Genomic DNA, 144179 nt, shown 5'->3' with positions numbered 1-144179 from the left:
TAGTAATGAGACATTTTGCATTCTTTTCTTTATATTAAGTCTTTAAAGTCCTGTGTGCACTTTATTTTTACAGTACATCTCAATTAGGAGTAGCCACATGTGGCTAGTGGCTACCATTTGGGCAGCATAGAAACTTTTATTTTTGCATCTGGGAAGTTCCTTCTCTGATTAACCAACGAGTTCTCAAAACACCTTTAAGAGTTAGCAGAATGGGAAAAATTACTCAAATAATTATAAATTTAAGGGCATTTGCAAGAATTTCACTGCCTTGAAATATGTTTCCAGAGAAGACAAGTGCATTTCCCTCTCTGGCAATTTTAAGGAAGAATTTGACGCCACAAATGGTCTGTGAATGTCAACTGTGAAGGCACAGGGCAAGGAACTGGGGAAGCCCCATCAACAAGATAGACATTCCCTGCCCTCAAAGCTCTCGTCCCTAACAGAGGAGCAATCTCTGCACAGGGAGGGCTGCCAGGGGCTGGGGATGGATGAATGTGTGTCTGTGGCCATGTGGTTCTAGCATTGCTCTGTGGGAAGCCTGTGGCCACAAGAAGGAGAATAGAATGAAGTGTTGGACCTGAGAGTGCTAACAAAACATTCCTCTTCCCTCTAGGGTTTTAACCAATTGAGAGATGCCACAGAATTCAGATGGAAATCAACGTGTCAGTCTGATAGCTGCTAGTTAGATCAAGAATAAAACAGGCTTTCTTTTCCTTCCCTACAAGTTAAATGCCCTCCTTGTCATAGAGAGAACAGCTGGACACGTACTAGTGGGCTAGTCACATGGAGGAGGATACATGCAAGAATGCCTGCAGCCTGCCAGGTGAAAGAGGGCCAAGGAGAAGGGAAATTCACCTCTGCAGAGGCAGAACCCTTTCCCAATCTCATCATCAGATGAGTCATTCCACCTCCACCGGGAGGAGAAGGGTGGTGCTTTCTCCCCAACTGCTTCATAACTTGAGGTTCCCATGGGACAGCTGGCCAGGAACTCCCGGTAAGCGAATTACATCCCATCACTTTCTGTTCTATGGCCTAACCACTGAAGCTTGCGGTCAACCAAGAGTGTCAATGTCCCCTGTGAAGTGGACAGAAGAGGGAGTCTAGCCTTTCATCAGGATAGGTCTGCTCCTCCTTTCTGTATGGCAGACACCAACCTCTCCTTTGGGAGCAGTGGTGGGCTTTCTAGATTTTGCCCCCAAAGGACCCTGGAGTGGGTTCAAGCGACATATCAACTAAAGGCCACCCTGAACTTTGGGCCAAAAAGGCACTCACTACTCTATTTCCAATTTTGAATTATTGTAGCAGAGCCACATTGTCTAGAATAAGCCACTCACAGACAAAGCAACAAGAACAAATGACAACACAGAATTTCTCCAAGAATTACTATGCCAGTCACATACATAATGCCCTAAGTTGGACCAGTATTCTGAACCCCTTCCCATTTCTTATTTCCCAAGAAAAAACTGAGGCCCAAAAACTTAAGTCCCCTTCCCTTATAATTTAAAGTTCATGCAAATTCTCATGAATTTTTCTTTCCATCATCCGTCAGTCTGGCAATCCCAGCCATCAAGGTGTCACTCAGAGTATGGGTAGACAGAAGCTTCTTCCAGCAGCTCAAAGTCTGGGCTGACTTTTTCTGGAGAGGTTGAAGCTCTGTCAGGCTCAACATTTTAGACTCCTTCTGTCATCCAGCTACAGAAAGTCATCACAGCACCAGCCCCAAGCACAGTCATCTTGGAGCAGTTACCCAGGGAACATTAGGTTTGCAGAGTGCCTGCCCAGTGTCGTCCAGACTCACACTGCTGTCGTCAGCAAATGATCTAGTAAGAGACTGAGTGGCCGCTTGGGTAAACAGAAAAGTCACAAAAGGAAAGAGAAATCCTTCTTTGTTTCAGTCCTGCCAGAATGCTGGCCTGTCTCCGTTGGTTGTCTAGAGTTCCTGACCAATGAGCATTCACTCAAGTGGAAGAAATCCCTCATCAAGGGTGTTATTGTGCTCCCAAGTCCTCCTCTTCCCAAACCAGGCATAAGGCCAACAGTCTCTCAGCTTTGGGGCTTCCCCTAGATGCCTGAAAAGAGGCAACACCCTCTGCACATGCTTTGGCCCCAGAATCTTGCTTTTTTTGCCCTTTAATTTCCCATGCCTTGGTTAAGTCTCTCAGCTCTGATGGGAGAATGAAAATTCCTCCCCACAAACCCTTTTCCAGTTTCATTACAGTTTGATTTCTCATGGATACCAGTCCCTTAACCTAGGCTAAGAAAGAAGATGAAGGTGGAAAACAAGCAAAAAATGCACTTACCTTCTACCCACCAATACTCAGCAGTGCACAAATTGTAAACACTAGAAATAAGCACATACACACTGAAACCTTATGCCCCAGGGATGGCGTGGGACATGAGGAAGGGTCTTAGCCCTCTCCTGCAGTCTAGGAGGAAGCAAAGGCCCTCCCCTCTCCATGTGGGATTCTGAAGCTGCTTCTTCAGAGGCAGTTCCCTAAGAAAAATCTCACTGACACCCAGAGAGGGACTCTACCTCAGCCTGAGAGTACACTTCTGTGTGCAAAGGTGAGGTCTCAGACTAGCCCATCTTGCCATGAGATGAATACAAGGCAGAGGTTTGCTTGGGTAACCAGCTGACCCGTGAGGTCGACTCATAGGCTGTTCATTCAGTACCTATTAAAACTGACTACACACCTACAAACATTAGGATACAAGCTGTTGCAGATCACAAACATCAAATAGTCTAACCAAACCTTCTAACCCAGTCGCACCAGTCAAATCTTGCCATGTGGGATTTGGGTCACTGTCCTTTTGACTGTTTCTTCTTAGTGTTTCCTGGTCAGCCCAGCATATGTTGAAGATTCAGGGTGATCTCATAGTAATCAAAGTATCTGATTTATTGCTAGTGAAGTTGGATAAGATTAGAAAAGGAGATTTGGACCCAAGAGCAAAGTGCTGTTTTCCCTACCTAGCTGCAAGCAGAACATCTGCGTAACTGCAGGCTGCCTCCTCAGGCCTCTCCCCCACATCCAGCTCCACCAAGCCCCTGTGGGGGGAAAGCCTGCCCCAGGTTGCTTATCATGTGTAGGAGGCAGAGAAGAGGAGAGAAGGCAGGTGGTAGCAAGATTCCAAAATACAGAAAGTGACGGAGAAGGACAGGCAAGGACACATATGTGAGACGGCACTTTTCCAAACCTCCCACAGGAAGAGCAAAGAAGGAGTGGAGAGAAAGGAAGATGCCACCTCTCAGTGCTCTCGGGGTGCAAGGTTCCATTTTTCTATTTTGGAGTAATGTGGGGAGAAGAAATGGATGGTTCCACCTGCAAATATATATAAAGAATTAGCTCTGACAGAACTATTGAGTAGTTGGTAGAAAGTTGGCCCCAGAAGGGCTCTTAAGACCCAGAGAAGCTAATTGACTGTTCAATGTAATATAACAAAGCTACCCTAAGATCCCAGACCTCCCAGTGCCCCAGCACGTGCTTTATCCTGGGACTGTAGATGCTTATTTATTTATTTTTAAGCTGACAATTACTGAGCACTCACCATATGCCAAGCATATGGTATCACATTTAAATCTATACAAGAATCCTATGAGGCAGGGATTATTTTATGGTCAGATCATAGATATAGAAATTTGGGCACAGAAAGGTCAAATAACTTACCCAGGCTCACACAGCTAGTAAAAATATGAAGTCAGGCTTTAAACTCTGATAATCTGGCACCTGGCTGTGTGCACTAACTGTAGTGCCTATAGTCTAAGAGAAGCCCGCTCTTGGAATATGGACCCACGCATTCCCATTACTGTTCTCCCCATTCTTGCCTTGTGGAAGATCCCTGCTCAGGCAGGGAATAGGCCTTGTAGGATTGTCTGAGAACTCTCCTCCCACCTGCCCAGGAAGGGACTTATCTCTTCATCTCCTACATTCACAAAGACACTACCAGACAGTTACTTGGTTTAGAGGTAGAGCGATGAGCAAGACACTGTCCTTGCCCTGTAGAATTCAGTCTTCTCAGAAAGACCAACAAGTAAATAGATTATTACAAGACAATGTGGTATGTGCTAAGTAGGGATATGTACAAAACACTATGAAGACATAGATGAGAATGTGATCAACTCCTGTGTCTGGCAGGATTCATATGACACGCTCAAACTGGGTTATTTGAAGAGAGGCTAATAAAGGGACGATCTACAAAGGTGAAAGCAGGGAATAGGTACAAAACCTGGGACTTGCAACAGCCAGAAGCCATCACCACCCCTAGGTCTGTTGGGCAGCCCTCTAGATACCAGATTCTAGATACTAGATTCCCTGTAAGTACCTGCCTTTCCATATTCCAGTAACTATTCATTATCTCCAAGAAAGGCCATTTTTTAAGAACTATTTCTGTGGACTACTCACTTCATCCCTGTTAATATCTACTGAGAGGAGCACAATGGCAACTTGTTTTAATTGCTCTTGGCTGCTGGAGGTATTTTGCTAAGTCCAACTGAGCTGCTTGAAGCTCCAACCTTACACAAATTATACATTTAAAGAGACTCATAAAATCATGCATTCTGTAGGAAGCTTGGTAGAGGCAGAGGATGGAGGCAGAAGATACAGAGGATACATTTTGCTGAAAATGTAGTTTGGAACCAGACTGAGAGCAGTCTGTGGAATGTCTGCTAAGAGAAGACAGAGAGATAGTCCTGGATCCAATTCAAGAAGTGAGAGGTTGAGCAGGAGGAGAGCAAGAGACAAGTCCTAGACTGTGAAGGAAAGCAGGAAGGTTGATAGACCCAGGCAACAATCTATAAGAATTGAGGGGCTAGAAAGCTGGTGGCCAAGGTGAGGGCTGACTAGAGATTGCTGTGTCTACCTGAAGAAGTGTGCAGTTAAAATGCTTTGCTGACCTAGGATTAATCCTGAGAAAGCTGGAGCCCCCAATGGGCATGAGACTCCATCAGACTCTCTCAGTTAAGGATAACTTGCAGTCCTGAAGAAGTTGGAAGTTGAAGCCCAAAACAAAATGTGCTTGCTAGAGTCAAGTCTTGGAAGGCTGTGTGGCTTTAAGGATTTCTGTTGTGGAGTGGGAGAGAAGGGAGTTATAAACAAAGGCAGCAGTGGTGGAAAGAATGGAGACTAATTACTTCAACAACAGCAGTGGTCCTGGTCCTGGTCTTTCTTTACAGACAGAGGAAACAAATATAAAGTAGCCAACCAAGGCCATCAAATGCCCAAGAAGAAGGTGGCAAAGCCAACGGCAGTGGGAAATCTCAGGAGAGTCTTATGGGAGAAGGTAGACTGGATACTACCTTCCCTCCACCTCATACCCTCTGTACTCACCTATCTAGACGCCTGTGTAAAAGGCATGAGTGAATTTAAAGACCTGTCCTTGCTAGGTGGGCATTCAGCATCAGATGCTTATGTAATAACTGTCTTTGCCACTGGTGATCGCTAAATCTAGGGACCTGCCCAGATTTGTGAAGAGAAAGTCAAATATGGACATTTGAGGCTGAATGGATGTATTTTTAATTAAACCAAGTTCCTGAGTATATCAAAGCATTGGAAAGGTTACATCGATGTTTCTGTTATTCAGCCAGAATTTAATGAGCCCCTGTCTGAAATAACATCACTGAGAATGCTTGCAAATCATGTTTGCTTAGAATAAACAGCCAAATTTTTAATACACCACACTTAGAGATTAGCATGGTGCCTTGAGAGTAATTGGACATCATTACTTTAGAACCAACATGTCCCACACAGAGGGAAAAATAACTGCATACATAATTGTCTAGATATTCCTTTAAACAAAGGAATTCCTAGTTTAAAAGGGAGATAAGTGATATAATTGGGCAGACCATTGTATTGGTTTTGTGTTTTTATATGGACCTGTCTTGAAGCCCCACAGTGGTGGTTTTCATGGTGTTGGTGTTTTGTTTTCAACTAAGACTAAAAAGTTCTTTCACGTTGACCTGAGAGGTTCCTATTCCCTCTTTAATATTTTCATCTGCCTTATTGCAAAGTCAGTGTTTACTGGTACTATCTGCTTACTCATGTTGAAGCCCTAAGAACCCAGCTAGCCAACACTCCTGGCCTTGATCACACACACACACACTCACACACACACACTCACACACACCCACACACACACACCCAAAGGCCTAGAGCAGAGTTTCTCAAAAGTGGCATTATTGATATTTTGAGCTGGACAATTCTTTGTTGTGGGGGACTGTCCTGTGCATTGTAGGATGTTTAGCAGCATCCCTGGCCTCTACCTAGTAGAGGCCTGTGGTACCCTCTGTCAAAGTTGTGGCAACCAAAAATGTCTGCAGACATTGTCAAATGTTCCCTAGGGGGCATCATCACCCCTAGTTGAGCACCACTGTTCTAGACAATCAAAGTCTGCATAGGATCCCTTCTTCTTTTTCAGGGTAAATGTGAGATCAAAGGCCTGAGTCAAGAGAAGGACATGCAAACATTTTCCCTGAACTCTAAAATGAACCCACCAATCTGGGCATCGGCAACAACACTTAACAACCTATGCAAATGGTGTAGGAAATCGCTGAAGCGGTTCCAAAGGTACCCTGTTTTATTCCATTGTGATTGAACCGTTCAGAGAAAAACCCAGCCCTAAGTGTCCAACAGAAAATCAGATGTAAAACAACTAAAGATAGCAAATAATTGTCCAACATACAACGGTCATGGGTTTTTTTAAAAGAAGAAGATTTAAAATAATAGCTTAGTGAAAGTTGGTTGATTGGTTGATGGTGATGTATATCCCTGCCTGATTCTCAAAAGTGTTTGAGACTGCTTAAGTGGTTCTTTGGAGACTTGTCCTGGTTGGACAGAAAACATGGCAAGTTTTTATCCAGAAGAACAGTTAGGGAACGTATTCTCTCTTCTTTCTCTCTGTTTCTCACGGGGAGAGGAAGATGGATGAAAAGTGAGGGACCCACACTGCTGCAGTTTACGGCCTCCCCCTAGAGGAGACAGAGGGGGAAAAGGGCATTAGCATTTATTTAGAGCCTGCTGTGTACTAAGAACTTGCCCTGCATGTGTGTGTAACCTTGTCCTTGAGATTTAGATAAAATTCACTCAAACTCTGTCTTTCAGGCACTCAGGGGAATACAATCCCTCTATTAAGATTTCTATGAATTCCTGCAGCCTTAGACTCTCATGGGCCACCTTGACTCAAATGCCATGCTCTTTTGGGTCTCTCTATTTCATTCACATCTCACTCCACTTGTTTTCTTCCCTGAAATGCCACACAGTTTCTTTCCTTGACTTTCTCAAAGTATCCTTTTCTTTCTTTCTTCCTTTCTTTCTCTCTCAATCTATTTTCTCTCTTCCTTCTTTCTTTCCTTCCTTCCTGTCTCCCTTTCTTTCGTTGCTTCCATTTGTCTGCCTTTTTAGTTTTTCAAACAAATATTTGTTGACCATTTATTATGCACCAGGCAATAGACACTAGGGATAAAATGATGAGTAAATCAGACATGCTTTCATTGAACTCATAAGAGAGAAGATGGACATAAATCAAATAATAATACAACTTAACATACAATCATAAGAACAACAAGGGAACAGTCCATGAGGCCTGAGAGCACCTCATAGGCTGGAGAGTCAGGGAAGACTTCCCTGGATCCGTGACATCTTTAAATTCTGATGGATGGATAAGAAGAGGCAGAAGAGAATCCAGGCAGAGAGAACAGTGTATCCTAAGACCCTGTAGCAGAAGAGGGCCAAGGGGAAAAAGAATGCCAAGTAGATGGTATGCAGAAAGATAGGTTAAGAGTAGTAAGAGGGGCTGGCCCCGTGGCCGAGTGGTTAAGTTCATGCACTCCGCTGCAGGCAGCCCAGTGTTTCGTTGGTTCGAATCCTGGGTGCAGACATGGCACTGCTCATCAAACCACGCTGAGGCGGTGTCCCACATGCCACAACTAGAAAGACCCACAAAGAAGAATATGTACAACTATGTACCAGGGTGATTTGGGGAGAGAAAAGGAAAAAATAAAATCTTTAAAAAAAAACCTACTTTAAAAAAAAAAAAAAGAGTAGTAAGAGATGGGGAAGAAATGTAGGTGGGCCAGGACATGCAGGTCCAGATAAAAATGTATGTGGTCTTTAACCTGACAGCAGAGAGAAAACACTGAAGTATTTTAGGCGTTGGTGGAAAGGAGAGCCTGGGGTGGGATTAGGAAGAACTAAAAGGCAGGGTTAGATGTGGATTTATTTTAGTAAGATAAAACTTATTTACAGAAAAAAAATGCATACAGACCAAGGAGTATTGTAAATGTAATCAGCTGTATAACCAATACCTAAAAGATATAGAAGAGTTCATCTGCCCTCTTAACCCTTTCCCTTCAGCCTCCCTATCCTCAACCCACAACTACCACTGTTCTGATATCTCTCACCACAGCCTAGCTTTGCCTGTTCTTTGAATTCATATAAACAGATCATATAGCATATACTCTTTTGTATGTGGCTGCTGTATAAACAGGAGATTGTAGAGAGACAATGGTGAATGCGAAGAGACCCAGTGAGAGATAAAGACCATTCAAAGAACCATGGTGATGGTGGAGATGGAGAGGAAGTAGATGGATTGAGGAGGGAGCTATTTTGGAGGTAAAATTAGTGATGAAGGATTTGATATGGAGGTTGAGAAAGGTATCATGGATGGTATTCATGTGTTTAGTAGACATTGAAGGTTTGGAGTCTTGCAAAGCCCAATAGAGCCAACAACTTAAAACTGCACATGAGTATGGTTGTTCCTCAAAATATTAAACATGGAATTACCATGTGATCCAGCAATTCCACTTCTGGGTATATATCAAAAGTATTGAAAGCAGGGACTTGAACAGATGTTTTTACACCTACATTTATAGCAGCATTATTCACAATAGCCAAAAGGTGAAAAAAACCAAATGTCCATTAGTGGATGAATAGATGAATGGATAAACAAAATGTGGTATATACAACAATACAAAGAGATTTATGCACCCCTTTGTTCATTGCAGCATTATTCACAATAGCCAAGACGTGGAAGCAACCCAAGTGTCCATCAACTTACGATTTGACAAAGAAGATGTGGTGTATATATATATATATACACACACACACAGTGGAATACTACTCAGCCATAAAAAGACATAATTGTCCCACTTGCAACCACATGGATGGACCTTGAGGGCATCATGTTAAATGAAATAAGCCAGAGAAAGACAACCACTGTATCATTTCACTCATATGTGGAATATAAAAAAACTTACAGACAAAGAGAACAATTTAGTAGTTACCGGAGGCGGGAAGGGAGGCGAGCGGGGCACATTTATATGGTGTTTGACAAATATTAATGTACAACTGAAATTTCACAATGTTATAAACTTTTTAGACCACAACAAACAAATTCAAAAAAGAAACTATATCACCATGGAAGATTACTTCTGCAATGCTCCTCTGAAAAAGGTACTGTTTTTCTAACTCCAAAATGTTAGCCAAATCTATCCTCTTTTCTCCAATTCAAACAAATTACTTCTATTCTGTTACTAACAGGACATGAGGCCTTAAGCCCCATAAAATAATGGCTTGAGATGGAAAACAACAGGTATATTCCATCAGTACTTTCCTCCTAGGCAGCCTCCTAACTTTCCTCCCTGCTCAAGTCTCTTCTTCTCGTTCATCTTCCACATTCAGGCATTCAGTATAAATTGACTAATTATTAATAAGACAAGCTCATCTTTCAAAACATAATGTAGATGCCATCTCCTCAATTCTACTGCCAAGAATTTACTCTACAAATATATTGGCCCATGCATTCAGTAGTATATGCACATGGATGTTCATTGCAGAATTATTCATACAGAAAACAACTAAAATGACCATCAACAAGGGACTGGATAAAGAAATTACACTACCACCATATAACAAAACACTATGCACTCTGTGATCTTAAAAAAGAAATTGGGTAGATCTGTATTTGTTGATTTGGAAACTGTCTGGGATATACTACAAAATGAAAAAGAAAGTTTTAGAACCAGATGAACAATCAATCCCACATCTTTTTTAAAAATTGTATATACATATTGGAATTCATCATTATCCAGAAGTTATGTATCAGGTGCAGGTTATGAAGAAATCAAAAATCTTTGTTAAGAAAATATTAATAAACTAACCACCTCTAAATTAGTCCCCAAGTATACCCCACCCCTACCCCAGGTAAACACTTGAATCAACTCCCATCAACTCAATTAGCATCTTCCTCAGGCTGCCACTGGTCCACAGGATACTTTCAGGGATGTGCTCATTGTCTATCTCTGCATTATTTTCAGAAGCACTGGAGTGTTCTGATGTTCCTGTGCCACTAATTACAGAAGTGGATCACTAGGGTACCTTAAGATCATCAGAAAATTGGATGTCTTATTGTCCATGAGACTTAAGGTCACATAACTAGTTAACAGCAAAGGCAAATCTTGAACATGCTCTTGTTCCCATGGTTTTACCACTATTTATGTCTTCCAGCTGCCTCATCCTATCCATCCTTCAGGACTGCCAATCAGATTTCACCTATTCCATGAAGTCTTCCAGGATTCCCAGAGCAGGAAATGAGGCCCCCTTCCTCTGACCAGCATGAGACTTGAATTACTCTTGTGGACTTTGCTGCTGCCTGCTTTTGGCCTGAGCTGCTGATATATGGAGTTATCTGTCTCATTCCTCCACCATCTCTTTGAGGGAAGTTTGGCATTCACTACGTTTGTGTAATACCCAGGGTCACAATTAGGGTGAGACAATGAGGTACCAAGGGCCAAAATTTAAGGGGGCACTCACTCTTAGGGTCATGCAAGCACAGGATCACTTGTCTCACCCTTGTAGCAGCCTAGTAAAACTTGATCGAAATAAAGATCTACCATATCCTGTAATATACTTCCATATACTGTAATACTCAGAACAGCTTTAGGTGGTTGGGTAAACTATGCAAGGTCAACCAGCTAGTAGTTGATGGCACAGGGATTCCAGTGCTCTTAGCCTTCCTCCTCTTAACATTGGGTAAGGTAACATAGAGAGTGCCTGGAAAGAACTAGAAGCAGAGGAGGCTACAAAGGTGGGGGAGACATAGGTGCCACCTCAAAATGCTCACATACAGGGAGAAGACCGCTGGATATCTGCTACTATGTTCCAAGGTATATTATCTATGAGGGACATGATCTCTTTGCCAAATCCTATTTTCTGTCACTTCCAAAGCAGTGATTTATTAATAAAATATGAATCCATAAAATAATTTGAAATTAGATTGAAAAGTAAAAAGAAATCGGATGAATGAAATGAGCCCATTTATCAGTTTCTGTGTCCTAGGGTCTGAAGCACTTCATTATATTTGTATTCACAAGTGAATGCTCTAATTTCTAGGCTGAGCTAGCTAACCAATGAGTGAGGCCAGCCAGCCAGCTCCCACCGTACTCCCCTGGGCCTCATAGAGAGGCATGGTGTTCAGGCTTTATTCCAACCATCTGCCAAATCACTCCTTGAGTAGAGGGCATGGGGAATTGAGTTGGACTTCTATTCACAGTAATGGTAACAAGAACTGAGGGTCCCACTGACATGTTGTTGAACTATTCTCTGATTCCAAAGAAGCTTCTGACTCCAGGCCACTCTGGAACCTCAAGTGGATGCATGATCCTGAAGCCAAGCTCCCTTGACTTGATATTGGTCAAAACAGCAACCAAACCAGTTGGGTCAGTACAGAACAGCATCCAGGGGTGACACCTTTATCTACTCTACCTAGACAGGCCACATCAAGAGCCTCCTTTAGATCACACTGGCCCCAAATTCCTGACCTTCCTTCTCTATGCCTATGACATCTTCTGACCAATCAGGAGGCACATCCATAATCCACCCACCCCTTGTAGCTTCTCTAATCTTCTGCCTCTCATCCTTCCCCCAATATGACACTCTCTGAGGTATTGGAGCAAGCATAGCCAAAGCCCATGGGTTAAAAAAAATTATCAAGTTGATTAACCGATTTAAAGAAAGCAAGAAACTCTTAAACCTTTTTAGCTGATGTGCAATCATCAAATCACATTATCACAGAGCTGTGTCCTTAATGACTCTTAGGATGAAACCCTCATGTAGTCTTCTCAAGAAGGCTAAAGACCAATACACACACGTCATCACTAATCACTGGTCAACAAGTAAATTAAGGACTTAGTAAGCACTACTAGGGCTAGACATCAAGGTAGAGAGAAACAAAGAAGAGAAGGCGCCAGCTCTTCTGAGGGCTCTGAATAAAGGACTAATGTGTGGCAGAATCAGTAGAGTACCAAGTGCTGAGTGGGATATACCAACTAAATAACAGCTTTGTGATGTAGGAGGAAGGTTCCAAGGAGGGTGGGTACAAGGTGACGGAACTTTCACCATGTTTGGACATGTGGTTCATTCTGTTTGAAATGGCTTTCCCCCTTTGTTCCATCTGGTGAACTTCCTCTCATCCTTCAAGACAGTTTTGATCTGTCAGAGGCTATCATTTGGGGCATGTGCACCTGAAGACAAATGGAGGCCCCACCTGTGCAATGGCTTTGCATGTATTTACCCATTTCCCTTTCCCATGGTTATCTGCTCCAAAAAGCACTAGGTCTTTCAGCCTTACTGAATCTATCTGCGGTGCCCTGACACAAAGCCATGCCTAAGAAGTCAAACTGCCTGGATGTAAGAATTAGGACCATCTCAGGACCTCCCCAAAATCCCAAATTCCAGAAATCTCAACTCTGAGCCTGACCAATTAGAAGACATGGCTTCAAATTTACACTTGCTCCTTAGTACGTTCTGGATCTTTTCCCACTTCAGAGTAGCCAATAGCATGCCTCCCCTAAGGGTGGGCCTGCCTGTGACCCTACAAATAAAAATGTCTCTATAACCCAAAGGAGTCATAAGGGCCTTTTTAATCACAGCCTGGGAATTATATAAATTTACATAAACCAGATTTGAAGCCATTCATGGTATTATTTCTGAAAGAAGGGATGACATAGGGAAGGAAATGCAGGGGGCCTTTACCTTTGTACTCTTCTTAACAGCTTTATTGAGATATAACTCATATCCCGTACAATTTGCCAATTTAAATTGCACAATTCAATGGTTTTTAGTATATTCACAGAGTTGTGCAGCCATCACCACAAGAAATTTCAGAACATTTTTATCACTCTAAAAAGAAACACTATACCCCCTAATCACCCAGCCACAATATATTTTCTGTCTCTAAAGATGTGCCTATTCTGGACATTTCATATAAATGGAATCACACAATATATGGCCTTTGTGTCTGGCTTCTTTCACTTAGGATAATGTTTTCAAGGTTCATTCATGTTGTAGCATGTGTCAGTACTTCATTCCTTTTACTACAGAAATATTCCATCGTATGGATATGTCACACTTTATTTATCCATTCATCAGTTGATGGACATTTGGATTGTTTATACATTTTGACTATTTACATACTACATATTTATGTATGTACATTCATGTGCAAGTTTTTGTGTGGATATGTATTTCCACGCCTCTTATTTGCAGGTCATATATTAACTCAATGTTTAACATTTTGAGAAACTGCCAAACTATTTTTGCAGAGTAGCTACACCATTTTGTATCCCCACCAGCAATGGATGAGGGTCCCAATTTCTGCACATCCTCACCAATACTTGTAATTACCCATCTTGTTTAGTTTAGACTTAACTAGTGGTTGTGAAGTAGTATCCCGTTGTGGTTTTGATTTGTATTTCCCTACTAATGAGTTGAACATCTATTCATGTGCTTATTGGCCATTTGTATATCTTATTGGGAAAAAGGTCTATTCAGATCCTTTGCCTTCATTTGGTTTGAATGATAGGATTTTGATTTATGGACACTCTGATCAAAGTGTACTCCATTGAGCAGGAGACATTGTGCTATTTGCCCCTGTGATGCCAATAGATACTCTAAGTCTATAAAGTGATCCCTAAGAGCCAATGAGCCAAACCAGGCTGTCTTTCCCTGTCACCCCATGAGCCGAGAGGCCACAGTTAAGGGACAAGAGGCCTGAAAGTGGTGACAAAAAGTCCTCTCCTGACCCCCATTCCAAATATTCTTATAAACTAGAAACTCTAACTGATTATTGTAATAATGTTCCCAGGACAGGAGTGGACATAAACCAGCCCTTTTACTAAATTATATCAGTTTCAGTTTGCTACTCATCACATGTGCATGCACTCACACAAACACGCATACACACACAGCTTCCAATTTGCCCTGCAAAGACTTTAAAGTTCTAGATAAGCTCAATCATGTATAGAAAAGTGCTTTTTCCTTCATTTGATAATAGTTTTCAAGAGAGGTCTGGCAAAAGCTGAAGCTCAGCTGTGGGGCTTCTTTTAAAAGAAAACTTGGCTTCTGATTGTACATAAGTGATAATGAACAAGGAATACATATTATGTTGGCCATATTTGCATACGCAAATTAGACTACCATCCTTTAACTTCTCTTTCCCCAGCAAATATGGTAGGTGATGACTTTGTCTGATTAAATTTAAATATTCACGTAGAACTCAACTGTCTTTTGGTAAGTTTATAGCCAGTATATTGAACAGCATTAGACAGAAAACCATTCTCACATCTATGTCCCCATAATGGACTAACTTTGCTTTAAATAGATTTATTTTTTCCTCTTAATGAAGTTAAAGTGGAGGCTGACTCTATGAATAGGTATGCATAGTTGAAATCTAGGTTCAACCATGTACTAAATGCATTCTTTGTGGATTCAGCCTTTGGGGACCAGACCTATGCTTTGCATATACTGTACATAGTAATTAGGTAAAATTAGTAGCATATTGCTGACCTTGCAGACTCTTATCCCTGTAGGTTTACTTGTGATGTTGGAGAGCAGAGATCCTGAAAGTAGGAAAGAAAGTAAATGAAATAAAGTAATTTACACAAATGCTACCTTGTAAGCTGTTAAATGATAAAAAATGTTAGTTAGTGCTATAATAGTGATTATTATTATTATTATCACAGTAGAAATCAGGGGGCCTTGATTCTACTCTCTGGCTATTTCATGTCTCTCTAGTTTTCTGGTACTTTGGGAGTCCATGGCAAGATGCAACAGCAAATGACCTTTCTTTCATAGTACCCAGTGGGCAAAGCAGGATTTCCATCCCACAAGAAAAGGATGAAAGCAGCTCTCTTCTTTTCCCAGTTGAAGACAACAGGCCTCTGACTTAGGGGTTAAACTTCAGAGCCTGATTACAAGCTCTCAGACTCTCCATCTCTTCAACCCTGCTCCCTTCCCACTCCTGCTGCACTCCACCTCCCACCTGCCATCACCATCAGAAAAGCTGAGCCCACGCATGAAGAAACAGAGCCTTGGAAATGCAGTTCATCAATGACAGATGTGTGGAAACCCACAAGGAGAAAGCTGAGGGGACACCATCCCTACTATCCTACTTGCAAACTAGAAATTGTGACTCATATATGTAGTAAGATGATGAGTGAATAATGCTAAATGGCCTTGGTTTGGAGTCAGGGAAGAGTACCATATGAACCAAACTGTACAAATGGACCACCATGTCCAGTTCCCCAGGCTGCTAGACATGCCTTGTCTCTGTGTGGCTGCTGAGAAGATGGAGGGACAGAGGAGCTCTTTCTTTTGCCAACTGAAGCTGCCATGAGTGCAACTGATTGGACTCAGCAAGGCTGCATAAAACCAAGGGAGAGGAGCCAGCCACATGGCCTAGTGGTTAAGTTCGGTGCACTCCACTTCGGCAGCCTGGGTTTGGTCCCTGGGCATGGATCTACACCCCTCATCAATGGCCATGCTGTGGCGGCATCCCACATACAAAATAGAGGAAGATTGGCACAGATGTTAGCTCAGGGTGAATCTTCCTCAGCAAAAATAAAACAACAACAAAAACAAAAGATAGGAGTTCTACACAAATCCCACCAGATGCAGAAAAACAAGAGGAGTCTAGTCCTGTGTCCTTGGTCCCTAGGACTCTACCACCATGGCATGTTGTAATGGAAATATTCCAGGATCTGGAGTGAAACATCCTGGATTCAAGTCCTAGCTCTCTCACTCAGTGGCCATGTAACTTCGGTCAGCTCTTTTAACTTTTTTTAACTGTTGGTCTCTTCATCTATAAAATGGAGATTCCCTGAACTACCAACTTCACAAGATTTTTTTTTTAGGTCACATGAAAGAATGGATGGGAAAACCCTTTGAAGCATAATGTAACATGCCTATGATGATATTACTGAGCTACTCACCAATTTGAGCCAGTAAGTACATCAGTGTTAGCATCAGCAAAATCACTGCAAGTAGCAGTTTTCTTTCCTGGTGGAGACAGTGCAGTAGAGGGAATATCTCTCTGTACGGTGAGCCAGGGCACAGGCAAAGCTGAACGCTAGATCCAAACATGTGTATATTTGTGGTCACCAACAGCCTTTCTCCGGAAGAACAAGACCAACTTTTAATTCTCTCTATTTTGAAGCTGGTGATTGCGTCAGAACAGAGGGGAGACTGTGGTGTGGTGGCCGTGAGAGTGCACCTCATAGATCTCCAACTACAGAGCATAATTGCCCAAGGATTCCAGCTGCCTCTGAAATCCATCATCACATTTGTGCCAAGGCAAAGCTTTCCCAAAGCTGCTTCCAGCCAATGATAGAGTGCAGCAGGGCTACTGAGGCGGACCCATTCCTGGAGGACACAGAACTCTTCTGACGGCTGATTTTTCCTCCAGGACTCCCCAGTGGCCTTGCCAAATCTTCCTGAGACTGCACAACAGTCTAGGAGGCTTCTATCCATTTTTCCTTTCCACTTTCCTCCACTCAGGACAGACGTTTCATATGCAAAGAAAGAGACTTGTTCAGAGAGCAAACAGGGGATCAATTCCATAGGAAACGTGTGGTGTGGACCGAGGCCCCTGATAACCCAATGTTCTGTAGTTCCATGTTTCCATTTGCCAAAAGAGGGATGAGCCAAAGATAGGCAACAGGGAAGAAAGAATAAGGCTTTTTTTTAATGTGAAGGGAGATCTACTTTCAGAAAAAAAATAATGCTTGACAGAAACATCTGCTGCAGAGTTGTGCAAACATGGCATTGAGTGCCTTAGGAAGCTGAGAAGTCCTTGTCATTGGAGGTGTTCACTCAGAAGATTGAGGCTACTTTGCAGGAATTTGGTCACGTGATATACAGAGCATGCTGAACTTGATAACCTGTAAGGTCTATGATTCTATAAGTCATTCAATTCAATAAAAACACCAGTATGTATACTTCCAATGTCTTAGCATTGGAACAATACTGAGTTCCTGACTCTAAATGTCAAATTTAATTCTTCTATGAAAGTGACCAGTGTACATCAATAGGCTTCGTCCTATTCCAGACCTTGAAAGAAGCCCCAGGGACCAGCTAGACTACAGTCCCACCCTCCCCAGGGGCACTGGCACACTTGGTGTATGTGAGACTGGACACCAGCCACTTTGATGGGAATCACTGAGCACTTGGGCTGGCTTCAGGGCCCTTGGCTGCTCATGCTCCACAAAGTGTCACCTGTGCTTGAGGATGAGGCTGCTACTTCTGAGAATTGGTGGCGGGTTGTCACAATGCCAGGAGTGGGGAAAGACCAAGGCAGTATGTAGGTTCCAGGCCCACATAATACGGGACAGGCCACAAAAGACTGGTATCCCTGTATCCCTAAGGAATTCAGTAGATTTATTAGCTTACCAGAGTTGCACTAGAGGGGAAACAGCAGATAGGTAAGGAGGAGAGCCATGCTCAGGTGAAAAACCAGTCTTCATAGAAGAATAAACCTCATCTTGGGTGGCTTTTTCTTGGCCACCTGTCATTCTAAGAAGAGTCATCTACACTCTTTCTCCAATTCCCCACCACACTGCCCTCAGTCCACTGTGGTTCAGCTCCAGCCACCATCCCTTGACCTTACTCTTATCAAGATCACCAGTGACGTCCAGGTTGCCAAATCCAAAGGGCACTTTTCCAGTCCTCATAACACTTGCCCTTTCAGTAGCATCTGGCAGTGTTGCCCACTCCAATCTGTCTCCTTCTTTGGTTTCTCTCAAGTCTTCTTTTGTTTTTAATCCCTTTGCATCATTCCTTCAACGATTATTTATTGAGTGCCTCCCATGTGCCAGCCACTGGCTGAGGCACTGGGAATATGGTGGTAAGCAAAAGCAGACATGATTCTGGTCTTCATGGAAACTACACTCTAATGGGAAAGTCATACATGCATCAAATAACCACATTTGACATTTATTTATGTCAAATTGCAACTTTAACAACTGATTCACTGGAGAGGGACACTGTACACAGAAGGAGGTCTACGTTAGAGTATTGGTGACCTAGTCAAGGAAGTCAAGAAAGTCTTCTCTAAGGAAGTGATACCTGGCAAAGGATGAATGAGAGTTAACTAGATGAACAGGGTGAGGAAGAGCATTTGAGGTAGAGGGAACAGCCCAGTGGAAAGGCCATTTATGAAGAGGAAACATGGTATATAAATCTGAAAGGTGTCTTAGACCACATTCTCTAGAGCCTGAGACAGTGATTTGGGTACATGTGATTTCGTGAGGGAGTGTTCTCAGGGGAAACGGGTAAGGGAAGCAAGATAAGGAGCTAAGCAAGGATGTTGTCTTAGCTGATCCCATGGGGAGCTCTGAAGCATGTATTACACCAGAGTTGGTTTCCCTTGAGGCAGAATAATGGTCTTTTGCATTTCTGTTGAAGCCAGTCATTGGCTGTGGGCTGCACGGCATAAGTAGGGGACATAACCTGCCAGGCTAAGTAGCTCCCATTGACCCAAGGCACTGCTTCAGAGATAGGGCAACTGTGAACCCTTAGCAGCCAAGACTCGCAGCAGCTGCAGTATGGGCACCCCAGCCCCATAAAGGAGATCTGAGCAATACACCAACAGCATCTACTACAGAAGCGATATGGCCGGACTCCTGAGTAAAGTTAAGCTCTTTCAAATCCTAGGTCCTCAGCTAAGTCCTTTCCCCTCTTTCTTGACCTAAGTTTTATTTCTTGTAAAATCTTTGAGTGCCTCTCTGCCCTATTGATACTCCATGGTTATTTTTCCATGGCTAGAGTTCACTTTAGGACACAGCCCTGCTCGCCCAGATATATGGCCCCAGGGATCTGGAATCAGCATCATTTTCTAGTCCTCCAACAAAAGAACCACAGGAGTCAAATTCAAAGAACACCAGTAATGCCTGACAGTTCATGCCAGAGAGTTCTGAGGCTAAGAGTTCATCCAGTTAAATAAGAATTTCTGAGGCCAAGGTCACCCAGGAAAATAAGGATTCAGGAGCCCAGAAGTGGGTGACCAGAGGTGTCAGAGCTGAAGTGAAGGGAAGGCTCAGGAATAGAGTGGGGCTGGGCCTGGGGCAAGCAGGCACAGGAAAGAAAGTCTGGCATGTTGTAGAGTGTGGCCAAGGCAGGGACAGACAGGGAGGAGCAGACTCCCCTGGGGAGCCTCCAAGCTATCCTTTTGGCTCCCTCCCCTACACCACGGCTTGAGGGCCACTGCCAAACAAGCAGAAGCTTTTCTTCTTCACTTCTGGCTTTTCACAGTAATTTCCATTGAGCTAACACTCGTATTGTGTGTTATAGATTAAATGCTAAAAATTCGGCAGAGAATGGGGCAGGCACCAGAAGATGGGGGAGAAAAAAGTAATGTTAAGATGTTTAACTTTTTAAAAAGTCATTCCATATGTACATATACAGTACAAATAAATTTTGTCAGTCTGTTCATGGTAATTCACATACTAAAGTACAGAGCTTTAACATCTCAAACCTACTCGTGATTTGGTCTGATTTTCACAAACGAATTTCATATTACTGTATAAATAGAGCAATCTTTTACTGAAAAACTGTGCTAAGCTTTGTATACTTCATTTAAATAGTGCTAGCTTTTACATAAATCACCCTTTCTAATCCTTTCAACAACCCTTAGGAAGATATTTATTATCTCCATTTTACAGATGAGAAAATTGAAACTTGGAGAGATCAGCAAGCTGGCAGTTGGCAGACTCTGCATATAAACTGACACCTTTCTTTTCACCACAAAAAGACAAGATTTACAACAGAAATATCAGATCTTACATATCCAAATGAAGTTTGCTCCTTTCAAATATGCCCTCTGGAAACTTCCTTAGAAAAAGCTTTGTGAGCTTGAAGCACAATCTTCTGAATATTCTCATTGCAGTCAAGGCCCTGTCCTCAAAGGATGGAACTGATTTTCGACAGTCATTTGGAGCAAAGTCTGGTTGGGCATGGAGGAGGGCAAGTGGAGGGGTCAGTGTGGGCCACAGAGCACACCTGTCCTTTTGTCAGTCCAGCCACCCTCTCTCTGTGGAGCAATGGCCTCTCCCCATCCCACCACATGTGCTTATTCTGCCTCCTGACTTCAAGGTGGACATGTGACCCAAACCTGGCCACTCATGCTACCTCATCCTCCTGTCCATTACGTATAGTCCAAGAAGTAGGGGTACAGACCAAGCAAGGCAAATCAGAGAACTTCTATAATATTTAGTGTATCAATGTTGGAGAAAAAGGCCTCTCTTGCTTTTGGATTGTACATAGTTTCCTCTGGCTGCTGTAACAAATTCCAACAAACTTGGTGGCTTGAAACAACATGAATTTATTCTCTTACAGTTCTGAAAGTCAGAAGTCCAAAATCAGTTTCACTAAGCTAAAATCAAGGTGTCAGCAGGGCTGGTTCCTTCTGAAGGTTCTAGAGAAGAATCTGTTTCCTGGCCTTTTCCAGCTTCTAAAGGCCTCTTGCATTCCTTAGCTTGTGGCCCCTTCCTCCATCTTCCAAGCACATCACTTCAACGTCTGCTTTGTGGTCCCATCTCCTTCTTCTGCCTTTAATCTTCTTGCCTCCCTCCAATAATGACCTCTATGATTACATTGGACCTATTTGGATAATCCAGGATAAACTCCCCATCTAAGGATCCTTAACTTCACGACGTCTGCAAAATTTTTCTTGCCGTGTTAAGGTAACATATTCACAAGTTCCAGGGATTAGGACATGAACATCTTTCAAAGGTCATTATTCTGCCTAGCACAGATTGTGAGTTTGGGCCTTCCTAGTGGCTATGACAGCCATGTGAAGAAAGCCTGATTGTAGCGGATATGGTGAGTGGGAAGAAAGGACACAATAGAAGGAGAGAACAAGAGAGAGAAAGCTGACAGCATCTTTGAGCCACTGGATTCAGTTGTCCATGAGGGAATGATAAAATGGGATTCCTGGGCTGTAATGTTGGAGAAAGCCTAGCCAAGACATGGAGAGAGACATGTTTAAGCCCTTGGACCCAGTTGTACCTTCAGTCACCTCCATCCTCAAATATCCAGTTGTGTTTGTGTCTCTAGCAACTAAAACTGGAAAAAATACCATATTTTGGTCAAGAAGGAAGTGTGACTACCAAGAATAGATATTGATTTTCTTTTAGTGGAATGTAACTTACCCCAAAGCTGGTCCTCTAAGATAAGAACCAGGTGAGCCATGAAATAAGAACATGGCCCCTTCCCTTTAATTCAATTCTCAGAAAATGCACCTATGATTCATTCCCAAAGGATTCCACCACAATATCACTATTGACTGGATCAGGGGCAATACCCAACCCAAGCTGAGCCAATTAAATTCTGTCCCAGGCATTTGAAATTGGAACTCAAGTTGCTAGTTAGAGTTAGTTGGTGCACGTCCACAGAAAGTCAAAGAAAGCTGATCTACAAGGAAAGGAGTAATGTGAATACACAGAGAAATTCCAGATTGGATGACCAGAAAGGGAGGGAGAGACACACACAGAGGCAGAGACAGAGAAAGCAAAAGGAAGCACATGTAATAAAATTTTAACATTTGGGAAATCTGGATGAGGTGTTTTTTTAAATTCTTTGTACTATTCTTGCAACTTTTTGGTAAGTGTGAAATTATGTTTAAAAATTTTAAGTTTCAAAAATAATATAAACAATATAAGCACTCCAAGTAAAGAACACTGTTAAGAAAATGAAAAGGCAAGCAAAGACTAGGAGAAAATATTTTCAAAACATATATCTGATGAAGGACTTAATTCAAAGTATATAGAGAGCTCTTTCATCTAAATAAGAAGATAATCAACCTCAATTTTTCTAAATGGATAATTTGAATTGTCCCCTCACCAAAGATAAACAAGTGGAAGTACAAGAAAAGATGTTCAACGTCTTTAATCATTAGAGAAATGTAAATTAAAACTGCATTGAGATACCCCTACATGCTCACTAAAATTACTAAAATTAAAGACTGACAATGCCAACTGTTGATAAGAAGGTAGAACAACTGAAACGCTCATACATTGCTGGTGGGAAAGCAAGATGAAACAGCCACTTTGGGAAGGTTTGACGGTTCCTTATAAAAGTAAACATGCATTTACTGTATGACCCAGCAATCCCACTCCCCAGAATCCACCCACAAGACGTGAAAACGTAAGTCGACACAAAGTCATGTACTTTCTTCAGAGCTGGAAACAACCCAAAGATCTATCACCTAACTGGTGAATAGATAAACAATAAAAAGGAAGAATTACTGACGTATGCAAAAACCTGGATGAGTTGCAAAAGCATTATGCTAAGTGAAAAAAGTCAGACACAAACAAATACACACTGTAGAATTCATTTATGTGAAATTCCACACAAAGCAAAACTGTGACAGAAAGCAGAGATAGCAGGGAGCTGGGTGGGGGGAGGGGGCTGGCAGCAAACGGGCATATGGGAACTTTTGGGGATGATGGAAATGTTCTGTATCATGATTGTGGAGGTGCTTACAAGACTGTATATCTTTATCAAAGCTCATCAAATTGTTCTTTTTAGATTGATAAATTTTATTGTATGTAAATTACCTCAATAAAACTGACTTTAAAAAATCCTCTTCTCTGTGAGAGCAAAGGACACAATAGGCCTCCAAAATAGTGGAACTAGCCTTCTGTTAGCCCGTTGAGAGAAGGAGAAAACACCTAACTTCTCTAGCAGGTCATCCTGCCTCACTTATAAAACATCCGCCTTTACTTAAAAAGCTTACAATGATTTCTCTCACTTGCAACCAGAGGATCTCTAAGATATTTCTTGATGTAAAGAAAATTAAGTTTCTTAAGTTACCCAGAAAGTCCAAACTACCTAGAAACATCATATCATAAATCTTTTAATATTGTTTTCAGGTGGCCTTATCCCTTCTGGAATGCTGATTTTCAGCTTACCATCTTCCTAATATCACTCCATGCATAGCCCAGGCAATTCACCAGCCAACTTCCACAGTCTACTTGAGGACTAAACTCATCATACTATGATTCCAGAAATTAAGATGTTCCTGGCAGAATGCTCTCAATGTTCTTTCTCCCTGAAGATCATACAATTTAAAGTTCAATTTAAATTTCCGTGATTTTAAAGTTCCATGATTACTCCATCTAAGGAACGGTACTAACTCCATACAGACGAAGTGCTATATGTTCCGGTGCTGCCCTAGTTTGGACTGTAACGTTCAGACAGCTCTGTGTGTTTCTGGCAGAGCCCTAGGACCTATCTAACTCCCAAGGGTTCCTGAGCAGGTGGCTTCTGCCTCCCAGTCGTGGGGCTCAAGTGACAGCTCCATGGTGAATACAACCCTCCTGATTATTAGCCCACATTGTACATGCTGAGCACAACAGCATTGCTGGGCAGTGAGCATTGCACAGGGACTGTCATCAGCCACGGCATAATGGCCCGTCACAGCATTACAATTCCATTTGTTGCTGGGAGTTTCATCCAAGGAGACCAGCAGCCAAACATTTAAGTGTTTGTATCATGACAAACATAATTAGGAGACAGAAAGAGCCTATTAGTTCTACTGTGTAATTTTTACCTCAAACTGTCAAAAAAGAAAACTCCCCACCTTCTCATTTTGAGAAGCCTGTCATTATTCCAGGGTCCCTAACAGCTCACTCAGTGGCTGGCTAAGTGCCCCTTCTGCGCTGACAAGGACTCATTCTGTGCTGGTTCAGGTGTCTCAACAGTTTAGAAGTAGGAGGCTGGGCCAGATGGCCTGAGGAATCCCCCAGGATTCCACGCGCTCCAGTGTGTGACGATGGATAGAACGTACTAAGGCTTTACTGTTTGTTTCAATTAGGAAACTGCAACTGCCACTAACAGGTGTACTGTTTCTGCAGATATGGGTCTAACTGGCATTTTGTGGGTCTGCGTGAGTCTCTGGGGACTTGTACATGAAGGTCTATGCCTAATTATATGGATACTTTTCTCTAAGTGTTGATGGTCTCAGGGCATGAGTTCATCCTTCCCAGCGTGGGTCTTGCAGTCAGCTCCATCTCTATATAGTCATCTGCTTGGTACAGACCCTTAACCCACAGCCTTTATGAGTCCTGGTGATAGAAAGGAAAGTGCCCTGGGCAACAGACAAGGGCTACAACTGATTAGCTGTTCAGCATTAGGCAAATTTCTTTACTTCTCTGATGTATCTCCAATTTCTTAACTGTAAAATGAAGATAATACCATTTAATTCATGGGGTTCCTGGGAAGATTCAATGAGCAAACTTATGCAGAAGCATTTTGCCAGAGTGTTTATCACATGATAATAACAGAATAGAGTTGTGTTATATAGTAATAGTACCTGTCTTAGTTTGAGTTCCCCCAGAAGTAGACTCTGACATAAAGATTTGAGGTCAAGTAGTTTATTTGGAGTGTGAAGGAAAGTGGGAAAGGGAGATAAGCAAGAGAAGTCACCCAATAAAGGGTGTGTTATCAAACCAGTTACCACTATGGGGACAGAGCTTAACCCCACGGGGCCACTCTGGGAAATGGTATAGAATGCACCCTCGGGGTTACCTGACCCAAGCCAGAGGGAGATGATGGGGTCATATGTAAACTCTGTCAGTCACTGGTGAGGAGCTGCTGGTGGGCAGCTGGTTTCTCAGCACTCAGAGCCAGCCATAGACAAGGGCCGACAGCTGCAGACCCAGGCGTTTGGACTGTGGCCAGCTCCCGCTGAACACAAGACCTGAGGGCTGTGAGTAGGGGCCAGGCAGCATCTGGTAACAGGGTAGATCAGCAACACCACAAAGCTGTTTTCACAAGCAAAGGCCTAAATTCTGGGCAGGCTTAGATTCTAAAACAAGAAGTGCAAAAAGGGCATTTTCAGGGGAAGGTAAGCCAAAAAAGGAAATCTTTCAAGCTTATTTACGTTTGCCCCTGTCTCTCTTCCATTTAATCACAAAAATAATTACTTTCAAGCACCTGCTCTCTGTACACTCCATAAGTGCTGCAGATATGGCAATGAACAAGACAGACTCAGTTCTGCCCTTCTGGAGTTCTAGTGGGGACGCCCGACTCAAACCATCACAAAAACGCAAGTACAAATAGTAATGAATAAAAAGTACCTGTGAATCTAGGTTGAGTAGTGGGTGGGGCAAGGGGATGTCAGGGAAGGCTTCTCTGAGTAAGTGACATTTAAATTCAGATCTGAAGCCTGATGGGGTAGCTGGTGAAGGAGAGGGAAATTCCAAGCAGATGACCTAGCATGTGTAACGGCCCCCAGGCAAGGAAGAGCTTGGCACTCTCCATGTGCTGGCAACATGTCTGGGGCCTGGTAAGAGGGAGCGTGCCAGGAAATGAGGCTGGAGAAGTAGGGAGAGGTCAAACTAGGCAGTGGGAGAAAGACTGTGGATCTTATCCTAGGTGCTACAGAAATCAATGAAGGGTTTAAAGCAAGGGAGTGACCTGATCAAACCGGAATTTGGGAGAGCTACTGTGTGGAGACAGGACACCTGGAGGGGCTCTGATCATCAAAAGTCCTTTGGGCCCAGCTTGATATAGGGGTTGAGGAAAGACCAGCCTTCTAGAAGAGCACTAATGGGACAATGCATGACAAAAATACCGAATTCTATAAGAGAGGTCCAAATAGAAAGGTTCAGAGTCGGTGAGGAGGGGATCCCAAAAGCCTTGCTGGAGGAGATGGCACTTGAGCTGGGCCTTGGAGTGTGGGTGATGCTGGACCTGAAGGCTGGTGTGGCAGAGGAGCCAGACCGAGCAAAGGCAAAGCAGACCAGGTAGTTGTCCTATCTGCTTCCCTAGGTGTGGCGCCCAGGCAGGAGGTGGCCTGAGAGGCCCACGGCTCCTCTGCTTATTTTGCTACCACATTCAGCATCTTTGCTGCCAGGGCAGGTCATGGTGATGGCTCAAGCATCTGGAAGGGCTTCCTTAATCCCATTAGGGGCAATATGATCGCTCAGACCTGTGCTGGAGAACAAAGACACCTGAGAGTCAGCAGGAAGCCACCTAAGGGCACAGTTGGACATTTGCTGGATGGGCTGGGTGGTGGAGTCATTTACCTTCTAGTCAAACTCACCTTGCTCCATTTAAACCCAATACCAACAAACAAATAACCTAAAACTAGTTCTCTGTTTGGGAATTTCAGCAAACCTGTGTGTATGCATGCACACACACACATGCATGTACGTGACAATATGAATATGTGTCTGCAAGAGTCCATGACTGCCCACCCATGTCAAAATGCATGTAATTAACAGCTCTTGCTCACTGAGTGCTTGCCATATGCTCTACGCTCCCACATGAACACCTTACTTAATCCCCACCAGCCCTGGGCAGTAGATAATATTGTCATCCCCAATTCACAGATGAGGAAACTCAGGTGGGATGTGAGCCAGATACCTATCTGTGTGCATAATGCTTATCTGCTCCTAGAATCCTAAATCATGCATCAACTCCTAGAAGGAAAGAGATTTTCATCTTTCATCAAGGTTATGGGGCAGAGACAACAACTCATGCTTCTTTCCCATAAAGCCTTTCAAAAAACTTGACAAAAATTGGCCCTTAAATAAATGTATAACATTTTTCATGTAGTCTATTATCAGATGTCTGCCAAAGTATTAGGAAAATACATGCAGTCCACCCTAGAAGGAGAAAAATAACCTGGTAGAGAATGGCATTAAATGGCATATTTCACTATTTCTCTGCTCTTTAACAAAGAAAGTGATGAATCTGAACTGTGAAGGCATCTGTTCTAAATTCACTATCTGACTTAATAACTCTTTAAAAACAAATAAGTAAAATTTAATTTGCTCATAATGAATATCGTTTTTAGGTTTCCAGCACATAAAAAAATAAATTGTAGGTAAAAGGCAAAGCATTCAAGTCATCTTGGCTTTCCAATATATTAAATCATTTCAGCTGCACGTCCAGCTTCTGACGATCCTAACTGACTTGTAAAATGATCACATTAGTAAGTGTGGAGGAATCTAAAGTGTGTGTGTGAAGCTGCTGGCATTCCCTTTGTGCTGACTCCAAATAAAACCCTGCAAATCTTTGTAAATCCAGCCTGCCCCCTTGTCTTTTGCCCTTTGTTTTGTAAGGAGAATTCCCAGAGCCCTAAGAGTCATGCCTGGCACACACTAAGCACCATATAAGTATGAACTCCAACTACAATGATAATGATGATAGTAATCACCACCACCATCCACTTTCCTCTCCTGTTTGGGCCAGGAAACATGCCTCTTCTCAGCCCTTTGAAAGGGGCCTCCCATGACCCCTGCCCACCCTGTATTTTATCCTAGAAATCAGCTGAGAGTCTGATTTCCCACTATGTCCCACCTCAATCTCTCCATTCCCACCACCCTGACCTTCCTTGAGTCCCTCAGATTTGCCATTATCTCTCCCACGGTAGGGCCTTGCACACTCTGTTCCCCAGCGTGGACACTTTTCCTCCCTCTTCTCCCACTTAATTCCTGCTTATCCTTTGGAATGTTGCATCTCCCCAGGGCTCCAGGGAGCCTGCTTTGAGCTCCCTGACAGTCAAATCTCTCTACAATAGACCTTCACCACTCCATGTCCTCTCCTTCGGAGCACTGTTGCAGTGACAGCTCACACTTGTCTGGTGTGTGATTTGTCTCTTCTCTAGTGCATCTCCTCTGTTAGACAGGAGTTCCAATGAGGCAGATCCAAGGAGCCCCAGAGCTGGGCACCTGGTCTGGAGCATAATAGATATGCAGTAAGATTACTTGCACGAATTTATTAAAAGAGGTTTGAAATAACAGTGCAAGAGGGAAGGGGCTAGACCTAAGGGAGTAAGGGAGCTTAGTTAAGGGAGAGAGAATGAGATCAGATGCTCTCACTGGCTCTGCTTCACCCACCCTCTAGGCCTCTCCACTCCCATCCTGCCCACTTCCCCAGATAGGAGACACAGACCCATGCTGGTAGCTTCAGAGCCCATCTGGCTGCAGTGCAGTCACTCTGCCCGGAGCTCTTAGGTCACACCTGGTACATCTCAGTGACAAAGTGGCTCCAAATAATACCCAGTCCCTGTGTCCAACCCTCCTCTCTTCTCCCCCTGCCCTTGAGGGGAGCCTTACCACATTCCAATGCCATCTGCTTAAGCACAGCATTCCAGGTTCCACCTGGCAGGAAGAGTCCGATAGCAGCAAGGGTCCCTGGGCCACCACAGAACCAGCACCCATAGTAGGTATGTAGAAGCCAGGCCCAATGGTCTGGGGTCAGGGACACAGTCATAGAATCTCACAGTGGATGTGGGAGGTGAGATGGAAGTCTCCATTGGAAGGCACAATGGTAGAACAGACCAGCTCTGAGTGAAAATAGCCTAAACTCAAAACAGTCACATAGCAATGAGGGACATTATTCTACTGGCACTGGGTGTGTCCTGAATCCAGAGGGGAAAATTAAGGTAAGAATCCAGTCAGGACAAGGTGAGGAGTCTGGCTCAGCATCCCAAAGGCCAGCCTCCCTGGAGAAAAGGGGTGCTTGGGTTTTGTTAAGTTAGTTACTTTTGTTAACATTAATTAAGCAGAGTTCAGGGGCAAGTGTTGGGTGATGAGCCAAGTTGAATAGACCACAAGGGAAAGTGAAATAGAGAAGTGTGTTACTCACAGGTCCTGAGGAGGTACATGTCACAGCACACCTGGAGAGGTCAAGGAAAGTTCAGGCAGAGAGTGAGCAGCAGGACCTGGGGCACATGCCTTTATTAGGGTCTGTGGGGTGGAGTATTTCTGGGGTTCCTGGGCTAAGGCTGGATTGGTCAATTCAAACCAAAAACAGTAGCGGTTTTGCTAAGCTCCTGGGGGTCTTATCTAAGGGGCACAGAAGGGGAAGGAGCAGGGAAGTGGGGGAAATGGGGACTTTTCACCACCAGGGTGTTGGGGAAGTAATATCAGGAACCTAAACTTACTTGTGACTCTGCATGCACTCAACACAGGGGCTCGTGTCAGTTCAAGGCCATTTAGCCACACACAATGGATGCCAAGGCAGCAATATTATGGAGCAATTTAACTAAACTCTCAACAAGGGTCTAACAGTGTGTCCTCGTGTGCCAACTGGAGTCAGGATCACGTGTCTGAGCTAGCACAAGGGGGCTCAAGAAACATCATCCAGAGGAGAGAGGCCATGAGCAGAAAAGCCAAGGAGTGGAAGGTCACAGTACTGTTCAGTTGCAGCAAGGCCCTTGGTGTTAGGACCGAGGCTGCCTGCCATCCACTCTGGAAGAAGCTTGCTGTGTGCTACTCCCCATGGTATAGCAGCTTCTGGGAATGTTCCTGGAAAGAGCAAGGCTCGTAATTGGGGAGATGTGGGTGTGAATTCCAGCTCAATCCTTATTGGCTGTGTGATCTCAGGTAAGTCACTTACCTTCTTTGCATCTCCTCACCCATAAAATGGGAATTGTAAACTCTGCCTCACAGGGTTGAGGGGAAGATTTAGTTAAAGAGCTTATGTGCCGAGCAATGAGCAAGGCTATGGGGATATAATTGTGAGTGAAGTCAGGCATGGCTCCCGCCCTCATAGGACTTACGGCCTAGTGGGAGAGATGGACATTAAGCAAGTCATCCCACAAATAAATGTTTCATCACAAACTGCAATAAATTCTAGGAATAAAAAGTATCAGAATGTTCAACATCACTAATCAGTAGAGAAATATAAATCAAAATTATAATGAGATACCACCTCATACCCATTTGCTACTAGCAAAAACAAAAAACAAAAAAAAACCCAGAAAACAACAAGTGTTGACCAGGATGTGGAGTAATTAGAACTCTTGTCAGCTGAAAGCGGGAAAGTAAAATGGTACAGCCACTGTGGAAAACAGTATGGCGGTTCCCCAAAATATTAAACACAGAATTACCATATGATACAGCAATTCCACATTTGGGTATACAGCCCGAAGAAGTGAAAACAGGGTCTCAAAAAGATATTTGTACATTCATGTTCATAGCAGGCTTATTGACAAGAGTCAAAAGGTGAAAGCAACCCAAGTGTCCATGAACAGATAAGTAAATAAACAACACGTGTTATACAGGTACAATGGAATATTATTCAGCCTTAAAAAAGAAGGAAATTCTAACACATGCTACAACATGGACAAACCTTGCAAATGTTACACTAAGTGAAATAAGCCAGTTGCAAAAAGACAAACACTGTATGATTCTACTTATACGAGGTACCTAGAGAAGTCAAAATCACAGACAGAATGTGGAATGGTGGTTGCTGAGGGGAGCGGGGAATGGGAGTTAATGTTTAATGGGTATAGAATTTCAGTTTAGCACAATGAACAACCTTCTGGAGGTGTGGATGGTGGTGATGGTTGCACAACAATGTGAATGTACTTAATGTCACTGAACTGAACACTTAAGGGTTAAGATGGTAAATTTTATGTTATATATGTTTTAACACATAAAATGTTTTAAACTGAAAAAAAAAGGTATCAGAAACTACAGAGTGAGTAACACAGCCTTGACTTAGTGTTGGAAAGGGAGGTACTGGGGTCTTCCTGGAGGAAATGACAACTGAACAGAGTTCTGATGCATGAAGAGGGAGCATCAGGGACCCAGAGGGGCAAAGCACTGGGAAGGGGAGAAGAGCATTCCAGGAGAGTGAGGGAGGGACACATGTGGCAGAGCTGACACTTTAGAGGGACTGAGAAGGCCACAGAGGGCAAGACAGAAAGCAAGGGTCGGATTCCAGAGGGCACTGTCAACCCTAACAGGAAGTTGTGACAAGCTCCTTAGAGCTGGCTTAGCCTCCATCAGAATGGCAACCCCAGCACTACACACAAAAGAGCACCCCAGCTGGAAGACAGGCCCAATGACTGCACCTTCCTGGGGATGGGTTCTAAATTATTCAGACCCTGCTCCAAGAGCACACGGCAGCCTTGATCTCCTCTCCTCATTGCAAAATGTTGATCCCTTTGCCCCTAAATCAGGCCTTAGTCCCAAGAGGCCTCTCTACGATTTCTCCTGGAAAGCTCAGTAAATCCTCAGGACAATGGAGTCCAGGGAGCCTGGCTGGGATCCCAGGATTCTCAGGACAGGTGCACAGATAAGGAGATCCCTGCGTTCACCTGCCCAGGCACCCAGTCTGCTCACTCAACAGAATAGAGTATGGTGCTTATTCTAGCAAACTCCCTGTCAAAGGACAATCTGGGATTCTTATTATTCATTTCTTGGCTTCCTCCCCCAAACTCCCGTTTTTGGAGTCTCTGCCCATGAGTCCCACAGCTATAGCTTTACAAAAGGAGGAATGCAATATAGCAGTTTCCAACCTCTCATCTCCTTTGTATCTCTGCATCTTCTCTCTCTCTCTTTGTCAGCTTCACCTCTTCTCAGTGTATAACTAAACGAAAAGAGTCTGGAAAACCCCCTTCTAATCAATAATTCAAACTGTTGGTCTCCTGAGAGATTTTTTTCATTCTGTTCTCCACGTCAGGCATTCATGAATTCTCCAGGATGGAGTTCCCTGCTGGGACATCAAAGTAGAATTAATGTAGTCTTTTGCTAATTATGTATTTTTTAATTATCCTTCTTCTTTTTTTCCTAAACAGCCAGAAAGAATTGTTTATACATAAAGGAAAATGTTATGGTCTCATGAGTTGGGCATTTGCAAAGAAAGAGATTCAGATGAGAATACAAATGAGAGTAGGAGGAAACATTTGGGGTACTTGCTGAGTCGAGAAAGATGCATTTAGAACGAGGTGAAAATAGTTCAAGCACCGTTTAAAAATGCCTGACATGACATTTCAACTTTATAATGAGCACAACTGAGGGATCAGTGGACTAGCTCTCTCTTTCTCATGCTCTCCCTCTTCCTCCCCCGACCCCCATCCCATCATCTTTCTTCCTAGCTGCAGCAGACATTGCTAGTGGCTTAGCCAACACCAATTCTCTCCTTCTCTCAATAAATTCTACTCCAATAATAGAATGCTCATTTTGTTCAGCATGGCAATATGTTCAATTTAAAATATCTCCCCAACTCCACTGCCGCTAGAGGTAACCAAGTGAACCTGTCTGGCCAATAAGATGTAAACAGAAGTCTATTGTGTGGGACCTTAGGGAAAATAAAACCGACTCAGATGGCATATACCTGTGCCTTTGCCTTTCTATCTTCTTCCTAGCTGGAATGTGAAAGTGATGGCTAAAGGAAGAGCAGCCATCTTGCAACCATGAGAATAAAACCCACATGTTAAGAATGGCAAAGCAGAGAGCCAAAGGAAAATTCAACTCTTGGTTTCTCCCTTAAGCAGCTACACCAACCTTGAATAGACTTCTTTAGGATTCTTGTTACATGTGAAAAACTAATTCCTGTGTGTTGAAGCCATTGTTAGATGAGTTTTCTGTTACATGCAGCCAATGCAAGCCCTAAATGAAATGCATTTCTAGATAGCAGGACACTAGCAGAGCCAACTAAACCATGTGAATTTCCAAGAGCTCTACTTTGTTGGACCCGACAGTTTGGCTGATTCTCCATTCTGGGAAGAGACTACAACAAGGTCTAAGGCTGTCCTCCATCTACTTAAAAGAGGAAAGGACAAGGGGCAATTTTGCAGGCTCCACCAACCTACAGGTTGGGAATGCAGAATTGAATAATATGGTTCTGAGAACAATGACCTCAGTGGCTACAATGAAAACCTCCTGTTATGGTTCAAGCCCCACAGCACACCTGCTGGAGCCCCAGGCTCTTCAAATTCCTTCTGCAGCAGCACAGTATCAGGATGACCCAAACTAGCAGAGCTCACTCTGACTCACAGCTCTTCCAACAGGGGACCACTCCATCTTTCTCAATATACTTTCCTTTCTGGGTATCTGCAGCATCCCTCATCTCCTGCTTTTTCTCATACTGCACTGGCTCCTCCTTCCCAGGTAGTTACTACTTCTCCCTCTTCTACCCCACCTCTATTTGGTAGATCTCCACAAGAGCCAGTCTGGGTGCCCTCCTTACTCTATCAGTGACTTCCTCCAGGCCCATGCTATGCAATCACCTATGTGCTGTGCTGGTGACTCAAACATTAACCTCTAACCCTATCTCTCTTCTGAACTCCAGCTTCTGATATCCACTGTCTGCCTGACACCTCCATTGGGATGTCTCAGAAGAATCTCAAACCTAACATGTCTAAAACTTAGATTTTCATTTCATGCAAATCAAAACCACAATGAGATAGTACTTCACACTTATTAGGATGGTTGTTATTTAAAAACAAAACAAAACAGGAAATAACAAATGTTGCTGAGGGTGTGAAGAAATTGGAATTCTTGTGCATTGCTGGTAGGAATATAATTGGTGCAGCTGCTATGGAAAACAGTATGGCTATTTCTCAAAAAATTAAACATAGAATTACCATATGATTCAGCAATTCCACTTCTGGATATACACCCAAAAGAAGTGAAAGAAGGATCTCAAACAGATATGGGGACAGCCACGTTCATAGCAGTATTATTCACAAAAGTCAAAGGGTGGAAGTAACTCAAGTGTCTATCGACAGATGAATGGATAAACAACATGTGGTATATATGTACAATGGAAAAGTATCAGCCTTAAAAAGGAAGGAAATTCTGACACATGCTACAACATGGAAGAACCTTGAAGACACTACACTAAGTGAAATAAGCCAGTCACAAAAGAACAAGCATTGTATGATTCCACTCATAAGAGGTACGCACAGTAGTCAAATTCATAGAGAGAGAAAATAGAATGGTGGTTACCAGGGGCTGGGAGAATGGGGAGTTATTGATTAATGGGTGCAGTTTCAGTGTGGAAAGATGTTCCAGAAATGGATGGTGATGATGGTACCATAATAATGTGAAAGTACTTAATGTCACTGAACTGCACACTTAAAAATGGTTAAGATGGTAGATTTTATGTTACATACATTTTACCACAATTTTTAAAAATGTTCATTTTACCCTTTCTTCTGCCAATCTTCTCTATGTACATATATAGCAGAAGTACCCACCTTCCCGAAACCTGGGAGTCAGTCTTGGTTCCTCCCTTTCCAGCTTTCGCTCAACCAAACCAGCAGGGTCTGTCAATGCTACCTCCAAAATATGTCTTCAGTATCCATCCTTCTTTTCATGACCACCACTTTGATTCAAGTTGCCCTCGTGTCTTACTGGCATGACTGCAAGGGCCTCCTGACTGATCTGCCACATCCTCTCCTGCCATCCTACCATCCATTTTCCACCAGCAACCAAAGCATGCCACCTCCCTGCTTAACACCTCTCCATGGTTGCCCAGTATACTTAGAATACAATCCAAACTGGCCCCATGGCCTTGCATAATCCATTCCCTGCCTCTCTCTCCAACTTCCATGGCCCTAGCCAAACTGGACCAGAACAAACAAAGGTCTTTATCAAGCCATTCCCTTGCCTGGGATGCTCTTAGCATGATGGCATCTGTCCTATCCCTCAGGTCTCAGCTTGAAAGTCATTTCGCGGAGAGGCCTTCTGTGGCCCCTACCTCTCTGTTATTCTCTATTACAGCATCCATTCATAACCATGTGTCTACTGACTTCTTTAATGTGCCTCCCCTACTAGACTGGGAGCTCCAGAAAGGGAGTGATGGTCTCTGCCTTGGTCACTATCATATCCCAGCTAGTGCCTGGCACACAGTAGGTGCTCAATAAATTTTTACTGACTGAATGAAAATATGAGCACTGTTAAATTCTCTTGTTTCAGTCAGGGGCCAGCAGGAGAATATGGCTCCTCTCTCTATTACCCCTAGTTATTCACTAGCAAAAATCGTACTTCCCATTCCAAGGACTTTAGGCTCTATGGTCTAGAGGTCTTAGCTCCAAAGGGAAGAATGCTTCCACCAGGGTACACAACAGTGATTCCACTGATTTGGAAGTTGAGAGTGTCACCTGGTCACTCTGGGCTCCTCTTGTCAGTGAATCAACAGGTAAAAGGGGTTTCTGTCCCAGGTAGGATGCTTGATTTTGACTATCAAAGGTAAAATGGGTTGGTACTGCACCATGAGGCAAGGAGGAGCATATGTGGAATATAGGAGATCCTCTTTGGTGCCTCTTAATACTCCTATGTCCTATGATTAAAGTTATTCAGAAAACTACAACACAATTCAGGCAGGACTGCTAATGACTTAGGCCAGTGATCAACAAACTACAGCTCACAGGCCAAACTGGCCCCCCATCTATTTTTGTAAATAAAGTTTTATTGTAAGACAGCAACATCCATTTGTTTATATGTTGTCTATGGCTGCTTTTGCACTGCAACTGCAGAGTGGAGTAACTGAGACAGGGACTGCGTGGCCCCAAAGCCTAAATGTTTACTATCTGACCCTTTACCCTTTACAAATAAAGTTTGCCAGTTCCTGACCTAGACCTACAACCTGGGGTGCTTGCTGCGGGCAAAAGAAATACTGAATGAGTAATGGATGAAGGTAGTTACAAAGATAGGTAAGACATGTGACCAGTTGTAGAAATGAGACTATAATATTTATGAATATTTTTTCCTATTTTGACATAAATGTTTGTATACATAAACCAAATATATTTGGGGTTTTTTCCCTCTATCATCCTCTTATCATCTACTTAAGATGTGTTAATAGCAGTTAACCTTACCTCTGAGTACTTAAGTTACGTATATTAAAGGGAGAATGTGATCAGCTAAGAGAAGACTAAACATTACCCCAAGACAAAAGGGGACTTTATATCCTCTCCTGGGGAAAAGATTAGTGCCCGTTTGGTTGTATATGGTTTGGTTGTATCATGTTACATGAAAGCTCAACCTTTTATTGTCTCCATTTGGGGAGTAAGTATGGTTTAAGGAGATGCACGTAGGTGCCAAGTTGAGAGAAGTGGACCACAGTGACTTTCTAAAGTAATACTTGTTTAGGCTGAACTTCATTTTCTGTAGGTTTCTGGTTAGGACAGGACAAAAGAGAGATTACTGTGGGAGATCTGGGGAGCCGGAGGGAAGCAGCAGTCATTTTGCTCACACACATTCTCATCCATTTTCTGAGCGAGCCTGTTGGTGTGATGCAGTAGCCAGGCCTGCAGCTGACTCATCTTCCACGGAATCCTTCTTCATTTTCTCCAACTTTAGGCCAGGTTTGTAGGGTCAGCTCCAGGATGAAGGGCCTTGGCTTCTGCAGAGCACCCACACCATCAACGTTAGAGGCAAAAGAACTACAAAGGTTACAGTCCATTTTCATGGTCTCCAGTTCATACTTGTGGTTCCAGCATGTTCTTGTTCTCCTCTATTTTATATCTATCTTCCCTTCCCTACGGCCTGCCTTGTGAACTTCAAGCTCTAACACCAGATGCAAAACATCAAATTCCTATAACTAACCCTGTAACAGAACCAAACATATCTGTGTACAACCTCCCAGGGGTTCTGCCTCTCTGAACACTGACTGATACACTCAGGATCTACCAAATGCAAGATATGCTTAAAGGGATGGTAGGAGAGAAGTAGACATAAAGCTGTACCTGGAACTCCCATTGTTATAGAAGGCACATGGGCTCAAATTGCTCAAATAAAAGGGAAAAGGGGATAAAGGCCACAATAGGGGCATAAACAATGAGCTCCAGGGGTGTGGAAGTAGCAAAGGCTTTGGAGGTAGCCAGATCTAAATTATAATCCTGGCACCACCACCTACCAGCTACATGACCTTGGTATGTCACCCAGTAGGTGTCTTCATTCCTCCCACATTCCTCTCCAGAAGGGAACTTTAGGGGAAAGATGTTTTTGATGGTGGGAAACATGTCAGGGAAGCTTTCATAGAAAAGGCCGTGATGTTTCAACTGGGCCTTACAGGAGAGTGGTTCAGCATAGCAATTTTCCATCTTGTGCAGAAGAAGTTAATGCACTTTGGTGGGAAAGAGTGGGAAAAGGTCATTCTGCAAATATTCAAAAGTAATTTCATGAAACAGTGGGCTCTCATTCATCTGCTGTAACAAACTGGCTGGGCGCTGTGGAGTCTTAAGCACTATCCGTTCAGTGAAATTATGACTTCCAGTGGGGATACATCATATTTTTTTGAAGGCTAAAATGAAAAGATATACAGTACACTGTATACATAGGCCTATTATGCTTGGGAAAATCTCAGGGCTAGTTTTGCTGTTTATGTAAGATCAATGATAAATCAACCTGTATAGTCTGTAACTGACTGTTCCATTTGTTCTTTAATGGTCCTCTAATCTCTTGGAAATGAAGGAATTTCACATAAAACAAGCAGTTTGACGAACTTTAATTTTACCCATAATTGGATGATAAAGTTAAGTACGTGCGGTAATTAAAAGAATTGTGATAAAAGAGTCAATCTGCAGTTTCATATTGAGCCTCTTCCATAAACCAAGGAGTTCAGTTCAGGGCATGTGTGAACCAAAAAAAGGCCCCGTGGGCAGGAGAGCTATGTTTTTTTTGTTAGAGGAAATTGTATTTATGGAGAAGATATACCACGTCAGCAATGGTTAATATTACCACCTGGGGCCTTGAGATGAGAACATCAGTTTTCAAGATTTGGCTTCGACCTGTTAGTGAGCAGGAAGTTAATGGATTGATTTTTACCTAAGTGAGTTCATCATTCCAGGTTATCTCTAGATTGGTTCATCTGTTATCCATTTTCCATCATTGCCTGTTTTGCATAAATGCAGACTTGCAACTTGCACACAAGTCTGCATGTGTCAAATCTTCGGTTCTGCTCTCCAGTAATACTTGCCATGTCTTCTCCCAGCCTTAAAAAAATCCAGTCTCTCCTCTAACCAAGTTGGGCCCTGCTGGGGAGATTTCTCAAAAAATTAAAAATAGAAATACCATATGATCCAGCTATTCCACTTCTGGGTATTTATCCAAAGAACATGAAATCAATAATTCAAAGAGATTTATGCCCTCCTATGTTCATCGCAGCATTATTCACAATAGCAAAGACATGGAAGCAACCCAAGTGCCCATCAACGGATGAATGGATAAAGAAGATGTGGTATTTATATACAATGGAATACTACTCAGCCATTAAAAAGACAAAATTGTGCCATTTGGGACAACATGGATGGGCCTTGAGAGTATTATGCTAAGCGAAATAAGTCAGACAGAGTAAGACAAATGCCATAAGATTTCACTCATATGTGGAAGATAAACACATAGGTAAGAAGAACAGATTAGTGGTCACTAGAGGAGAAGGGAGTGGGAGGAGGGCAAAAGAGTTACTAAAGGGGCACATATGAATGGTGATGGATAAAAACTAGACTACTGGTGGTGAACATGATGCAGTCTATACAGAAGTTGAAATATAATAATGTACACCTAAAATTTACACAACGTTATAAGCCAAAATGACCTCAATAAAATAATTTTTTAAAAAAACATCCCCATGCTGAATATCATTGTGCATAACCCTTTGCAAATAGCTTACATTATTTCAATGGGATAAATTCCTGAAAGTGAAAATGCAGGGTCAAAAGTCATAGAAAATTATAAGATTTTTTGCTACAATTCGCCAAATCATTCTCCAGAAAGACTGAAAAACTTATACTCACACAGCAGTATAGGGGAATTTCCCAGCATCATAGCCAAAACTCAACCTTATTGTTCTGATTAGTTTTTACCACTCACATGGTTTGATTTGCATTTCTTTGATGATATGCGCAGTTAAATATTTCCCATATATTTATGGCTATTTGTGTCTCTTCTTTTATGAATTACCTTTCATGACCTTTTCTCTTTTTCCACTGGGCATATTTCATTGTTTTCTTATTGATTTGGGTAGTATTTACTGAGAAGCCCATGGATTAGGACAATGAGAAACCTCCAAAGTGGGACTCATCTTCCTGAGCCAGAGAGAACTAGGGAACCCAGTCTTGTTAGGTGGCCCAGAGAAAAGCAATTTGACAACTTTGCCGTCCTGTCTGAGCTCCATATCTGCTGAGAGGTGATTCAGGAGAGAGCTGTGGCAAGAAGTGGTGGAGGGAGGGTATGCAAGAAGATACTACAGCCCTTGTTCTGATTCTGGAATAGGAAGAAACAAGAAGAAAGGGGGTAGGGTGAGGAGAAGGAGGAGAGGCGAAAAAGGAGGTGAAAGAGAGAAAACAACGGGAAGAAGTGAATGCAGGAAAGTCTTATCAGGGAACTCAGCAGGACAGTAGAAAATCCACAGGGAGTTGGGAGAGGAGCCAACAAGGGTTAAAAAGGGTGTCAGCAGTAAAGTTCAGAACTGCACTCTAGTCCTAGAACTGGTAATTTGGAGGATGACAAGTGGATATACTCAAGCAGACAAAGGGAACTTACATTAGTGGAGGGAGGAAGGGAGGTGGCAAGGGCCTCCTACAACTCCTGAGCTACTTACGTATCCTGGGTTCATCCCTGATCCCCAGATTCTGGGTCCCTTTCTATAACATCACTCTGTCTTCTGCACTAAAGCCTTTGTAAATTAATGCACTTCTATGAGGCAAATAAATTCCTCTTAGACTGAAAGGCTGGCAAAAGACCAATCGTTTTTCATGTCTGATTAAAATGTCTAAGGAAGAAATTGGAAACACTTCAGCAAAGGAAGCTCCCACTCTTGGAGTTGTAGAAAGCAAAATAAATTTGGAGGAGGTAGTAAGAGGCAGTCTGCTGCATTCTCTGCATACCAGAACAAACAGGTTCTTTCCTACCAATAAACATAGAGGGTGGGGGTAGGTAGGGTCACTGGGGTAACTGGAACATGCCTAGACAACCAGAATACAACTGGAATGTAAGACCCTAGGGAGCCACTTGTCCAATCTTTCTAAAGTATGCCTTGGTTAGAAGTACTTGTTAGACCTACAAAGTACCAGTTTTCTTCCTGGAGTTTCTAATTCAGTATGCCTAGGGTAGGACCAGGAAATCAGCATTTTTAAACAAGGGTCTCAGGTGGTTCTTATCTGGCAAGGAGTTGATTTTGTTCAGCGCTTCTCAAACTAAAATCCCCTGAGGAGATTAGAAAAATAATCCCAAGGAGTTCCATTTCTACAATGGCAGACTAACTTAAACAGAGCAACTCTTTCACAAAGAACAAATAGAAACACTAAACAAAATAATTTTTTTAATTCTGTTTAAAAACATCAGAGAGCTATCAAATGTGGTAAGGTCTTAAGGTACTGAGATCTCAGAGAGAAGGAAATCACAAAGGTAAACCTGATATTTGACACAGCTTTTTGCCTTGAAGGATTTGCTGATCCTTAAGAAAAAACTGTAAGTTGACAAGTTGCGTTATGTAGAAACTGATCAGTTGAAGAAGCCAAGAAAATTGAGAAACAAAATAGAAACCGGCAACCAAAAGGCTGTGAGGCTAAGCAGAGCTTCTGTAGTCTCAACAAACTGGGCGAGCAAAAATGGGAGCTGAGGGCAACATGGTGACCCTGGTATGTACCTCCAGCTTTCAGATGGGATCTGAAGCCTAGGAATAAGGACTAACCAGAAACAGACCAGTTTTCACAAAAACTAAAGCCTGGTTTCAAAACTGCTCAATCCAAGACTGGATTACAAGGATCTGCCCCTACCTTAATTTCCAAAAGCAAAAGTAAATCCTCTCAGGAGGAAAACAGCATCATTTACAGCTTCAAATTATCTCACATTTTTTTATACACAATATCTGACATTCAATAAACAAATTACAAAGCATTTGAGGAGATGTGAAAGGCCCAAAATCAAGAGAAAAAATAGACATAGAAAGAGATTCAAGGAGATCCCATTTTGGAATTATCATATAGAGGCTTTCCAAATAACTGTGATTAATATGTCCAAGGAAATAAAAGACAAGATGGAGAATTTCAGTAAAGAATTAAAATGTATTTGTAAACTAAAAAATTCTAGAATTGAAGAATATAACTAAAACTAAGAACCCAATAGATGGGCTTAATATCAAATTAGGCACAGCTGAAGAAAGTATTAATGACTTCAAAAATAGGTCAATAGAAAATATCCAGATTGAAAGAATGGAGAGAAAAAAATGGATGGAAGATACTGAGAGGAGGGAAGCACACAAGACAGAACAGGACATGATGAAAAGGCCCAACATATGTGTAATTGGAGTCTTAGAAAGGAAAAAGCAAATAGGACAGAATTAATTTTCACAGAGATAATGACAGAATTTTCCAAAACTGACAAAACACATCAAACCATAGATTCAACAAGTGTTATAAATGCCAAACAGAATAAATACAAAGAAAACCACATCTGGGTACAACTAGTAAAATTGTAAACAACCAAAATCAAACAGAAAAATCTTTAAAATAATCAAAGCTAAAAATTAAATTTTAATTTATTAATTTATTATTTACTTTCACTATTTATTAATGGTCAATTATATCAGAATCTCTGAAAGTTGGATCAAGACACGGTGGCAGGGTTGGGGGGGAGGTGGTGCTTTTTATAAATGTAGGTTCTAGGGCCCCACCTTTAGAGATTCTGATTTGGTCAACTTGGGCCAAGGCTCATGAATCAGCATTTTCAACAATCCATTAAGGTGATTCTGATGTTGTAGTTCACAAACCACACTTCCTCAAACCCAGGTCTGTTATTACCCCCTTATGTAACAACTGAGGAAACTGAGGCCCAGGCCAGCTCGAGGTCACACTGTGAGTGGGTGGCAGGGTCATAGTTAGTGTATTGTGCAATCAAGGGACAATTCTGAGAAGTAGCTCTTCTAACCTGCTACCTACAGGGTCCTAGTCCATTGTAGGGTGGGTGAGGACCCAAAAGGCCTGTAGAGACTCCTGGGCAGAGGAAAGATGGCAGGGAGGGATTGAAAATTCCTGACCACCTCTAGGAGACAGGCACTGTTTGAGGCACTTTTAAAGATTTGCTCTGATTCTAAAAGTGGGCCCAAGGCTATACAATTTATCCAACTTACTGTATTCCAGGGACTGTAGTAAATGCTTTATCCATTATTTCTTTTAACATTTACCACAAGTCTATGGGTAGATATTATTATCATTCCCCTTTTATAAAGAGGCACAGAGAAGTTAAGTAACTTATACAAGGTCACAAAGCTAATAAGTGGGGGAGCCAGGATTTGAAGCCACAAAGCTTGATTTTAGAGTTTATACCTGTAACTCCTATTTTCTTTGGCCTCTACCTAACTACCCTGTCCCCACTCAGCCACCAATTCACACACACTTACCCCACAGGCAGAAAGATGGCTTCTTTAACATCTCCCCTTCTAGACTGTTTTTGATGGTAGAGGAGCTTGATAGAGCAAAAGTGGCACAGGGCCAGGAACTGGAAAACCTGGGTTACAGTCCTATCTCTGCCACCCCATTCTGTGGTTTTATAAAAGTTCCCTCCCTCCTGTGGTAATCAATTTTGTCATCAGGAAAATAGGGATAATAATACCTATCTTAGGATGTTGGCGAGGATTAAACGCCCTTGAAAGCCCATCACTACTCCAAAAGGTGGGCTCCAGGCTGTGGCTGACATGGGAGGGGATGAGTTTAGGTTCTACTGTACTTGGAAAAACCTGGCCACTTTGTCTACAGGGTGCATGGTGCGGCTCATGAGAGCTGTGAGGCTCAGTCTGCAGCAGGCCCCTGGGCTGCTAGCCTGCAGCGTACCGCAGTGTTCATTTCCGCCTGCCCAAGGTGAGCTTGCCCTCACTGTCCACCATCCACACAGCCGACGATTCCCGCATTATTAAATGACTCGCCTGGCTGTACTTGTTTTCTAAAATAGCATGAACAGCCATGCAGTTATCTATAGGTTTTTCAATAAACTTGGAAATCTTATCATCTCATTTTCTGAAATTTCCCTCCTGGTGGCTGATATTGATGGGATTTTTTAAAACTATTATCTAAGCTTTAAAAAAAGACTGATGGATTAGATGGTAGAAATAAAGGCCTTTACAGATGATAAAATACAGGCAGGACTAGTTCTGGGCAAAACTTCAAGCGAATAAAATGAAATATGGAACCCTTCCTCTCTTCTTTTGTCAGCTTCTCTCTCACTGTGGGTGGGCTGACACCCACCTTCACCCCTGCATCCTCAAGGATTTTCTAGAGTATTCAGAAATCCTTTATGGTCCCTTGACCCTTAGCAGAACATTCCCATTGTGCTGCTTTCTACTGGGGCTCTCACAATCATGTGACAGAGACGCCTCCTTTGCAAATAGGCTTATCCCCCTGGGATTCACAGTGCAGGAGGCATGAGGAAGAAGAGAGGGGAAAGGTGAGAGAAACAGGGGAGAGGAGTTGGAGGGAGAGAAAGAAAGAAGGATAGAGAGAAGGAAAGGGAAGTAGAGCAAAGGGGGAAAATGGAGGAGGGCATAGGGAGAGGCAGGGGAAGAGACAGAAGGAGAGGGAATGGGGGCGTATAGTGGTTGGACTATCTGCAGAGAGACTGAAAAGCAAGAAATTTAACCACTTGGTAGATGATGGAAAGGCTCATAAGGAAACCAAGAGAAAATCCAGATTTGGGGGAAGTGGTCAGAGTTCAACAGAACAGAGTAGCTAGCTGAAGACAGGCTGAGTTTTGGGTAACCAGAGAGAAGTAAACCTAAAGAGCCTTCCTGAGCTGACAGAGAAGGCCCAGCTGGCCCAGTCCCTAGTTGGAGCTGATTTCTGCAGACCTGACAAGAGGGGCTGAGCTAAAGTGGCTGCCCTTACCTGGCCCAGGGCTCCCCAGTGGGAAGCCTGGTGAAACCACTACGGTAGCCTCTTTGGCCTTATGATAACAGTCTGGCCTGACAACCACGCATAGTCCCTGAAGGGGAGACCAAGACCCAGCTCCACAGGAAGGAAGCCCTCTCCCCAGCCTTCCCATCTTAGGCCAGGTGACAGCCTCTTCAAATCTGCCACACATCCACTGAAGCCTTTGTGGACTCAGGTACTTGAGAGAACTCAAGCAATCAGGCCCAAACTGAGCTGGTGGGCTCAGGAGAGCTCACTGGGAGGTTTCAGGAAGAGAGCCAGGAGTGCTCGACTTCTCTGGCACTCTAAATCAAGATGGCGGTGCAGGGCAGTGAAAAGATCGTGGGCTTTAAAATCAGAGAAGACTTCACTCAAATCCTGAGTCACTACTTACTTGGAATATGACCTTGGCCTCAGTTTCATTTTCAATGAAATGGGCATAGTGATACCTCATAGACTTGTAAAAAACTGAACATGCTAATATATGTAAATATACAGAAAGTAGCTGTTCGGCACTTCCATTTCCCTGGGTTCATGTGCTCATGTGGAAGGACTTCAGCCAGAGCAACACTTCTGTCCTCTTTCCCCTCCTCCCCTCACTGACTGGTGAGTTTTATAGAAGGAACTGGGAATGCTAGATTCATCCTTCCTTGGTTTCTTTCTTTTGGATCTGAACCTCCCCTAGAAAAAGTACTCTCTGCCACAGGCTGAGCTCCTGCTCCTGCCAGGGAGGCCTGCGCATGTCTGGCTGGTTGTGTTCATGACTGGCTGGAGGAGGAGTATATCTAATGCAGGAGTCAAGCATTAGGCATCTGTACATCTGAGCCACAACCTCCAACCCATTATTAACAAAGCTGATACTTGACGCACTCTCCATCTGAACCCTGGGTCTGTCTCTCAGGTGGTTCTGAACTAAGAGGAGGAGGAGGGTAACGTTTGGTGGCTCCTGGTACACAGAAAGTACTCCTTCAAAGCCTGCTACATACTCATTCCCCAGAGACAGGGTCCTTCCACCAAAACTAGCCGAACTTCTGTTGAGTCTCGACCTACCTGAAGGGACACTGATTCTCCTATATGAAGCAAACAAAGCAAGCAAGAACCATCAGCAAACCAGTTTTCCACTCCAGTTATGCATCCTGATGAGCCTTGGAGAAAATATCTAGGGTTTTATTTCCACTGCCTCTGCGCCAGGGTGTGGATGCCATCCTGTTCTTTGGCAATGTGGCAATGTGAGCCACAGCATCCTCTGCTTAGAGCTCCAGTCCTCAGCCAGCACATTCAATTTCTTCCTCCAAGAAAACTTCACATACTATGATCCAGAAAACATCTTTGTTTCTCCTTTTTGTCCACTACTCCAGGTAGTTCTGCTGGAGCTGGAATCACAGTGCCCTGCTTCCTGACTTGAAATGAGCCCATCAGATGCTCCCTTCCAGGAATTTGAATACTGAGCAGAGATGCCCTGGCAGCACCCTAAAGGATTTACAAGTTTCTGACACTAAGATCCCCAGGGCTGCCCTGTTTTCCGTCCTTCCCAAGGGACTATATTCACTACTTTCTTCAATTCTGTGAACTCCCAGTATCCTTCTGTGGTAGGTCAGGTTCCCCAGGAAACAGTGAGCTAGAGATTCATGTGCAGAAAGTTTATTGAGGTGTGCTCTCAGGAACATACTTTTAGGGGAGGGAAATAAACAGGATGGGCAGAGAGAGAAATGGAACTGAAATGCAGTTGTGCATTGCACACAGGTCTCAGCCAGTCCCATGGGAGATGTGGCTGGGATGGCCCTTCAGAGGTGGCCTGCCTTGAAACCAGGGGATCAGGCCTTTGTAACTCCACAATGACCAGGCATTGGGTGTAGGCTGCCACCAAAAAAGGGCCGTAACCTTGGGAAAGATGACTCCCTTCAGCCAAGGGCAATTCCAGGGGAGGGCCTCAGCTCTGAGCTACCAGCAGCCAACATCCTAGCAGCTGGAGGAAAACATGCCTCAGTCCAAAAGGGGGATCAGGTGGCACATCACAGCACCCACTGCTGCTTCCAATATAGTTTTTTTCTTAAGTTCAGTCTTTGCTTGAAGCAAAGAACCACAGCTGATATACTCAGACACAAAGTAATCTCAGACAACAGACTTTGATTTACCTCCCTGCTTTTGAAAAGCCTTCTTCAACAACATCTAAATCAAGGTCTATTTGTCCACCATACATCACCCCCATTCAAAAACCAGAACAAGAACAAGAACTCATATCAACAGGAATGCCATGCTAACCACTGTGGAGTACTGCTTTGGCAATCAGTCTGTGCCTCTTAGATTCCATTTACAATAACCATGTGTAAAAGGATGTTAAATGGAACTTTCTCCTTTTGTCTGGAGTTTTTGCAGTCACCAAAGCAGGCACAATAGATGACAGATACCCCACATTCTAAAAAGAAGTGACAGACATGATGATTTAGCATGGGTCCCCTGAAAAGCAGACCCTATGACAAGGAATTGCATGCAGAAAAGTGTACTTCAAGAAGCGACCCAAGAAACAGGAGTGGAGGACTGGGAAGAGGGAAATGGAGGAGGGAAAGCTAATCCAAGGGGAAATTATAGGGCTGATCACAACCATGGGCACTGAGGTTCAATGCTACTAGCTTGGTGATCCTCTGAGGAGCAATGTAGAATACACCTCAGAATTGTCTTCCCAAAGGTTGAAAGAGGAGAGAACCTAGCTATTGGCTCCTGATCTGAACTGGTCGAGCGCTGCCCCTTGGGGTGTTAATACCCTCGTACTTCCAGGTTTGCAAACACACCAGATGACTGAGAGGGTTCTTGCAAGGGTCTTACCCAGACATGACCTTCCAGGGTGGAAAGTCTCGCAGATGAGGAGAGATGTTGCCTTCACCTGCATGCAGCCAGTGTGCCATAGCAATGGCTGGAGGAAAAGAGTAGTCTGAGAGGATGTAGGTGCAGCACAGGAGGTATCCAACACATGCATCCATGCAGGATTTACCAACAGATACCCAACATGGTTCTTCAACTAGCCACCATCATCATTCATCTCCAGGCTGCTTTAGAAAAGACAAGAGATTGAAGTAAGGAAATTTGTAGGTATGGAGAATACTGCATCATTTTCCTTCCTTCTCTATGATTCGGGAGGACAAAAGCTGAGCAGAGGCTGTCAGGGGTCAGCTGGAGGGTCATAAAGTGCATACAGTCCCAGCAGAGGCTCTTTCAAAAAACCCACAAAGCACCTCTATGAAAAACAGCCAGTGTCTGGGCATTTGGCACGTAGAAGGTACTGATGCTCACGTTACAGCACCAACTCAGGCCAGCTTTGCCCTCTTCCTTAATTATAGAATTTGCCAGAAGAAAGGATGTGGGGCAAGGAAAGTGAAATACACCAAGACCTCTTCCCAATTCCAACCTGGGAGACAAGGGGGCAAGGAAGAAAGAAACAAGCATAGAGTTGGATGACAGAGTGAAATTTTGATGTAAGATTGATACTGAACTTTTTGAAAATGGAAGTTTTTATATCTGAAAGGTGGCCAAAAAACTAGAGAATCTGCCCAATACATATTCCTGAACAGGAAGGGGAGATCCAAAATATCTAAAGAAAAAGAATAGTGCTATTTCCTGATTGTTCTTACCTAGGTTTCAGACTCATAACTGAAAATGAATGCAGCCTCTGTTCCTCACCAGATGTTAGCACCTGGTAAACCAGAAAACATATGGGCCCAGAGGACACATCTGGGACTCGCTGTATCCCTGCAGAATGCTGCTGGCTTAAGGGCCTATCCCTCTTCTACCCTATGTAGTTTTGGTATCAGAGGTCAGCTCCACCAGGTGAAACCTATTGCACCTGCAGACAACTGGATATGATTTTAATGGCTGGCAAGAAGGGAATTCCAATTTAAGCTGAACTGCCCCATGTCTGTCTCTGATATTTGCATATTCCCATATTAGCTTTATTTCTGTATGTCAGATTTTAGATCCCTATAGAAGTGTTCCTATAACTTTAGCATGCATAAGAACCCTCTGGGGTATTTGTTTAAAATGCAAATTTCCAGTTCCCTACCCCCAGAGAGTCTGATTTAGTAGGTGGTCCATAGAAACAGCTTGAAAAATAGTGCTCTAGGAAACAGTGCTTTCCAAGAGAACTTTCTGTGATAACGGAAATGTTTTACCTCTGGGCTATCCAATTCAGCAAGCACTTAAAGTGTTAACTATTGTGACCAAGCAGGTGAATTTTAGATTTTATTTAATTTTAATCAATTTAAATTTAAATAGTCACATGAGACTAGGGCTATCACATTGGACAACATAGCTTAGAATGTTGCTACTCAAAGTGCGCAGCAAAGCAACAGCATCAGCAGCATCATCACCTGGAATTTTGTTAGAAATGCAGAATTGTCAGGTCCCACTCTAGACCAGAATCAGAATCTAGAATCAGAATCTGCATTCTAAAAAGATCCCCAGGTGATCTGTATGTTGATACTCACTTTCTAGAACATTTTAGTGCCTCATTAAGATCTCCTATTCCTGAACCACCCACTAATCTATTAACCCACCTCTCTAGTTATAGACTAATTCTAACACTGAATTGTATAATCTAGTTCTTCCCTAGAATACTGAATTCTGATAGAAATAGCATTATTGGTCTGGAAGGAATAAGAGGAGTGTGTGTGTGTGTGTGTGTGTGTCTTGAGAGAAAGAAACAGAAATATAAAGGGAGGTTGTAGCCAAGTTGGAAAGGGTCCTATATGGAAGCTAAGGGTTTGCACCTTATTCTTCGGGCAACACAGAACCATCAAAAGCTGTTATGCAAGCAAGTGACATAAGTAACAGTTTATGACAATAATGCAAAGAAGTATAGCAGATGGTCTACAGAAGATGGCCACACAGATAACTCATCTCCATGGTCCTTTGGTTCTTATATTAAGTATAATTACAGGGAGTAGCACTTGCTATCTTATCTTATCCTAAGATTGGAGGAATAAGAAAAATTTAGGACTTACAGCAATGTATCTATTCTATAGCATCAACATCCACAAGTATCCCAACCCAGATCTTCAGAATAATATAGTATTCTTTATCTCTAACCTTGGGAGGAAATAACAAACATTTTTTGCATGTCAATCCTGAAGATATTCTCTCTCAGCGATAAACGAAATGTTCACCATTTACAGTAGTGAAATCTTTGGGATCTGACTCGCCATTGAAACAGCTGTTTGCTTTGAAAGTATACTTTTAAAATATATCATTTAAAGATTAAAAGTACAAACAAGATATTCACAGGACACATGACAATCAAAACAATGAAACACAATGGATTTTCCTTCAGATGTCTTGTTCATTGGTATTCATGTGGTCTGTTGTCACAACAAGCCACAAATATCAAAACGAAAAACAGCTACAACTGGTGGTAGGAAGAGGGATAAAATACAAAGAGGAGAAATGGGAGATTTAGAAAGTTTTTCTAGTCTTTCATGTAGCCCAGAAATACTTTGATGTACCTAAAGGGTGGATCCTGGTTAGCTAGAGGAAATCTGAAAGGAAAAGTGCTAAAAGAGAGGGATCTGTTATTTCCTAGGTGATAGGGTTCTTTAAGCTACATAAAGAAGTTATTCCTTCTATTCAAATATTGTGGGCAACATAACAGACCCAACCAGAGCACTCAGGCATAAGACTAGGAAACTAGAGACTGGTTGGGACACGGGCGACCAGAAAGATGAAGGGACCACAGGGAGGCCAGCACCAGCAAGAGGCTGGACACATATACATGGTCTGTAGGAGCCAAAGGAGGGAGGTGTTGATGAAGTCAGTGGCCCTGCAGCTCAGGCACAGTCTCTTAGTGAAGGGACCAGTGAACCTAACCCTCTACCCATCCAGCTAGGACTACAAGTCCTTAGAGCAGTGGTTTCCAAACAGGTAACACACCCCAGGGAGAAGGCAAGGTGATACACTGGGGTTTGGGAAGAAGAAACTAAACTCTCTATTTATATTTACTTTTTATCTTTAAAAGATAAGAAATTAAGTCTTGCTAAAAGTTAAAATAAAGATTGACACCGCCCCTTACTCCATCTGCACATCAGAAGGTCCCATGACAGGTCAGTACGAACCTGTGCTGGGGCAAAATAGCTGTTGGATAATGTGGGAGAGTGTGTTTAGCTGCTTTCAGCATATTGAGACGTACTGTGGTTTTTATACATTTCGAGGCACATGGATTTACCTATTATACTATGTAGTTTTTACTAAACCAACCCCCCAAAATGGATAAGTGGCTTAAAAAGATTCTTGCAAAGAAACAGCCAAGCAAAGATAATTCTAATAATACAAGCACAAGTGAGCAACAATAGCTGATACTTTTGTTCCTGGTAACAGCTATTCATCAGCCATACAACAAGGAAAATACAGTAAGATTTGCCAAGAACGAGCATAAAAAATTTGAAGTTATCACAAAAATATTTTGAAGTAGGGATATGTGCTCACCATGATTAATGATGAATCTTGCTCTTCACATGCACAATGAAAAGTGTGAAGCCTTCACAATCAGCAGAAGCTACAGATCCAGAAGATGAAGACAAACCTCCATAATGTTATCAGTAATATTTAATATCATAAAATACTAACTCTAATATATCTTAAATTTTACTAAATATAATCATAAATGCTTATAAGTCTTTAATAGCAAAAAACCAAAAGCAGTATACCATTCAGAAAACATTTATTCTTCCTGCCATGGAAATATGCATGATATACTTGTGAAACAATTTAGGGAAAAAAATGTGATGCATCTTTTTGGTGAGGAAGTACCACCAGATAACACGTAGAAAACACTGACAAAAATCTCAAGAAATAAGTACAGGAATAAATTTTTCAGGGTAGGAGTTTGGATAAAAGGACAGATGTTTCCAACATGTTCCAGTTTACAGTATCACTACAACAAGAAAGATATTAGAGATATTAAAGTAGTGGAGGAGATATATACTTCAAAATTAATTGACTTTAAAAAAAAGTTGTTTTTGGACAAACTATTTAATTCTAACCCCTAATGGAATGGAAATTGACTGGAATTTTTTAAAAGGAGGAGGAGGGTGGATTCCATGCTAAAGGACTCAGCAATAATATCGTTACATAATTTACAGACAAGAAATGCACCACATGCTGAGGGTAGCACTGAACTTTAAAAAATTAAAACCCTTAAGATATAGAAGAATATTTACAGTATTTTATAATATGATAGGATGTATCCATGAGAAACATTTTGATCCACCAAAATTTCTCTGATTATGTCAAGATAAAACACTTTTTAAAAAGCCATTAAGTTTAAAGGTGAGTTTTGCACATATTTTTCACACAAAGGTGAGTGTCCCAAATTTTCTGACCTTTCTGAGATTATAAATAGCCACCAGCAAATTGCTACCTAAGCAAGTATTTCCAAAAACAAATATACTTAATTTGTATCTTTAGGGTAAAAGTCATGTTTCCTCAGTAAGACAGAAAGGAACTTCTTTCAGAAAGAGACTTGTGATGTGCAGAGAGCAGACTGAAAATGGTTATTTGGAAATGTTTTCATCACTATATGATTATGCTGCCAAAAACTATGCAGGACACCTATAAACACTTCCATATCTGCACAACTAAAATACTTGAAAGCAGAATTTTTCTAACTTGGTTTCTCTTTCAAGGAGTTTAATAAGGTTTGAACCCATTTGTTAACAAAGTAACTGTGTAACATCTTCTGATTAATGTGCAAGAATGAATGATTCACATCAAGAAAATGGATATTTACTAGCCTGATTTCAATTTTAAAAACTTTACAAAATTGGTAGATAGAATTGAAAACTTTAGTAAATGTAGTACTGCTTTCATTTGGATCTGCTTATCTCTAGAAGGTAGCTTTTTCAGCTATAATTATAAGCCCTTAAAAGCAAATATTGAAATAAACTTAAATTAGAATCAGACTTTTGAATCATTCAAAAGAGGTTAAAGCAAGGTTTTCAAAAACAATACATTTTAAAAAATCTCCATCACATTGCTTTCTCCTTTGAAAATTAAGTAGATTATAAATTATAGAAAACATATTCTGGCTCTCTAGGGCTGCAGGATACATAATGTCCTGTACCTGAGGCCAACGCTGCCAGGATGCTCGGGGGAAGTGGCTCTGTTCTCATCTTTCAATAAAACTGTTGGTCTAACTCAAAAAAAGAAAAGAAAATACATTGTTTCAATTACCTCATCCTTTTCCTTTTTGTGTATGTTTTCAAATGTGTATAAGATATTATTATTTAGAAAGAAATTTACTTACTTTTAAAGATATAAACAAACATCTATTTGGGATGGGTGCTCACAGGGATTAGAGACTTCCCTTAAAGGGCAGAGAGACTGTGACTGCCTGGGCAAAGGCGGGAAGATGACCACAAAGATGCAAAGAAGGAAAGCATCAACAAGGCCAGGTAGCACAGATAATGCAACACACACATACGGACTGGCCAAGGAAGGCAATGCAACTGCAGTAATGGAACACCTATTCTAGAATAATCCAATCCTGAGACAATGCTGAAAGGACACAGAATCTCATCAGCAAATAGCAACCAACATATAAACCAGCAAGTGCAAAACACAGGGCAACAAGCACACTGGTTCATTCCTTCATTAAGAACTTAGTGGCTATTTATTTTGTTCTAGGGACTCTGGTAGATAACGGAGTAAACCATAAATTTGGCAGAGACTTTGCCTTTGAGGAGGTCACAGCCAAGTGGAAGAAATAAGCAGGTAAACATATGAATAAATTGCAATGTGATTAACTCAATCTCAATGATCTCTGAAAGAAAAAAGAACAGGGACCAGGAACTGAGCTTCTACATGAAGCCACCCATGCCTAGACATATTTATTGATCTCCGAGTAGGACTTTGTGATTAAATGTGCACTGTTCTTATTGATATCTGTTAGAAGGACTAGAACTTCACATAGTTTACTTTCTACACAGTTCTTTAGAATAGGCAGCAATCATTGACATATCTTGGGGCTCCGATATATTTCCAATTTCCCAATACTAAGAATTGTTTCTGTTCAGATCTAGTTGCCATTTCTCGTCTACCTGAATAATCCCCTCACTTGAGACCCTCATGATGCTGGCTCGCTTCCTGGGGTCAAGGCCTTGTCCTCAGCCTCTGCTTATGACCCAATTAGAGTTACAGTATCATCATCACCTGCATCATTAGGGCTTTATCTCCTTTTCCAATACCCTCTGCACAATGACCACTGCTCACTACTGGTCATTAGGAAATGGCCTTCTTTCCAGGTGAGAGACCTTGTAGCCCTCTGACTTTCTTCAGTCTCAGCACCCTGGGTCTTCTTGCCAGTCCACTGTATTCTGTCTGCACTTGAGGAGCTGGGGAGTGATTTTTAAATGCTCTCCTTTGGTAAAATAACAGATAGATGTCAATGGTGCTTCAGTTTCCCAACCTGCAGCAGCTCAGGAATTCTCCTGTTTAACCATTTCAGACCAAGAGTCATGCCAGCTATACCAACGTTCACCTTAACCTTATGGTTGAAGTAACCCTTCACAACATTTCTAACCTGTACAGTCATACAATTTTATAACTTGCAGACATCCTGTTTCCCTGCCATTTCTCACTGCTCATATTATATTGTGAAAGTTTAATTTTAGCACAAGTGACATTTTTTAAGTGTTTTTGCTTTTGTGCATAAAACATCAAATCATATGCTATTATCCAAAGAATTTGGATTTGTGCTTCAAAGAAACACTTCTGAATGTATTCAATTAACTCATTCAAAAAAAATTTCAAACACCCACTCTATGTCTTGGTGTCTACTAAGCGTTAGAAATATAAAAATTATCCCTGCTCTTTGGGAGCTCACAGTCTGGTGAAGGCGACAGACATGATAATCAATAACTGATATGCAGGACCATATAACAAAGAGGACAATGGCCAGGGCTATTCAAACAAGTGAAGGAACACTGACTCTGCTTGGCAACGGAGAGGAAGACTTTACAGAAGACACGGCACTGGAGCGGAGTCTTGAAGGATAAACAGGAGTTTTCCAGATGAACAAGAGAGGAGACGGCACTGCAACCAGAGGAAAAAGCATGCTTACAAGGTGCAAAGAGCAGAAGCAGCCCGCAATGCTCAAGAAACTATGCGTACGTTTGTATAAGTGGTGCAGAAGAATACGGGAGTGGGGAGAGAAGAGGCCAGAAAAAGACAGATGGCAGACCTCGCTTAAGGGACTTTACACAAGAGAAGGCATGTCGCCATTACCCAGGAGGCTCTGAACAGCTACTGAAAGAGTCCAATCAGGGTGCTTTACAATCAGCTTCATGTTTTATAAGACCACTTTGACTGTAGTTTGAGAAGTTAATTGGAGAGGTCCAGACTGAGGGCAGGGAAGCCAGGGATGAGGCTCTTGCCCAGTTCAGCTTAGAAATGCTAAGATCCTGGGTAAAAGGAATGACAGGAAGACGGAGAGGAGAGAACAGAGGTAAGAGGTTTTTCAGAGGTAAAAATCAACAGGACCTGGTGACAGGCTAGACATGGGGTTTGAGCGAGAGAGCAGCATCGAGGAAGACTCCTGCATATCTGGTTATAACTAAATCTTCCCCCACAAAATTACCACTCTCTAGCTGTGATGCCATCTGCCAACTTTCAGCCCAAAGCAGATTTCATTTCCAAAGCAGAAACCACAAATAAACAAAAATAATTTCTAACTTACAGGAAAGCAGATCTCAAACTCATAAGTAACTGACATACAGAACAGCAGAGATGGGAACCAAACACTGGAATTAAAGTATTTAAATCATAAAAACATTTCAGTCAATTAACCACCAAAAGCTATAAAGTGTCAGACAGAAAATTTCAGGGTGAGTAAACGAAGTCATGATGAAGTGGTATAACATTCTTGGGGAACTATGTACGCAAAGCAAACACCAACAAATCAATTATTAATTGCTGAGTCTTCACACACTTGCCAGAGACTGAACAGGCATATGACAGGACTTAATGAAATAGTGTCCAAATCCGATAAGTTTACCTTCTCTCACACTCCGAGTTAGAGCCCAGTTCTTCATAAATATTTAACTTAAATTTCTAAACAGAAAGATCAACTTGTCACGTTAATATCAGGAAGTTAACCTGAAAATCATATAGTGATTGCCTCCATTTTAATTAATGTTCTACTATTTACACTTCTATTGATTTTTAAAGATAGTTTTATGTTAGGTATTTTATAATTATATTAAAAACAATGCAGTCCATATTCACATTAGAGAGCAATTTCAACTAATTTTTGACAACGGAAAATACACATTTTCCATACAAAACACTGATTATTTGGCTGCAGTCATCAGGACTTAAGATGCTGAAGAGTCTTCATAAAGGACTTCATCCACCTTCATGTCATTTTCGTCCACTGGGACCTGGACGCAAATTTGTTCTTTGAAAGCCAAGGCCAGGGTGTAGGGCTTCACTTCCTGGTGCTGCAGACAGCGCTTCAGGTAGGTGTCATAGTAGCCCTTGCCCCTCCCCAACCGGTTGCCATGCTTATCAAACCCAAGACCTGGCATGAGGATGAGATCAAGTCCCCCTGCAGAAAAGAGGAAGAAATTTACAAGGGTTAATGGTTTCTGAAAGAGACTGATGAGTCTGGGATCTGGTTTCTGTTTTTTAATAACATCAATTCTTTCTCTGATTTCTAAAGAAATACATGATCACTCTAGAAAATCCAAAAAGCATGGAGTCTGACAAAGAAAGAAATAAAAATGACTCAGGAACCCAGTAAGTCCATCATCTACCCTTCCATATCTATGTACAAAAATGCCAGATGCCCAGACCACCTCCACACCTAGTTAAAGAGAATCTCCAGGGACTGGGCCTAGGAACTTCTTTTTTTCTTTCTTTCTTTTTCTAAGCATCAAGGTGATTCTGCATACCTGCCAGGTTGGGAAGCCAATGTCACAGGATAATGGCAATTGGAGGAGTAGGAGAGGGTCAGAAAGAAGCCAGAAAGAATGAAGCTGTTCTCAAAGCTAGCAAGGAGGAAGAGGGCTAGCTGTCAAGAGAACCAATCTATCCTCATTATTTTCTCTCCTACTGGAGAGGCAAGACCAGGTTGTCAGGTTTCCCCAGATTCATGTGAGAGCAACCTTTGACCTACTCAGGGACTTTCCAGAGGTACAAGACAGGGCCCCATAAATGATCCTCTTGCTGGAACCCTCCCAGGGAACACAGGGACCAGAACTGGCCATGGCATCATCAGGACAAAGCAGGCTGCTAGAGCTCAAGGTGGAAGGCAGGGTCGTGGAAGCGATAAAAACCTGACCACAGTGAAAGGTGTAGGGGGAGTCCTATGAAGGCAATGAAGGCCATGAGGTAGAGGATCTCCATGGATTTTGTGAGGCCTAGGGAATGGTCCTCCAGCCCCTGGCAGGGAACATGGCGAACCAGCACTACTCAAGAGCCACATATATGTCCAGCCTAGGTGTGTCCTGTGACCTTCTCATCCTGGGCTTTGGCTGTCTTAGGGGCTTCTGGGTGACCAACAGTTTAGCCATGGACTAACCAAACCTACAGATTAGCCATGGACTTCCAGGATTTCTAGCAAGGCTATACCAAGGTTGGAAGCCATACATTCTCCAGAACACAGTGTTCAGAGAAGAGGTGTTCAGATTGCCAACTAGGCTGACCCCCACTAGCAGCAGCTATTCTGACTACCTGCAGAACTGCAAGGTGAACTCACCCTCTTTCTGGCTCCCATCACACACTTGTCAACCCATACTTGCTGAAATCCAGCAGAGTATGTCTCAGATTACAGTCATGACCTTCTCACATAAATCTGCTTGTTTATTCCAATCCCAACTTGCTAAACAGCCCTGATCACTGACCTTTACCCTTCCTCCCTGTCCCAGTCCTGCTCATCTTTCTCTCTTGGGATTAACAGTGGCTTGTCCATGTAGACTTTGCTCCCTCCATGTCCTCTTTCTCTTGCCAGAGCACACTCAGGCTTACAGTTCAGCTCTGTCTTCTGTACCCAGAACATACATGCACACAACCACACGCGTGTGCGCACACACACACCCAAACACACACACACACATCTTCTTCTAGGCTTCATGCCCCTTTACAGTGTGGCAAGGTGTTGTGTAAAGTCCTCTGGGATACAGAGTCCCTGCCCTTCAGAAAATGGAGTTCAGTTAACACAAATATGCACACGTGTAATATCCACTGCAGTCTCTGCCAATTGCTCAAAAGCAATAGAGACAGGAAGTACCGGAGACTTCAGCAGAGGGAGAGCCATTCTGGCTGGGTGGTCAGGGAAGGATCCATAGGGAACTTTGACTCGACCTAGGTTTTTAAGAATGTGTCAGAGTTGAGTCTGAGTATCTTTCAGAAACCAAGGGAAGGGGGCAGGAACAGAGTGATGAGAAGGAAACAGGGCCGAAGAATCAGGATGAGGAGTAGCAGAAGACATGAGTGCAGAGTTTGTCAGGTAGGGGTATGGAGATTTAGAATTGAATGCAAAGAGACCCCCACAACTCAGTAACAAAAAACCAAACAACCCAGTTAAAAAGTAGAAGAAGAACTTGAATAGATATTTCTCCAGAGAAGACATAAAAATGGCCAAGAAGCACATGAAAAAAACATTCAACATCACTAATCATCAGAAAAATGCAAATCAACACCTCAGTGAGATATCACCTCATACCTACTGGGATGTTCATTATAAAAAAAACAAAAAACAAAAACAGAAAATAATAAATGTTAGTGAGCATGTGGAGAAATCAGAACCTTTATGCATTGTTGCTGGGAATAAGGTGCATCTGCTATGGAAAACAGTATGGAAGTTCTTCAAAAAAACTAAAAATAGAACTACCATATGAGCCAGCAATCCCACTTCTTGGTATTTATCCAAAAGAATTGAAATTGGAGTCTTAAAAAGATACATGCACACCCAGGTTCACTGCAGCATTATTCACAATAGCCAAGAGGTCCGAACAACCTAAACGTCTATCAAGGGATGAATTAATTTTAAAAATGTGGTATATACAACAGAATATTATTCATCCAAGAGAAAGAAGGAAATTTTGTTACATGCTACAACATGGAATAACCTTGAGGACATCAGTTTAAGTGAAATAAGCCAATTGCAGAAGCACAAGACTGCACGATTCTTCTTATACGAGGTATCTAAAGTAGCCAAACTCACAGGAGCAGAAAGTAGAATGAAGGTTGCCAGAGGCTATGGGGAGGAGGAAATGGGAAGTTGCTATTCAATGGGATAAGTTTCAGTCACGCAAGATGAAAAAGTTCTAGAGATCTGCTATACAACATTGTGCTTATAGTTAACAATACTGTACTATACACTAAAAATTTGTTAAGAGCATAGATCTCATGTTACATGTTATTTACCGCAATTTTTTTAAAAAGGCAAAAATACCAAAAGGAAAGCCAGGAGAATAGTCAGAATTTCCACCAGAGCCAACACACAAGAAAGGGAAGGTAGAACTTCAGAGCATCCACCTGTAGGCAGCTGGTAGAAGAGAATGAAGAAAGGAAAAATGTAAGAAAATAACATTCTCAAATCCCTCAAGATAGAATTCATCTTGCTCCCTCTATTCTTGTTACTCCCTGTACTTTGATTGTAGCTCTCATTAAAGTCCACCTTGTACTATAGCCAACTGCATATGTCTCTTTCTGCCCCCCAGACAGAAAATTTCCTTGAGGGCCATAATGTTTTCCAAGTCATCCTTCATGATTGAATTTTAATAGAATTCTAGGCCAAAGAAACCCTGAAAGACGAGTATATTATCTGCAGAATGATCAATTCCAGCATGATATCCCTTGCCTTAATAACTCCATGGTATATAGGTTTGGATCAGGGAGGCAATACTATGGGACAAGAAAATGATAAAACTGTTACCTCGCACAGCTGCTAGTTCAAAATGAGCTCTACCACTGTTAGGCAAGAAAGAGAATGGCTTTGGGATTCTCAGGTGATGAAAGGCTGTGAAATGGCCCTTCGCAGGCAGGAGTCTTAACATTCTATTTGGTGGGTTGGGCCCCCTACCGACAGGATTGGCACTGCTGCTCCCTTAAACCATAGGGTCACCTGTTGCCCCTGGCTCAGGTCTTCAGAATCCCCTTCCTGGTCTGCTTCTGCTATTTGGTGGATCCAAGTGTTTTCCTTGCTTGACTACATCCATTTGTTGTCACCCCTGAAGTTCTTCCAGTGCCTTACCACCATCATCACATGCATACCCCTTCTCCTCCCTACATGCACACCTGGGGCTCTTCACACTTTCATAACACTGTGCTGGTTGCTTTCTCTCAGCAAAGGTGAAGGATCCACAGGGCTTGAAAATCATGTACAGGCTCAACAAGTTCCCCTTGCCCAGGCGCGTCCCACCTGAGCCTTCCCCACTAACAGAGGTAGACCTCAGACCCACCCTAACACACTTCAAGGTCAAAACTCAGTAGAGGGAACAAGAGACAAACTCTTGGTCCATGTACATGTTCTTTATAAGCCTCTATTTTTCAAATCACCAAAGGCCCATTAAAAGAAGACACTGACATTAGTACAACATGCAAGAAGAGTCAACCTGATTTTGTTTTCTCCTGTGTGCACTTGCTTCAGGGGCCCCTGCTAGCATACCATTTGACCAGCACAGTCAAAGAGCCCCCACTGCATCAGGATTGCAATCCATTGTTCAGAAAGAGTTCTCTAGAAGTCACAAGACTGGTCTGCAGAGTCATGGTTTGTTGGGTGTTTTTCCCCAGGTTTAGTTGGCTTTCTAATGTAATTCTGCACTCCCAAACTGCAAAGCTAACCTTCGGAAAGCTCACCCAGCATCACATACTGTATTTGCTCACCAACATCTTCTGTCTTTTCATTTGGTGCTGGTTCTGAAACACCAGTGCCCTCTGGAGGCAGTCTAGTGTGGTGATTAGGCACATGGGCCCTGAGGCTATTTCTTAGCTATGTGACCATGGGCAACCTAACATCCTCTCTGTGCTTCAACCTTCTCATCTGTAAGATGAAGCTAAAAACACCCGCTTCACAAAGCTGGTCATGTAAATTAGATTATAAGCTCCTCAGCACAGTGCTCAAATTATTCCATTTATGATAATTATTACATTTATTATGACAGCTTTTCTTTTTTTAATTAAGAAATGTCAGGCACTATTTCTTGAGCCAAGTAGCAGGGAAGATCTAGGAGCTTCTTCAGTGATTTTCAACTTCAAGTGATTTTTAACCAGAGCTTTTACAGCCTTGACTAAGAACTGGCTCTTACATGTTCTCTCAGCTCCATAATTGGAAGAAAACCAGAGGAGATGTTATAGAATAGGGGTTAGCAAACTTTTTCTGTAAAGAGCCAGAGAGTAAATCATCCAGTGTTTACAGGCCACAGGGTCTCTGTTACTACTTAACTTTGTTGTGTGGTATGAAAGCAGCCACAGATAAAACGTAAACAAATGGGTGTGGCTGTGTTCCAATAAAATTTTATTCACAAAAACAGGTGGTAGACCAGATTTGGCCCATGGGCTGCAGTGTGCTGATCCCTATTACAGGATATAAGGAAAGAGTTCCAAGAAGAGGGGAGCAGAAACAGTGTCAAAAGTTGGCAGAAAGGACAAGAAAGGTAAGGACAGGAAAATATCTATTAGATTTGGCAACAAGGGAATCACTGGGGTAAGGATCATTTAAGTGGGGAGATGAGGACAGACACTGAACTGCAGAATCTTCGTTAACCAAAAAAAGCTTAGGAGCTAGCCCTGAAAGAAAATGAGGAAAGAGGATTCTATAAATGCCTTTACTTATTCCTGAGACTAAAAGTACTACACCAGGCACTGAAGATTCAGTTCACCTTCACAAAACATCCTTTTAACTCTGGCCGAGGAGGCAGCAGCTGGACCACAGACACCTCTTAGGATGCTCTGAACTCAGACTCCCCATCCTGGGCTTTTCAGAATATAGTCTGTTCATCCAGTAGACTATACTGCAGAGAAGGCTGAAAATAACGAGCACTGGAACCCAGGAATTATCTAGAGCTTTTTAACTCTACTTTCAAGATGTGCTGTTCATAGACTTCTATTTCTTTCTCCTTCCTCTTCTAACTCAAATATTATGGCCATGTCTCCCACAAACTCCTCTTCAGGAATGTCATGACTGAATGCCTCCTTCTCCAATTATCCTGCCTGGGCTACCGCCAAAATGCTCATCTCCACTTGTTATTCTGAATGTGCCATTTCTCCTGCAAGTCCACCTGGTTATCCCACCTCCAGGCACTGTTGGTCCCAATCCATCCTAATATTCAGCTTTCATCATGACTCCTCCTTGCTCAAAAACTGTTGGTCAATCACAATCTCTTAAAGATAACATTCACCTTCCTTAACTGAGTATGCAGGACCCACTACCATCTCATCCCAATTATGTTTCCAATATTATTCCCACTAAATGTGGGCAACCTGAGTTAAACTGATGGATTCATTGTCCTATAGATCTGCCCCATGACTTCTTCCCAGCAAGTCTTTGCTCCTGCTATGCTGTTCTCTATGTCTATAGGGTCCTTCTAACCTTTTTATTAATGTGTCTAATCATAAGAGTTGTAACATAACAAACCTCAGTTAAACTTCCACCTGGTCCTCCCTGCCCATGCAGTTCAGTACAACCAACTCTTATCCTATACTGCAAGAATGCCCAGGGTCCATTAAGTAAGAGGAATCCTTTCCCCTATCTGCTGGGAACAGAGTTTTCATCTTTCCCCAGAGAGATGTTGAGCTCAGTTCTATTTACTATGAAAGGAAGAATGAGAGTAAAATATGGTCTCTTGACCATATTTATCTTAGCTTCCCGACTATATCCAACTAGTTACCTGTTCAGACCATCCCACAGGATATCTAACTCTTATCCAAAGTCCAGCTTCCAGAATAGGAGAGGAGAGCACAGAAGCTAACCTGTGTTAAGTACCTATAATGTGTCAGGCACTATTCTATACCCTAGAGATAGAAATATGAACAAAATCAACTGGTCAGTACATCTACCTGGTGAGGCAGGAGGACAAGGATTATTATCCCAGTTTCACAGATGAAGAAACTGATGTGCAGTGCTCAGAAAGGTCAAATGACTCCTTGAGGGCATTCAGCTCATAAGAGATGAAGCAGAGGACTTGCTGCCTAGGTGCATAATGATTCAGCAGCACACACTGCTCCTACTGCTAAAAGGTACAAGGGGGATTAGGCAAAGAATGGAGGAAATATGGCAAGGGAAAGTGCCTTAGAGGCAGGAGAGCAAAGGAGCTGAGTGTGCAGGCTTCAAGAGAGGCTGCCTGGGTCTGAATCTCAGCACTGCCACTTATTAGCTATGAAACATCAGTCAAAATTGCCTTCACCTAAAATCTAAGATAGATAACCATATTATGATGTAAAGAGTCTCTAAGCTATTAATAGCAAATGTCAACTTAATCAATTGCTGCACGCAGACTCCTTAGGCCATGTGACTGATTATAGAGAGACAGGCACTTCCATCAAACATGCTTCTAAAACGTGAAGAAGCTGATATCCTAACATAAAATACAGAACCAATAATTCATGATAACGCCTGTGGCAGAACTCTCAAAAATCAATACCATATACTTTGAACTCATGGTTGCCTTGGAAAGAACCCTTGAATCACTCTTCATAGTAAAACAGCACAGAGCATACAAGGTAATAAACACAACCATTTATTTATGTGATTACAATCATAAAATACATTCACCTTCTAATTATATTAAAAATTGGGTTTTTAAAAAACATATTTACCTGAAAATCCATAATCCTCTTAAGGAATATTCAATTAAACCACCTCACTTAGATGCTAATTTTTTAAATTACATTGTAAATATACCTTCACTCTTTCTGCTTTCTTTGGTCACAATGTATTTATTTTGGCCATTTGGGAATTTCCATGTAGAATCAAATACACTGTAGTAAAAATCATCTATTAAAGACACAATTATCATGTGATTGATCATTTCTGTGTTGTTATTATAAAATCCATTCTTTTTACACAGGTCCTACGATTTGTGTCAAAATACTGGGACTGTATTTGTGGCAAGAGCACTGGGGACAAGTACCTCACACCATGTAAGGTAGCCATTTCCCTAGTATCCCCAAGTATGACCGGTCACTCCACTAATCAGCTAATGAGGTGTTCAAGAATATAAGACAATCTCTGCATGCCTTATATTTGAAACCTAAGTGTTTATGAGTTCAAGGCTTTGATTCGACCCTGTGAACACTGACTGTGTTTACATCAAGAAGTAGGAGATGACAGGAATTTAGATTCTAGGTAAAGCTGAAAGCAAAGAAATAAGAAACATGAATAGTATTTGTTGACTTAGCTGCTGAGGATCTCTCCAACAGCATCCTCCTCCTACCTAACCCAGAGACGGAGAAAAATATCAAGGACAACAGGACAGAAGTCAAGTTAAGATGGATTATAAAGACCAATCACCCTTCTACCTATAATACTGGTAAAACCTTATAAGGATATCTCAGGAAGGATCCAAAATAAACTGGCAATAGTGGTTGGCTCTGGAGAAAGGAACTGGGAAACAGGAGGAGTCGGATGAGAAAGATACCTTATACTTTCACTCCATCCTTTTGTACAGCTTAAATTTTTTACTATGTGTATATATACATATGTGTGTATATAATCAAAATATTTTTAACTCTTTTAAAATAACCTTCTAGAATTTCAAGGACAAGAGCCTTGGAGGCAGAACAGCATTGCAGTTGAGTGTGCAGGCCTCTAGAGAGACTGCTTGGGTTTGAATCCCACAACTATCATTTACAAGCTAAGAAACATTAATCAAGTTACTTACCCTCTTCTAAAACTCATTTTCTTCTCCGTAAGATGGAAATACTACTACTATGTACTTTAATAGAGTGACTAAAATAAACAAACGGAGGTATGCAAGATCTCTAGGAAGTGTCCAATCAATGCTAGCTGTTGTTACACTTAAGGGTATGAATAATACTTAGTCTCTTTCTGTTGACTCTGAAAGTTATTTCTTTTTGAGTAATCAAAAAAGTCCTAACATTAACAATCCAAAAGAGTTAAATCATGCAGATTTCCTATTAGCCCAAACTACCTGCAAGGGTGAGTGAGACTCTCTACTGTCACCTGCTATCAGCTAGAAACATGCAGGCCAGAGACCTCCATAAGAGACTGCTGGAGCCCTGAGCAGAGCAGGGAGCCACGATGACTCTCTGAAATATACAGTCTCGGAAATGGGCGTTATGGAAAGGAATCCCCTCTATGACAAATGGCCATTCCCTTTACAAAGGATCCTTTGAGGAGAATCTGTTTACAAACCAAGGAAAAGGGAGTCACTCTTTTACAACCCCTTTCAGCACTTAAAAGCCATAAGCTAGAAACTGTGCTAATGCACTTCACAGATACGACCTCATTTCATCTCCCCAACAGTCCTATGAGGTAGATATTATCATCCTCTTTTTTCAAATGGGAAAACCAAGGGTCAAAGAGATGATGTAATTTGCCCAAATTCATACAGCTAGTAATTCAAAGAGCTGGAATGTGAACTTTAATTTCCCAGCATCTGTGAAGTGTGGAAGCTCTTTGTTTCTTGACTGGAGAAGTAAAGCAGACAATGAACGTGCTAGTCACCTGCCTTGGTCAGGGGATCCGTCAAACTGGACAAAACATTCTATCAGTCAGGTCAGGGCCACAGTCAGGGCCACTGTGAGGGGCAGATGACACACTCAAATTGGGAAGTGAGAACAGTTTAATAATGGAATGATTCAAAGGGTAGGCAGGGCTGCAAGTAAGCAGTAGTGGTAGTGCAGTCCCTACAGCAGTAACTACTGGTGAGCCTGGACAATTCCCAGGCCTAAAGGGGCAAGGGGTCAGGGTGGGGAGGGCAAGGTTACTGACACCAAAAGAGCTGCAATTAGAGGGACTGGCTGACAGGAGTGTGGCTCTTGGTAGACGATGCACCAAGGGAGGGGGACAGCAGGGGAATAAAAACCCCAGCTTACTCTCCCGCATGCTTGTGTCTCCACTGGTGCCTATCATTGGCTGAAGAACCAGAAACCAGGGTGAGGGCACCTATTGATATAGTCCACACAGGTACACCTTCCCAAGTACCAAGCAAGTGGAAAAGGTGAACACTGAATCTGGAAGGGCCAAGTGAAGGGATCCAGCAAAAGATTTACATACGGCTATTATCAGTGGTTACCTCCAGGTTTGGGGATTTGGGCCTATTTTTTATTTCTCTTTTACTTCTTCTTTATAACTCTCTGTATGGCTTGAGTATATCTTATCTTTATAATCAGAACAAAGCTATTTTCCTTTAGAAAATTCATCTTTATGAATACTCAGAAAAATTTCCAGTCTTCTTTTGAAGATGAACTTCAAACATGTTAGTTATTTTCTTAAGTGTTCCTTATTATGTCATAAGGCTAGCATGGTATATAGAAAATACAGTCATCCCTTGGTTTCAGCGGGGGATTGGTTCCAGGATGCCCACGGATGCCAAAATCCACAGATGCTTAAAAGTCCCTTATATAAAATGGAGTAATATTTGCATATAACCTATAAACATACTCCTATACACTTTAAGTCATCTCTACACTACTTATAATACCTAATAAATGTAAATGCTATGTAAACAGTTGTTATACTGTATTGTTTAGGGAATAATGACAAGAAAAAAAGTCTGTACACGTGCAGTACAGACGCAACCATTCTAAGCCTTTCAATTCACAGTTGGTTGAATCTGTGGATGCAGCCCCAGCAGATATTGAGGACTGACTTCAACTCTAAAATTGTAAGTCAGCAGGAAATTATAATTTGACTTACATTATTTTCTTAATTATCATCATCATCACCATCACTATAAACAACAACTACAACTGTCTCCTATATTAAAAATAGCAAGCTAGGTGCTAAAGACCAAAAAAAGCGGTTAAGTAAGGGTCCCAACACCTTACTGTAGGGGTTGGCAACAACCTACAGCCTACAGGCCAAATCTGGCCTGTTGCCTGCTTCTGTAAATAAAGTTTCAATGGAACACAGCCACACTCTGCTTTCATACTAAAATAGCAAAGTTGAATCGTTGTAACAGATATTGTATGGCACACAAAGCCCCAAATATTTACTATATGGCCCTTTACAGAAAAAGTTTGATAAGGCCTGCTTTAGAGTATCTACTATAGGTTAAAAAAGAAAAAAAGAGAGAGAGAAAGAAACTGTACTTCAGCTTATCCTACCTTAGCAGATATTGACCAAAATAAATCATATTGGAAAAAAAGAATTAAACTGTCGTTATTGCAGGTATGCAAAAATGCTTTGCAGAAAATAGGATCAGCAGCAGCAGCTTTACTCAAATGGTATTTTCTAAATGTTACATTTATTTTGGCTCTGAGTTTGTGATACTTTTGGTGTTGTTAATAAGCTGATAGACCTAAAAACGTTCAATAAAATTGAGAAGAAATTATAGAACTTCCTGAGATTTTTCACTAACCTTAGGCAATTTCTGGTTGTCTGATTTTCCTCATCTGTAAAATGGATGGATAGAATCCTTCAATTTCTCAGATTTCTTTAGATTCAAAGCTCAGTGATTCTGAGAATTTTAAGGTCAACTCCTGCGTATCTATGTCACATAATCAATAAGTAAGTTAGTCACAAAAAGGCCAATACTGTATGAGTCCACTTATATGATGTATCTAAAATAGCCAAATTCACGGAAATGGAAAGTAGAATGGTGGTTGCCAGAGGCTGGTGGGAGGAGGAAAAGGAGAGTTGTTTAATAGGTATAGAGTTTCAGTTTTGCAAGATGAAAAAGTTTTGGAGATCTATTTCACAATAATGTGAGTATACTTAACAATATTAACTACACAGTTAAAGATGGTTAAGATGGGAAATTTTATGTTATATGTTTTTCCCACAATAAAAAAAAAGAATGAAAGAAAGAACTTAGGCGTTGGGGTAAATTTGGTTGAGTCTGGCAGGCAGCCCACGCTATAGCACAGGTTAATATGAGGTTATGCTCAAGAAAGAAAAGAAAAGCCTGGTTTACTCTTGAAAGCATTGAAGAACAATTTCTTCACATACAGAAATATACGGGTGCTTCCAGAGCTATTTCTATTTTTCTTACTTTTTAGAAGATGAGCTCTCAAACTTATTATTCTAAATAACTATAGCACTGCATGATTCCCTAAGCCTTAAGAGCTTAGAAAAATGGAAACCTCCCTGGCTTCCATCATTTGTTTTACCAAAACATTAAACAAGCACCTGAAAGTCCTGCAAACTTTCTGGGTCAGTACATTAACTAAAATAAAATTACACAGCACGTTATATATCTTTTGCTTGTTCTCTTCTTATACGCTTAGGAGGACTCGAGCTTGGCTGATATGAGCCTTGTGCCATCTAGAACAAATTCTATTACTGTAAGCCTGAGATAAAGTAACCTATTATTTTCAAATAATAGTACCCGGTTTTTATACAATGTCTTGTTCCAATGAGTTCCAAGTCCTTTTTTTCAATCCAAATATCCTTGTTATCTGCTTCAATAAGTCTTCTTCTGGTGGAGGAGAAATTGCTCTTGAAACCTTTAATGTTCCCTAAAACCTGTTAGAGCAGCTTGACAGGAAAAAGGAAACATAAAAAAAAAGATTCTGAGGATTGGCAGCTCAATCAAAATTCAGGGGAGTCAAATTAATAAACAGCACTACTAATAACTTACTATATGGAAAGCCCTGTCCAGGGAACTGCAGAAGACACAGAGATGAGTAACAATTCATACCCTCTCCGATCTAACAACCTGGGCAGCTAGAAATACACTCAACAAGTTGTGTGTGTGTGTGTGTGTGTTAATTAAACAACAATTAAATAACTGTAATAAGGGGCAAAGTAATGTAAGTGACAACGTGAGAAGTAAAAAGGAGGAAAGTTGTATTCCATAGAGAAGCGGAGTAAGTCCAAGAAAACCCCACCAAGGGGGTGGCCTATTGTATGAGCAATAAAAGGATGAGTAAGATCTTGAAGGGTCAGGATAGAGAGGCAGAAATGGAGTAACAGAAATAAAAATAAAATGAGCAAAGGCATGTATTTGGGAAAGCATGGAGTATGTTCAAGGCCACTGATTGGTTCTCTTTGGAAGGACTTACAAAAGAAATAAAAGCAGGATGGCTGGAAGAACACATTCAGACATGTTGAGAAGTGGCTCTAATGCCAGGGTAAGAAATCTACTTAATTCTGCAGCTTGAGACAGCAAACCCCTTGGTTGGCCTCTGGGAGGAAAATGAAGGAAAGATCAGTGACTTCAGAGAACCAAGCTGAGTCTCCAGGAAAATCAGAACTCCACTGGCATACAGGAGAGTCATAGTCATCTTCAAGATTCCAGGAAAAAGAGTGAATAAATCTTTTCTGCCATTTTAAAAAAAACTCTACATAGAATATTCCTAGTTAAGCAGTTTTGTTCCTCATAAAATTTGTTACAAAACTGCCCGCTCTTCTCATATGCTACCAACAATACATAAGGAGGACTCCTGAGAAGGTCCTTCCCCACAGAGTCTCTGGGCTACAAACAAGTCCCTGGACTCTGGACACCAGGGTTATATCTCCACTTATCCATCTAGGAAACTGAATTTCCTGTAAAGCTTTTTAAAGTCTTTAGAAGGGGTATTACAGAGGCATTCCTTTGTAGTAATAAAACTGTTCTGTATTTTGATTGTTGTAGTGGTTACATGAATTCATACATGTGACAAAACTGCACAGAAATATGCACACACACACACACACACATAAATAAGTACATGTAAAAACTGGTGAAACATTAATAAGGTGGGTAGATTGCACCAATGTCAATGTCCTGGTTTTGATACTGTACTACTGTTGTGTAAGATGTTACTATTGAGGGAACCTGCGTGAGGGGTATACAGGACCTCTCTGTACTATTTTTGCAACTTATTATTTCAAAATAAAAAGTTTTAAAAATCTTTAGAAAAACATCTCATCATGTGACTTCCAACTCAAAAAGTCTAAAACTAAACTAGCTCTAATCTGCCCGCAATCTTGCCTTCCTTTGTTTGACCTTAAACTCTAAACATAATAACCTGTGCACTGCCTGCCCCGACAAATTCGCTTTCTAGGCTTCCACATGCATGTCCTACCTTTTGAGTCTCTGTACTTATGTAATTCCTACCCTTCCTTTATGACTCAACCCGTGGATACTTCCTTTACCTTCACACCAATGTACACAGGCTCTTGCTTTTCCAAAATCCAGTAAGCACTGGTGTCAGGGAGGTAAGTGCTTATCATATGCAGCCTGAAAGGTTCCCACCTGTACAATAAAGATTAAATGGCCCATATCCTTTCTACAAGCAGGCTTTGATAGGTGGAGTCAGCTGATTAAAGGAAGGATATTTTTCTGAAACTGGTATTTTGCCCATTTCATATCTTTGACGAAAGCTGCTCTTAAGTGTTCCTCCAGCTTCTTTGCCCTGATTTCTCATAATGTAGAACAAACTACACGTTTCTATTACTTGGTGTATTTATTGGGAAAGATTACAGATTGCTTTATAGTATTTTCTGACATAGGTGGAACTGAATGATTTATATTATTTCTCCTCAACATAACCAATTAGGCTGAGCAGAGACGGGTATGGGGGTTATTCTATTCACCATATACAAGTACTGATGTTACAGCCATAGTCAGTATGAAGAACAGGACATTACATCAAAAGTCACTTTTCATCCAATAATTCTACACTCAGGTAACAAAAGCCAACTGTTTTCAATTCATTTCACTCAATTATAATTATAATCCAAGAATCTAACATCTTATTCACAAAGAATTTTTAAATATATATACCTGCCCAGACAAACTGAACAGCATCTACTTCTCTTCCTCCCAAATATAACTTCTACATTAGACTACACAGTTTTTCTTCTCTGTGATTTTGGTGGCTGCCTTTTACCAGTTTTTTAGAGAGGTGGTCTTTTAGAAACAAGAATACCTAGGTTTCAGCCTCACACTGTGTGACTGTGACTTTGGACAAGTTATTTCCCCTCTAGACCTTTCCCCTCACCTGCAAAATGAAAGGATTGACGTAGATGATCTCCAAAATCCCTTCCAGTTCAAATAATCCCCAGTATGCTAATTAAATGACCAAAGGACACAGAAACGCGGGAAACTGCGGACAAAACCACCGCCTCTGACTAATAAATTTGTAAAACACTGACATCTGCTGGAAATTGGGAAAACTACTCAGCCCATCTAAGAAAGAGCAACCTTTAAAAACCTCTTCTGGCAGATGGCCGACAGGCACATGAAAAAATGTTCAACATCACTAAGTATTAGGGAAATGCAAATTTCCAATGAGATAGCACCTTACACCTGTCAGAATGGCTACAATTAACAAGACAAAAAATAACAAATGTTGGAGAGGATGTGGAGAAAAGGGAACACTCACACACTGCTGGTGGGAATGCAAACTGGTGCAGCCACTATGAAAAACAGTATGGAGATTTCTCAAAAAATTAAAAATAGAAATACCATACAATCCAGCTATTCCACCACTTGGTATTTACCCAAAGAACTTGAAATCAACAATTCAAAGAGACTTATGCACCTCTATGTTCACTGCGGCATTACTCACAATAGCCAAGACGTGGAAGCAACCCAAGTGCTCATCAACTGCTGAATGGATAAAGAAGATGTGGTATATATATGCAATGGAATACTACTCAGCCATTAAAAAAGACAAAATCATGCCATTTGCAACAACATGGATGGACTTTGAGGGTATTATGTTAAGTAAAATAAGCCGAGAAAGACAAACACTGCATGATTTCACTCACATGTGGAAGATAAGCAAACACATGGAGAAAGAGAACAGATCAGTGGTTACCAGAGGGGAAGGAGGTTGAGGTGGTGGGTGAAAGTGGTAAAGGGGCACATATATATGGTGACAGATAAAAATTAGACTGCTGGTGGTGAGCACGATGCAGTCTATACAGAAATTGATAAACAATAATGTACACCTGAAATTACACAATGTTATAAACCATTATGACCCCAACAAAAAAATTGAAAAAAAAACCTACTCTTGGATACCTCCCTTTGAAAACATGTTATCAAGGATGCATTTAATTTTACAGACTTAAGAAAATTTTGAAAAAGATAACTAAAATTACTTCAGGGACTTCTTGTTCCATTTGGAAAGTTGAGCCTATGTTCCTATGCAACAAAAATAACCAGCTAGAAAATATAATGGAAAAAAATTCCGTTCACAATAACAACAAATATTAATTGATGAGGAATACACTTAACAAGAAATGTGCAGAAACAACATGACTATAAACACAAACTTCTACACAGGAACACAGAAAAAGCCTTGAACAATCAGGGAGGCTGCCATATTCCCAGAAAAGATTGAATGTTATAAAGAAATCCATTTCCCCCAAACTAATCTAAAAATTTTATACAAATCCAACCAAGATCTCTAGAGGATCTGAGGGGAGAAATTGACAATTTTAAAGTTAATCTCAAAATGAATATTTAAGAATAGTCAGCTAAATTTTTAAAAATAAGAATAATGGGGCACGACTTATTCTACCAGGTATTAAAATGCATTTAACAGCCATTATACAGCTATATTAATCAAAATACCATGGCACTAGTGCCAAATAGGCAAACAGATCAATGGCAAAGGCTAAAACATCCAGAAACAGACCCAAATAAGATTTAGTACATGAAAATGGTGGCATTTCAAACTAGCAGGGAAAGGGTAGATTATTCACTAAATGGTGTTGGGACACCTGGCTATCATTTACAAAAAGTTAGATTCTTTCCCCATCATCAACACATATTCAAAAAGGATTAAGATTTGAATATTAAAAAACATAAAACACGAGGATAAAATGAAAGTTTACAGATTCTCAAGAACAAAGAAGGACTCCCTAAAAATGAAACCAAAGGCAGAAATTATAAAGGAAAATATTGATGGATTTCATTAATAAAATTTTGAAACATCAGTATCACCGCCAAATAAAAACATACACAAAATTAAGAAAATAATAAAATGGAAAAAAATATTTGCAGCATACATGACTCATGGTTAAATTTACTATTATAAAGAAATGTTACCAACCATAAAGAAAACGACTACAAAAAATAATAATAAATTCCTCAAAAGAAATGGGGCACAGAATCGCATGTTATAAAAGACAAATTAGGCTAAAAAACATATAAAAGATTATATATTTTGACTTTTTCCATAATGAGCACACATTAACCATTCTAATTTTTTAAAGAAGGAGGAAATTAAAACAAAATTGAGGAATTACTCTATGGTTAATTCTTCAAAACAAAACCAGAAACAATGATAGGTCAAAACTAAGTTATTTCTATGGTTGAAAATTCAAGCAGCGAGGGTCATAAGATGCCCCAAATGAATTTCTTCTGAGATTGTTCCCAACATTTTCATTCTATCAGTGAGGTTTCCTGCTGCTTTGCACTTTTTTTGAGAAACTTAATAGAAGGGATATATTTCTTCCTGATACAACCTCATGGCAAACTACTATTTGTACTTAAAGACTTGGCTCAGATACAACTGCCCTTCCCAAACACTTTCAGGCAAAGAGAACTCTCCGTCCCAGGTCCCCAGAGCACTCTGGGCACTTCCTATTGTGATCATTATCACCAGGATTGAAATCATTATTTTATGTATAATAGTAATCATCATTATCACGATCATCATCAAGTACTTACTACGCAGTCGGCATTGTACTAAACACTTTATATAAATTTCCTTAGTTAACCTTCGTAACAATACAGTTAAGACAGATATTATCTCCATTTTCAAATAAACGAACAGAGACAGAGAGATTAAAGGGTTTACATATGTCCATTCAGCTACTATGCAACAGAACCAGTAATTAAATCCAGCTCCATCTGAGACCAAAACCCCCATCTTAACCACTTCTCATCCTCCCTCTCCACACAGCTACCTTCCCCCAACAAACTGAGCTCTCTGTAGCCAGAGATCACTGCCCCTTAGACATTTTTTCCTTTCCATGGCATCATATGGGGTCTGGCACATAACAGGTGGTCATGAGTATGCATGCATTCACTATTTCATTCATATGTTCATTCATCAAGGGAAAGGTCAAAATACTCTTATATGATGGTGGTGAGCATGTACAGTGGCATAGCCTTTTTTGGAAAGCAATATGAAAATACCTATAAAAATTTAAAATCCATAGCCATTCCACTGCTAGGAATTGATCCTATGGATTTATTTGTATAAGTATGTAAAAATATATCAGGATGTTCTTTATATCATTGTTTGCAATACTTAAAAAATGGAAGCAACCTAAATGTCCGTCAACAGAGGATTGGTTAAATAAACTAGAGCACATCAATGCTACACAAAGATTTAAACACTATGGTAGATCTACATGTGCTACTATGAAAAGAATTCTAAGGTTTATTAACAAGTGAAAAAGCAAGACGTAGAGTAGAATGTAGAGTATGATCTTATCTGTATAACTGTTTTAAAAGCATGAACACACAGAGATCTAGAAGGATACTCAAGCGTGTTAACAGTGGTCACATTTGGGGACCAGGAAGAAGAGAGGTAGGGTTAGTCTTCTACTTTTTATTGTATGACCTTCTAAACCACGGAAATTATTTACCATAGGCAAGTAATTACTTTTATGAATGAATACATGAATTGTTGCTCTACTATTTGGGGATTTTTCTTTCTTTCTTTGGTTTTTAAACACCACACAACACAAACTGAGATGAAGTACAGTTAACTTGGATTAGCCAAGATAGCTAGCTCTGTATCAATCACCTTATATTCTAGTTTTTTCATTCAAAGACCATCTCCTTTTCTTAAGGATTTGGCAGCTTGTACATAGATAGGCCTCCTTCCCACCACCAAAAACAAACAAATAATATAAGTAAAATCATCCCTTCCTTCAATATTGTTCATTTTATTTGTTAAACCTACAAAGGTTATGTGAGAGAGGCAAGTCTTACCTAGAGCAGCTGGTTAAATCTGCTTTTATTTATGGTTTATCACTAACTATACATGTAGTTGAAAATACAAAGTCAATAATTACTCTTGGAAGGAGAGATTGGAAAAGCGGACGGGTGAGTGGCAGGACAAGTTTTATATTTCTAATTTCCTACTCTCATCAATCATACCAGCCCTAATGAAAGACTATGTTGTCCAAAGATACCATTCTTTATTCCAGTGTCTTTTCACCATTTTATCCTGCCCTTTCTACAGCAAAAGCAGATGCACAAAAAAACTACCTTTACCTGTAGTCTCTTAACTCTAGTCTACTATTAATATCCATTTTCATATACCTAAAGATTCTGCTGTTTTCTCCTTTTAGATAACCTTTTCCAAATTTATATTTATAGTCTCTCTCCAGTTTTACAAATTATACTAATCTAAGAAATAATTTCAAAAACATATGACCTAGAAAAATCTCATCTGGAAAGCGAAATTAACCTTAGTCTGGCCTATATTTGTCATAAACCTCATCTTCTGGATACCAGGCTCCTGTTTGTAATCTTAGGGTTCACCCCACAACCATACTCTGATGACTCCTGAATCAATATCTCCTATTTCCTGACCTTCGGTATTGTTCTCTGTTCCCTTGGCAGCTACATATGTCTTTGTGCTCAAGTTCTATCAAATAGGATTTACAACATAGAAGGTTTTCTTTTTTTTCCTCATCACCCCCACTTTCCCCCTGCTGCCAGGAATGCAGAGCTGATAGCTGAAGCTCGGGATGCCATGCTGGACCATATGGCAGATGCATCAAAACTTGTTCCTGATGACTGTGGCCTCCATGACAGCCACTGACCACTGGTACTACTCCCAGACTTCTTTCCCAAGTAACCCACCGTCTCTTTGGGATTTTCTGCCATATCAGGCAAAACTAACTCTAACTGACAGGCTGAGCATGCCCTCCTCTTATCCACAGCCACAGCACGTAATGGCACCATGGAAGGGCACTGTGCCATCCTACAAACAGCATGCATTTGGGTAAAGCAGACCTGGCAGAAACTCCTGGCTCTGCCTCTTAACGGCAGTGTGCTCATAAATAACGCTCTGAGATTCACTTTCCTTATCTGTGAAAGTGGGATGGTACTGCTGTCAGGATGAATAATGAGATTACATATATAAAAGCATTCAGCATAATGCTTAGCATTTAGTAGCCACTCAAAGGGCAGCTGTTAACTGTTTACCAGCATCTCGGCCTCTGGATGTAAAGTTCCTTGGGAAACTGTTGCCTCACCTTCTGGACCCACTAGGTTTAAATCTCCAGAAACTGAGCTCTCATAGTCCTTTGCATACTTTATAGTGTCTCTTCTAAGAGTCTAAAAAACTTGACTCATAACTATAAGCAGGTCCCAGGCTATGCCAACTTACTTGGCACAGTGTCTGGCACACAGTAGGGCTCAGAAAATATTTGCTGCATAAATGAATGAACAAATAAAGCATTTTAGAAAGGAAAAGAAAAGGGCAGAGTGTGCATAATCGATCACTAGGCTCAGTTCCTGATTTTCACATGCCTAATTCTGATTTATTTGGGGCCTTAGGCGTACGGAATAGAGGGTGTTGTTAGGGCTGGCATTTATGGTTTCCTAGAGCAAAAAAAAACAAACACAAAACAGTTAATTGTTTAGTCCAGGCAGATTTCCAAATATTGTAACATGCTTTTGGTTTGTTTCAGGGAAGGGGTTCACAATGAAAGAAAATACTACAGCAACCTTTTGCAGATAAATCCAAAATGTTATCAATAATATAACTCCTACTTTTCACAAAGAAAATCTTGATTTGTAAAAGATACATAATTTTCACTACAAAGAAAGAAAGTAGAACTATACCTGAACTTATAAAACTGTCATTATTAAGAAATAAGTCAGAAAATTCAAGATAAGGACCTTAGCACACATATTTGATTTTCTACTTTCCCAGTGAAATGAACAAAGGAAAATAAACTTAGGAAAAAAAATCTATTAGCATTAAAAACCAGGGAAGGGTGCCACATTTATGTCTGAAACTCTAAGGTATCTCTATGAGATATAATTTAGGAAATAGGGAAGATGATAATAAATCACATGTTAAAGAAAAGGCTGACTTGGGAACAGCTAGAAGAAACCTCAGCAGAACCTCGGTCAAAACTGAGCCAGTGGAGCAGGTATGTTAAGTAAAGATGGGTCTCTGGGCAGCAAGCAGCCAGGAAGCAAATCTTGACCTTTCTGTGGCCTTGGATATCAAGCGCAAAGTCACAGTGAGGAAGATGGCCTAGGCCCTCATCCCGGCTTCCCCTTAGTGCAGTGTGCTAAGCACCACGTAGGTACAGCCACAGCTCCTAAAAATGGCTCCATAACATGAGCTTCTGCCCCTGCAAACGTGGGCTGCTACAACTATGCAGAAAACAAACTTTTTTTTTATTGCGGTATAATTGACATAACATTATATTAGTTTAAGGTGTACGACGTAATGATTCAATATTTGTATATATTGCAAAATGATCACCACAGTAAGTCCAGTTAATATCCATCACCATACATAGCTACAAAATTTTTTTTCTTGTGATGACAACTTTCAAGATCCACTCTCCCAGCTACTGTCAAATATGGAATACGGTATTATTAACTACCTTTAACTATCACCATTCTGGACATTACATTCCCATGACATTATTTTATTACTGGAAATTAAAACAAACTGCATACAGTGGCAAAGTTCACTCCAGCAGTTGCCTACAACAATCACTAGCTCCCTGTTCCCCTTAGTTCACATCTCAAGCAAAATAAACTAACAAATTTAAACTCTTCTTTCTCTATCTGGGCCTGAATAACAGAGCCCATCAGAAGTACCAACATGGGACAAACCTAAAATTCTTTCACATAGGTAGAGAGAAATATCACTGCAGTGTGAAGTTTCAGAAGTTTGAAAAAAAAGAAGGAACAGGAGTACCTTTTTAACTGTGTGACAGCTACAAGGGCCTTTGAGAGGCTAATGGCTAAGAATAAATCCAGCTGAAGGAATATAGGCAGCCCTCATGAATAAAAGGGTCTGTGTTTTTGTCCTGGGAGGCCCTACTCATAGATCCAGAAGACTACTGCTTTGAGTTCAGTGGTTAAGTGCGCACTTAACCACTTGGGTGCTTGGGTGGCCCGGGGTTCACCGGTTCGGATCCCGGGTGTGGACATGGCACCACTTGTCAAGCCATGCTGTGGTAGGCACCCCACATATAAAGTAGAGGAAGATGGGCATGGATGTTGGCTCAGGACCAGTCTTCCTCAGCAAAAGGAGGAGGATGGGCAGCAGATGTTAGCTCAGGGCTAATCTTCCTCAAAAAAAAAAAACACAAGACAGTAGGGCGGTAATAATCAAGAAAAACAAAAATGGAAATTACTTTAAATGAGAAGAAAAAGAAATAAGGAGGTATTAGTTAAAGGGTACAAAGTTTCAGTTATATAAGATGAGTTAACTCCTAGAGATCTACTGCACAGCATAGTGCCTATAGTTAATAATACTATATTTTGCCAGAGAACAGATCTTACGTTTTATTCTTAAAATAATAATAACAACATATAAAGAGAGCAGGAGGAAACTTTTAGAGGTGATGGATAGGTTTATGGCATAGACTGTGGTGACAGTTTCACAGGTGTATACTTATCTCCAAACACATCAAATTGTATACATTGAATATGTACAGCGCTTTGTATGTCAGTAATACCTCAATAAAGTGGTTTAAAAAAACAGACATTACTTAAACATTGAAAAAATATTAGATGGGGGTTATATGGAGCATAAGGGAAAGAGAAAGGTAAAGGGGAGAAAGAAAAAGAAGACAGATAAACAGAAGGGAGAGAAAGGTCATTGAGGAGAAGACAAGAAGGAGCTGGGCCTCATCTCTTGTATTTTTCATGTCCTCCTGACCCTTAGTCAAAGTATTTAATGTTTAAATGTCTCCTAGCCCCATCTAGGCCTGCCCTTCCCTCCTTCACCATCACCCTTCAACATCACACTGATGGACCCCATCCTCCCTCAGTCCACCCACTTTATTCCCAGCCCTCAGAATTCCCAACCACTTAGCACAGCTGACCTCAACTAAATGTTAGGAAGAAAGTCAACTGAACAAACTCACAAGCTTTTGGATGAACTAGAAAGCTAGGTATCAGCAGCCTAGACTACTTCCCAATTATAAAATTTTAGGAATATAATACAACAGTAACTTTTCTGGAAGAGTTGAACATCAACTAAAACACCACACCAAGTTAGCACTTTATGATAACAAATAATTTGCTTAAAAAAAATAACTCCAAGAAGTCACAAGCAATAAAAATGTTAAATCCCTCTAGTGTGCAATTTCCACTTTACTCTCTCATTCATTACTTCTTTCGTAATTCATCATTCACTTACAGGTTTGCTGAATCATAAAATTAATGAATTCATACAGATATTATCAGACAAGAAAAATACTAACACCACACTTTAAGCCAATTACAAGAAAAATAAAAACCAAAAATAGCACTTTTAAGTTCAAGGAAACTTTATATAATGTTTGAAGTGCCAGTTTGAAATGCTTGGTTATTAAACAAAGAAAAGATAATGCTTATTTTAAGTGTTATTAAAATTAAAAATTACAACTAGTTTATTTCATTTTAATAGAATACGTATCACCTAAATACCAAACAGAAACCCTGCAGTTCAATAAAAGTAAGTCCCTGAACTAACATGGCTTTTTTATGCTTTGTTTATAGAGGTAATTACTACGTACTACATACTACATACATACATACTACATACTACCATGAAGACATTCTCTTTTCTCTGATCTAAATCTGCAACATCACTAGATAAGGCTGCAGATTCTCTGGTATTGAGGGCTCAGGGATCACGGGTATTTAACTGGGAAATGTCATGTGAGGAAGGATGTCTTTTCACCACGGGGAATGTGCACTGCTGAAGGACTCTGCAGGCTCAGACAACCTCTCAGTGAGATCAGAGCTGGCTGAGCACTGGGCTAGCCCTCAACCAGAATTCTGACAGCCAGCCCACAAAAGTTGCCCAGTAGGATGCAGTCAACACTGAAGCGCATTCGGTAAGACCTCGTGGAAACAAAGAATGAAAAGAGCAAAAGAGGCTGGACAGGGCTTCAGGACCTTCCACCTTTCAGTACTCACCCTCCTTTCTATATCCCTATCTCGATCCCCTTGTAATGCCTGCTGGTGCCAGGACTCCAACTATCAATATATGATGCCACTGTTGAGAATTTGGGTCTTAGAGCCAAAGTGACCTGGGGTTCAATCTCATTTCTGGTACTCATGAATTGTATGATTGAGGGCAAGGTGCTTAATCTGAGTCTTTTTTTCTTATCTATAAAATAGAGGGGTAGGAAATTATCAGGACCCATGCCTCTGCAAGGTATAAAAAGAATTAAATGAGGCAACGCATAAAAATTGCTCAGTATAGTTCCTGGCATGCAGTAAGCACTCAATAAATTTGTACTATTGCTATTATTATATTGTACATCTCTTCCACATAATCACACCTGTCACTACATCAAACGATGTCACCACCCTTTCTAGACTCCCTCCCCAAGGTGCCAAATACCCCTGCAAAATCAAAAAGTTCCTCTCTTGAACATTAGTTTTGGCTATGGTGGTATGAAGAAAGCAGTGAATCTTCTATGAAAAAAATATAGATATAGAGATACAACAAAACTGTCCAAAAACAATCATTTCAGGGATCTAGAAATCAACCAAAGGCTTTAGGCAGGAACAGCAAAAGATTCTGGCTCTCTTGCAAGCTGAAGTTCCCAGTCTCTCAGCTTAGTCCTCAAGGATGGCAGTTTAACCAGCATGGGGCCGGCCAGGAAGACCAGTAGCTTTGTTTCCAGAAGAAGCAGACTTGATTTGTGGTAGTGGCTTTGTCAGCTGGACATGGCAAATTCAGTAAGGAAAACCATAGTCTTGTTTGCCAAGGTTGCAATCCCAGTTGGTACAACAGCAGAACAGTCAGAAATTTAATGCAGATAGACTAAAAAGAGAGATCCATAGAAGAACTGAGATAAGCCCTTCTGGCACACCTGCCTAACTGGAAACTATACATATGTACAGGGGAGACCTGACAGAGTCTGGCAGAAAGTAAAAGCCAAGGCCAACCTGAGAAGTGCTGAAACTTGAATGTGCTCTGCAACCTACAAACATATGGATCAGCAGAGGGTGGAAATTTATGGGCTCCAGGTGTTTGAAAACAACCACTGTCCAAATCATTGGCTCAGAATCACAGAATAGAAAACTCTGAAAATCCTACCTTATCAGTATTAAAGAAAATTCCGCACAAAGAACTAAAGAAACTATGTTCCAAGAATGAAGAAATATATGGTGACAATGACTCAACAAATAGAGACTATCAGGGAGAAAGAGAAACTTTTAAAAAGTATCAAACTCTAGAGTTGAAAAATACAGCTACTGAAGTGAAAAATTCACTAGATACACTCAACAACAGGTTTGAGATGACAGAAGGAAAACAGCAGTATATTTAAAGATAGATCTATAGAAATTATCCAACGTGAAGGAAGAGAAAAAAAGATTGAAGGAAAAATTAACAGTCTCAGAGACTTGAGGGGCAAAATCAAGCATACCAATATACATGGAATGGGAATTCTAGAAGAAGAAAGAGAAAGTGGCAGAAAAAAAACAATTGAAGGAATAATGGCTGAGAATTTCTCATATGTGATGAAAAACATTAATCTACAAAACCAGATATCCTTCTCAATAAATTCCAGGTAGGATAAAAAAAAGAAACCCACATCTATATGTATCACAGTCAAACTGCAGAAAAACAAAGACAAAACAACCCTTCACAGAGAAACAGAAATAAAATAAACAGTAGACTTCTCATCAGAAACAACGGAGGTCAGACGGCAGGAGAATAACACTGAAAATGCTGAAAGGGAAAAAAGTCAACTAAGAATTTTACATTCAGCAAAACTCTTTCAAAAATAAAGGTAAGATAAAAGACATTCCAAGATAAATAAAAACAGAGAATTTGTTACTAGCCCACCTGTCCAAGAAATACTAAAGAAAGTCCTTCAGGCTGAATGGAAATGACCACCAGATAGTAATTCAAATTTACAAGGAGGAATAAAGAGCAGTAGAAATGGTAAATATGAAGGTAAATACAAAGATTATATAGTTTTTCTTCTTAATTTCTTTTCAAAATATGAGATTTTTAAAGCAATACCCATATCACTGTATTGTTGTATTTATAGTACATACAGATGAAATTTATATGATATTAAAAGCACAAATGGTGGAGGGAGAATGGAGTTATACAGCAGCAAAGTTGCTACATTTTACTGGAATTTGGTATTAAACTGAAGGAAATTATGCTAAATTAAAGATGTAATCCTTCTAGCAACAACTAAAAGAATTTAAAACATACTTAAAAATCAACAGAGGAATTAAATGAGCCAGCCCACGGCCTAGTGGTTAAGTTCAGCGTGCTCCACTTCGACAGCTTGGGTTCAGTTCCCAGGTGCAGACCTACACCACTCATCAGCAGCCATGCCGTGGTGGCGACCCATGTACAAAACAGAGGATGAGTGGTGGCAGATGTTAGCTCAGGGTGAATCTTCCTCAGCAAAAAAAAAATCAACAGAGGAATTAAAATAATGCACTAAAAAAGATTTAACACAAAAAAGTTCCTCTCTCATGTATTCCATGTACTTCCCAAACTTTTCCACCAGTATAATTATAGAAAAGGCCAAAATCCCTAAAGGATCTATCTGTAAGCCCACCCAAGTTGGCCCTCCACAGCCAAAGCTATCTTTTAATATTTTGTGTTTTGCCTTTAAAATTTTATCTTTAAAATTCATAGAATTTTAGGGGCTGGTCCCATGGCCAAGTGGTTAAGTTCGCGCACTCCGCTGCAGGCAGCCCAGTGTTTCGTTGGTTCGAATCCTGGGTGCGGACACAGCACTGCTCATCAAACCACACTGAGGCAGCGTCCCACATGCCACAACTAGAAGGACCCACAACGAAGAATATACAACTTTGTACCAGGGGGCTTTGGGGAGAAAAAGGAAAAAAATAAAATCTTTAAAAAAAAAAATTCATAGAATTTTATTTAACTTCTACAATAGGTTACATTTGTGCTTGTTTTGCTATAAAAAATAATATGGGGTTTTGTTTGTTTGTGTGTTTATTTTTCTGGGTTTGTTTTTACCAAAATGTTTAAGTAAAATTAACACGAAGAAAATGTACCATGTTTGTCCTATTGCTTTAAGTGCCCACTGATATTCCACCAGGCCCCTAAAAGATGCATGCCCTTTTGAGAAGCAGAGGCCTAAACTAGTGGTTTTCAAACTTTTTGGAACCTACAGTAAGAAAAATATCATGACTCATTTTTATATATACACACATTCATGCATGCACATACACACATATATACATACACACAACCTCTAACCGAAATAAAAGGGTTTTTTTCTATTTCTCTGGTTTTTTTCTTTTTTTAATGCTACTAAATTGAATTTAAAAGCCACTAATGAGTCATGGCTTAAAGTCTAAAAACAACTTGTCTAGACAACCTGATAAACTAATTCATCCCAAGACTTCTTATGAGTTATTCTGGCTTCCTGTGTCACTACACTCAAAGCACACAAATTTTTACAGTGGATTTCACTGTTTTAAACCAAAGTAATGAGATGGGCAGTCAGGAAGATATTTTTTGTTTCTGTTCAATTTCCATTTCATAGCTTGCTGCCTACTTCATGCAATGGTAATATTGGCTTGTTTTGTTTGCTTACTTATGGCTAACTAGCCAAAACATATCTGGTGTCTTAGAGAACATAAAAAATAAATGTTGATGGATTATGTGCTATTATATTTGCAGTTATGTTTCTTTGCAGTTACTATCAGTCATCCACTCAACATACAATTACTAGGCTTGTATTTAACGATATTTAAGCTGGAGAAGAAAAAGGTGAGGCCTAAAATTCATTGGGGTACTGTGTTGAGCCCAAACACAACAAGGGAAATGTTTGAAGACTATTTTTCTCTAAGGGGCAGGAGAAGGACTGCCAGGTTAAAGTTACATGAAGGCACATAGAGAATAACCTTCTAACCTTTTATAAAGTGGTCTAAAATGGAATGGGCTTCCCCGTTAAGTGGTAGGCTCCCAAACGCTGCAAGTATTAAAGTAAAAAAAACCAAACCTTTTAAATCACAGACACGGTATGTAATAAAGCCAATCCAGTAACAGAAGGCATAGTGAGGTATCATAACACAGACGGAAACACAAAGGAAAAAGTGTTTAAGTCTGACATGGGAATCTAAGGAAGCTCTGGAGGAGGCAGCACTTTAGTTGAGCCTTAAAGGATGATTAAGATTCCAAAACACAGATAGCGAAGATGGGCATTTCAGTTTGAGGGAACCAGAAGAACAAGGCAAAGTGACCTTCTCAAAAAGAGAAAACACACATACATCCCTGTTTTCCTCTTCCTCAAATCTTGCTGCAGAATCTGGACTTATTTTCTAGGCAATGAAGACAGTTTTCAAGTGGTGGAGTAACACAATCCAGTTGAGTTTTAAGGTCACTTTGGCAGAAATGTGAAACTGAGAAGACAAGTGTTTGGAGAAGGGTGGCCAGTTAGGAGGTCACTGCAACAACCTAAGATAGAGAATTCAACCCTAATATTTGCCACAGTCATTAGAGACAAAAGTGAAATTTCATTTCATTTACTGGCACAACTTCTTTGAAATCCTCTCTGGTCCTCATTTTTCAATGGAGAAAATTCTCTAACTCATTTTTCTAGAAAGAAGAACATGTTATAATTCATCATAAAGAAACATCCCAGTCTTGTGACCATTCAAAATGCTATAATGAAGAATTTTAAAGAAATGTTATCGCTGCTGAAGGCATGCAAAGAAACAGATCTTCTTGGGGCCTGCTCAGTGGCACAGCGCTTAAGTTCACAAGTTCTGCCATGGCAGCCCGGGGTTCGCAAGTTCAAGTCCTGGGTGTGGACCTACGCACTGCTTGTCAAGCCAAGCATTTATTATTAATAAATTAATAAATTATTAAAAATAATTTCTTTCTAGTCATGGTAATTTATTTTAACTTATTTTATTAATGAATTTATTTTGAAAGTTCAAATAAAATTAGTGAAGAGGATTCTTCTGAAACCAGAGAGACACGTGTCAAAGGTTTAGAAACACCAGCTGCAGCAAGAGCATGAGCTGTTGCTGTAAATCATATCAAAATATCAAACCATGTAGGGTTTTATAACTATTTCTTTCTTGGCTTAGTAAAAGTTAAACAATTCTCATGGACAGTCTAACAATCATTTGTGGTGGCAGTAGTGTTAGAGTCTCCATAGAACATTATTAGGTAACACCCACAGACTGGACCCAGCAGTTGTTACAGGTTTCACCTGGCACCTGATTCAGGAGACACAACAGGCATTCAATCTAGGTATTACTATGTGTACTTAGCATTACAGAAAGACACAGAACAGCATCTTCATCTCATCCTGGGCCCAGCAGCTACCCCAGTACAGTTTCTTTTGCCCCCTCACCCACACAGGAAATGACAAGAGCCAAGGTGCATACAGGTCCCCTTGATACCTGCCAGTTCCTACCAGTCTTTTACCCACAGACCCAAGGCCTACACACTGACTTACAGCTCCCAACCCAGGTGTGGTAGAACCTAGCCACAAGGCAGGTACAACATTCCACCTTGATCTTAGCTCTATAGCTTCCCTAAAACCAGCACTGAAAGAAGATCAACTGCAAGGTTATTCCAGCCCAGGACTGATGTTAATCTTTTACTCACAAATACCAAATAAAAATGTTAAAGTATCTTAGAAAACAACTATTTCTGATATACTTTTTTAAGTGCCCCTATGTACACACGTATAACTATTTTTAAAATCCAACTTTCCTTTAATGGCTAAAAAATATTTATATAAGCATTCTTTGAATTCATATTAGTGCAGGCTTCACCTCAAGAAACTTTTACTGAAAGCCTATGATGTGACGTACAACATGCGAGTCACCAAGAACATGGATGATTTAGGAAAAGGTCCCTGCTATTAAAGAGTCCAAGTCTCCAATGTGTGTTTTTTCCACACCACCAAGCAATTCTCCAACACTGGATATAATTCAACTCAATTCTTACACTATCTACCTGGAGACAGAGTCAGATCTCACAGGTTAAGGACTCAGTCCTACATGACTGTCCCCGCCCCCAACACACACACTTCAGATGCCAATGGCAAGTCTAGGTTGTCACCTGCTTCTGAGCGACCAGCTCAGAGGTTCTAACGGACCCCTCCTTGAGTTTGATTAACTTGCTAGTGTGGTTCACAGAACTCAGGGAAACATTTTATGTACTAGTTTACCAGTTTATTATAAAAGGATATAACTCAGGAACAGCCAGATGGAAGAGATGCATAGGGCAAGGTATGGGGAAAGGGCACAGAGTTTCCATGCTCTGTCTGGCCACATCACTCTTCCTGAATCCCTATGTGTTCACCAACCCAGAAGTTCTCTGAATCCCATCCTTTTGAGTTTTTATGGAGGCTTCATGACAAAGGTATGATTGATTGAATCACTGACCATTGGCAACTGATTCAACCTCTAGCCTTTCTCTCCACCTCAGAGGTCAGAGGAGTGGGACTGAAAGTTCCAACCCTCTAATCACATGGTTGGTTCCCCTGGCAATAGGCCCCATCCTTAGGTGGGGTCCAAAAGTCATCTCATTAACATAAACTCAAGTGCGGTTGAAAGAGGTTTGTTATGAATATTAAGACATCTTTATCATTCTTATCACTTATGAAATTCCAAGGGTTTTAGGAGCTTTGTGCTTGGAATCAGGGACAAAGACCAGATATATATTTCTTACTTAAATCATATCATAAAGTCTATCAGCAAAGAAAAGAAGTATACCTCCAAGGAGAATTAATAAGACAAGAGTATACAGTATGTCAAATGCCAGGTGAATGAGAATTAGGGAAGAAAGGAACTAATATATTAGGGGCAGCCAAGGAAGGCTTGGAGAAGACAACTGCAGCTTATTATTAATAGTAACTGTCATTTATTGATAACTAACTACACGAGGGACTGAACTAGGCATTTCACATACATCATCTTACTTCATCCTCTCAACAATACAATGATGAGTACTGTTATTATCCCCAATTTTCAAATGAAAAACTTTGTACTTTGAGATGATAAGTAAGTTGCCCAAATTGTATAGCCTAGCTTCGAACTTAGATCAGTCTGACTCAAAAGGCAATGATCTTAAACACGAGACTAAAAGATACTGCCTTGAAAGAACACAGAAGACATTCTAGCCTGGAAAAACAGTATCAGCAAATTTCACAGTAATACACATAGCATGTTCTCAGACAACAACTCAACAGCAGCCAAAGCAGCAAGCTTGACTGAGCACCTACTATGTGCCAAGCACTTCACAGACATCATCTCATGTAAGCTTCACAACAGGCCTGTGAGGTAGTTTCATGATATCCATTTGTAGGTGACAAGACTGAAATTCAGAGGAAATAAGCGACCTTTCCAAAGTCACACAGTTAGAAAGGAGCAAAATTACAACTCAAATCCAGGTTTATCAGATTCCCAAATCTATGTTTTCGATTACTGTGAAATACTGACTTCCAGCAGACCATTTTGGCTAAAGCAGAGGAATGGCAGCAGGAGAAGCAGGAGTCAAGGTAGAAAGATAGATAAGGTCCAGACAGTGACCTGAATGTTGAAATTTTATCCAATGTCCCTTTTCTTGGCAACAATTAGCTGGCAGGAACCATGGCCTGCTCAGGCATACAGATCGATCCAGTACAGAGGGCAAGGCTTGAACAGGATAGATGAGCTTTGTACAAAAAGGAATTTTAGGAAAATTAATATGGCCAGGAAACCAACTTGAAGTTTATTCCAATGGAACAGACACGAAGAATCAAAATTATAGACAAAGGATTCCCCCAAACTGGAATTAGAGAGACAGGGGATAAAAACATTACAAACAAAAATCTGGTGATATTTGATGACTGGATGAGTGGAAGAGACAAGGATAATTCTCTGTTGGCAAACTGGCTACTAACAGAAATGTGAAAAAACACAAAGAGAATGATAAGAATGAATTTAGACATGCTGAAATTTAGGGACAGTGAGACAGCTAAGTCGCAACAAAAAGCTGAACAGGACAGCAAAAGGAGAGAGCCCTGTGACATGCTAAGCACAAACGTGCCTGCGTGAGGACAACAGGCTAACTAACGCCTCAACGGTGGGGACCAGGCCCACCCTGTTCTCTACTACATCCCCATCACTCCGCACACAGACGAGGTGCTCAATGAACATTTTCTGAATACGGTATTATGATTCAACCCAAATTTCTTCAGCCTATTCTCAAGGATATCATGATTCTGTTAAATGCCTTGATGAAATTCATACCCTCTCTCTTTACTGTTTTCTTGCAGATGCCATGCAACTCTATTAAAGAAAGAAATGAGGTCAATTTAATGGTAATTACTTTCAATGAACTAATCCTAACCCTCCCAAAAGTATTGATCATGAACAATCTGGAAGGAAGTTGCACATGTCATGTTCAAAGACTCTGTCCTTGACCCTGCCCCATTCGATTACTTAAAAATGTTTTGGTTGAGGACTAGAAAGTCTTCATTATGATCATTTATTTATGTGTCAGGTACCCATACATAGGTATGAATTCCTAAAGAGCCTTCAGAAAGATCAGAAATAAAAATTCAGCACTAACAAAGTTATGACTGCAAAGAGCTTGATATATTCCATAGAATTCCACAAATAATTGACAGCATAGGTGAGTGTGATTTTTGACTGTTCAGTATCCATTTCCCTTTTCTGAAAATAGTATCTCTTCTTCCTGTGGTGAATCACTCCCACCCTGCTCTTAGCTCAGAGGTTTGAGTAAGGCTGAGAGGTGGGCATAGGACCCAGCCTAGTCAGTCAGCACATCCCTTCTCCTGGTAAAAGTAAATGGCTCAGGGATGGGCAGGTAAGATCAAGGCTTACGTCACTCAGCGAAGTCCACATCCCCGGCCATACATTGATTTTTGGATAGCCACTTGACCCAATTTGGGTCAACGAGAGTTAAGAGCAGGATTTTACTGGGATTGTTAGAAAACAGACCTGCTCTTTTCTGCTAGGATTGCTAGCAGTAAGGATGCTGTGGAACCAAGAGCTGCCATGGACCACCATGTGGCACCAAAAAATGATGCCAACACACATGAAAGCAGAGTCAAAGGAAGAGATAGAGTGGATCCCAATGACTGATCCAACCACATCTAAAGCTAGCCCTCTGTGGATTTTTCAGACTCTGGGCCAATAAAAATCCCATTTTTGCTTAAGCAAGGTTGAATAAGATTATGTACTTTCAATGGAAAGATTCCTGGCTAATCTAATTGCCCAAGCAGCCCTCACTTTAAGGATAAATTCAGTAAAGAGGCAGCCCCTCTACTTCATTTACCTGTCTGTTATTTTGCTGTATACATAATTCAAAAATACCCCATATGAAATTTTTTGCTCAGGAACTTATGATTGCAACTGAGGACAGCAAAGCTCACTCTTCTCAAGCCAAGATAACTTGAGCAAATAAAAAAAAATAGACTACATAAGCTACACTGGGGACGGGGCCGGCCCGGCGGCGCAGCAGTTAAGTTCGCACGTTCTGCTTCTTGGTGGCCCGGGGTTCGCCGGTTCGGATCCTGGCTGCAGACATGGCACCGCTTGGCACGCCATGCTGTGGTAGGCATCCCACGTATAAAGTAGAGGAAGATGGGCACGATGTTAGTTCAGGGCCAGGCTTCCTCAGCAAAAAAGAGGAGGACTGGCAGTAGTCAGCTCAGGGCTAATCTTCCTCAAAAAAAAAAAAAAAAAGAAAAGCTATACTGGGGACAATCTGAGCACTAATCAGCTTGTCCCAAACATTATGAAGCTAGATTTATACTTTAGCACTGAAGTTGCCACATTCTAAGCTGCTGATGCACGTAGAAATCCACAATGCAGAATGTGATGCTGGGAAATAACAAACAGCAGAGACTGCCTACTCAAACATTTCTATAAACAACAGTGAAGAAGAGCGTCAGCTCCCACATTGCAGTTGTAAAAAACTACAGGTATATCGCCTATCCTTTTGCAACCCAGACAGCAAGTATCTGCAAAGAAAAACATGTCGGGGAAAAAAAGTGTTCTGTCCCACAAATATATACGGATAAATGCTACGGAGGGAAAAAAAAAAAATGAACAACCAGCTTTTTCAGTGGACTTTTTTCCATTCAGGTCCAAGCCCTGAACCTCTATATTCTTAATATTCTGCATCTTTTTACTTGACACTTATGTTTGACGTATACTGCAGGTTGGGATACTTATTCTATTTACATCTGTTTTCTGTCTCCCCTGCTAGAGTGTTAGCCCCTTAAAGTCCAGGACCTTATCTTTCCAGAGCTAACACAGTGTCTGACACAAAGTAGATGCTCAGAAAATGTTTGTTGGAAATAATCAAAATGTTAAACTCTCAGCTAGCAATGTATTGACCATATAATGAATAATTCTACCTTCCTTGCTTCAAATCAATAATAGTTACCACTGACTGAATAGCTCCTATGCCAAATGATGTGCTAAAAACCATACATAAATGATTTAGCTCATTTACTTGGACTGAGTTTATCCTCACCAGGAAGTGCAACTAAATCAAAAGGAAACATCATGCTTCTTCCTTACTCTTCCCACTGCTGTACTTAAACAGAAATAGCACAAATGCATGAAGGTTTAGGGTGACACATTTTAGCTAACCTAAGGAATATACTCTAGAAGGGGCAGAGCTGTTCTACAAAGGCAATGGCTGCCTCTGGCGGCACTGGTTACTGGAAGACACCAAGCAGAATTTCAATTAGCAGAGATGTTACAGAGACGATGCAAGCATTGGAGGAGCTGTTACTATAGTAAAACAAAACTGGGAAAGTATCCTGGACTCCACCTTTAGTTTTGTGAGTCTGGAGAAATAGCTGCATTAAGTATGAGCAACATCAGAGCCTACAATTCCTGTCTTTCCTTATCTATAAATCTGAGCTACGCTCCAGGGTTTGCTATACTCTCTTATATCTCATTGTCTTAAAATGCTTGCCATCTTTCTTCTGGAAGATATGAAAGAGTTTTGTAACGTTGACATTCATCTGGTCTACTGATGTGGGACACAGAGGACACTGATCATACCTTTGGTGCCTAACATCTAGCAAAGTGCAGGATTGGATAATACAGCGCAAGCTGCAGTAGCAAAGTAGATAATCCCCATACTACTGTGAGCCCTTGACTCTGTCCCCTCCCACCCTCTTATATTGATTTTGTAGTTTATATTGCTATTTTGGAAGGGGACAGAAATTGGGAGAAGACTGCATAAAGCTGGCTGGGGTTTGTTGAACCATTTAAGTCTTAATCAAAAATATATACCTCTAAGACAGGTTTGAGGCACTAGATTTCAAAATAGTACCCTTAGCTTGTTTTGCTTTCAGCTCTTTGACTGCTTGATAATGATCAAATCTCCCAAGTGGCTGTTGGCTAGGGAATAGCACATTCAAATGTTCAGCAATAGAGAAAGCAAAGTGGGGTTGGGAAACAGAGATATTTAGAGTGGCTGGAACTTAGACTACGAATTGGAGGAGTAGAAAGATGTACAAAAGGATTGATAGGCAGGGCCAAATCAGGAAGAGCCTCGTTAAGGAGTGTTTACTTCAACCTAAGGGCAGCAAGAAGTCACTGAAAGACTTTAAACAGGGGAGAGAAGTGGCCAGATTTGTGTTGTTGAAATCTTGTTTCAATTACTATGTAAATAACAGATTGAGTGGGAGGAGAGGATACAAGAAATGAAGAGGAAGTACAGTTAAGAGGCTGTTACAATAACCCAGGCAAGAGAAGATGGTGTCTTAGACTACAGTAGTAGCAGTGGGGTTGGAGAGAAATGGACAGATTCAATAAACATTTAGTAAGTAAAATCATCAGGACTTGGCAACAGACCACACGTGGGACATGAGAGAAAGAGAGGAGCCAAGGCTGATCCTGAGATTTCCGGCATGGTCAATTGGGCGGCTGATGGTACTATGCACTGGGAGAGACACATGGTAGTAACAGTTGAGGAGAATATGATTCAGTTTGGAACATGTTGTGTTTGAGATGCCCATGTGACATCCAAGTAGACACGTCCAGATGGTAACTGACAGGTCCGCAATGAAGATACAAATGTTTATTAGCATTAATAACAATGTGCTCATTAACATACAGATCATAATTGAAAGCATGGGAAATGATAATATTATTCAGTGAAAATGTTTAATTCAACTCACAAGGTCAGGGCAAGAGTCTGTGAAAAGGCCACAATACCTTAATACCTCACAATTACAGCTGACTCTTCGCAGCTTACAGAGGGCATCTCATCCTAAGCCAGGTAATGTGGGTACCCCAGTATACGTGAAAGACAAATTCATCCTTAAAGGAAAAGCAACCCCCAACGACCCAAACATAACAAGTGGATCAGGGGTCTAACAACCTCTCACAATCTGACAGCATCCTAAAATGTCAATTGTAATACCGTAACACTCACCTGTTGACAAGGCCTCCTCCCGAACCTCCTCCTCACCAGGCTGATGAATATTCCAGGATGTTTTGGGAAGTGAAGAAATTTCCTCAGGTGATGCTAATTTCACCATATCCATGTGATTGCTATTGAACTGGTACCGTGGGATAAAGCAGGTTTTGCCTTGTTGGAAAATGTCCCTGATGATCTCTTCTGTCTCAATTTCATCTTGCATGCTCAGAAAGATGGAAATCCTTTTGGATTTTTGATACTGACTGTGGGCAATCACCTAATGGGAAATGATGGCAATTATATTTTCCAAGATTACACTTTCAAAAAGAGTGACTCCCCTTAACAGTTTTAACACTTTCTCCCTTCTCTCCCGGCCTTCTACAACTTTTCAACTACCCAAAAACAAAAAAAAGCACAGCGGTATAGTGGGTGAGACAGTGCTGCATCCTGAAGGCTGACTTTTAGTTCTGGGTCCAACACTGACTTCTCCGATCCCTTTACATCCCTCTGGCATGTCTACTCTAGTAAGTGTGAAAACTCATTAAAAAGTCACTGTGGGGCCCTGCTGTCTGTTTCAAGAATTCCAGGTTTGACCTCCATCTACCCATCCTAGCAGTCATTAGTAGTCTTACACACTTCCCCTAGAGTCTTTGCTTTATTTTAACTCTGAACCTTGGCTCCCACAAGCTTCTTCACTCCTTGGATTGTCAGGCTTCTCTCGTCCTAAATTCTACCCATTTAAGCCCAACTCAAGCCCTAAATTCTCCTAACTTCTGCAGAACCTTACAACATTTAGAGTTAACATATAACTTAACACTTAATTAGGTATTGTCAGGATTTGATTACTAATTGCTTCATGTGCCCTATATGTAGTACTCTTACCAGTCTGTAAGCTCCCGGGAGGCAGAAAACATGTCATATAATTCTCTTAGCTCTACCCACCTCCATCCCATTTCTTAAAACTCTTCTGTTCAAATGAATGTTAAAATGTTCACAAAGATGGGAGACAGGGGGATTATGGAGAGGCCAAGACCCTCTAAAAGCAAATGCCAAGTTGTGAGAAGGTGGACCTGGGTGAAAGAATCCCTTCATATTCAGTTTAATCATTCATCAGGCAGGACAAGGAGGCTGAGCTTTGCTTACCATAGAAAAGTGAACAATCTCGGAACTTCTCAGACTCAGAAGTTAGCTCTTAGCTCGCTTTTTTTCCCCTTCCCTTTCTGTTCTTCCACGTTCTCTAAGCTAAGAAGATACTGCATGAAAATGATGTAACGTATACAGAATTCAAAATATGATGTACATCCGAAAAAAATAAAAATTAAAAAAAAAAAAGAAAAATGTACCTGACTAGCATAATACAAAAATGAAGGAAACAAACGATGAAATCATGCTAAACAAGTGCTGGTTTAGAAAAAAAAAAAAAGATACTGCAAAAGTGGCTTATAAATATGACTGGCAGAAAGATACAGGTACAGAAAGTCAAGTTGTTCCTAATAAAAAGGGACACAGAAATTAAGTAGATAGAGCACAGTGCTAAGGAAAGGAAGTTAACTCCATCTTTCTGAGAAGTTACTAAGCTGTTATGAGGCCTGAAATAGGCAAAGCAAAAGGAAATGCAAAACCCAGACCTTGGCCAGCTCTGAGGCTTTTTGGCACCCAAGCACTTTCTGAGAAAGTTAAGTGTCTATCTTGTTCTCTTTAAAGCAGAATACAGAAAATCAAGAGCTGAATAAGCAGTAATAAACATGAGTTAAAATTCAGAGTGAGACTATGCATACACATTTATCCTTCTTCCTTCCTCAAATCTCATATGACCGTAAAAAAGCACAAAAAGAGAGAACCACTATAGTACTGAGAACAAGAGAATAGAGACTTGACTACTTCTATAAGACAGAGAGTGCATGGGACATATATACAGACAAAACAGCAGCAGATCACAACACTCACAGAACATGGATGTAGGTCAAGCAGAATCCATTTCTCTCATGAAACCCCAAAGTGACTGCAAGAGGCAAAGGAAACCCCCATTTGCTATTATACCTTCATTCATAAATATGTACAGACAAATGTTCATCAAACATTTTAGAAAGCCAAAACACAAAATAGAAGGATTAAAAAAAGGGGGTGGGGGATGATCCAGCAAGAAACTGAGATAATTCACACAACAGGGAATTTTTTTAAATTCGTATTAGTTTTCTCAGACAAATTCAAGAAGATAATTGCATCTATAAAACAACAACAAGCTGCTATGGAAAGAAAGCAATCACAGAATTGAGAAATAATACTTGGAAATTAAGATTACCAAAATTAAAACAATTTAGGAAAAAGCCTTAAAGTAGGGGAAAAAAACAAAGAAATGAGGAAAAGGAGAAAAAACAGTAAGAGACATAGAAGATCAATCTAGGATTTTCACTATTTGATTAACAGGAATTGCAGAAAGGCACAAAGGAAAAGAAGTAATCAAAGATATAACAGATTGAACAGAGATCATGGGGGCGAGTAGAATAAGGAAAAACAATTTTAAGAGGCCAGCCCAGTGGCATAGTGCTTAAGTTCGTATGCTCCATTTTGGCAGCCTGGTGTTCACAGGTTCAGATCCCAGGCATGGACCTATACACCACTTGTTGGGTCATGCTGTGGTGGTGTCCCACGTACAAAACAGACGAAGATTGGCACAGATGTTAGCTCAGAGGCAATCTTCCTCACCAAAAAAAAAACTTTAAAACTGAAATTTAAACTATCAATCAAATATGAGGGTAAAGACATTTTCTACGGTATAAAGTATTAAAAAGTTTACCCCCATAGATATTTTCTCAAAAAAAAAATTACTTGAAGATATACTCTAATAAGATGAAGCAAAAAAAGAAAGAAAGAAGTCCAAGAAAGAAGACACTGGATTCAAGAAACAGTCCTAACTTAGAAGTAGAGTAAGAGGAACCCCAGGGCAATAGCTATGCAATGGGCTAGAAGGAATCAGACCAGAGAAAGCAGGGGCTGGTGTGCTTTCAAAAAAAAAGTGGACTACTTTAACAGACAAAATGAAAAAAAAATCTATTGATAAGATAAAGGCATATTCTTGCTCTGCCAAAAAGGAAACATAAAGGCAACAAGAAACTCCTCGAAAAACAAAGAGCTAAATTAGAAATTTATACTCCAAATAGGAACAAACTGAAATATGGCTTGATTTTGAGTAATTGAAGAGCATAAGAAAAAAGAAAATATTTGGTATTGACACTTGAAACATTCCCCTGCTAGCCACACACATCTAGTAACTTAGAATTACATATCCTTTTCTTACATATCCTATCACACAACTTAGTTCTACAGTGAATACTATCTATATGACTAAAATATTGTAAATACTATTTACTTCAATTTCAAGTTTGGAAATCAGCCACACAAAATGCTCAGTGGATTCATTATGGTTATAGAACAGAGTACAAATATTATAAAATTTGACAATGTAAGTATAATGATACTGGTGTCAGAAACTGGCAGACAGAATCGAAGACAAAGTGAGGTCAGGAACATTAATTTCCTCATCTTATTCAGTTAATGAGTCAAGATATGGCATAAAGTTGAATTTCTTTACCATACATTACTCTTCTGATAAATTTCTAAATTCTAATAAAGGCACTGTGTCAATAAGAATTAATATGCCTTTTTTAATTATTGGAAGAAACGGATCATTTAATATCTTTACTGAACATGCTCCATTACAAAACACTATTCTAGTCACAGTACATCGACGTTTAGGGCCATGATCCATTGGTTGGTCATGAAAGCAACAGTGGGTTACAATCAGCATTTTTTAATGAAATAGAAAATGTTAAAGTTTATTGTATGTAGTAAGAGTTGTGAAACACTAGGCTGTGAAACATATTTCTTATATGTGTATATTTGTTTGCATGGGGTAAAATTTATTTACTACCGAGAGTCATGGTTCTGCTTTTTAATTTTTCTCTCTCCTCCTTTGATGCCAGCTCTCAGTTGTCACTCTGTTGCTGTCAGTGGTCCTACCTCTACATAGCTACTGTTCCTACCTGTAGTTTATAAATTCTAATCATCTACAGACAAAGAAGCCAAAATGAACTTATCTGTATCTTCCCCAGGCCGCTTCAAAATCTGTTCCAACTCCTACATTCCTGGTGCCTAGTAACAGTAAATACCTTTAATCCCAGCTCTAAGTTTTGCAATCACAGCTGACTCTCCTCCTTTTCCAGCACTCTCTAACCTCTATTCAACTATTTGATAAGTCTCCCTGATTCTCATTGCACAGACTCCCATTTACCTGCTTTTTTTCCTCCTTCACTACCCATGCCCTCATTTGCATCTTTCTTACCTCTCACGTGAGTTATCACAACAGTCCCTTACTGGTCTCCACATATTTTTTCTCTTTCTTCCCTCCTCAATCCATTTTCCAAAATGCTGCCAATATACTCTTCCTAAAGGATACATCAAAAATATTTAAAGCACTGAATACATCCCTTTACACATCTCTTTAACCCTCACACCACAGCTACAAGGATATTATTCCTTTTATGGATAAGGAACCAGAGGCTCAAAAAGATTAGAAGAGTTGCCCAAGGCCATATACAGCTAAAATGCAGTGGAGTCAGATTAAAATCAGATCTGTGCAGTTCCAAAGCCCATATTCTACCATGTCCTTCCTTCTCTTGCCAAAATATTCCTCCACATGTTCGCCTGTTCCATCTTCCCTTCCCCTGACAAAATTCATCTTGTACTACAAAATTCATCTCAAACATCTTCCTATACAAAGACTTCTGATTCCCCCTCCCCTAAGCTATGCTTCTACAGCTTTGGTGCTTAACTTTATCATATATGACAGTATTGAAATTCTTTATTCATATATCTGTTTCCTCTTCTAGACTCTCTGCTCCTTTAGAGCAACGATTATACCTTTTTCATCCCTACAACCCAATACACAGCAAAGTATGGACCACGGTAGGTGTTGAATATATGTGAATTAATTAGCTAAGTTTTAAGCACAGAGAGTAAGGATAAGATCCTTTACTGCACTGCATCCACTAAAGCACCCAGTAATGCCTTCCTCATAACAGCTAAAATAATTCCGTTTGAATGAATAAACTAACATCTGCATAGATCCCCTCATGCACACTTACATATATGAAGAGCTGGGTGAAATGTGTGTATTTGCTTTACTGCTTTAACCCATAGGAACCTTTAATTTGAGACACTAATGCAAGACAGAATAGTGAAGGGTAATTAAATTCTTATGGCGTATCTAATTTCAAAGGACATCAAGGAAAAGAGTTCTCACGCTAATTTCCAAACAAAATACTAGTATCCCCACCAGAGACAGACTGTTGGAGAAGACAAATCATTAATTTGACTTAGAATTACCAATATTTACTTATTCATAAGACATCAATATTTCTTCCTCTGGTAACCAACAAAGATCCCAGACATCTTTAGAACAAGCCTTCACGACAGGATATGATTGCCATCTTACTAACAAGAAAACTGGCGTTACATACACAGACTGAAAATATGTAGCAAGTCAGTCAGCGAAAGCGACAAAACCAAGGTTTTTATAACCAGCAGACAGGGAACCTCACTCATTCCCCTAACTCCTCTCTTCTTCCTACCGTCTTGGGCAGCCTGAGTACGATAATCAGTTGTTTCTTTCACTAATTTAAAAAGGATTTAATGTTCACCCTACTGCATGACAGGAAAACGCTGGGCCCTGAGGCTTCAGAGACAGAGGCCCAGGCCTCCACATGCTTGGTGAAGCGCAGTCAACATTTGTCTTCTGTCTTTGGGCATCTCTACCCCCTTTTTTGTGTTCCCTCGTCTGAAGTAACTGCATCTTTCTCTGGTCATTTGACTGATATGACTGAACTCAGACTCGTAGTTCATTATCTTTAAGACTCACTGAAGGCACCTTAGCGCTCAGGCGTCCACCCCTCTCCCCCACCAGATCTTTCTGTTCTCACGCTGCTCTTACCTCAGCACCTTCATTATCCCCATTAAGGATAATGGTGCCATCCTTTCAACCAAACTCCCCTCCCACCGAGAAGTCTGTCACCTACTCCCATCCTCTCCCTCGTTAGCTGCACTATTCTCATACCCGCGCTCTTCCCCAAACACCCTGCCCCACAGCACCGCTCCACCCACGAACGAACGTGCGCGCGCCCACGAGACGTGCGCGCGCTGGAGGCCTGCGCCTGCGCAGATACGCAAGCTCGGTGCGGTCTGGCGCTTCAGTTAGTCGGTCCGCTGTGGTGGCGGTCCCCGTGGTCTCACCTTCTGGGTCAAGAGGCGAGACTGGCGTAGCCGTTCCTCGGCGCTCATCGCCCGCAGACGCTGCTTCAGCTCGGCCCGCAGGCGCCGCTTAGCACCACTCACAGCTGCCGCCGCCATCTCCCGAGTCCGATCCCGCCCTCACGCCCTCGGGTTTAGTCCCCGCCCCTGTCCGCACGCTGCGGGATCCGCCGGCCTCGGGGAGGGTCTGGGCTCGGTGAGGTGCGCCCCTGCTTCCGGATCGCGGGCGCAGGTCGCCTACAGCCCTTGGGACCCGACCTTTGTGCCACTTTCGCAGTCTACTCCTGCCCCTCCCCCAGCGAGTTGCGAATGGCAGCTTGTGCACCGTGTGCCCAGCTACTAGCTAGCTCTCCAACAATGGACGACTCAGCCCGCTTAACCACGCTGGGCCAGTAGTAAAAGGCAACCAGCAATGCTCTTGATTCCTTCCGTGCCTTGTGTGGCGTAGTACTGGGGCTATAAGGGCCTGAAAGGAAAGCAGAAGAAAGAAATGTATATGATATGCAGTCCTACTGGTTAGAGGCCAAATGACTTTTTTTCTTTCTTTTTTTTTTTTTTTTTTTTGCAAAACGCCTTGCTCTCTTTTTCTTTCCCAGTAGGTCGGAGAAGCCGGTTTATAGGTGATCGTTAGGACAGATCATTGATGCAGAGTGACTTTCTCTTACTAGATCAGGATGTCCGTTCTGTTCACATCTGGAGAATTTAGGACTCAAGAAATAAGTTGCCCTGTTCGTTACAGGCTCGAGATCCAACAATATTTTCACTACAGAATAATGAACTTGCTCCTACTGTAAAAGTTCTGTTCCTCATCAGAAACAGATGATGAGGAAATGGAGACGCCATGTTTTCTTTCTCTTGCGAGGCATTTGACCTGGATTAGGAGGAGAGAAGGTGGTAACTCAAGGGAATAACTAGGCTTGGAGAAAGGCTCTTGTACGTCAGATTTACCCCTCACACGCTGACACTTAGTGATCCAATGGACAGGTGAGAGCGTTAATTATTCAATGGATAAAGAGATCAAACTTTAAAATAATTGGAAGTTTAGAGAAAATTTAGCAAGTTTATGTGAAAATTCAGTAAAGTTTATGTTAATAAATCAACTTTACTAAGGTTCGTATGGAAAAATAAGCATTTAAGAATAGCTGGGAAAACACTGCAAGTGAAAGACCACAGGGAGGAACTAGCCCTTCCAGACGTTGAAACATGATAAAGCCTGTGTAATAAAATAGTGTGGTACTACTGCTGCCTTAATACACAATGAAATTACGGAATAGAGTAGAAAGTGCCGAAATAGACTTGAAGCCACATGGAAGTTTAGTGGATGATAAAGGTGGCATCTCAAATCTATGGGGCAAGCAGGGACATTTTAATAAATGGTGCTGGGACAAATGGATAGCCATTTCTTAAAAGATAAAATCAGGGGGCCAGCAGTGGCTGAGTTGTTAAGTTCTCGCCTTCTGCTTGAGGGGTCCAGGGTTTCACTGGTTCTGATCCTGGGCACGGACGTGGTACCGCTCATCAGGCCACGCTGGGGCAGTGTCCCACAAGCCACAACTAGAAGGACCCACAACTAAAATATACAACTATGTACTGGGGGGATTTGGGGAGAAAAAGAAGGAAAAAAGAAAAGATTGGCAATAGTTGTTAGCTCAGGTGCCAATCTTAAAAAAAACAAATGTTGAGCAAAGGAAGAAAAGAGGTTAAAAAAAAAATCTTTTTAAAGTAAAATTATGTCGAAACCTCATACCATACGTAAGAAAAACCTCCAAGTGGATTAAAGATCTAGTATAAAAACTGAGACTATACAAGTAGTAGAATAAAAGAGGACAATTCCTCTTTAACCTTGATATAGAGAAAGAAAGGCTTTCTCAGTATGACTCAAAATCCAAAGGCAATAAAAGAAAAAGATTAATAAATTTGACTACATAAAAGTTTTTTAAACTTTGCATATCATTAAAAAAGACACAAAATTAAAAGACAGCTGGCAAACTGAGAGAAGATCCTTGCAACATATACCACAAAGGGCTAATCTCTTTTAATAAAGAACTCTTTAAAAGTTGAGGTACAGAGCAATTAGGCAAGAAAAATAAAAAACGGGCATCCAGACTGGAAAGAAAGAAGTAAAACTCTCTCTGTTCGCAGATGACATCATCTTATATATGGGAAAGCCTAAGGAATCTGTAAAAAGCTGTTAGAACTAATGAATGAGTTCAGTAAAGTTGCAGGATACAAGATCAGTATACAAATACAGTTCTTCCTGCCTGACTGCCTTTAAACTGGGACATATTTCTGGCTCTTCATAGTTCTACAGCAGCTTCTGGCCTTTGGACTCAAACTGGGACAATGGCTGTGCAGATTTTGCACTTGCTAGCCTCCCTAATCATGTGAGTCAATTCTTTGTAATAAATCGCTTTATAGATAGATATCTCCTATTAGTTCTGTTGTGTTATTTATATATATATGCATAAAAAACAGGAGATAATATTAATATGAGTTATATATGTTATGAATGTATATTATTAGGTATGTATGATAAGATATAAGGTGCATATAATCAGATTAGGAATATATGTATCCTATTGGTTCAGTTTCTCTAGAGAACCCTGACTATTACAGATTTCTATATACTAACAATGAATAATCTGAAATTTAAAAAAACAATTCCATTTACAATAGCGTCAAGAAAATAAAATGGAGCCGGCCCCATGGCCAAGTGGTTAAATTTGTGTGCTGCGCTTCGCTGACCCAGGGTTTTGCCGGTTCAGATCCTGGGCACGGACATGGCACTGCTCATCAGGCCACGCTGAGGCGGCATCCCACATGCCACAACTAGAAGGACCCACAACTAAAATATACAACTATATACTGGGGGGGATTTGAGGAGAAAAAAGCAGAAAAAAAAAAGGCAACAGTTGTTAGCTCAGGTGCCAATCTTTAAAAACACTAAATAAATAAAATGAAATAAAATAGGAATAAATGTAACAAAAGAAGTGTTAAACTTCTGAAAACTGCATGACATTGTTGAAAGACCTGTATGGATGAAAGAACATCCCATGTTTATGGATTGGAAGACAATATTGTTAAGATAGCAGTCCTCCCCAAATTGATCTATGGTCAGTACAATGCCTATCAAATATGGCTTTTTCACAGAAATAGATAAGCTGATCCTAAAATTCATAAGGATCTGTAAGGAACCCAGAATAACCAAAACAGAAGAAGAACAAAGTCAGAAAACACTCACTTTCCAACTTCAAAAGTTACTACAAAGCTACAAATCAAGACAATGTGGTACTGGCTTAAGGACAGATAGATAGGCAAATAGCATAGAATTGAGAGTCCAGAAATAAACCTTTACATTTATGGTCAATTGATTTTTTTGACAAGAATGCCAAGATAATTCTATAGGGAAAGAATAATCTTTTCCAGCAAATGGTCCTGACCACGTGACAAGAAGAAAGTTAAACCCCTTTGCTGTTAGTGCTGTTGAGTTGATTCTGACTCCTAGATACTGTGTACAAGTGAGGAACCCTGCCCTATCTTTTTGCTCCATGCTCTCACGTGCTATATGAGACGATGCTCTGCTGCTATTCATAGAGTTTTCATGGCCAATTTTTTCAGAAGTGGGTGGCAGGTCCTTCTTCCTAGTCTGTCTAGACTGGAAGCTCTGCTGAAACCTGTCCATTGTGGGTGACCCTGCTGGTATTTGAAATACCAGTGGCATGGCTTTCAGCATTACAGAAACATGCAGCTGCCACAGTATGACAACTGACAGATGGGTAGTGTGATTTCCTGACCAGGAAATGAACCCAGGCCACAGTGGTGAGAGCACCAATTTTTAACACTAGACCACCCAGGACTGCCTTTTTGGGTCCTTCCCTAACACCATATTCAAAATTTAACTCAAAATAGATCCAAGGCCTAAATATAAGAGGTAAAATAAAACTCTTGGAGGAAAACAGGCATAAATCTTCATCACCTTGGGTTAGGCAATGGTTTCTTAGTTATAACACCCAAAACACAAGCACCAAAAGAAAAGATAAGTAAATTGGATTTCATCAAAATTTAAAACATCTGTGCATCATAGGACACCATCAAGAAAATGAAAAGACAACCTATAGAATGGGAGGAAATATTCACAAGCATCTATCTGATAAGGGACTTGTATCCAGAATATATAAAGAACTCTTACAACTCAACAATAAAAAAACAGATAATCTAATTTTAAAATGAGCAAAAGACCTGAACAGACATTTCTCCACATAAGAAATACAAATGACCGGTAAGCACATGAAAAGATTTCAACACCATTAGGCATTAAGGAAATGCAAATCAAAACCACAAAGAGAGAACACTTTACACCCACTAGGGTAGCCATGATGAAAGGAAAAAAACAGGAGATAAGTGTTGACGCAGATGTGATGAAATTGAAATATTCCCAAATCATGGGAATATAAAATGGTACAACATGGATGGACCTTGAAAATTGTATGCTAAGTGAAAGAAGCCAGACACAAAAGGCCACATATTGTATGATCCCACTTACATGAAATGTCCTGAACAGACAAATCCATAGAGTCAGAAAGTAGATTAGTGGTTGCTGGGGCTAGGGGCAAAGGGGAGTGGAGTAGAGGGTTTATTTTTGGTATGATGAAAGCGTTCTAAAATTAGATTGAGGTGATAGTTGCCCAACACCGTGGATATACTAAAAACCACTGAATTATACATTTTAAAAGGGTGAATTTAAGTGAATTATATACCCATAAAATAAAAGAAATAACAGGATAAAAGAAAATATTCACGTATCTGCTCATTTCTGGGGAAAAAAATGCAATAAGCATAAACCAGAAACTAAGTTTGGGTACTATAGGGAATGGTTGAGAACAAGGTGGAAAGAATGGGGCAGTGGGAATGGAGGAAGAGACATTTCTTTGATTATACTTTTTTTGTATAGCTCTGACTCTTAGAACCGTGGTAATGTTTTACATACCTACCTACATACATGCATACGTACAACCAGGGTGCGATGGGAAACCATAATAGAATACGAGCAGGGACAAACAAACTGAACTGTATTGTAAATGATTAACGTAACCACAATGAAGTGGATGGAGAAGAAATGCACTAAAGTAACTTTGGAAAACAGTATTTTGACTGTATACCATAAGACTAAAGACAAAAATGACTATACAAATATTGCACTCTAGTTAGGACATTTGTTTTTCATAGGGGTATAAATTAGCAACTGTGAAACTACTTTATTCTAGAATTGAACAAATAAGTAAATATATGTGGATAATGAGAGTCAAGTTTCTCCCTGTTGGAAGAACAAATTGCAAATAAGGAAAGAGGGAAGGGTGGACTGAATCCTGTGGTGTTGGACTGAAATTAAAAGTGTCAGTATGACCTCATGGTTTTAAATATATACAAATGGATCAATACAGAAATAGAGATATGTGTTTTAAATACATAGACACATGTTTCCTAACTCTGTTCTTGAGAAGACCTGGAAGCAATGACACTCCAGTAGCAAAGAAATCTAGCATCCAGATCTTGGTTTTTAAATATCTTTCTCCAATAAAAAAACCAAGGCTTCTTGGAAAAAATGATTGATTCTAGAGTTAATGCAGGAAAAAGAAGGGCCTGGACCATCTTGTGGTGCCACGAAGAAAATGATCAAAAACAAAGGGAACATGTCAAGAGGGAGCCGGGAACCAAATTGGAGTCCCCACTGGCCAAAGCTGGGACAATTTGAGCAAGAAAATAAAAATAGTATATTATAACCCATGGAATAAAATAAATATCCATTAGTCCATACCAATATGTGTATGTGTCTATATATATATATGTATACATATACATATATATGTGTGTATGCATATATATATATATGAAGGCATATACCTCCTTATGTAATTCCAATTAATAAATGTGGAAGGAATAATGGAAATAGAAAATCACCATTAGGCAAACATTGTATTAAAAATTATTGCAGGTAAGAACTATTGATGGCTGCTAAAATTAGTGAGCCAAAGAATAAGAAACAGAAACATGACATTTTGGTGGTCTCAAAGTATTTCTCCACAAGAGAGTTAATGGTGAAGAAACCTAGCAGACACTACCTTAACCAAGTAATCAATATTAACATTACCAATAATAAAACACATGTAACCCCTAATACAATGATTGAAAAGGATACAACTTCATTTCTGTGGTATTCCTGCTAGAAATGTATGACCACAATCTAATCATGAAAAAAACATCAAACCCAAATTGCATTCTAAAAAATGCCTGACCAGTACTCTTCAAAAGTCTCAAGGTCATGAAAGACAAAGAAAGACCAAGAAATCGTTACAAGTTGGAGGAGACTAAGGAAACTTGACAATTAAATACCATTTAGTTGTCCTAGATTGGATTCTGGACCAGAAAAAAAGACATTAGTGGGAAAACTGGTAAAATTCAAATAAAGCTTGTAGATGACTTAATGGTAATGTATCAATATTAATTTCTTTGTTTGGATACTTATACTATGATGTTAATGTTAATGGAAGCTAGATGAAGGGTATATGGGAACTTTGTACTATTTTTGCAACTTTTCTGTAAGATAAAGTTAGTTCAAAATAAAAGATAAAAAAAGAACCTGTTAACTAAATAAATAAATAAGTGTGCACAGTGTGGAATGAGAGAGATCATCCTGTGAAAAAATTAGAAATTTTAGTTAACCCAAGTGCAAGTCAACATACATCTACTAACCGTCTATTACAGTAGACTCCTAACTGGTGTCCAAGCCATTAACCTCTCCTACTACCTGGTCACACACTGCCAAGCCTAGCTTCCTTAGAAAGAAAACATTCTGATCATATCACTATCTCCTTTAAAAATGGCCCCTGTAAAAACTTCTCGTCATGGGACACAAGATCCCTCTCAGCCAGGATCCAGACTACCTTTGCAGCTCTATCGCTTGCCACTCATTACCACGGTATTTTGTGCTCCCATAGACTCCTGTGTACAGCTGACTTCAGAGCTATCATAATGTTCTGATCTGGAGAAAGTTTTATTCACCAGAACTCCTCCTAGGAAACTACCATGTATCTCATTTTTTTTTTTTTTGAAGGGAGATTAGCCCTGAGCTAACATCTGCTGCCAATTTTCCTCTTTTTGCTGAGGAATATTGGCCCTGAGCTAACAGCTGTGCCCATCTTCCTCTGTTGTATATGTGGGATGACACCACAGCATGGCTTAATAAGCAGTGTGTGGTCCACGCCGGGATCCAAACCGCTGAAGTGGAGCGTGTGAACTTAAGCCCTATGCCACTGGGCTAGTCCCTCACTTTTTTTTAAGGAGAAATACTTTCATAAGCTCTACTTGGAGTAGAGAGTAAAAGCCAAAGTAATAAAAAGATGGTCCCTAAACTGCTGTGCAGATGATGATCAGGGGACTTTATGTGGCTTCTTTGGAGAAGAGGGGGAGGGTAGCGACTCAAATAGAAAGAAAGAATTGTGGAGTTCACAAAGTTAGTTTCCCCTGCATTTGAGGGAAGAGAGAGAGAGCAAAAAGTCCCTGGAAGCAACAGAGCCAGGAAGAGGAACTTTGAAGAACAAAAATGTCTGAAAGGATTTTTTCAGTTGTACGTTATTTGATGGTTGATGTAAACCTCTCACCTCTCTCCCTGACAAAATATTCAGTGGTCCTTATTGCACAGTTGTGTGAGTAGATTTTTGGGCTTCACATAGGACTGATTAGTATGGAGTGGAGAAAAAAACTAGGGCTGAGAGGAGAACTGACATCTTGACTAGAATAATACCATTAATAATAGCTACCATTTATTGAGGTTACTCTATGCCAAGCACTATGCTAAATTCTTTACATGCTCTTCTATAGTCTTCAAAACAAACTATGAAGTAGGCATTATTACAGTATTTTTACAGAAGAGGGAACAGGTTTGGAGATCATATGTGTCTTGCCCAAGCTTATTTGGCTACTATGTGGAAGAAATTAGATTCTAAGCCGGAATCTCCAAGACCGAAGCTAAACTGCCTCCCCTCTTCCGTCCCAGCTCTGCTCTTGTTTCACCAGAGGACTGTCAGGCTGGGACCATGTTTCAGTTCCCTGTATCCTCATTGCTTAGCACAGGCCCCAGTATGGAGTGGGTGCTGGGTGGATATTTAAGTCAGTCAGTGAAGGCTGTGTTTTGAGCCAACTAGGTAGGAAAGCAGTTGGTTGAGGCTAATAAAATACCAAGCTGCTAATGGAGTCCAGGTGAAGAGGAGAAACCCATTGTACTCTTCACTGATCAAACCATAGCTAGAGTACTATACCACCTTTTAAGGGTGATATGACAAACTAGGGAATATTCAGAAAAGGGTGACCCCTCAGCTAGGTTATAGGTAGCCACTGTAGAAATTTAAAAGAAAAGCCATAAAGTCACCAGGGAAAACTCAATGACCCACTGCCATGAGGCCTCACTGGTTGCATTTACCTTTGGTTCAACAAATTATGTGGAAATTGAGCAAGTGTATTGGGATGGGGCAAGTTGGGAGAGGGAGTAGCAAAGATGAATAGACAGAGTTTTTATCATCAAAGGTAAAACAAGCACTGAATTCACTTGTATCCATGGTCTCATCCTTACATTTATAGACCTAAAACTTAATTTTCATCAGCACACCAAAATGGGATCCATTTACCAATACTTACTGCTTGGAGTATGGTCCATGAACTGGCAGCATCAGCATCACCTGGGAACTTGTTAGACATGCAGAATCTCAGGCCCTCCTCAGACCTACTGAATCTGCCTTTTTGTTTTAACGTGATCCCAAGTGATCTGTATCCATATTAAAGTTTGCAAAGCACTACTGTAACTTGATGTATAAACCAAGTGCCAATTTGCAGGGAGAAATAGAACTATCATACAAACTATAACATAATCAGGCTGCACAGACCATTTTCTCCATTTAGACAGATCAGGAGGTTGTGTGATACCCCCTCACTTCCTCCCAACCACCACCACCATCCCAAGGAAGTGATTTTTCAGCTGAAATCCTAAGGCTGAGTAAGCATTAACTTGATGAGAGTGTGAGCATAAACAGGCAGCTGGGGAAGGTTATATAGTATTGGGAAGAAACAATTGTGTATACAAATATCCTAAACGGAAAAATAGCATGAAAGATGGCCAGGGAGGTTAATCAGCAAGGAATCAGAAGGAAGGAGGTATGAGATGAGCCTAAAGAACTAGGGTCCAGATGACATGGGGATGTTTTGGTTTGTCTGTTTGCTTTTTAATAAACTTTTTATTTTAGAATAATTTTAAATTTCTGTAAAAGTTGCAAAGGTAATACAGAGAGTTCCCATATACCCCTCATCCAGTTCCTCCTAATGTTAACATCATATATTACCATGGTACATTTGTCAAAATTAAGAAACCAACGTTGGTACATTACTGCTAACTAAACTCCAGGTTTTATTGGGATTTCACTAATTTTTCCACCTATGTCCTTTTTCTGTTCCAGGATCCAATCCAGGATATCATATCATGTTTAGTTGTCATCTTCATAGACTCCTCTTGATGATGATTTCTTAGACGTTTCTTGTTTTTGATGACCTTGACAGTTTATAGGAGTACTAGTCAGGTATTTTGTAGAATGTCCCTAAATTTGTGTTTGATATTTTCCTGGGGTTATGAGCTTTGGGGAAGTATACCACAGAAATTAAAAGCCCTTTTCATCACATGATATCAAGGGCTACATGCTGTCAACTGATGATGTTAACCTTGATCACCTTGCCAAAATAGTATTTGCCAGGTTTCTCCACTGCAGAGTTACTTTGTTTCCCCTTTCTACACTCTCTTCTTTGGAAGCAAGTCACTAAGTCCAGCTCACACTCAAGTCGGGAGGGAGAGTGACACAGAGTTTGTAGAAGAATTTGAGTTCCTAAGAGAAATGAAAAGCCGTTGAATGATTTTAAGCAACAGGTGACATGAGGTTTACATTTTAAGATTAATATGCTGGCTGTACTGAATGTACCAGAGAGGGCCAGAAATCGATTAGGGTATACATCCACTCTAGCAGTGGTCTGGGTAGGAAGGAATGGTAGCTTGGACTAGTGTAGGAGTTAAGGAGCTAGAAGGAGAGACATGGGTGGATTAAGAGATATTTAAGAAGCAAAATTGCCAAGATTTGGTTAATTTTTCGTTGAATAAAGGGAATGGAGGAGAGGAAGTTTCAGGGATGACTCCCAGAAACAAAGTTTATGGTTTGAGCAGCTGGTTGGATATCAACAAGGTGGAAGGCAAAAGGACATAGTAAATAGTCAAGTAGGGCAGTCTGAGGACTCGCTAGTGGAAGCAACCCCAGAGCTATGGGGGGATTACACTATTGGTCAGATACCTCTGCTAAGCTTTGGAGGCACTGTTTTCCTGGGTCTCCATGACTACTCTGGATGTCTCTGTATTCTGGGTGGAACCCTTTAGCAATAAAAGAGCCTTGTCTAGTTAGGTGAAGCTTTGATTCTCTTGGGAAAAGAGTCTTCCTCATTTACTCCAAATCTTTGAGAATAACAGTAATAATTCAACAGCCATACACTGCATCTCCATCAAGGATTGTACTTTTCAAAGCACTAGCACTTGTACGTATGTGTTCATGCAAAGCTAGGTGTGATGTTCATTAGAGTTCTGAATCCCCAAGACCTCTGTGGGCTTAGGAGTGGTGCCTAATGGTAGAGTCATGGACATTCATGTTTCCCCAAGTCTTTGATCTTCAAGAGCCATGTATTATCCAAGGCAGAAATCAAGATCCTGAAAAGGGGACTTGGAGGAACATATGAGGCCTTGACCACTAGGCACAGAGTGTGCTTGGCACAGCAGGGAGGCTTCTTGAGCAAGGGAGAGATGAGGTCAAATTGTTCACAGGGAGGTAGATTGTAAAAGGCCAAGTAGGCCTTTGTAGGAACTTTGTAAGGACTTTGGCTTTTACTGGAAATGAGATGGAAACCACCGGAGAATTTTGAGTGGAGAAGTGTCATAAGTTATCTTACATTTTAAAGGATCCCTCTCACCGCATGTTGGGAATAATCTGTAGAGGGGCAAGGGCAGAAGCAAGAAGCCCAGTTAGGATGTTACTGCAAAATCCAGGCAAGAGATTTTAGGTGACTTGGATCAGAATAGTAGTAGTGAAGATGATAATAAGTAGTTGAATGCAGATATATTTTGATCATGATAGAAATAAATAGTATTTCCTGATAGGTTGCCTTTGGGGTATGAGAAAAAAAGAGGAGTTAAAAAAGAGTCTAAAGGATTTGCCTGAGTGGGTGGAAAGATGGAAGTGCCATTAACTAAGATGGTGAAGGATGCAGGGTTACACATTTGAAGGGTGATGACAATCAGATATTCAAATTTAGACATAGTGAGTTGAGATGTTTGTTAAACATCCAAGTAGAAAGACATCAAATCAGCAGTTGAATATATGAGTCTGGAGGTCCCAGGGGAGGTCTGGGCGGCAGATAGGAATTTCAGAGTCGTAAGCTTGTGGTTGATCCTTAAAATCATGATACTGAATAAGATATCTGAAGTGTGAGTGTATACAAGGAAGAGAAGAAAGCTAAGGACTAGCCGAGGGCACTCCAATATTTGGAGTTAGGCAGTTAGCTTGGGGAGTGAGGGAGATTCGTCAAAGGAGACAGAAAGAGTGGCCAGTGAGATAGGAGGAGAACCAAGAGAGACTGGTGCCTTAGGAGTCAAATAAAAATACATATAAAGAGAGTCATCCACTGTGTCAAATGTCATTATGTTGAGAAATTTGAGGACTGAGAATTCATGCTTGAACTTAGTAGTAGGGATAAAAGTCTGGTAGTAAGGATTCAAGAGACAATGAGAGGAGAGAAATTGGAGACAGCAAGCATAGATAGTCTTTTGAGGAGTTTTCCTGTGAAGAAGAGCAGAAAAATAGGGTAGTTGCTGAGAGGTTGTATGTTTGGTTTTGTTTTATTTCTTTTTATCTTAGGAGGAATTACAGCAAGTCCATGTGCTAATGGGACTGATCCAGTAGAAAGGGAAAATTCTGTCATGCAGAAGAGTGAGGCTGAAGAGATGTTCCCGCAGAGGCAATAAGGAATGAGGTCTAATACACAAGTATGGGAGTTGGCCTTCAAACAACTGATTCACAAAAATAATAGGGAAGAAAAATATACAAGTAAAGATGTTGAGTAGGTAGGTAGATATATATGGTGGGGAGGATATAGGGAAGTTCTCAGTGAAATAGAAAGGAAAGTCGATGGGAATTAAATTGTGTCAAAATGATTGTGTTGCAAGTGTCGATAATAAACACTTCCTATATATCCATTCTTCTGTTGCTCAAATAGTCATCAACCTTCAACTTTAGAACAGTTTTGGAGAACATTAGTCATGGCTTTGATTGTCATGTGAGCCAGTTAGATTTGCTCTGTTAAGGCAATAAATCACAGCTAGAGGCTCAGTCAGCTGTCTTCAAAATCCCACCTTTGGTCATAAGGTAGATGAATCAGAGAAAACCCACCAACACTGTGGAAAAATGATTTAGCCATGCCCATCCTGATGCTGTGTCCCTAATAGCATCTTCCAAGAGAAATGGCCACACAGAGCTACCAATTATAAAGAAAATATTTGTTTTAGTTTCATGTTCCAGGGAATTATACAAAGCAGTATTTCCTCTCAGTAACTCTGTGCCCTCTGCAAAAAGTTTCCAGATCCAAAATAGTGACGACCAGTTTAAGTTGGGGCCATACTACAGGGAGGACACACATAAGAGGGTGGAGGGTAAAGATGAGGGAGGGTGAGGACACCCACCTGGCTGCTGAAGACCCACACCATCAGTGGGAAAACCAGTTTCACCCAGCTGGCTTTCACACACAGTTTCAACTTGTGAAAGGGATGGGAAAGGAAGTAGAAGGTCTGGGCAGCACCATGCGATCAGGAGGAAGTGCTGCGGAAAGAGAAGGCCCAGGGCAGTGAGTATCAGCATGAGTCCTTTGTGACCCACCCACCCAACCCTATGACCTTGGGCAAGTTTCTTCCTGCCTTTAAGCCTGTTCTTCAGTAGTAAAATGGGGATAATATCTACCTCAGAGGACTGCCACGAAGATTAAAGGAGGTTATGGGTCTAAAGTTCCTAGCATGTGGAAAACAACTAGCAAACAGCTATTCCTCTCTACCATGCTATTATTAGGAACATGATGCTCAACTTCACCCCAGCCTTAGGTGCTACGTATTCCAAAACCAATTACTGTTCATTCATTTATTCTTTAAATAAATATTTATTTATCTTTCACCTGGCTCTGAGATAAAATGGTTAGCACAAACAGGCAGGGTTCTTGCCCTTATAGAACTTATCATTATCTGTTGGGGAAACAGATATATTGATTTAAAAATCACACAGACATAAAACTGTAATTGAGATAGTGGTGTTTTGAGAGACTATAATAGGAGAATTTAACCTAGTCAGGGAAGACATCCCTAAAGGAGTGACCTTTGAACTGAAATCTGAAGGGCAAGTAAGCACTAACCAAGTGAGGAGGTAAATAAGTGTGCTATGCAGAGAGAACAACATGTGTAAAAGTCTTTGGCAGAAGGTACTGAAAATAGGCTAACAAGGCTGCAGAAAAAACAGACCACCACAGAAGACACAAGTGAAATGAAGTGTGACAAATGAAGCGAGGGCCAAACATGCAGACAGCCTGGTAGAGTGTCAACAAGGCTTTAATATACAATGACGAAGTCCTTTTAGAATTAAATAAGAGTGCTTCATGATTTTATCTGGGCAGTAATAGCATCCACTTTAAATTAGTATTTGGGGTGAAGTCTATTCCTCTCCTTTTGTACTTTTCCTTATTGTTTACATTGTTTATAATGTGTTTATCATTTTTTCACAAAAAAAAGAGCTTTTTTCTAAACTAACTTCATTGAGATATTATTTTATGACAAAATACACCTGTTTTAAGTGTACATCTCTATGAATTTTGACAAATTTATACCACCACCAAGATGGGGAACATTTTCATCACGCTAAAAATCCTTTCCCAGTCAATCCCCCCACCTCAGTCCCAGAAAACTATTCATCTGCTTTCTGTCACGCTATATTAGATTTGTTTTTTCTAGAGTTTCATGTAAATAATATACTATGTACTCTTTTGTGACTAGCTTCTTTCACTCAACGTAGTGTTTTTGAGGTTTATCCATTCCATTGCATGTATCAGTACTGCATTCCTTTTTATTCCTGAGTAATATTCCATTATATGGATCTGTTACAATTTGTTTATCCACTCAATTGTTGACGAACATTTGGGTTGTTTCCAGTTTTTTTGGCCATTATGAATAAAGCTGCTATGAATAGTATGGACATATGGTTTGTTTGGTTTTTTTTGAGGAAGATTAGCCCTGAGCTAACATCTGCCACCAATCCTCCTCTTTTTGCTGGGGAAGACTGGTCCTGAGCTAACGTCCGTGCCCATCTTCCTCTACTTTATATGTGGGATGCCTACCACAGCATGGCGTGCCAAACGGTGCCATGTCCACACCCAGGATCCAAACCGGTGAACACCAGGCCGCTGAAGCAGAACACGCGCGCTTAACCATTGTGCCACTGGGCTGGCCCCTGGATATATGTTTTTATCTGTTTTGAGTAAACACCTAGGAGTGGAATTGCTGGATCCTATGGTAAGTGTATATTTAACTTTGTAAGAAAACGCCAAGTTGTTTTCCAAAGTAGTTGTACAATTTTACATTATCACCAGTAGTGTATGCTGGGGATTACAGAAAGCAAAGGGCCCAGAGGAGGTGGGAAGCGGACCTTACCCCCTTGGCAGTCTAGACTAGCAACACAGAAAATGACCTTTGGGTAATGGGCACACCCTTAGAAAATCTGCCATGGGGCAGAAACAATACCACCTTCCTGCTCATCATCCCCTTAATTGAATACCTGTCCCCTGTACTGAGCTTTACCCTTTAACAGGACTTCCAGGCAGGACACAAATTACATATAGAGACAAATACATGCAATTTATTCATTAAAATGGGGACACAATTTCGGTAACTCTGGAATGTCGTTACATCATCAAACTGTTTGTTTAGAAGTAAGTGTTGGCAGTACTTCTTGTAAGAGTCAAGAAAATTAGGCAGGTTTCACAATATAGAGTGTCTTTTTGGTCAATAGTATTGCTTCAGGAAAAGTATTTCACACATCTTTCCAGTAACTTCCAGAAAAGTCAGCCAGCCAGATTTGGGTTCAAACTTCTTTACAAAGCCATTTTCCTATGAGAGAATAACATTTTAAAAATCAATGGAGACTAAGTTTGCTGGAATGAAAAGCAAAGAAATATTCATTTAAATAATGCAGATAGTTAATGTGGGTACTTTCACTAGTTTTATTCTGTTCATCCTCATCATTATTCTCTATCTCCAAATCCAGACTGCTCTAGAGCAGCACTGTCCAATAGAAATACATGCAAGCTACATATGTAATTTTAATTTTTTAATAGCCACATTTTTAAAAGTAAAAAGAAAGAGGCAAAATTAATTTTTAAAATACATTTAATTTATCTAGAATATTATTATTTCAATATGTCATCAATACGGAAATTGTTAATGAGATATTTTACAGTTTTTTGTATCAAATCTTTAAAATCCAATGTGTATTTTGTACTCACAGCATGTATTAATTCAGGCTAGCCACATTTCACTTGTTCAACAGTCACAAGTGACTGGTGGATACCACATTGGACAGCACAGGTCTAGACGATCGAAACTCTCATTTTTTTCTCTGTTTCAATTGTCTGGCATTGAAATATGCGTTTCTCTTTGTAAACTCTATTGTGCTGAGAGTCATGAAGACTCACAATAAAGCTAAATAAAATTAATGCCTCTGAGCCTATGAAAAGGTTATTGATTGTTCCTATTACAGTTCATGCTCTTTTTGATCAGACATAGTTTTTTAAAAATGTTAAAAATAGAATAACACAGTGAACTGGACACTATAATTAATTTATGATCTGTAAATATAGCACATCCAATTATAGAACTGAAAAGTACCTCTGATATCATTCAGCCTAATGCACTCTCTTATTTTGACAAATGAGGAAACTGAGGCCCAGAAGAAAATAAGTTACCTAAGGTTACCCAACTTCTTAGTGCCTGGACTGTACTGGAACGCAAACACTGTTCTTTTCACTCCATTAATTTCCAAACAACCAGCAAAAGGATTAGGAAATTGCCAAAATAATTTTTTTGAATGTTCATCAAGTAAACATTTGTTCTGCCTCTAGCTAGTTCCAGATTCTGGGTTAAACATGCCTTCAAGCAGTTCATAGCCTAGTGTGACTAATACTAAAAAGTAAACCAAACAAAGCTCTGATAAACGGAAGAGACTTGAGAGCTCTCCAGTGCTGTGGAATCATCTCTTGGAGCATCACCAGCAGTGTAGATTAATGCCAGTTAGTGGAATTTTCCATTTGAAAGATTGCCCAAGAAAGCCAGCTTCTGCCTACCTGTTCAATGTAAAGTCATGCTCTGAGACACATACTGTCATGCCCTAATGGAGGGAACCAATTGCCACTTCTTTCTTCTTCCCCTTCCCCTCCTGTCCTTACGCATACATTTCCCATACATTCTAGGTATGCATCCACTTCAATGCTCACCTTCCTAGAACTTTCATAAACCCCATATTAATGAAGCACTCTAAAATGACTTTTTATTATTGTAACAATTGTCACTGTTATCATTGGGCAGTTAACGTCATCTTACATACTTTCAACTTCTAAACTAAAGAGAATGAACAAAGGAAAAAACTGACAAACTCAGCCATATGAAGATTAAATTTTTTAAAAACTATAAAAAGCTAAAATTAAAGGAACTACAGAATTCACAATAGCTAAAACATGGAAGCAACCCAAGTGTCCATCAACCAATGAATGGATTACCAAAATATGGTATATTCATACAATGAAATATTATTTGGCCTTAAAAGGGAAGTAAATTCTGCAATATGCTACAACATGGATGAACCTTGAGGACATTATGCTAAGTGAAATCAGCCAGTCACAAAAAGATAAATACTGTATGATTCCACTTATATGAAGTACTTGAGTAGTCAAATTCATAGAGATAGGAAGTATGATGGCAGTTGCCAGGGGATAGGGCGATGGCAGAATGGTGAGTTATTATTTAATGGGTATAAAGTTTCAGATTACAAGATGAAAAGATTTATGGGGATGGATAGTCGTGATGGCTGCACAATAATGTGAATGTATTTAATACTACTGAACTCTACACTTAAAAATGGTGAAGATGGTGAATGTTATGTGTATTTTAACAGAAGAAAAAAAAAGAACAGACTAGGAAACTATTTACATTTGCCATGAAAGAGTTCATTCAAATGTAAGAGAAAAATCATCAAGCCTTTAACAGTTAGAGACAAAGTCTATTGAAAAGAGAAATATGGAGGCCAGCCCGGTGGTGTAGTGGTTAGGTTCATGTGCTCCACTTGGGTGGCCAGAGTTCCCCAGTTCAGATTCTGGTGTGGACCTACACACTGCTCATCAAGCCATGCTGTGGTGGCATCCCACATACAAAGTAGAGAAAATATAAAAGAATTTGGCCCCAAAATCTATTTAAACAAAGGATATATAAGAATACTTGAGATTGTATCAACTCACTACTAGATCTTTACACCTTTTGGAAATGCCTTTGCCAAACTGAACAGTCAATCATCTACTTGTCTCTATATGCCCTTTTATTTGGCCTCAAATTGACCAGACCATTATTTAGAGCCAGAAGATCATAAAAAAATCAAAACTACTCAGTCAAACTCTTACGACTCGGGCTTTAATATCCTGATTATTGGGAAAGCACAGACTCTGACTGGACATCCCTACTTTCAAAGGGGCTTTCTTTTGGTATGAGAGGAGTTCTAAGAATTATATTTTTAAACTTCTTGGAATTTCCCAAATAACCTTCATAGTTGTATTGTAGATGACAGTTTACAAAGCACTCTTACAGAAATGTTCTTTAATCTTTTAACTTCCCTTCTAAGGTAGGTATTATTGTCTTCATTACATATTATGTGTATAATATATATTGTATTACATTATCTTATATTATATTATATACACTATATAAGGAATCTGAGATCTGAGTCTCAGGTTACCTCAGTGACTTACCCAAGATCATACCTCTAGTGAATGGGAAAACCCGGACTCAAATCTCAGTTTAAATCACTCCATCAACAAGTATTTGTTGGGTACTTTCTATGCAATAGGCCCTATGCCAAGCATGGGGTATACAGTGGTGTATTAAGTAGACCTGACTCCTCCTGTGTGGAGCTGAGGGCTGAGTGTTCTTTCTACTCCGCCAGCACAGACACAGGGGAACGCTTTACTGAAGAGGGCGAAAGAAGGAAAGCCAGCTGGTTCAAAGGGAAACGTGATCCCAAAGATGAGAAATGTTTCACCTCTTGCACATTCTCATGGTGGGGTTTTTATTTCATCTTATTCTTTTAATTGAGGTGTAATTGACACACAACATTATGTTAGTTTCAGGTGTACCACATAATGATTCAATATTTGTATATATTGATCACCACAAGAAGTTTAGTTAACATACATAGTTACGAAATTTTTTCCTTATCACGAGAACTTGTAAGATTTACTCTCCTAGCTACTTTCAAATATGCAGTACAGTACTGTTAACTATAGTCGCCATCTTGTACATTACATCCTCATGACTTAGTTATTTTATAACTGGAACTAATGGTTTTTAAGAACCATTCTTGCCTCTTAAATGCTGAAGACAGCTGAAAAATAGCTCTACTTCTCCTATCAGATCTTGGGAGAGCCCATCCGTTTTCAGCACCTCAAATTGGCAAAGGGGACAGGAGGAAATAATGGTAAGTGTGGAAGAGGAAGAAAAAGAGAAGTAAGAAGCAGTAAACAAAAGATGGAAAAAAAAGAAATAAAGGAAGAGAGGAGAGAGGGAGGGAGGAAGAAAGAAAGAAGGGATGGAGGAGGAAAGTAACTCAAACTGATAAAAATGAGAAAGAATAAGTTATGAGATTATGAGTCCCATTATTGATACACTGGTCTTATTTTTCCCTTTTGGGCATCTGTTTTCGATGGTGACTAATATCTAACTGTAGTTGATCATATTGTTTATAGACACTAAATATATTTGATCAGGGAAGTTAGACAATACTACTACTACTGATAACAACAGAAACCCTAAACTTGTATGGAGTATTTATTTGCAGAAACTGTTCTATGTGCTTTATATATAATATTAACTTACTTAATCCTTATTCCAGTCCTACGAAATAGGTAGCAATATTCTGCCCATTTTACAGATGAGGAAACAAGGCTTAGAGAACTTAAATAACTTGTTTACATCACACAAGTAGTAAACACTGGAGCCTGGAAATGAACCCAGGATCATCTGATTCAGAGTTGATGTTCTTAATATATGTGTTGTCCTCACATACCACATGATTTTTTTTAGTTTCCTTTTGGGGGGGGGGGGTGAGGAAGATTGGCCCTGAACTAACATCTGTTGCCAATCTTCCTTTTTGTTTTTCTCCCCAAAGCCCCAGTACATACTTGTATATCCTAGTTGCAAGTCCTTCTAGTTCTTCTACGTGACACGCCACCACAGCATGGCTTGATGAGCGGTGTGTAGGTCCGCACCCAGGATCCAAGCCAGTGAACCCTGGGCTGCCGAAGTGGAGGGTGCAAACTTAACCACTCGGCTGCAGGGCCAGAACCCTCACATACCACATTCTTGATTCAAAAGTTTTCATGAAGTCTCTGGCCACTTTAAGAATTTAATTAAATTCCAGTTGTAGGTTAATTGCTCTCCTCATCTTTCATTGTAGACATGCATTTTTCATTTGGAGCCAATGACAAGCAAATATGGATGACTATAGACAGGACAGTAGCTCATGTGCTTTATAATCAGTGATTTTGGGGGTGTTTTCAGGAGGGTGGAAAGTGGGAAGCTGGTGCTTGTGTCTTGATAACTTTGTAAAGTGCCTCTTCTACTCTTCCCCTCTTCCTGTGAGCCACCTACTGCTAGCATAGGTGTGTAACTGTGCCACTGCCTCTGAAATGAAGCATTCAGGAGTAAGTTCATTCATTAGAGCAGATTTGTCAACATCACTATGAAAAGAAGATACCACTTTGTCATGCTAGTATGTACTGACTCAAAAACACACTGCTTTTCATTAACAGAATCAGTGTCGTGTGTGAGCTGGGAAAAGAATATTGAGGTTGCTTTGAAATGACATCTTAAAAGAGTGTTTTCTATCATGTCTAAGACCTAAGTTATTCAGGTGTAAAAGTCAAGAGCTTAAAACCTACATCAGGACCTCATGAAGGTTGAGGTGCATGTGTGGGCGCAAGTGTGTATTTATATCTTCACTCAAGGTAGGGTCATCCTAAGGCTGGCCCAATGGCGTAGTGGTAGTCCTAGCCCACAGAGAACTTACAACTATATTTCTTGACAGTCCAGAGAGGGCTTCCAAACTAGTATTTCTCACATGTGGTCTCTGTGCTAGAGAACATTTGCCTTCACTTGAAACCTTCACAGTACAGCTGAAATTTCCATCAGTCCTTTAGTATAGCTTTTTACAACCAACCAGAAGAAAATATGACTAAATATCTGACATGCTTCCTTCAGCCCCAAGAAAGCTGAGTTAGAAAAAAGAGTTTCAGGAAGAAAAGGTGATTGAGAAGGGCAAGTTCCATAAGCCCGATCGTTACACAGGAAGGCCTTAAACAAAATGCAAAAGACATAAAGTGAAAGATTAATAAATACGATTGCATCAAATTAAAAACATTTGTAATGATTGAAGACATCTATAGTTTTAACAGACAACAAATTAGAAGATATCTGCCACATATATAAAAATAATTTTTTGTTTTTGCTGTTTTTGTTTTTGGTTTTTTGGGGGGTTTTTTTGAAGAAAATTGACCCTGAGCTAATATCTGCTGACAATCCTCCTCTTTTTGCTGAGGAAGACTGGCCCTGAGCTAACATCTGTGCCCATCTTCCTCCACTTTATATGTGGACACCTGCCACAGCACGGCTTGACAAGCGCTGCATAGGTCTGCACCCAGGATCTGAACCAGCAAACCTGGTGCCGTCGAAGCAGAACAGGCAAATTTAACCACTGTGCCACTGGGCCGGCCTCTATAAAAATAATTTTATGCAGAATATTCAAAGAATTCCTACAAATCAATGAGAAAAAGATAAAAGGAAAATGGGCAGAGAATACAAACAGGCAATTCCCTGAATAAGAATTACGAATGATCAATAAACATGAAAAGATGCTCACCATGAAAAGATGTTTAATCTCACTAGCCATCAAGGAAACAAAAAAACAAGATAAATTCGGTATATTTTTTTAACCCAAAAGAGTGGGGAAATTATGACAGATTGCTAATACCTAATGTTAGTCAGCTGGGGCTGGGGAAATGCGTGCTCCAAAAGCTGCTGCCGGGAGTCTAACTGGGTGGAGCCACTTTGGAGGGCAAGGATCTAGTAAGTTAAAAAATCGACATGGACCAAGACCCAGCAATTCTATATCCCAGTATCCACCCTAGAAAAACACACGCACAAGGGAAGGTATGAATAAAAATATTCAATGAAGTATTGTGATAGCAAACTCTGGAAATAGCCTAAATATCCATCAGCTAGAAATGGCCAGACATTTAACAGCATTTACCTACAACAGCACTCTTTAAAATACTATTTTAAATGCCCTTGGGTGAAAAAAAAGCAGAATAAGTACCATGTACTATTTATACATATAAATTTTTTTTTTACAAATAAGTACTATGGATATTTTCTATGGATATATTCAATACGCATGTTTTGCATGCAAAATAATTGATAGCAGTGGTTACCTCTGGGCAGAGGGGAGGGCCAGCATTAGGAGTTGGAGAGAGGATCCATGGGACATAAGTGCTTTACAAAAGTAAGTATTAAGTGTATTGGGATATAAAGAAAAGTATAAACATCCAGCTGTGAAAGGCCCCTTATCAACTTGAGTTCTAACATAGACCTCCCACACGGTCTTGGCTTTTTGAGGCATTGATAACAAAGTGAATTTTTATTTGGAAATCCTTGTATAAAGTTTCTTGCTGGTGATGCCGTAAATTATTTTTTTTTATCAACAAGCTCATTCCTGTAATTTACACTGTTAGGAATGAAAACTGGAACCAAAAGTGTTTTCTAACTATAAAGTTCTAGGATTCATTGGAAATGAGCCAGAAATTTCTTTTTATTTTAAAAATTAAAAACTTTTAAAACAAACCTCCCAAAGAAAATACAATTCTTAGGTAGATTTTTTTTTAATTAGCAAGAAAACTGTCAATTCTTATTTCAAAGTAAAGAAAAATGAAGAATATTTCTATCACACATACCCAGCCTCCATTTTGCCTTATCCATTCTCCTGTGTTTTTCGTTATGAACTCAGCAACAAAGTAAGAAATCTCCTTGTAAGTATCCACATCTGGGGCAATTCGCTCTGGTAGAAGTTTCTTGATGAGAATACCTTCAAATGCAAATATGGTCATAATTCTTCCCCAGTTAATGATGCCGTCTTCAAATTGCTTTTCCATCACTTGATTGAATATTGTTCTGGCAGCATCTATGGACACAACATGAAAATTGTCCAAGCATGGTTTCAAATTCTTCTCTACTTCATTTTGAACTGAGAAAGCAATGTCTTGTAACACTCTGGATGTTTTGCTTGGACCAGATCCAGGTTGTGGTATCTGCAGGACGTACTTCAGGTAGTCCTGGGCCAGCATGTGAATATATCCAAACTCACAGTCGGTCATCTTCTGCCTGCTGAAGAACGAAGTCTTGAGCTTGTCGTTCACCTGGAAGTGGCTGAGGCAATTTGAAGCAAAAGCTCACAGAGCTTGGCACGATATGACACATAATGATATCTGGAGGCTGGTGGAATTTCTGTTTGCATCACTTGATAGTATCCTTCCTCCTAGTCACTTTCATGCGTAGGCTGTATGTGAAAGAGAAAGTTTAAAATGTGAAAGAGGAAAATGTTTCAAAGAGAAGGCCACTTCCTCATCCTGCAAATGATTAGTTGAGCTTTCAAAGGCTTAAATGAAAGGTTGTGGAGAAATTAGAACCCTAGTTCATTGGTGGTGAGAATGTACACTGGTTCGGCCCCTGTCAAAATTTGGCAGTTCCGCAAAAAGTTAAATATAGAATTAACATTTGACCCAGTAATTCCACTCACAAGCATATACCCCCAAAGAACTGAAAACGGGTACTCAATACTTACGCACAAATGAATGTTCACAGCAGCAGCATTTACAGTAGCCTAAAGGCAGAAACAACCCAAATGTGCATCAACAGGTGAATGGATAAACAAATAATGGAATGTTATTCAGCCATTAAAAGGAATGAAGTGTTGATATACCTTACAAGATGGATGAACCTCAGAAACATTATGCCAAGTGAAAGAAGCCAAATGTAATAGTGTGATTCCATTTATATTAAATATCCAGAAGAAGTAAATCCATAGAGACAGAAAGCCAACTGGTGATTGCTAGGGACTGAGGGGTCGGGGGAGTAACAGCTTAATTGGTATAGGGTTTTATTTTGTGATGAAATGTTTTGGAACTACATAGAGGTGGTGGTTGCACAACCTTGTGAAGACACTAAACAGCACCGAATTGTTCACTTTAAAATGGGTCATTTTACATTACGTGAATTTTACCTCCAAAAAAAGTCCTAAATGCAGCCCAGTGGCTAAACTGGATGAATGAAAATTTGGAATGGAGATTAGCAAGCAGCCTGGGTAACAGGGAGCAGGGCCTCTCAAGTGTTGCTCTGGCAATACTGCCCTTGACACTAGTGTACTTGAGTAAGGATGATAGGGGGAGGGGAGGCGAAAATATCTCCTTTGTTCTTCACTTCCCATTTACTCTAGAACTTTTATAGATAGAAAACAAAGCCAACACCATTAATTTATGTATGGATCAGAAATTGTGGGACCAGAAAGAACTGGACCTGGAGTCAGAGGACCCAGACTTGGTCCAAATCCCTCTTCCCTTACTCACTGTATGCCCTAGGTTTATAAAATGAGACGATACATATTGACATCAGAGGGTTGAGGTGAAGTGACATAAGATGACCTATGAAGCACCTCTCACCATGCCTGGGACTAAGTAGGTGCTTAATCAATGCTAGTTCCCCATCATTCTTTCATGGACTAATGAGGAACTTCCCACTAAGGGCGTAACTTCATAAGTGCACAGTTTGAAGTGAAATGCAAATCTGTCATTTTATTTAGCTTTGGCAACAATTCTAGGAAACAGTTGACAGACACGGCGAAATTACTGGCTAAGAGGAGCGCTGGGGATTTCAAGTCTCCTCCCCAGAGTACATGGCAATTAAGGCAGTTAGAGAACCACATCCCTGTCTGTTAGCTGCATCTTTCTGTTGACTGAAGAGTCAGTGTTGCTGGTAGGCAAGAGTAGTGGGTGGGAGAAAGAGGAGAAAATTCAGAGTCCCTGGAGAAACTGAAGTCACTTTTTTCTTCTATCCACATATGGAGTGACTTTGATTCTTACATCAGTGTCTATGAACAGCTGCAAACAGTAAAAAAAATTCACATATAACTTGTATTCCTGAACTATCGCCAAAGGGCTAAGGAGGAAGGGAGAAATGCTGCTTAGGGTGCTGGTTAATAGGAACTTGAGGCAGCCATGAAAATGCTCCTCTCGGACCTCATACTGCAGGAAAGTAATTAACTAAGGGTCCCAGCTGCTGTGCTCTGAGTCTACCACCGACTTTGCACTGAGGCCACGCTCCCCACAGGCTGTTCCCAGTCAATGACTGAGCAAGGCAGGAATACCAAGACCAATTCCTGAAAGTCAGCCTCCTTCGAAGGATGCCTTTGCTTCAATGACTTGCCACCAGCCTTGTGGAAACTTTCTTAGACTGCACTACAGCCTAAGACTCTTCTTTCCCAAGCTTTCTTCCTTCTCCCTCTTCTTCAACAAGGTCAGCCCTGCATTGTGGTCTGACATCCCTCCCAGCCTCTTCCACCTCCCTTCCCATTTTCCCTCACAGGCATTTCCCCCAATAAATCTCTTACACATCTAATCCTCTCGGGATTTTCTCCTGGGAGTCATCAGGAGATGACTGACATCAGGCCTGTATAGAACAAAGGAGCATACAGACATGTGGTCAAGCCACTTCTCCAGGATTTCCCCTGGGAAGCTCCTCCCATCCCCTCTTAGACTACGTCTGTTGACCCACAGGAGCACGAAGCCAAGAGCAGACAGCTTTCTCTCCTCAAATCATCATTAAGCCTCATAAGAACCACCAAAATGATGGGAAAATTTATTTTCTCCCCTGCCCCATTACATTCTCATGATGATGAGCATTTCTGGAAAAATAGTATAAGCATGTAGTTTAAGAGTTGCAATTAAGCATTCCAAGGTCAAGCATTCCTACCTTTTCTCTCTCTCACCAGTGCCCAAGTCTGGACCCAGGAAAGGCAGATAGTTGATCTTTATTGAATAAATTAAATGCATTTATATCACAACCGGGGCAACTACATTTAGGGCTCTATATTCCTGATCTTCTGGATCCAAAAAGGAGTTGCTTTAAAAATTCTTAAATATTATAGCCTGCCTTAGTTTATTGTGAAGAGTTTCTAAACAATCACTTTTCAAGGATAGACAGGCGAGAGAAAGACACAGTCTTTTTCCAAAAAGAATTGTTTATATAAAGTGGAAAAAGATGAGTGGGGTGGGGTGGGGTGGGGTAGAGGGAAGTGTGGAACAGAGACAAGTAGCTGACCATGAACCAGGTGTGAAGATAAAGGGAGGTATCCTGTCTCGATGCCACTATAATATGGATCTGCATTCACTGGAGTATAGCACACAGGCCATAAGGACTAAGGCATGGTTCCCCAACCCCTGAGCCGCTCTGTCCACACATGGAATTTTCTTTTAAATTAGGGGTCCACCCCAAGTACACTCTGAGAGAGTCAACCTGAATGGGTGGGGTCTGGAAACCATATATGTGTTCAAGTATTCCATAAGCATACACTCAGATGCTGCTGAGTACCAGGGACTGTGCTAGGTGCTGGAGATAAAAATTTCTGGCCCTAAAGTATTTTCAGTCTTGGAGAAACTGTGCCATATTATAGGCAGTCAAAGGAACTGCAAAAGAGAATAATTAGAAGCAGTTGCTGCAGTACCACTTCAAATACGAAGACCCTTCCTGGGACCCATTCTGGGGCCATGAAGCCAGCTTTGTGGCCGTGTGACAATTCTAAGGTTCTGGAAATGCACATGAGTCACACTGATCTATTATGAACTGAGAGGGAGAGACTGATTGGGGAGGGAATTATGATAGAAGATGATTTCCCAAATCTGTCCACACCTAAAAAGTACCTATGGTCTGACCAAGGTTTTCTCTATGCTCTTTTTGTCCGGAAGTTTCTACCTAGAAGCATAGAGTCCTGGCTAGGGCTGAGGGAACTACTAGTGTTTGTCATGAGAATAACAATAAGAAGCGTATGAATCATCCTAATAATTAACAACTTCTTCCATTTGTAAAGTGCTTTGGGCTACATTGTTGCAATTATCACATACATATATGTGAACTACAACCTCATGTCTATTCGTTATGCTTACATAAATTTATACACATATGTTTCAGTTACCTATGGCTTTCTAACAAACCACCACAAAATTTAGTGACTTAAAACAATAACCATATATTTTGCTCATGAATGTGAAATTTGGGCAGAGCTCAGTAGGGATGACTGGCCTGTGCTCCACAATGTCTGGGGTTGAGCTGGATGACTCAAACAGCTGGGACTAGAACAGCTGGGATTAGCCAGGCATCTCTCTTAGTGTAGTCTCAGGATCTCTCTGTGTGCTGTCTCCAGTCTGGCAATCTCAAATTGGTCATACTTCTTACATATGGCTCAAGATCCCAAGAGCAAGTATTCCAGGGGTAAATGTAGGAGATGAAAGACCTTTTATAACTTAGCTTAGAACTCACAAAGCATCATTTCTCCACTGGCAGAAGTAGTCACAATCCAGCCCAAATTCAAGGGGAAGAAATATAGACCACTTTTACAGATGGGAAGAATGCCAAAGAATTTGCAGCCAAGTTTTAAAACTGCCACAATGTGCAACTCACACGCAAGGTCACTTACATACACAATCATGTACAATTTAATCAATGTCATCCTCATACAGTCCTTTGAGTTGGGCAACTCTAATCTTGAGGTGATCCAGGAGGCACTTCAAAGCCATCCTGCCGGCTTCTTCTCCCACCAGGCTACACAGGGCTGAGAATCCCCTGGATTAGAACCCTCTGAAGATAGAAGTCTTCTCAGTGGGTTGAGGCAAGATTACCTGGAGAAGATCTCATTTTATCCTCCTTCCTGATTGCAGGGATCTCATTATGTCATTAATTCAGCTCCTGCTCTGACCAGGGAGCGGAAAGCAATGAGTGACAAAGGGTAAGTTTTGATGGGGAACATGAAGGAAGAACTCTGAAGCTACTCTGGCTGATGAGTTGCCAGAGGAATCCAAGTTCCAGGACAAGGGTCCTGGGTACGTGACCTCAGAGAGAGACTGCTGAGGTCAACTTCTCTTTTCCCCAAAGGCAGAAGTTGGGTGGAAACTTGGTGGGTTTTTGACTGCTTCAGAGGAGGTGACTCAGGGGAACCGCCAGCCCTGGTTTGCTCTTTAGCTCCTCTGAGCTTATCATGACTACTTCCCTTTTCCAAGGTCTGGAAAATTCTCTACACAGAACAATGGTCTTCAATGGTAACATCATTGTAACGCAAAGGAGAAGGGGGAAATACACAAGAAGCCACCTGCATGCGCCCCTGTCATCTCCCTTGGTCCAGCAGGGAGCCTTGATGATAGAACACAGTAGAGGCAAGTCCACTCCTCATAAAGAAAAGCCAGCTCCTGGTGGGAGCTTGGTTTCTATCTGAGGAGACTAATTTCCAGGAAATCCTAAGAGCAAATAAGCCAGCAGGATTTCCTCTGATTCTCTTGTTGTATTTGGGAGCAAGGCTTAAGTGGGCACTGAAGAGAATAACTAGTTGTGAACCGAGGGAGCTGAGAGGCAAGGAGGGAAGGAAAGCGGTGTCAACAAGTATGGCCAGTTTGGATAGGATTTTTTAACTAGGATTGTAGAGACCACAAAAGAGATGGAAAAGGAAAGAATAGGGGGGAAAAAGCCAGGGGGGAGGTTAAAATTATTAATGATCCCATATAGGATAGAATTTCTGTGTACAACATGGAACAATGTACTCATTTGTCCTTCATCCCTTCCTGCACACCTGGGTACAGGTGTGCACTCAGACCAGTCTTTCCTTACCTTCTCTGAATCTTACTTGAATACCCATTGATCATCCTGCTCACCAGCTCAGGATCCTCCAGGGGCTTCTTGTTGCCTTTGAAGAGGAGCCCAAACTCCTAGAAGGATCTTCATGCTCTGGCTTGAACTCCCTAGTCAACCTAATCTCACCATACTTCAGACCCCTGCACTGACTCTGTGGGGTGCTTTTCTGGCTCCAGGAATTTGTTCTTCCTGTTGTCTCCAACCAGAATGGCTTTTCCCTTTCATCCCTATTTCTCCAAATCTTCTCCACCTTCAAGGCGCAGTCAAATGAGCCTTCCCTACCCACCCTAGCAAGGAAAAATCTCTCAGTGTTCGCTTCCACAGGAATCTGGGCCTGTGTAATAGCAAATCTCATGGTGTATCTTACATAGCAGCTGCTGCGCTGATTGTACCCACTGCTGGACTCCAGGCTGGTAGAGGGCTGTCCCCCTTATCTGTGATTCCTTCAGAAGGCCCAGCATAATGATGGGCACAAGCAAGGCCCAGGAAAGATGTCGACTGGATTCTATTATTATCATTGTCAACAATGTCGAGTATTTTGCAAATGGCCTGCTTCACAACCAGACTGATACCGTGGCTGGAGCTATATTAGTTTTTCTGTTAAGTTTTACGCAGCAAAGCGACAGTCAAATTTTCTTTTCTTTCCCCAAATGTCATCTTCAGAGAAGTTCAAGAGAAAAGCCTATTTGAATAGGACCTTCAAGTGATTTGGGTAGAGGGCCTTGGACTTTCCACTGCCTTAAACGGAATGGCAAAAGATACAGCACAAATGGAGGAAGTAAAAGTGTGCTTGGCGATAGCAAGTGAAACTGGGCCCCTCAAGGGTAATTCTCTGCTGAGCCAAGAACTGAGAACAAAGGATAAAGTACAGAGAGCCAAAGCCACTTACTCAGACAATTGCGCAGCGAACTCTGCTGAGCATCTACCACACGCCAGGCCCTGTGCTGAGTCCAGGGATGCAGGTACATGGGGCTTTTTCAGTGACACAGTGCTCACAGTGTAATGGAGTTTCACACAAACCATCAGAAAATTCAACTGCAGAATGTTAAGTGTCACAATACAGAATGACAGGAGAGGGCTTCCCAGAGGAGACTGGCATTCAAGCTGGCTCTTACGTGATGAATAAAATGCCACGAGGCAGAGAGCGCAGCACTGGTACATATTGGCACATATCAGAACATAACTGAGAAATAAACACAGGTATGAATCAAGAAGTTTGCTTTTGATGAGACTGAAGTGTAGAAGCAAGGCCTGTGGATGCGTTGGGAGATAGGGGAGAGGTGAGGTCACAGCAGCCTTGTGTACTGGGCTGGGAGCTTGGAACCGACTCTGGAAAATAAGAGGAAGCCTTGAAGAGTTTTAAGCAGGAGAGTGACGTGGTCAGAGATGCTTTTGGGGAAAGTTATTTGGATAGTACCACATCTGCAGGATTGATTCCCAAGGAGACAGGATAAGTTTGTTTGTTTCTAATTAACTTTATTGAGGTATAATTTCTAAAGATAAAATCCATCCACTCTAAGAGAACACTTCAATGAGTTTTGACAAATGTAAACATGCTTATCAAGATATAAAATATTTAGACGAGGGGGCCGGCCGGCCCCAAGGCTGAGTGGTTAAGTTCACACTCCACTTCGGCAGCCTGGGGTTCGCCGGTTCGAATCTTGTGTGCTGACCTACATGCCACTCATCAGGCCATGCTGTGGCAGCATCCCACCTAGAGGAACTGGAATGACTTGCAACTAGGATATACAACTATGTACTGGGGCTTTGGGGAGAAAAAAATTAAAAAGAGGAAGATTGGCAACAGATGTTACCTCAGGGCCAATCTTCCTCACTAAAAAAAGCATACCTTTAAAATGTATATATATATTTAGACCAACTCAAAATGTTTCCTCATGCCCCTTTGCAATCAATCCCATCCTACTTCCTGGCCATAGGCCACCACTGAGCTGCTTGACATCACAATTCATTCCTTTTTCCTATCCTAAAATTTCGTAAGAATTAAGTCAACTAGTATGGACTCTTATGTCTAGCTTCTTTTACTCAGCATAATGATTTTGAGATTCATCCGTGTTGTTAAGTACGTCAATAGTTTGTTCCTTTTTATTACTGAGTAATATATTCCATTGTGTGCATACAGCCTAACTGGTTTCTCTGTTCTTCTGCTGATACACATTTGTGTTGTTTACACTTTTTGGCTATTATGAATAAAGCTGCTATCAACATTCACATATAGATTTTTTTTTCTAAACTTCTATAGTGGTACACCTTTGAGACTCCAAATTTCTCTACTCTTATTCTCAGATGAAAACAATCAAATTAGTTAAATTTCTGTTTTTCTTTTCTTTTTTTTCTTTTTTTGGTACAACTGTATCCCTTTACCCCTTACACCTTCCCTCCATCCCCTTCCACTCTGGCAGCCACCAATCTATTCTCTGTCTCTATGTGATTGTTTGTTGTTATTTTTATCTTCTATTTATGAGTGAGATCATATGTATTCGACTTTCTCCCTCTGACTTATTTCACTTAGCATAATACCCTTAAGGTCCATCCATGTTGCAAATGGCAAGATTTCATCTTTTTTATGACTGAGCGGTATTCCATTGTGTGTGTGTGTGTATATAGATATGTATGTATATACACACACCACGTCTTCTTTATCCGTTCATCCACTGATGGGCACTTAGGTTGTTTCCATGTCTTGGCTACTGTAACTAAAGCTGCTGTAAACATTCATATGCAGATTTTTTAATGAACATAAGTATTCATTTCTCCTAGGTAAACATCTCGGAGTGGGATTGCTGGGTCATATAGTAAGTATATGTTTAACTTTATTAAGAACTTTATAAGAAGCTGCTAAGCTGTTTTTCCAAGTCTTTGTGTGGACATATCTTTCCATTTCTCTTGGGTAAATACCTACGTGTGGAATTGCAGGTCATATGATAAGACTTGTGTTCTGTTTTTGTTTTTTATCAGGATAAGTTTAACTTCATTAGAAACTGCCAAACTGTTTTCCAAAGTGATTGTACCATTTTGTGCTTCCACTACAAAGTATAAGATGCCTGAACACTCCATCCTTGCCAATATTTGATATTGTCAGTCTTTTTAATTCTCCCATTCTGGTGGATGTTTAGTGATATCTCATTGTGATTTTAATTTGTGTCTTCATAACTAATAACATTGAGCATCTTTTTATGTGTTCATTGGCCATTTGTATATATTTTTGTGAAGCAACTGTTCAAATCTTTTGTCCATTTTTTAAAAAATAGGATTGTTTGTCTTACTACTGAGTTTTAAAGTTCTTTACATATTCTGGATACTAATGGAGATTCTTGAGGTAATTTCAATCAGAGAAGATAAGGCCTTAACCAGGATTATAACAGTGATTAAAGACGAGCAGAAAGTCAAGAGACCCTCAGGGGACAGATTTGACAGGATTTCGAGGAGAACAGGGGCTGCATCTGTGGCTTAGAAGTAGCACTGGGGAAAGAGTAGGAGGGTGACATTTTCCCTACAAACATTGTCACCACTTGAGCCTTAGTCGGTGAAGGTAAGGCCTTCTCAGGAGAAGTCAGTGGAAAGTGCAGAGTGTGAAGAATTGCCTGATTTTTCTAAACTGTGTCTTCAGGACCTCAGTCAAGGGCAAGCGCAATTTTACTGAGGACTAGGACTTCTATTACCAGCTGTATCAGCTGACTATTGCTACAATAATGCTACATAACAAACTCCCGCAAAACTCAATGCAATACACCAATAATCATTCAGCATCATGCCCACCAGTTTGTGGGCAGATTGGGCAGATTGACTAGGACAATTCTGCTTCAAGCTCCAGGTCCACAGATCAGCTCGGGTGGCTCTGCTCCACATATCTCTCATTCTTTTAGGACTAGTGGCCTATATGACTTCTCCTGGAGATGACAGAAGCACAAGAATGCAAGCCCAACCGAAGAAGCTCACTTCAAACCTCCGCTTGAGTCACATCTGTGAACACCCTCCTCGGAGGATGCAAGCCACACGGCCAGTCCTCTAGCGGGAAGGGAGTGAATATTTACCACGTGATCTGAACTATTACACCAGCTACCAAGGAAGTGCCTCCCTTGGTAAAGAAAAAATGGATCTTTACTGATCTGGTTATTGTAGTGGACATCTATTGTTTTGTCTGCCCTGTACCCTTCCCTTCTTTTAGAAGCAGCACTTCCCTTCTTTCTGAGAAATTTTCCACTCACTAATTCCAATCACATGGTTCCAATTGGAGGTATCAGTTTTGCTACAAACTCTCCAACCCCCGACTATAGTTGATTAATTAAGGAATAGGCATCTGACCTAGATGGAGCCAATTTGAGCCCTCCCTCAAGGTTTGGAATTTTGATAACAGAGTAAGGACAGTACGGCTCTCTCCAATGTGCAAGTTCTGGATGTGGCGCCCAGAACTTTAGTGGCTGTGTTTCTTACTTTGGAAAGGAAGTTGGTAAAAGTGAATGAGGCCCATATGCAGAATGAAGAGGAGATGACAGATGGGGAGAGTATCCTAGTGGCCCTCAAGTCCTTGGTTCCAATTGTTGCATCCCATATTTGGTTACTTGGGACATCTTAGAGTCCTTTCATAAATTTTTCTTTTTGTCAAAGTTAGAGTTGTTTCATTGTCATTTCTGACCAAAGGGCTTCAAAGAAATGTATTTCCCTAGCACAGTGCCATCAGGAGAAGAAAAGCCTTTGGCTCTACTGAGAACATTCTTGGAAAAGTGTCAGGATAAAAGTTTCCTGAGAACAAAACCCTGTCCGTAGTAGAATGGGGTGAACAAGTTGCTGTCATGAGTTGGATGTATAGTGAGCTTCAGGTGTTTCTCTCTTCCCAGCATCGGATGGTTATCTCATGATCTCTACTTTTCTGGTTAATGGAGCTGCAGTTTTCTAGGGGTACAATTCCACACAGTCTAGGTGAGACTGTCCTTGGCATTCCCCACCTGCTCTCTCTACTCCCCAACAGTGAAGGCACTGGATCTTTCCCCCTTGTTGCCCAGGACTTGCTCCTGCAATTATCTCCACAATCTCCTAGACCACCAAATATGCTCCTCCTTACTGGATCATTCCCATCAACAACATGAACATTTTAGAATTTCTCTCAACTTAAAAAACAAGGGAAAAAACCTCCCTTGACTCCCATATTTCTACAACTACTACCAAATTTTTTACTCCTCAAAAGAATTTTCTATACTTTCTGTCCCCATTTCTTCCCATCCCATTCTTCCTTGAATCCACTCCAATTTGCCCTTTATCCTCAATATTCCACAAAAACTGTCCTTGCCAAGGCAGGACCTTCTTAACTCTGGCCTATGATGAAGTGGGGGCCATCAAAGAAACTTCTGGACTCTATCCTTGACTCCTACCAATGCAGATGTGGCAGTTGTGGAGTGGTGTAATCCAGAACATGCAGAAATCTGTGACTTCTTCTTCCCACCCGATATTTATCTCCAGCATGCCTTTCCTCTGAACTCTAGACTCAAATACCCAAATGCCTACCTGACCTCTCCACTTGAATATCTAATTTGTTGTTAGTGCCGTTGAGTAAATTCTGACTCCTAGTAATCCGATGTACAGCAGTGCAGACCCCTGTCCAGTCTTTTTGCACCATCCTCTCACCTTCTGGTGCTATATCAGACAATGTTCCTCTGCTATTCACAGTGTTTTCATGGTTAATTTTTTTTTCAGAAGTGGGTGACCAGGTCCTTCTTCCTAATCTGTCTTAATCTAGAATCTCTGCTAAAATTTGTCCACCATGGGTGACCCTGCTGGTATTTGAACTACTAGTGGCACAGCTTTAAGCATCACAGCAATGTGCAGCTGTCACATATGACAACCAACACATGGGTGGTATGGTTCCCTGACCGGGAAACACACCTAGGCTGCAGTGGTGAGAGCATCTTAACCACTAGACCACCAAGGATGGCTGAATATCTATTAGCCATCTCAAATTTAACATGTCCAAACTGAACTTTCAATTTCCCACATGACTCCTAACCTACTCCTCCCACAGTGTTCCTCCTCTCAGGAAAGGACATGACCATCCACTCAGTCCAAAACACTTGGGACCGTGCTTGTCTTCTCTTTTCATCTCCCACTCCATATCCAATCTATCAGCATATCCTAACAACTCTACCTTCAAAATATATTCCAAATCTGACTACTTCTCATCACTTTGCAATGGTCCCCTACCTGGTGTCTCTGCTTCCATCCTTGACCTACAGTTTGTGCTTCCCAGGACCACCGGTCTCCTTCGTCCACTTTGCACACACCTCCTCCACTATCCCTCATCCGTCATTCTCTCTGCCCACACCCTGCTTGCCACTGTCACCTAATCACCAGCTGTAGCAGGTCACCTCTCTCCCTTGAAGTGGCTCAGCGTGGCAGATAAGGAGTGAGAGCAAGAGGAAGAGCTTCCAGGAGTTTTCAAGCCCATTAAAACTAACGTACTGCTCCCTTTGTGGAAGATGAACTGCTACTCAGAGAGAATCACAGCTGTGCACCATTTTTCCTCTCAAATATCGTGGCATTTGGCAGATGTACCAGAAAGCTGAGGCTTCCTTTTGGACAGCTGAGGAGGTAGATCACTCCAAGGACATTCAGCACTGGAAGCCCTGAAGCCTGTGGAGAGAGATTTTGTATCTCGGGCTCTGGCTTTCGTTGCAGCAAGTGATGGAGCTGGATATGAAAGCCTGGTGCCGCAATTTCGTCCAAAAGTACAGATTACAGAAGCAATGTGTTTCTGTGGCTTTCAAGGTGACATGGACAACTTATATTCTGAAATATAGAGTCTCCTTGTTGACACTTGCATTAAAGATTGCAAAGAGGAGGCCTTTGTCTTCAATGCTATTGAAACAATGCTTTGTGTAGAGAAAGCTGACAGGGCCTGACTGGGGACAAAGAAGCAACTTATGGAGAATGAGTGGTAGGCTTTGGGGCAGTGGAGGAAATCTCTGCTGCTTTCACGCTAGCATTCTACCTCAAGAAATGAGGATCAATGCCTACGATCACATTTTCCAATGAATTACTGGGCAGAGTGAGGTTTACACTGTGACTTTGCCTGCCTAATATTTAAATGATTGTTATACAAACCTGCAGACTAAAAAGTAAAAGAAATAATTATCAGCGTTATTAAGATAGAACAAGAGTTCCTAACCGAGGTCTTGCCTTGTGGCTTATTGGAATGAATTGCATTTTAATGAGGCAGAACATGGAAATAGTAGCAGACAGGTTTATGCCAGAACTTAGTTTTAGAAAGGTTTTTGGAGCAGAAAATCCATTTGACTTTTTTGTATATGTATGTGTAGTAAAACATACATAACATAAAATTTACCATTTTAACCATTTTTAAGTGTACAGTTCAGTGGCATTCACAATGTCACATTGTTGTGCAACCGTCACCACCATCCATCTCCAAAACGTTTTCATCATCCCAAACTGAAACTCCAAACCCATTAAACGCTAACTCCCCTCTGCTCTTACCCCAGCCCTGGTAACCACCATGCTACTTTCTGCTTCTCTGAGTTAGATTTCTGTAGGTACCTCATATAGGTGGAATCATACAATAGTTGTCCTTTTGTGATTGGCTTATTTCACTTAGCATAATGTTCTCAAGTTTCATCCATGTTGCAGTATATATCAGAATTTCTTTCCTTTTTAAGGCTAAATAATATTCTATTGTATGTTTATACCACATTTTGTTTATCTACTCATCCATGGACATTTAGGTTGCTTCCATCTTCTGGCTATTGTGAATAATGCTACTATTAACACTGGTATACAAATATCTGTTTGAGTCCATGCTTTCGAATCTTTTGGATATATACCCATAAGTGGAGTTGCTGGATCGTATCTATTTGACTTTGTGAAGAAGATTTTCATTGGTAGGGAAGACTAACTTTTTGGAGAGTAGGAAACAAGAGTGAAAGGAAATGATGTCAAGTTCAACAGCTAATTCTTTTACCTTATAAAATAATTGAAGACGTGCTTTTATTTTGTTGATATCTCTCTCTCTCTCTCTCTCTCTCTCTCTCACACACACACACACACGCACACAGACACACACACACAGCTACTTTAAATACATTAAGAAGATAGATCGTGAATTGACTGTAATAGGGAAACTGTCCATTATTGGCATCTTTGAAAGGACCTCAAAACCAGGCCTGTGTGATATTGCTAGTAGTGTCACCCAGGACATAAGGGTGCCTAAGGAAAAAGCTAGATTGTCAGGAAACTCTGGGAAGGAAAATGTTGACAATGTTTGGCTTTTATAAGCAAGCTGACTTTTGATGACTTTTCTGTAACTGCACCAGCAGTGGTCTTGGCTGTCAGAGTGGAGACCCATAAGATTGGATTAATCTTCAAACTGAAGATTCAATACTTGATTACCATGAGGCAAATTAAATCATATTAAATTGGCAGATTTCAACCTCATTACTTCAAAGTAGACTTTAGAGTCTACTTATTAAATTGTTTGTATTAAAAAACTGGCACTTTACACAAAAAATGCACATTTTATGTACTGTCAAGATTTAAAAATACATATATATATAATATTTTACGATACTCTTCTGTCCAAAACCCTCTGTGGCTTCCTTTCACCCTGGAATAAGATTCTGAACTCTTTACCATGCCTAGAAGAGCCCAGGTGATCTGGTCCCTGGCCCCCTTTCTGCCTTATTCCTGCCTCCCCTCCCTTTGCTCATCTTGCTGTTCCTGGTACACACCATACACATCCTGCCCCTCAGGGCCTTTGCACTGATGGTTCCATGCTACTTGGAATGCTCTCCTCCAGATATTTGCATGGTTTTCTTCCTCACCTTATTTTCTTCATAGGACTTATCATCACCTGGCATCTGTCTCTCCCACTAGAATATAAACTCGGTGAGGGCAGAGGCCTTTCTGTGTTCGCCACTGTAACCTCAGAGTCTGGACCAGAGTAGGCACTCCATCATTATTTGTTGAATGAATATAAAAATGAGTAGAGAATGCCTGTTTGAGACATGGAGAGTGATAGAGCCATGATGACATCATTTGAGCCCCTGAATGCAGCCATACCTGCACCAACTATACTGCTGGACTTTTCAGTTATGTCAACCAATAAAGTTCTCTTTTTTTGTTCAAGTTGGTGTTTTGTCAGCTATTGCTGTAATAATCCTGCATAACAAACAATTCACAAGTCTCAGCGGCTTACAGAAACAAACATTTCTTTTTCTCACTTGCAGGTCTGCAAGTTGATTCAGACTGTGGGTTGAGTTCCAGTCAGTCCCCATGCCTCTTATTCTGGGACCAGCTAATACATAGGGCACACTTTTCTCATGACAGGCAGCAGAAGCACAAGAGGCCGAACCAAACTACAAAACACATTTGAAACCTCAGGGAAATATACTCATCTACCCTAGTGGGAAGTTCTGTGAAGTTATATGAAAAAAGGCATGGATTGATAACTTGATTACAGGTAAGGAGTGAAGAATTGGCAATAATAATCCAATTTATCACATTCACTGAGCATCTGTCACTTAGAAATTAAAAAGTCCTGACTAACGCAAATATGTGTGAAACTTAGGGCTAATGTAACAGAGAGGAAGTTGTATTAAAGAGGTGATAGAGGTGGGAGGTAGAGAGAAGTGGGCCAGGGAGGGCTGTGTGAGTGATAAAAGGGCTACAGAGACAGCTGTCAGCACACGGACAAGGACAGCAGCCCTGAGCACATTCCAAGCAGCAGCAGTGGCACCTCATCCTCCAGGAGCTGAGGCAAGCGGAGGCGGGGAGTCTATATTCTGTGTGCTGGGCCCAGCTGGCAAGAGTGGAAAGAGCCAGAGAGAACTGAGCTCCAATTCCAGCTTGGCTACTCTCCAACTCTCTGATACTGGAGAAATCTCCAATGGGACAAACAATAGCAATAATAGGTATGTTTTGAGAATTAAAAAAAAAAATTAAAGGATGTAGCACAGGACTTTGGCCCCAGTAAGTCTTCAGTCAGGGTGAATTCCTTCACATACTCCCCCATTAACGCTAAGGGCAGACTAGGGGAGCAGCAGCCTCTTCCCTGCTGGCTCTGCTTGTGTCCCAAGACCCTTTGAAGGTTAGCTATTTGGGACTTAGAGCACTTGTGAATATAGTGTTTTGCAGGATGATGTGGCAGGGCTGGCTTGGCTGCCTCAGTCCCCAGAAAATGTTCTCACTTTACCCAAAGCGCTAAGGTGCTGCCCCCCTCCCACCCCTCAAGACACTGCCCAGCAGGCAGTAAGAGAGAAGACTCACTCCAGATCAAGCCTGTAGCCATTCGTGCCCAAAGGCTTCTAGAATGTTCTGTTCCCTTGCTCTTCCTGTATCACCTTTAGCCTCACTAGGGAAACTGTTCCCGTTTGGTGGGGAACTCCCTGTACTCTGGCCTGAGTCAGAAGTCACAATAGTATCAGCAATGAACAGATCTTATAAAGAAGACCATATTTTCTCCGTTCACAAAGCCACTGGCTTTGTGGTTTTTCCTCTTCAGGCTAAGACTGCAGTTAATGCGTAGGGTCCCAACTGTCGAAGCAGGCACCTTGCAGTAGGGACACAGCCCAGCAGAAAGAAAAGCTCCGGGCTGGAAAAGACATTTCAAGACCTGGATGCTAATCCTGGCTCTGCCACTAACTTAAATCCTTTACCTTCCAGAATTTCCTATGAGGTTTATAACGATAATGCCTATTTTTCATAGATATTGTGAGGATCAAACGTACTAATCAAGATGAGGGTGTTTCACAAACTGGAAAGCTCCGTATCAATGTGAGCTGCTTCATTATGCTCTAAGGACTTTGAGATCTCTCAGAGTTCTTCTAACACTTTCCCTCCTTCAGAGCAGTCTTTGCTGCCATGGTCAGTGGCTCTTCATCTCCTGGAGCTGGAAGAGTCAATACACTGGGAATTCCGCAGCCTGGCTTCTAGGCCAGGCTCAAACTCAGCCTTCTGGGGCTATTTTCCTCTCTGGGCCTCAGTTTTTCCACCTGTAACCTAAAAAAATGAACCAGAACATTTCCAAATTCCCTCCCTGCTCCATAAACTCCTTGATCCTTCTCTTAGATCTTTATAAGGGCCTATTAGCCTCCTAAAATAAATTGAGGTGCTTCTACTCTGAGGAAAAGAAAAAACAGTCGGGAGAGAGAATAAACAAGATGGTCAAAATGTCTGAAATTTGTGAAGCTGGGTCCACGGGGGTTCATTATACTACTCTCTCTATCTTGTGTATATTAAAATTTTTCCATGATAAAAAAGTTTTTGAAAACATAGAAGCACCATTGAATTTGAGTGTCTTTATGACCTTTGTTTTCTAGTACCCTCAAGAAGTAAACATCCTAGTAAAATGTACCTTCCAAAGGAAACTCCCTTCCTTTGTCATCTTTGGTATCCCCATCTCCACCCCTGCAACAGACAGCTTCAACAGCCATGCTGCTCCAGCATTAGAAAAGCTTGGGAGGTTTTCTATTCCCACTTCCCATTTCTGAAGTCATTTGAACTATCACTTACGTAAAGAAAAATGTCGCAGACAGGGGAAAACTCAAACTCTTGGCCAAGTTGGGGGCTTTAAGGAGGCCTCTCAGTGAGGGCAGAGCCTCATCCATGGAGCTGAGTCTCCCTTAGGAATCCTGGTCCAGGTATGAAGGAGTTAGTGGTCAGAGGTGAACTTGTCCTGTTTCATTAGGGGGATTGTGTTCTGAAGCACTTTGGATATATTGAGGAAGTACTAAGGCTCAATGCAGTAGTTGAAGTCCTCATGGCCTTTGCACAATCTCTTCACATGTCAACTGCCACTCACTGGTGAACCGTTCATAATGCAGGGTCACCTGCTCAGGCCTTCCCTCAACCAGAAAGAACTTGAGTCTGTTCCCCTTTTCCAACCTGGATGCCCCCCACCCTGGGTAGGAAAAGCCTCTTAGGGGAGATGCCTGAACCTCTTCCTTCAGGAAAAGAGGGGCTGGCAGGATTACAGGGACTCAGAACCCCAAATGGAGGGCGATTCCAGCCCACCTGCCCTTTCTGGCTCTGTGTCCTCCCTGCCTGCCAAGCCAAGTGACAAGTCCCACCCTCTGCCTCCCGCCCACAGCAGGTAATCATGTGTCACCCTGAGGAGTTCCACTGCCTTCATAGCCGGCAAGTCTGTCCTAGGAGGGTCACCCTGCTAAGGACATGACTGCAGGCAGGCTGCCTGGCTCTTTGCAAACAGTCCAGATGGTGCATGCAGGCAGACAAGCCTCTGAGGTCACTGGCAGCACAAGTACCAGTTCAGGTTTTACCAGATTTTCCCAATTGTGTTTTAAGCAAAAATAACCAAGAACTTAGACCTGAATAACTTGGGGTTTTATCTGGCCCAGGAAGAGGACATTGTGGTGGAGGTGAGGGAGGAGTATATTCGGTCACCACCCTTTCACTGAATATTTACCGAACACTTGCTGTGTGCTTAGCTCTGAGCTGGGTGCTGAAGATAGAGAAAAATCAGACAAGTCCTGCCCTCAAGGAGTTCCCAGACTAAAATAGGTAGCAACAAGACAGATATAGAAGAGATTATAAAACAAAATAGAAAGCAATGGGTGTCAAGAAGGCATATAAAGTGATATAAGGATGTTTAAAAGGGAAAATGAATATTTATTGAACATCTAGTATGTCTCAGGACTTATGCTGGGAACTTTGCAAACCTCATCTCATTTAGAGTTCATAAAAGATATTAATAACTCTGTTCCACAGAGGAGGAATCTGACACCTAGAACTTGACAGGTCACACAGGTAGCAAGTAGCAGAGCCAGGAATAGAGCCCAGGACTAACTCCAAAATACATAGATAAATGCTACTTACACATTTTTCTTAAGTTCACATATGGGCATGAATGAGTAATGCAAACATTTGTTAGCTCTATTCCTCATAACAATCAAGTCAAGTATCAATCTTGTCATTGACTCTGGATTATCAGGACTGCATTGTTGCAGGGCTAGGCAGGTTGATCACCCAGAGCCAATCTCATAGGCCTCCACAGAGCGCCACCTCGTGTTTCCAAGCGGGACTGCAGCAGAGAAACTGAAGCTTTGCAGGCCTTGAGCCCCTTCCTCTCTGTGCTCAATAGGGGAATGGAAAGTGCTCCAGTCACCACTACCAAAGGTTTGGCCTGGACAAAGAAAACCAGAGTCTCTGACAAGTGGCAAGAGCAACTCCTCTCAAGAAACACCTGCAAATCAGAGTGGCTGTGTCTGTTGTGTTTGCAGTAAACATCCTTCATATGTTAAGGAATCCCTTTTCTGTGACAGCCTTTTTATAGGCACTAGAGAATTGAGAGGGAAAACATCACCCTTGAGTGACTCACAATCTAGTGAGGGAGACAGCCAAGTGCGTGACAATTGTAATCCCATGTGCCAAGTGCTCTGAGGGAGGGGAACACAGGGTGAGCTGGAAAGTCTCCCAGATGAGATTACCATGGAGCTGATGCTTTAGCATGTGTAGGAGTTTGCCAGGCTGAGAAGAAGTTACAGGGAGATAGTTGAGGTGGAGGGATGGGTATGGGAAAGAAAAGAGAAGCTGGGGGAACTTCAAGTATTTCAATATAAACTATAGCCCAACAGCCAGAGTCTCAACAACCAGAGGAACAAAGGCTAGAAGTTGGGAAGGGGCCAGATCAAAAGGGTCTTAAACCATGCCAACATGAGTTGACCTTATCCTGTGGGCAATGGGCCATGAAGCAAGGCACCGACTCAGTGAGATTTGCATTTAAGAAACAGCATTCCAAGAACAGAGGAGAGTCTAGATGGGAGAGGACTGGAAATGATGGAGGCAGGTTAGGATGCTTTTGTAATTTTGTAATGCTTTTGTAACTAGGGGAAACGTGGATGAGACCCAAATTAAGGTAGAGGTCACGAGGATGGGAAGGAAAAGATGGATGAGAGGCATTAAGGAAGCAGAACCACAGTGACTAGTGACAAGGAATGAGGAAACTGGAGGAGTTAAGCAGGTAAGGGACACACTTGCTGAGGCAAGAAACCCAAGAAGGAGGGTACGTTTGGTGGAGAGGATGAGATCTGCCTCGGATGTGGTGAGTTTGAGGTACCGACGGAACATTCAAGGTAGGCAGTGCAGTGGATCTGTAGCTTAGGAGAGATATTCCAACTGGAGATTCGGAGTCACTAATGTATTTAGAGTTCTGAAGTCGTGGAGGAGACTGAAGCCAGAGAGAAGGGGTAGCGTGGGCCTAGAAAGAGGATGGGGCACTACCCCAGGGAACCTGGCATTGTCTGTGAGCTCGTAGAAGTGGAGCCCCTGTATAGGACCAAGAAGGTGGGCCAAAGAGGAATAAAAACCAGGTATACGTGGAAGATATCCTCCCAAGGGTCCCTGAAGACTTTCCAAAGGGCACAGAGCTTTAGGAGGATCCTCAACTTCACGTGCATGTAAAATCCCTCAGTTTCCTGAAAGTGGCAGGATCGTGCTGGTGGTTTTCTTCTCCCACTTCCTCTTCCACAACCCTAGTCTCCCACTGTGGGGAATCTCTCCAAGGGTATGAAAACCTCTAGGGTGCCAAACAAAGGGACAACTCAAAGTGTTGGTGAACATCACTAGGAACCAATCAAATAATCAGTTGATAAGTTGTTAAGAATAATTTTGATGATAGATCACTATGTAACTTTTTTTGGCAGATTACTAGTTGAATGACATTATGTAACAAAACTCCTTTCACTCCTATCTACTTATTTTATAAAAAAAAAAATGTTTTCTATGGACAGCTAATCTTTGACAAAGGAGCTGAGGGCCTACAATGGAGGAAAGAAAGTCTCTTCAACAAATGGTGCTGGGAAAACTGGACAGCCACATGTAAAAGAATGAAAATCAACCATTGTTTTTCACCATTTACTAAAATAAACTCAAAATGGATCAAAGACCTAAAGATTAGGCCTGAAACAATAAGTCTTCTAGAAGAGAATATCGGCAGTACACTCTTTGACATCAGCTTCAAAAGAATCTTTTTGGACACCATAACCCCTCACATGAGGGAACCAATAGAAAGAATAAACAAATGGGGCTTCATCAGACTAAAGAGCTTCTTCAAGGCAAGGAAAAACAGGATTGAAACAAAAAAACAGCCCACTAATTGGGAAAAAATATTCACAAGTTATTTATCTGACAAATGGTTAATCTCCATAATATACAAAGAACTCACACAACTCAACAATAAAAAATCAAACAACCCAATTACAAAATGGGCAGGGGACATGAACAGACATTTCTCCAAAGAAGATATACGGATGGCCAATAGACACATGAAAAGATGCTCATCATCACCAAACATCAGGGAAATGCAAATCAAAATTACACTAAGATATCACCTTACACCTGTTAGAATGGCAAAAATATCCAAAACCAAGAGTGACAAATGTTGGAGAGGCTGTGGAGAAAAGGGAACCCTCATACACTGTTGGTGGGACTGCAAACTGGTGCAGCCACTATGGAAAACAGTATGGAGATTCCTCAAAAAGTTAAGAATAGAAATACCTTATGACCCAGCCATCCCACTACGGGTATCTATCCTAAGAACCTGAAATCAGCAATTCCAAAAGTTCCATGCACTCCTATGTTCATCACAGCGTTATTCACAATAGCCAAGTCATGGAAGCAACCTAAGTGCCCAGCAACTGATGACTGGATAAAGAAGATGTGGTATATATATACAATGGAATACTACTCAGCCATAAAAAAGGACATGGTCGTCCCATTCACAACAACATGGATAGACCTTGAGGGTATTATGTTGAGTGAAATAAGCCAGACAGAGAAAGACGAACTCTGTGTGCCTCCACTCATAGGTGGAAGTTAACATATGGACAAAGAGAACTGATCAGTGGTTGCCAGGGGAAAGGGGGGTAGGGGGAGGGCACTAGGGGTGAAGTGGTGTACCTACAACATGACTAATAATGATGTACAACTGTAATTTCACAAGGATGTTAACTTTCATAACCTTAATAAAAAAAAATGTTTGTGAGGGCTTGTGATCATAACAAACAAAAAGACAACTGATGCTGAACTCTAGCAAAAAAAAATGTTTATCCATAGATATATAAACAAATACATGATATAATTTTTAAAGCCCTGTCTCATTAAGAGATGCATTTCCAATAAAATTGTGCACTGTTTTTTTTAAAGATTGGCACCTGAGCTAACAACCACTGCCAATCGTCTTTTTTTTTCTTTTTCTTCCTTTCTTTCTTCTTCTTCTCTGCAAAGCCCCCCAGGACATAGTTGTATACTCTAGTTGTAGGTCCTTCTGGTTGTGCTATGTGGGACGCAGCCCACCCATGAGTCATGCCATGTCCACGCCCAGGATCTGAACCGGTGAAATCCTGGGCCGCTGAAGCAGAGCACACAAACTCAACCACAGCCACAGGGCTGGCCCCCTATGCACTTTTATATAAAGATTTATAATAGGTTTATGTTATTTTGTGTACTAATAATAATTGTAATGATAACTGAATCCAAAAGAAATTTTTAATACTTACAGTCTTATAGTTATAAGAAATTTAAAAGTTAAGCATTTCAAAATGTTTTACCTGCTGAGCTCTCAGCCTGAGGGCCTCAAAACAAACCAGAGGGCAGAGGCCAGACCAGGAACAGGGGCTGTCCAAGTAAAGCTAGTGACTCACATAGACAGCACAACTAGGCAAGTGGCCTGGCCCAAGGCCGTGGGCAGGAGGATGAGTTCAAGTGAAGCAGCGGGGCGGGGGGTCAGGGTTCAGGTGGAGCACAAGAAACAGGCTAAACGTTCTATCCCCTAAAAGGAGAAACACCATCCCGGGAACTGTATTGAGGATGTGGGTGTTCGTAATAGCTCAAGTGGAGACAATCATGGAATGCTGCGAGCTGGACTGGCTCCCCAACTGCACGCCCACTGCATAGATGGGGAAGCTGAGGCCCAGAGAAGCAGTGAGTCAGCAGCAAGCTTAAGACAGGAACCTTGGTGTCCTCTCTCCTAGCCCTGTGCTCCTCTCCTGTGCCACTCTAAATAAATATGATGGCTGCTCCAAATGGGGCTGCCACCTCCTGCCTGGCTTTCGACTGGCCTGAATGAGGAGGGGAGGAAGATAAAACATGAGTGAGTGAGTGGTCAACAAGGACCAGGCTTCCCTGAAAGACAGAGAAATTGAAGGGGCTGGCAGAGCAGAAGAGCGTTGGAGAAACATCTCTGGCCTAGACCCACTCCAGCTCATCCAGTGGCTCGTGGTGTGACACGAGGCACGGCATTCCTCCCTTCTGGGCCTCTGTGAAATGTGGTGACTACACTAGGTTCACTATTTGCAAACTGATCTGCAGGGCGCTAGGTTTCTACAGAGGTGCCTCAGGGACTCCCATGGGGGATAGGAGGGAGTTAAACGGCTGGGGCTCCATGTTTTCCCCAACACCCCCACCTCCATTAGAGTACCCCCACTTGTATGTGTCTGATATGGTAGCTTCCGTGAAGGAGTTCATTGGAAAAAAGTGTTCAGTTGCTTTAAAAAAAAAACCCACTACAGGACTTAGTGACCTCTAGGGCTTTTCTTGTTCTACTGCTTTATGTTTCTCTGGAACGATTTATTCATTTAGTTCACTAAACATTCACTGAACACATACTATATAGTGAAAGCTCTATAAACCCAAAGATAACCACAACATGCCCTTCCCCTCAATGGACTTAAAATCTGGCAAGGGAGACAGCTTGAGAAGGGATGATTATACAGATCATGATGTAGAGAAGGGTTTTAAGGAGGAGGTGGCACTTGAGCTGGGCTTTGAAGAATGTAGAGGAGGTGGATCTCCGTATCCTGTGATG

General features: G+C 41.0%; 2 protein-coding genes and 1 pseudogene across 5 annotated transcripts; 1 reads left to right on the top strand and 2 right to left on the bottom strand.

The window, feature by feature from the left end:
• Positions 1-50487: 50487 nt before the first annotated feature.
• Positions 50488-98155, bottom strand: MTHFS (methenyltetrahydrofolate synthetase). Of its 2 annotated transcripts, none has more exons than XM_014852361.3 (3): positions 97897-98155; positions 91624-91885; positions 50488-55504 (listed from the first exon to the last, which is right to left on the bottom strand). In XM_014852361.3, exons 1-3 carry the CDS (start codon positions 98011-98013, stop codon positions 55272-55274), a joined length of 612 nt encoding a protein of 203 aa, XP_014707847.1. In that variant the 5' UTR covers positions 98014-98155; the 3' UTR covers positions 50488-55271. The 2 variants fall into 2 exon arrangements, with proteins under 2 accessions (XP_014707847.1, XP_070353474.1); XM_070497373.1 differs by lacking the exon at positions 97897-98155 and adding an exon at positions 95951-96058.
• Positions 98047-121007, bottom strand: BCL2A1 (BCL2 related protein A1). Of its 3 annotated transcripts, none has more exons than XM_070497361.1 (3): positions 120343-121007; positions 110726-110861; positions 98047-98380 (listed from the first exon to the last, which is right to left on the bottom strand). In XM_070497361.1, the coding sequence occupies exons 1-3, from the start codon at positions 120760-120762 to the stop codon at positions 98193-98195; spliced, it is 744 nt and encodes a 247-aa protein (XP_070353462.1). In that variant the 5' UTR covers positions 120763-121007; the 3' UTR covers positions 98047-98192. The 3 variants fall into 3 exon arrangements, with proteins under 3 accessions (XP_070353462.1, XP_070353466.1, XP_070353469.1); XM_070497365.1 differs by lacking the exon at positions 98047-98380 and adding an exon at positions 107194-107837 and having other exon boundaries at positions 120343-121006; XM_070497368.1 differs by lacking the exons at positions 98047-98380; positions 110726-110861 and adding an exon at positions 112908-113185 and having other exon boundaries at positions 120343-120961.
• Positions 121008-127085: 6078 nt separating this feature from the next.
• LOC123276015 (ribonucleoside-diphosphate reductase subunit M2-like) lies at positions 127086-133679 on the top strand (annotated as a pseudogene).
• The last annotated feature ends 10500 nt before the right edge of the window (positions 133680-144179 follow it).

This window comes from Equus asinus, chromosome 2 (assembly GCF_041296235.1).
Source record: "Equus asinus isolate D_3611 breed Donkey chromosome 2, EquAss-T2T_v2, whole genome shotgun sequence".
NCBI lineage: Eukaryota > Metazoa > Chordata > Mammalia > Perissodactyla > Equidae > Equus > Equus asinus.
This window is presented reverse-complemented; position numbering and strand designations above follow the sequence as displayed.

Coding starts and splice junctions, on each gene's coding strand:
- BCL2A1 (XM_070497361.1), bottom strand. CDS start 120,762: ATGACCGACTGTGAGTTTGGATATATTCACATGCTGGCCCAGGACTAC. Junction 110,862..120,342: donor TAAGGCAAAATGGAGGCTGG/GTATGTGTGATA, acceptor CTCTTTCCGCAG/CACTTCCTCCTGATCGCATG. Junction 98,381..110,725: donor TGTGGGTCTTCAGCAGCCAG/GTGGGTGTCCTC, acceptor CTTTCCTTTCAG/GCCCTTATAGCCCCAGTACT.
- MTHFS (XM_014852361.3), bottom strand. CDS start 98,013: ATGGCGGCGGCAGCTGTGAGTGGTGCTAAGCGGCGCCTGCGGGCCGAG. Junction 91,886..97,896: donor CTCGCCTCTTGACCCAGAAG/GTGAGACCACGG, acceptor ATTTCCCATTAG/GTGATTGCCCACAGTCAGTA. Junction 55,505..91,623: donor GGAGGAGGCCTTGTCAACAG/GTGAGTGTTACG, acceptor TCTTTTCTGCAG/GGGGACTTGATCTCATCCTC.